The 144,179-nt window shown below is 45.0% G+C and overlaps 1 protein-coding gene and 1 long non-coding RNA gene across 8 annotated transcripts; one reads left to right on the top strand and one right to left on the bottom strand.

The window, feature by feature from the left end:
• Positions 1-31,351: 31,351 nt before the first annotated feature.
• Positions 31,352-135,660, bottom strand: LOC138638673 (death-associated protein kinase 2-like). Of its 7 annotated transcripts, none has more exons than XM_069728185.1 (15): positions 135,536-135,632; positions 59,239-59,327; positions 58,808-58,884; positions 57,384-57,455; positions 50,270-50,406; positions 46,441-46,662; positions 43,419-43,557; positions 42,023-42,152; positions 36,461-36,509; positions 36,174-36,200; positions 35,833-35,985; positions 35,387-35,432; positions 34,972-35,061; positions 34,785-34,868; positions 31,352-32,382 (listed from the first exon to the last, which is right to left on the bottom strand). In XM_069728185.1, the coding sequence occupies exons 4-15, from the start codon at positions 57,414-57,416 to the stop codon at positions 32,302-32,304; spliced, it is 1,191 nt and encodes a 396-aa protein (XP_069584286.1). In that variant the 5' UTR covers positions 57,417-57,455; positions 58,808-58,884; positions 59,239-59,327; positions 135,536-135,632; the 3' UTR covers positions 31,352-32,301. The 7 variants fall into 7 exon arrangements, with proteins under 7 accessions (XP_069584286.1, XP_069584270.1, XP_069584260.1 ...); XM_069728169.1 differs by lacking the exon at positions 135,536-135,632 and adding an exon at positions 126,338-126,882; XM_069728159.1 differs by lacking the exon at positions 135,536-135,632 and adding an exon at positions 126,652-126,882.
• LOC138638707 (uncharacterized) lies at positions 43,484-106,591 on the top strand. The gene is made up of 3 exons (XR_011312535.1): positions 43,484-43,584; positions 60,488-60,589; positions 106,485-106,591. It is a non-coding gene; the product is annotated as an uncharacterized lncRNA (long non-coding RNA).
• Positions 135,661-144,179: the final 8,519 nt, after the last annotated feature.

The raw sequence follows: 144,179 nt of genomic DNA, 5'->3' as shown, positions 1-144,179 counted from the left end.
CTTCTAATGATCTGTCTGTTACTCCTCATTGCTGGTGACATATCCCCAAATCCCGGCCCTCCCCAATTCATCCCCACACTCGTTTCTATCCCCCTGCCACGATCCTCCGCACGTTTTCCCAACCACGACAACCTCATACCCATTCATCCAGCCCCCACTCCCCCGCTCCCCCTACTTGGAGCACTATGGAACGCACGCTCCATCTGCAACAAACTGCCATTTATCCATGACCTCTTCATCACCAACAAACTCTCCTTCCTCGGCCTCACTGAAACCTGGCTCACCCCCTCTGACTCGGCCTCTCCAGCTGCGCTCTCCTATGGCGGATTCCACCTCTCTCACACCCCTCGCCCCAGCAACAAACGCGGTGGAGGAGTTGGCTTGCTCCTGTCCGACACCTGCTCCTTTACTCCAATCCCGCTACCACCCTCCGCTACTCTTCCCTCGTTTGAGGTGCACTCTGTCCGCATCTATTCCCCCTCCAACCTCCAGCTGGCTGTCATCTACCGCCCCCCAGAACTAGCCATCTCCACCTTTCTCGACCACTTCACCACCTGGCTACTTCATTTCCTCTCTGTTGACATCCCCACTATCATCATGGGTGATTTCAATGTCCCCATTGACACTTTCACCTCAGCTACCTCTAAACTTTTATCACTGACTGCCTCCTTTGGCCTCACTCAATGGTCCTCTGAGGCCACTCACAAAGATGGCCACACGCTGGACCTCATCTTCACCCGCCTCTGCTCCCTTACTAACCTCACTAACACACCCCTCCCCCTGTCTGACCACAACCTACTGACATTCTCGTCCCTCTCCTCTCCTAGTGTGCAACCCCCACTCCACAAACTCACTCACCCTCGCAGAAATCTCAAACATCTCAACTTACAATCACTCTCTGAGTCCCTTCTCCCTCTCACAGACATAGCCTCCCTTCATGACACAGATGCTGCTGCCACTTTTTATAATACCACAATAACAACAACACTCGATTCGGCCACCCCACTCATGCATAGTAAAACTCGTACAATTAACAGGCAGCCCTGGCTGACCAGCCTGACCAAAGAATTGAGACGGGCTTCCAGGATTGCTGAGCGGAGATGGAAGCGATCCCACTCTGCCGACCACTTCACTGCATACAAGCAGTCCCTCGCCAGCTTCAAGTCTGCGCTCACTGCCGCAAAACAAACTTACTTCTCATCCCTCATATTCTCCCTGTCCCACAACCCTAAACAGCTTTTCAACACTTTCAATTCTCTACTCCGTCCCCCCGCACCTCCTCCCTCCCCCCTCATTTCTGCTGATGACTTCGCGTCTTTCTTTAAACAGAAGATCGATACGATCAGAGAAAGCTTTGGCCCACAGCGCCCACTGCCCCTCTTAGCTGCTCAACCCTGCTCCTCCAAAACCAGCTTCTCCACCATGACAGAAGATCAGCTCTCCACCCTCCTGTCAAGATCACACCTCACCACCTGCACGCTTGACCCGCTCCCATCCCACCTCATCCCTAACCTTTCCACGGTCTTCATCCCAACCCTAACACACCTCTTCAACCTCTCACTCACAACAGGTGTCTTTCCCTCATCCTTCAAGCATGCCAAGATCACACCCATCCTCAAAAAGCCCTCCCTCGACCCATCCTCTGTGTCTAGCTATCGCCCAATATCTCTTCTCCCTTATGCCTCCAAATTGCTGGAGCAACATGTCCATCTTGAACTGTCCTCCCACTTCTCCTCCTGCTCCCTCTTTGATCGGTTACAATCAGGCTTCTGTTCCCATCACTCAACTGAAACTGCCCTAACTAAAGTCACCAATGACCTACTAACTGCCAGGAGCAAGCGACACTACTCTGTCCTCCTTCTCCTGGACTTGTCTTCTGCCTTTGACACTGTAGACCACTCCCTTTTGCTACAAATCCTCTCATCCCTTGGCATCACAGACTTGGCCCTTTCCTGGATCTCGTCATATCTGACAGACCGAACATTCAGTGTCTCCCTCCCCCACACCACCTCCTCACTTCGCCCCTTGTCAGTCGGTGTTCCTCAAGGCTCTGTTCTAGGACCCCTACTCTTCTCCATCTACACTTTCGGCCTGGGACAGCTCATAGAATCCCACGGTATGCAGTACCATCTCTACGCTGACGACACGCAGATCTACCTCTCCGGACCTGACCTCTCCTCCTTGCTTACCAAAATCCCGCACTGTCTGTCTGCCATTTCAGCCTTCTTTTCTGCTCGCTTTCTACAACTGAACATGGACAAAACAGAATTCATCATCTTTCCCCCATCTCACTCTACCCCTCCACCAGACCTATCCATCAATGTCAATGGCTGCTCACTATCCCCAGTCCCACACGCCCGGTGCCTCGGGGTGATCCTCGACTCTGCCCTCTCTTTCAAGCCACATATCCAAGCCCTTGCCTCCTCCTGTCGTCTCAAACTCAAAAATATTTCCCGGATCCGTGCTTTCCTTGACCGCAACACTGCAAAAACGCTAGTGCATGCCCTTATCATCTCCCGCCTCGACTACTGCAACCTCCTACTCTCTGGACTCCCCTCTGGCACCACTCCAATCCATCCTACACTCTGCTGCCCGACTAATCCACCTGTCCCCCCGCTATTCCCCAGCCTCTCCCCTGTGTCAAGCCCTTCACTGGCTTCCTATCGCCCAGAGACTCCAGTTCAAAACCCTCACACTGACATACAAAGCCATCCACAACCTGTCTCCTCCATACATCTGTGACATGGTCTCCCGGTACCTACCTACATGCGACCTCCGATCCTCCCAAGACCTCCTTCTCTACTCCCCTCTCATCTCTTCTTCCCATAACCGCATCCAAGACTTCTCCCGTGCTTCCCCCATACTCTGGAACTCTCTACCCCAACACATCAGACTCTCGCCTAACATAGAAACCTTCAAAAAGAACCTGAAGACCCACCTCTTCCGACAAGCCTACAGCCTGCAGTGATCCTCAACCTACTGAACAGCCGCGCAACCTGCCCTACCCTCTCCTAGTGTATCCTCACCCACCCCCTGCAGACTGTGAGCCCTCGCGGGCAGGGTCCTCCCTCCTTATGTACTCGTGTGCCTTGTTATCTGCTCATGTTTAATGTATTTGTCTATATTTGCCCCGTATTCACATGTAAAGCGCCATGGAATAAATGGCGCTATAAAAATGTATAATAATAATAATAATAAAAATGTGTGAGCGGCAAACATATTTAGTGCACCAGGGCACGAATCCCAGCACCGCAGTGTGATTTTTTAAAAACACACTGTGGGTCTGGGATTCATGTCCATCGCTAACCGCAACGGCCAACATGAAATGAGGTCATAAGACAGGAAGCGCTCACAGCGCATGGCCAAAGGATCACAAGAGCGCAGACTCCTGTACAGCAACTAACAACGCTCAGGAAGCTGCGCCCATGCAAAAAGGTGTTGTTTTCGACACCTGTGCTGCTTTTCTTTAAAAAGACAAGTCACGCCTCCACTACTGATTAACAGTATAATGGGCTAAATAGTCTACGTGTTGCATTCAGCTTGTGCAAGTAGAAAAATTAATAGAGCAACCTTTTACTTGTGCAGCATTAATGCTGCAGAAGGAGTGGCTCTTGTACTTTGTAACACCTGAGGGGGGGTTAAAGGTAACCTTTGAAATTGGTTCAACTAGGCTTCGGCCTACACTCTGCTCCTCTCCTCCTCCTGCTGACCCTGGGCTCTAACAACGCTAGTTTTTGCCCGGAAATGCTAGCTGCACAGAGAAAAACACCAGCCAATGTGTTAGTGGGGTTCAGCACCGCCAGCTGTTCCCCCGCTGTGTAGCCGGCATCGTGTCCAGCACAAGCCACGCTGGCACAACCGACCAAAAGCTGCCACCAGTGCAGGCTTCGGCCTACACTTTGCTCCTCTCCTCCTCCTCCTGCTGACCCTGGGCTCAAACACCGCTAGTTTTTGCCCGGAAATGCTAGCTGCACAGAGAAAAACACCAGCCAATGTGTTAGTGGGGTTCAGCACCGCCAGCTGTTCCCCCGCTGTGTAGCCGGCATCGTGTCCAGCACAAGCCACGCTGGCACAACCGACCAAAAGCTGCCACCAGTGCAGGCTTCGGCCTACACTTTGCTCCTCTCCTCCTCCTCCTGCTGACCCTGGGCTCTAACACCGCTAGTTTTTGCCCGGAAATGCTAGCTGCACAGAGAAAAACACCAGCCAATGTGTTAGTGGGGTTCAGCACCGCCAGCTGTTCCCCTGCTGTGCAGCTTGCAACGTGACCTGCAAACGCCACGCAGGCACATGAACTGAAATTGAAGGGAGCCTGGCCCCCACCCCCAGGTGTTTCTATGTATAACAGCCACCTTGTACAGCAGTACTGCTGCATTTGTACAAGGTGGCTGATGTTATCTCCTTGCCCACGTGGAACTCAACACGTACAAAATGTGTCTCTTTGAGACCATTCCACTGTCCCTGAGGTGTGACTTTCCTTTCTAATGATACGCAGCACCCCCCTTGGTAGCGCTTCCCGTCTTCTGACATCATTGGTTGGCTACTTGCGCCTGTTCGTCCGCCCTGCCTGAATAAAATGCTCCTCGTTGTCTTAATTATTTTGACTGCGAGGGTGTGATTGATGGGCACGAGCAGTGCATATCTTCGCCTGTCTTAACTCATCTCCTTCCGCCTTCTTCAGACTGTGCAGCCTCATGGCCGCGGCATGCGAGAAGGGATCAGCAGAGGCCGCCCAGTCTGAAGCAGGTGTAAGGACGTGTGTGAGCGGCCAAAATATTTACTGCTCAAGGCCACGAATCCCAGCACCGCAGTGTGGCTTTATGAAAAGACACTGTGGGTCTGGGATTTATGGCCATCGTTAACCGCACCGGCCAACATGAAATGATGTCATAAGATGGGCAGCGCTAACAGGGCATTGCCAAGGGATAACACAAGAGCGCAGACTCCTGTACAGCAAATAACAACGCTCAGGAAGCTGCGCCAAGCACCAAGGCGTTATTTTGGACACCTGTGCTGCGTCTCATCAAAAAACCAAGTCACGCATCCACTACAGTTTGACTGTAGAATGGGGTAAATTGTGTATGTCTTTCATTCAGCGTGTGCAAGTAGACAAATTAATAGAGCAACCTTTCACTTGTGCAGCATTAATACTGCACAAGGTGTGTCTCTTGTACTTTGTAACACCTGAGGCGGGGGGTTAAAGGTTTCCTTTGAAATTGGTTCAACTAGGCTTCGGCCTACACTCTGCTCCTCTCCTCCTCCTCCTGCTTCAACACGGGCTCTAACATCGCTAGTTTTTGCCCGCAAGTGCTAGCTGCACAGAGAAAAACACACGCCATTGTGTTAGTGGGGTTCAGCAACGCCAGCTGTTCCCCCAGTGTGTAGCCGGCAAAGTGTCCTGCAAACGCAACGCAGACACAAAGCTGCCTCCAGTGCAGGCTTCGGCCTACACTCATCTCCCCCTGCTTACCCTTTGCTCCAACACTGCTAGTTGGGGCTCTAGGAAGACAATCTTTAATAGGCAAGGCAACGCATCTGGGTTCCAGCACCGCCAGCTGGTTCTCGGCAGTGTTCTTGTCACAGGTACTCCCTCGTGCCAAGCCTGGTTTCAGCACCGTCAGCTGTTTCCGGGTTGTGTCAACTTCACTGAGACGCCTATGCTTGCCCCGTCGTGGTGCGGTCGAGTTAGCCAACTCCAGGGTGCCTCCAGTTTAGGAGCTTCCTATGTGGGCTGCGTGAACTGGTAGTCAAGGCTGGTTCTGTAGTGCCAGTAGGCCCAGCTCCCCCTGTAGGACTGTTGGGGTTCGGTAACTGCGGCTGCCTCGCGGCCTAGCTGTTCTCTCCTCTCCTGTGGGCCTTGGGGTCCACCACCTGGTTCCAGCACCGTCAGCTGGTTCCGGGCCGAGCCTTTGGCTTAGGTGCCTCCTCCTGGGTATCCGAGTTCCGCCAACGCCAGGCGGTCCTTGGTAGTGCTTTTAAGCGCGGGCACCTACAGCTTAGTAACCGGGTTCCAGCACCGTCAGCTAGTCCTCGGTCGTGCCATTGGCTCTTGCACACTGGGGCAACGCATCCGGGTTCCAGCACCGCCAGCTGGTTCTCGGCAGTGTTCTTGTCACAGGTACTCCCTCGTGCCAAGCCTGGTTTCAGCACCGTCAGCTGTTTCCGGGTTGTGTCAAGCTCACTGAGACACCTATGCTTGCCTCGTCGTGGTGCGGTCGGGTTAGCCAACTCCAGGGTGCCTCCAGTTTAGGAGCTTCCTATGTGGGCTGCGTGAACTGGTAGTCAAGGCTGGTTCTGTAGTGCCAGTAGGCCCAGCTCCCCCTGTAGGACTGTTGGGGTTCGGTAACTGCGGCTGCCTCGCGGCCTAGCTGTTCTCTCCTCTCCTGTGGGCCTTGGGGTCCACCACCTGGTTCCAGCACCGTCAGCTGGTTCCGGGCCGAGCCTTTGGCTTAGGTGCCTCCTCCTGGGTATCCGAGTTCCGCCAACGCCAGGCGGTCCTTGGTAGTGCTTTTAAGCGCGGGCACCTACAGCTTAGTAACCGGGTTCCAGCACCGTCAGCTAGTCCTCGGTCGTGCCATTGGCTCTTGCACACTGGGGCAACGCATCCGGGTTCCAGCACCGCCAGCTGGTTCTCGGCAGTGTTCTTGTCACAGGTACTCCCTCGTCGCAAGCCTGGTTTCAGCACCGTCAGCTGTTTCCGGGTTGTGTCAAGCTCACTGAGACACCTATGCTTGCCTCGTCGTGGTGCGGTCGGGTTAGCCAACTCCAGGGTGCCTCCAGTTTAGGAGCTTCCTATGTGGGCTGCGTGAACTGGTAGTCAAGGCTGGTTCTGTAGTGCCAGTAGGCCCAGCTCCCCCTGTAGGACTGTTGGGGTTCGGTAACTGCGGCTGCCTCGCGGCCTAGCTGTTCTCTCCTCTCCTGTGGGCCTTGGGGTCCACCACCTGGTTCCAGCACCGTCAGCTGGTTCCGGGCCGAGCCTTTGGCTTAGGTGCCTCCTCCTGGGTATCCGAGTTCTGCCAACGCCAGGCGGTCCTTGGTAGTGCTTTTAAGCGCGGGCACCTACAGCTTAGTAACCGGGTTCCAGCACCGTCAGCTAGTCCTCGGTCGTGCCATTGGCTCTTGCACACTGGGGCAACGCATCCGGGTTCCAGCACCGCCAGCTGGTTCTCGGCAGTGTTCTTGTCACAGGTACTCCCTCGTGCCAAGCCTGGTTTCAGCACCGTCAGCTGTTTCCGGGTTGTGTCAAGCTCACTGAGACACCTATGCTTGCCTCGTCGTGGTGCGGTCGGGTTAGCCAACTCCAGGGTGCCTCCAGTTTAGGAGCTTCCTATGTGGGCTGCGTGAACTGGTAGTCAAGGCTGGTTCTGTAGTGCCAGTAGGCCCAGCTCCCCCTGTAGGACTGTTGGGGTTCGGTAACTGCGGCTGCCTCGCGGCCTAGCTGTTCTCTCCTCTCCTGTGGGCCTTGGGGTCCACCACCTGGTTCCAGCACCGTCAGCTGGTTCCGGGCCGAGCCTTTGGCTTAGGTGCCTCCTCCTGGGTATCCGAGTTCCGCCAACGCCAGGCGGTCCTTGGTAGTGCTTTTAAGCGCGGGCACCTACAGCTTAGTAACCGGGTTCCAGCACCGTCAGCTGGTCCTCGGTCGTGCCATTGGCTCTTGCACACTGGGGCAACGCATCCGGGTTCCAGCACCGCCAGCTGGTTCTCGGCAGTGTTCTTGTCACAGGTACTCCCTCGTGCCAAGCCTGGTTTCAGCACCGTCAGCTGTTTCCGGGTTGTGTCAACTTCACTGAGACGCCTATGCTTGCCCCGTCGTGGTGCGGTCGAGTTAGCCAACTCCAGGGTGCCTCCAGTTTAGGAGCTTCCTATGTGGGCTGCGTGAACTGGTAGTCAAGGCTGGTTCTGTAGTGCCAGTAGGCCCAGCTCCCCCTGTAGGACTGTTGGGGTTCGGTAACTGCGGCTGCCTCGCGGCCTAGCTGTTCTCTCCTCTCCTGTGGGCCTTGGGGTCCACCACCTGGTTCCAGCACCGTCAGCTGGTTCTCGGCAGTGTCTTTTGCTCTTGTACCTTCTGCTCCCCATCCTGGTTCCAGTACCGTCAGCTGGTTCCGGGCAGAGCCTTTGGCTTAGGTGCCTCCTTCTGGGTATCCAAGTTCCACCAACGTCAGGTGGTCCTTGGTAGTGCTTTCAGGCACGGGTACCTCCTGCTTAGTAACCGGGTTCCAGTAACGTCAGCTGGTCCTTGGTAGTTCCATTGGCTCTTGGACCTTCGGCTACCCATCCGGGTTCCAGTACCGTCAGCTGGTTCTCGGCAGTGTCTTTTGCTCTTGTACCTTCTGCTCCCCATCCTGGTTCCAGTAACGTCAGCTGGTTCCGGGCAGAGCCTTTGGCTTAGGTGCCTCCTTCTGGGTATCCGAGTTCCGCCAACGTCAGGCGGTCCTTGGTAGTGCTTTTTAGCACGGGTACCTCCTGCTTAGTAACCGGGTTCCAGTAACGTCAGCTGGTCCTCGGTAGTTCCATAGGCTCTTGAACCTTCGGGTAGCCATCCGAGTTCCAGTTCCATCAGCTGGTTCTTGGCATTTTCTCAGCCTTCTTGTACCTTCTGCTACATTTCCAAGTTGAAGACCCTAACGTCGACGACCTGGAAGACCACCCCGATGACGACGACCCGGAAGACCACCCCGATGACGACGACGACGACGGCGGAGACGACGACGGCGGAGACGACGACGGCTGAGACGACGACGGCGGAGATGACGACACTGGAGACGACGACCCTGGAGACGACAACATGGAAGACCGAGAAGCAGAAGAACAAGAGGCTGCAGAACAAAGAGCAGAAGAACATTAAGCATAAGACTTAATATCAGAGCAAAAGATATTATCTAAATTATATGCAGAAGAAGACTAAGCAGTGTATGGGGGTGAGTCCGTTCCTCCTCGTGGTGCCCCTGGATAAAGCCTGATGCTGCAGGCCAAACTGAACGCGGACAAATGTAACTTTTGTGACTGGCAGAACGGAAGGTGTAATCTTCCAACTTTTATAGATAACAACTACGGGAATGCCTGTCACAAATGAGAATATGATGAAGAAGTAGAATAGGAAGAATAATAACAGTGGAATAAAAAGAATATGTAGAATAGGAAGAATAATAATAGTTGAAGAAAATGAATATGAAGAATGTAATAAAAAAAAAAATATAGGTAGAAGATGAAGAAGAAGATGAATAAGGTGAAGAAGTTGATGTCAAAGATGCTGATGATGATGAAGATGAAAGTGTGGGAAAAGGAAAAAAAAGAAGGGGAAGGTCGTGGAATAGTGAAACATCAATATCTGACAAAATAAAAAAAATTTACATAGTCAATATCTTTTTCAATCCGAACGTCTTTAAAAAAAAAAAAAATCATGCTATTCTATTTGATTGGACTAATCCTCATTGCCTTTAATGTCTCCGCCACCTCCCCCATACATCCTACATTATTCTTAGTTGTTTTCCTTCATGTAGAATGAACCTACAAGGAAAGAAAGGGTTTATTTTAATTCCGATATTTTGGTCCCATTGACTTGCATTGGGATCGGGTATCGGTATCGGCGATATCCGATATTTTTTGAATATCAGCCGATCCAAACCGATACCGATACTTTCCGATATCGGAAGGTATCGTTCAACACTAGTCGTTGCCAGTAGTGGGCCGCTGCACTCTTTCCCCCCCTCCCCCCGCCAGTGCCGCCGCAGCCGCATTCAACTATACCGGCATCTATGACGCCGGTATAGTTCAATGCAATGATGGCGGAGAGAGCGTCCGCTGACACTCCCTCTCCCATCATTCCCCGCTCTGCCTCTGACACTGCGGGTGCGCGATGACGTCATATCATCGCGCACCTGCTGTGTCCCGGGCAGACTGCAGCCACCGAGACAGGAGACGGGAGCCAGGAGCAGCGCGGGCAAGAGGAAAGGTGAGGAGAGTGTTTTTTTCGGTTTTTTTAACTGGACTGTGGAGCCATTATCGGGGGGATGAGATGTGGGTTGTGCTGTATATACCACTGTGTGGGCTGTGCTGTGTATATACCACTGTGTGGGCTGTGCTGTGTATATACCACTGTGTGGGCTGTGCTGTGTATATACCACTGTGTGGGCTGTGCTGTGTATATACCACTGTGTGGGCTGTGCTGTGCATATACCACTGTGTGGGCTGTGCTGTGTATATACCACTGTGTGGGCTGTGCTGTGTAAGTACCACTGTATGGGCTGTGCTGTATATATACCACTGTGTGGGCTGTGCTGTGTATATACCACTGTGTGGGCTGTGCTGTGTATATACCACTGTGTGGGCTGTGCTGTGTATATACCACTGTGTGGGCTGTGCTGTGTATATACCACTGTGTGGGCGGTGCTGTGTATATACCACTGTGTGGGCTGTGCTGTGTATACTACTACGCGGGCTGTGCTGTATATACTACTACGCGGGCTGTGCTATATATACTACTACTTTGGCTGTGCTGTATATACTACTACGCGGGCTGTGCTGTATATACTACTACCCGGGCTGTGCTGTATACTACTACTCGGGCTGTGCTATATTATGCAGGCTGTGCTATATACTATGCAAGCTGTGCTATATTTTATGCGGGCTTTGATATATACTATGGGAGGTATATTATATTCTATGGGGGAGGCCGTGTTATATACTATGTGGCTGTGTAATATACTATTGCAGGGGTATATTCTATTCTATGGGGGAGGCTGTGTTATATACTATGGGGGGGTATATTATATTCTATGGGGTAGGCTGTCTTATATACTATGGGGGGCTGCATTATATTCTATGGGGGTCTACATTATATATTATGGGGAGGTGGGCTGCATTATATTCTATGTGGGGCTGTATTAGATTTTATGAGGGATCATTGCATCATACTCTTTGATGGGGCTGCATTATATTCTATGGGGAGGTGGGCTGTATTCTATTCTATTCGGGGCTACATTATATTCTATGGGGGGCTGTATTATATTTATATTCTATGAGGGGTGATTGCATCATACTCTATGGGGGGCTGCATTATATTATTTGGGGGGTTACATTATACTCTGGGGTGGCTGCATTATACTCTGTAGGGTGGTGGCTGCATTATACTGTATGTGGGCTGCATTATACTGTATTGAGGACTATGGGGAATACGTTATACTATATGAAGAACTATGGGGTGCATTATACTATGGGAAGTGAATTGTACTACATGGATGACTATGGCGGAGCATTATACTATATGGAGCACTATGGAAACAGGAACAGGAACATAAGGTATACCGTGAAGATTGGTAGAGCAGCTTAGTATACATTTTTTGCAAAAAACGTATCAACCAAATACCCTGTTTTTTACATCTTTTACTAGCACTTGCGGATTACTGCAACATTTTTTCAAACTGAGTGTTTTTGGTTTTACTATTCTCTTTTGTGTCTTCAGGTTTCTTGGTGGTGTGTGAACATGATCATACAGACTTGTTCACTGTGCAAGTAGCCCATGTGTTCCTGTTTCCATAATTGTTCTCTTGTGTCTACAAGACTGGGGAGTTCCACCACTCCTCTTGGGCTATCTGCACAAAAGCTGTTCTACCCTGTATGCACACATGGATTTTTCCTCTCTGAACCCTGTTCACACAGGTTATATACAGATGATCAGGTTTTTAATACATCAGATAGGGATTGCATACATTAGTTAGTTAGGACTGCTCTGATAAGGGTATACCGTGAAGATTGGTAGAGCAGCTTAGTATACATTTTTTGCAAAAAACGTATCAACCAAATACCCTGTTTTTTACATCTTTTACTAGCACTTGCGGATTACTGCAACATTTTTTCAAACTGAGTGTTTTTGGTTTTACTATTCTCTTTTGTGTCTTCAGGTTTCTTGGTGGTGTGTGAACATGATCATACAGACTTGTTCACTGTGCAAGTAGCCCATGTGTTCCTGTTTCCATAATTGTTCTCTTGTGTCTACAAGACTGGGGAGTTCCACCACTCCTCTTGGGCTATCTGCACAAAAGCTGTTCTACCCTGTATGCACACATGGATTTTTCCTCTCTGAACCCTGTTCACACAGGTTATATACAGATGATCAGGTTTTTAATACATCAGATAGGGATTGCATACATTAGTTAGGACTGCTCTGATAAGGGTATACCGTGAAGATTGGTAGAGCAGCTTAGTATACATTTTTTGCAAAAAACGTATCAACCAAATACCCTGTTTTTTACATCTTTTACTAGCACTTGCGGATTACTGCAACATTTTTTCAAACTGAGTGTTTTTGGTTTTACTATTCTCTTTTGTGTCTTCAGGTTTCTTGGTGGTGTGTGAACATGATCATACAGACTTGTTCACTGTGCAAGTAGCCCATGTGTTCCTGTTTCCATAATTGTTCTCTTGTGTCTACAAGACTGGGGAGTTCCACCACTCCTCTTGGGCTATCTGCACAAAAGCTGTTCTACCCTGTATGCACACATGGATTTTTCCTCTCTGAACCCTGTTCACACAGGTTATATACAGATGATCAGGTTTTTAATACATCAGATAGGGATTGCATACATTAGTTAGGACTGCTCTGATAAGGGTATACCGTGAAGATTGGTAGAGCAGCTTAGTATACATTTTTTGCAAAAAACGTATCAACCAAATACCCTGTTTTTTACATCTTTTACTAGCACTTGCGGATTACTGCAACATTTTTTCAAACTGAGTGTTTTTGGTTTTACTAATCTCTTTTGTGTCTTCAGGTTTCTTGGTGGTGTGTGAACATGATCATACAGACTTGTTCACTGTGCAAGTAGCCCATGTGTTCCTGTTTCCATAATTGTTCTCTTGTGTCTACAAGACTGGGGAGTTCCACCACTCCTCTTGGGCTATCTGCACAAAAGCTGTTCTACCCTGTATGCACACATGGATTTTTCCTCTCTGAACCCTGTTCACACAGGTTATATACAGATGATCAGGTTTTTAATACATCAGATAGGGATTGCATACATTAGTTAGGACTGCTCTGATAAGGGTATACCGTGAAGATTGGTAGAGCAGCTTAGTATACATTTTTTGCAAAAAACGTATCAACCAAATACCCTGTTTTTTACATCTTTTACTAGCACTTGCGAATTACTGCAACATTTTTTCAAACTGAGTGTTTTTGGTTTTACTATTCTCTTTTGTGTCTTCATATATGGAGCACTATGAGGAGTGTATTATGCTGTATGAAGGACTATGAGGAGTGTAATATACTATGTGGAGGACTGAGCAGTGTATTTTAATATATGGAGGACTATAGGGAGTGTATTATGCTATATGGAGGACTGTGGTGCACATTATAATATATGGAGGACTATGGGGTATATTTTATTATAGTCTTTATTTCTTTGGGAGGCGAAGAAGCAGTGCGAAACGCGCGTCGGGGCAGAGGGACGCCGAGGTATTCACCCATGTGGCCGACTGTAAGGTAGCTCTTCCATTCTTACATAATATGAGTTTTTTCCAGTGCTGAGAAAAATATATGTTACCTTACAGGATTAGCGTTTGCTTACCTCCTGAAAGTGTATACACTATTGGGACATTTGGTCTATAAGGTTTTTTCCAGTGCTGAGAAATATATGCTACCTTAGAGGATTAGCGTTTGCTTACCTCCTGAAAGTGTATACACTGTTGGGACACTTGTTCTATAAGGTTTTTTTCATCACACATACTATATATCTCACTTGTCATGTCTATATGGTATGCACCTTTAGGATATATATTATATACCCATATGTTGTGTCGGCCCAGTTTTAGGGTTTAGCCTATGGCAGTTCTGTCCCTCTTTTTTGTATGGTCCAGTATCCCTTTTCCTATTTTGACACATGTTGTTTTTATAAGAATTATATTCTAATAAAATTGTTTCTCTACAAGTACCATGGTCAAGGTCATTTTCATTTATTTGGTATGATCAGACCCTACGTTATATAGTATTTAGTATGGTACATAATTTCCCAGAGGGGAAATATGTTTATGATTGAGCAATCTATTGTGAACATATGTATGTAATGTGTTGTATATGTACATACTGTATATGTATGTACTGTGTATGTAATGTGCTGTATATGTATATACTGAATATATATGTACTGTGTATGCAATGTGTTGTATATGTACTGTGTATATGTATATACTGTATATGTATGTACTGTGTATGTAATGTGTTGTATATGTACTGTGTATATGGATTGTATATGTACATACTGCATCTGCATGTAATGTGTTGTATATGTACTGTGTATATGTGTTGTATACACTGTATATGTATGTACTTTGTATATAATGTGTTGTATATGTACTGTGTGTATGTGCTGTATATGTATATACTTTATATGTATGTACTGTGTATGTAATATGCTGTATATTTATATAGTAATCGGTAAGGGTATGTTCCCACGGTCCGGATTGGCAGCGCTTTGGACGCAGCGCCGTCCAAAGCGCTGCTGCTTTTGTACACACGGTGATTCCGCATGTGTTCATTGTTATTTTCAGATTTGGCTCTTTATGTGCAGGACTAATCTCAGTAATGAGCTTCCTCTTCGCTGTGACCACCTCTGCCCAGGACGTATTTGAGGCCTGTAATGTTCTCCTGAAGCCTGTCGAGCATTTAGGGTGAGATTTTGCTGCCATTCTCCTCGTTCTTGTAACACCATAACATGGCAGGTGGAAGCACAACCTTAGTGACCTCGAGTGACATAGTGGTGGTGCACGTTGACGCTTGTGCAGTCAGAAGTGAAGAATTTGAAAATGCTTGGGGTAAACATTGAATTGGAAAAGCAGGCCAAGCAAAGTCGAACCCATAACACGAACCAGTTGTCAGGGCTCATTACTCCGAATCTGCCATCATTAATCATTAGATCACAATTCCCCAGAACTGTAGCCTTCCTGAATCTGCACCTCAAGACCCATTTTCATCCTCAACCTTTATATGACGCCCCACTTCTATCCACATAACTGAACCAACTAGCAGCTCAAGACCCACAACCATCCCTTAAATACATCCAGACTTCCACATATCTGCAACCTGAACCTCAAGACCTACCAAAAGACTCACATCCATTCTTTACCTACACCCCAAGATATGTACACCCATCCAACCAACATGTAAAGACTCACCTCCAACCATACCAGCTTCCATTCTGCACCAACACTTCAAGATCTACAACCATCCACCAACCTGCAGCTCAAGACCCACATCCACTCCATACTTGCTTCCATACTGTATCTACATAGCAAGATCTACACCTATCACCTATCTGTACCTCAAGACCTACCTAAACACTTCCATATTTAGGGGGTATGGTTTATCGCGATTGTGTCTTCGCCTTTCCCTCTCGTCTAATGCCGTATATTATCAGTGTTTGTATACTTGTTATCGTATGTTGGTACTGCTACACGATTTAGTGTATTACAACTTGTTGGCATATGCAACAGATTGGGACTTATTATAAGTAAAAAGAGGACTTTATACTAACCAGACAGTAGATGGCGATAGTGTGTAAAGTTATATACTTGCTGTAATGTGGGGAGGGAAGCTCTCAGTGGTTGGTTGTTTTTTTACTTTCGGTTTTGCTTTTCTTCATGAATGTGTTGTCTTCAGTGCACGGACTGTGTGACACTGAATTGTATCTCATGTTTATCCAGTATGAAGTAAATACTGTTTACTCAAGATATCTTGCTGATTGAAGCTTTCCTAAGTACAGCTGTGACTGCAAGAAGACGCACTCTGCAACAGGTTATGGACCCAGGCACCCCAGATAACCCCAGACATCCCAGATAACCCCAGATCACTCCAGGCACCCCAGACACTACAGGTCTGCACTACAAGCTCAGGCAGAAGGATCCTGGTTTATAGCCCAGATAACGGAGCACACAGATAAGCTCTGTAAACAGAAGGAACTAAATCCAGATACAGAGTGACAGAGGAATTCAGCATCCCAGGAGCTGGATATAATTGCAGAGAATTCACAGGACATACAGGAGAATATCTTCAGTACAACTCTCTAAACAAGTAAGACTATATAAAGATGATGAGTAACACAGAACTGAAATTTACAGTAGCTAAACTGAATAGTGAAAATTATCAGTTATGGAAATTCAAAGTAGAGATGTTGTTATCTAAGAATGATCTATGGGAAGTAATTGTTACAGCAAGACCAGATCAAGATAATCAGACATGGGATAAGAAGGATATACAAGCGAGAGCCACCATTAGCTTATTAGTGGATGATGCTCAATTAATACATATTAGAAATGAAGAAACAGCTAAGGGAATGTGGGAAGCATTAAGAAAACTGTATGAAAGACCTAGCTTGAATCACAAGTTGTTTTTATTAAGAAAGCTGTACAGTATGAGATTGAGTGCAAATGACGATATGCAGAAGCACATATTCTCAATGATGGAAGTGATATCACAGCTAAGATCTATTGGTGAAGATGTTAAAGAAAGTCATGTAGCAGCTATATTGTTGTGCAGTTTACCAGATTCATATACAGCCTTGATAAATGCCCTTGAGACGAGACCAGAAACTGACATTACATTAGATTTTGTGAAAACAAGACTAATAGATGAATATCAGAGAAGAAAAGAACAAAGAAATGATTCTTCTACTGAAAAGGACAGTGAAAGCGCTCTTAAAGCTACAGCATTCCAAAAACCCTATAATAAAGAGACAAGAGAATGCTTCAGATGTAAGAAAAAAGGTCATTTAAAGAAAGACTGTACCATATGGAAAGCAGAACAACAAAAATTACAACATAAAAAGCATACAGAGAAAGTAAAAAACACAATTTCCGATTCATGTGAGAATAATTGGAATGGCACATTTAAAGTAACAGACAAGAAATCATCACTTGGTTGGTTTATTGATTCAGGAGCAACGAGTCATATGACAAGTGACAAGAATTTCTTTACTGATCTTGATTTAGATAAGAAAGAAGCCATTTATCTCGCAGATGGAAGCAAAATAACCGCAGAAGGTATCGGACAAGGTATGCTAAATTGTTCAAACAAGTTCGGACAAGATTCAAAGATACTTGTACAAGATGTGTTGTATGTTCCAAAATTGGAAGGCGGATTATTATCTGTGAAACGTTTAACAGCAAAAGGACTTACAGTGAAATTCAAAGACAATGAGTGTGCAATTATTGCAGGAAACAAGGTGATAACCAAAGTCAAGGCAGATGAACAATTATATCATTTTGACACACCAAAGGAACAGATGAAGGTATGTACACATGATCACAAAAACTGTATTCACATGTGGCATAGACGTCTAGGACATAGACACCCTGACAGTATAAGGGAACTACAGAGAAAAGAATTGACAAAAGATTTAAAGATATCAGATTGCTCAATTACCATAAGATGTGATTGTTGTATAAAATCCAAAGCCACAAGGATATCTATTCCAAAAGAAAGTGAGATGAAAAGCGAAAGACCACTTGATTTGGTGCATCCTGACGTATGTGGACCCATGAAAGTGACTACATCAGGAGGCAATAGATACATGTTGACTTTTATAGACGATTACTCAAGATACACAGTCACATACTTAATTAAAAACAAAAGTGAAGTTTTTGATAAACTTGTAGACTATGTAACAAGATCAAGTAACAAATTTCAAAGGAAGCCAATTGTCATCAGAAGTGATAATGGAGGTGAATTTACAAGTCACAGAATAGAAGACTACTTAAGACAAAATGGGATAGAACACCAGAAAACTGTTCCATACACACCTGAACATAATGGAGTAGCAGAAAGGAAAAACAGAACTCTAACAGAGATGATAAGATGTATGCTGACAGATTCCAAACTACCAGAGAAATATTGGGGTGAGGCAGCAATGACAGCTACTTATCTACAGAACAGACTTTTTTCCAGAAAACTGACGAAAACTCCATATGAACTGTGGCAAGGTATGAAACCAAGTGTCAATCATTTAAAAGTTTTTGGATGTAAAGTTTTCATATTCATTCCAACAGAAAAACGTTCCAAACTTCAAAACAGATCCATGGAAGGAATATTTGTTGGATATAGTAAAAATTGCAAAGGATACAGAATCCTAGATCCCAAAACAGACAGAGTTACGGTGAGTAACAGTGTGACATTCATTGAAGATTTAAATGAAGACATTATGATTTCAGTTGAAACAAAAAATGAGAAAACCAATAATGACACAACTGAAGAAATATCTGATGAGAAAGAAGCAGAAGTTAATGAAGAATCACAACTACAAACAGACACAGAACCAAGACGTTCAATGAGAGAGAACAAAGGAAAACCACCAAAACGTCTCTCATACAAGACAAGCACAAGAAAAATCTATGAGCCTACTTCTTGGGAGGAAATATCTAAACTTCCAGTGGAAGAAGCTAATAAATGGATAGAAGCAACAGAAACAGTCAATTGTGACACTATCTTCAACAGAAGCAGAATATGTTGCCGCAGCACATGCGAGTCAATAAGTACTGTGGTTAAGACAATTGTTGACAGAATTAGGACAACCACAGTTGGCACCAACAAAACTAAAAGAGGACAATCAAGGATGTCTTGTTCTTGCTCAGATGGAAAGAGTCAATCCAAGAACCAAACATATTGATGTGAAATATCATTTCTTGAGAGATCATCAGGAACAAGGAGTCTTGAAGTTAGAGTACTGTCCTACTGAAGAAATGACAGCAGACATTTTCACGAAGGCGTTGAATGCTGAAAACACAGGCATGCTGGTGAAAGAATGTTATTTTTCTGTGATGGGAGGCCAGGACACAAAATCCCCGGTGTCCTCGGCCATGGCTATGGTCCTGGCTGAACCTTACACATACATACTTTACCTACACAACCCATCTGCAACCTTCACGTAAAGACCCACTCCTGTCCAATACCCGTGATTCTAGATAGCTTCAGGTACAGGATAGATCTATTTTCTACCTAAACATATCCCCAATTTGGAGCTTAAGATGCACATCCATTCCATACTTACAACCATCCTCTGCCTACACCTCAAAACATACACCCATCTCCAGCTGCATCTCAAAATCCACTTCAATACCATACATGTACATCCATTCCATACCTGCATTCACCCTGTGTTGATATCTCACTACACAGCAGTACATCTCCTATACCCATCTTGCACCAGAACGTATACACCCGTGTAATGGCCGTGGTGGAACCACTATGCCGTGGTCTGAGGAGAGCCTGGAGGGGAGTAACTAGGTGAGCACCTGACTGTTCACTTGAGCCTCTAGTGATCGGGTTAGGCTTGGCTTCCAATGGACACGATTGTGCTACACCAGGACAGACCTTGGACACACAGGAGCTGCCCCGCCCCAGGGGACAGGAAGCTGGAAAGGACCAGTAGGGGAGTACAGCTGATACAGGCAGGCATGGCCGGAACACATGAACCACAAATGCTGGTGGTGTACAGATAAGCACTGTCAGGCGCAGGCGGCTACAGCTGGTATATAGATAGGCATTGGCAGGTGCAGACTGGTACTGCTGGTAAGCAGATAGGCACTGGCAGGTGCAGACTGGTATGGTTGGTATACAGATAGGCACTGGCAGGTGCAGACTGGTACAGCTGGTATACAGCAGATACGCACTGGCAGATGCAGACTGGAAAGGTTGGTATACAGATAGGCATGGCAGGGGCACACAGGTACGGCTGGTATACAGATAGGCACTGGCAGATGTGGAGCACCCCCAAACGCAGGGCCGCGGTTACTCAGTACCGGTCCTCAGTTGGCTCAGTTCTGGGGATGTCACGGTGGCTGGACCTGGTCCGTGACCCTGCTAAGGGGCGCCCAATGAAAGGTCATACGAGTCTGTCAAGGTGTTGTGACGCCACCTGTGGTATTCGGTCAGGGTGACCGACACTGCTTGGGGTTCACTGGGGTGATGTGATGGCAGCTAGATGGTATACCTTCCCACAGGTGAAGTGAGTCCCCAGGGCTTCCCAGTAGTGTAGGTGGTGATGATGTGAGGTGCAGACAATAACGAGGACACAGGGTTGCAGTCTCATTACCTCTTTACTGGTGACTTCAGGATCCTCAATCCAGAGCACAGTTAACAGGGCTGTCTGAGACCGGCCGGTCCGAAGGCACATCCAGAGTTCCCTTTGCAGGTGGAAATCGTTGCCTACCACTAGCGCCTGTGTGTTGTAGTGCTTCCCTGCTGAGCATTCGGGATAGTCCTCACAACTTCTATTCTCGTTCGTTCCAGTTCTTTCTAGTTCTTTCTATTCTCCGTCCCCCAGGTTTGTTATGGCTAGGACGCACCCGTTTGACGGGTAGGCTCGGAGCTCTTCCGGGACCCTAGAGACGCCCCTCTCCACGCGTTGCTCTCTATGTCTGCTTAGGTGATGTAAGGTAGGCAGCCAACCTATAATTAACTGTCCTGCGGTATTTGAAGTAAGGCATAAGTCAGTTACTTCCTCAGTGTTCCAGGCACCGGCTACGCGCCTCAGTAGGATGTTGCCGTTCTCCGGGCACGACACCTACTGGCTCTCCTTTGTGCTTGATCTCATTTCTCACGGTCCACAATATCCTTCGCTTCGTGTCCTTTCTTAGGATACCGCCGCAAGGTAGTGCAGGCGCGGTTCCGTAACGTTCTGCCTTGTCGCTAGGTACCTGCCAGGTTCCCACGCCTGACAGGGACCCCCTTAAATCTTCCCTGCAACACCCCCTGCCACGGGATGTTGCCTGGACAAAACCCAGTCAGCTTCTGTCTAACTTCCTATCCAACCCCTAGTTTTACCAGTGTGAGGAGTGGCCTAATAAATAGAACCTTTTGCTCCCCCTAGTGGCCGGAGTGTGAAGTGTAATGTGTGCTGGTGATACCTGGTCAGATGAACTCCTTTAGTGCCATCAGACGTACCATCACTCCCCTTAGTGGCAGAGCGACGTTACTGCAACGACCAGGTCTCTGGGGTGCTGCACTTGCAGACTGCTACAGCTGGTATACAGATAGGCACTGGCAGGTGCAGACTAGTATGTCTGGTATACAGATTGGCACTAGCAGGTGCAGATTGATACAGCTGGTATACAGATAGGCAGTGGCAGGTGCAGACTGATACGGCTGGTATACAGATAGGCACGGCAGGTACAGGCTGGTATACAGATGAGCATGGCAGGTGCAGGTTGGTATACAGATGGACATAGTCGGCATAGAGGCAGGCGGGAACAGCTGATATGCTGGCAGGTAGGTGCTGGCGAGAACGGTTGAAATACAAGACGAGTATGGGCAGGCAGGTACTGGACAGGTAGACTGAGTGGCGGGTACTGTGGACATGAGAACAAGCAAGTGAGTAGAAGAATAACTATACACGTAGCTCAGGTACCTCCATTCAGATGGAGGTGCCTTAAAGAGGTTGTCCACTACAATGTGTAGTGGACAGATCGATATAAACCTTGAAAAATAATAGTCTCTTCAAATACCTTGCGTTTCCAAATGTGCCTGTGAGCGGAGCTATTGCTGTCCACTCATGACCCCCCAGACTCTCTCCTGCACTGCATAAATTAACAGAGCGCAGCAAGTCCACGTCACGCTGGTCTGTGACATCCGGTGATGCTCCATCCACAGTCCAGTCTCTCAGGGACACTGGGACCCGCCTCGGTGATGCCGGGTCAGCTTCCAATTCCAGAAGTTGATGTGACAGCTGGGGGGATGAGCGGACAGCAACAGCAGAGCTCACAGGCACATTTGGAAACACAAGGTATTTGAAGAAAGCCTAATTTCCAAGGTTTAAATCTATCTGCCCACTACACATTGTAGTGAACAATCTCTCTAAATAATAGGCGACTCCTAGCCCTTGGCTGGGGACACTTTAGGACGGCACCCGCGGTCCCATTAAGGAGGGAGCGCATACTCAAAGCACAATGCCCAGGTATGTGCACTCCATGTGCAGACCCAAGGCAAAAGCATGAGAGGGAGGAGGAGGAAGTATGCATCCCTGCCGGGGGAGGGGAGAAGCGTGCAGTGACGCCGGCACTACAACCAATGTCCAACCTGTACCTACCTCTCAAAACCTATTGTATGCCCATCCTAAATTTGTACCTAATATTCCACCATCCATCCTGCACCTATATCCCAAGACCTACTGGATACTCATCCCATACCTGTACCTAAAAACCTACATTGATCCTGTACCTTGAGAACTATATATATTCCACACCTGCACCTCAAGATCTACACCATTCCCCAACTTGGACATCCAAACCCACAATCTAACGCTGGGGTGTGTGGACTCACTGCACCGTGACCCGACTTACCCTGAACGGCATGACTAGATGTCTACCAGATCTACACTAGGGCCTCTAATGGTGAGGATAGGCTAGGCCACCGGTAGACACCAAGTACTTCTCCAGGTGCAGTTGAGGTTGAAGCAGGCAGCACAGGATCAGTAGACGTAGCTGAGATTAGGAACGGGGAGGTCAGACAAAATGGGTATACGAGCCGGGTCGAGAATGGGAGAAACAAAACGACACATGCACTAACAGAACACTTGTCGACAAACTGACTAGGAACCTATTGGTAAGGAGGGTGGGAGGAGCTGCTTAATAAAGCGCCTGCTGGCATGGGATAGGCAGGGGAACCAAATCTCTGCAGGATACAGTAGGGTTTAATTCCTGCAGAGACCGGTCACAGCTCTCTAAAGCCAAATGGAAACACATTCAGGTGCAGCATTGCTGAGGAGGACTGCAAGAGGCAAAGCTCAGTGAGCTGGCCTGACACGACAAGAAGCTGTGTGGCGACCAAGGTGAGAAGGGCGACACTACGGTAGATTGTGGGTTACTGCCATGACACACAGCCATGGTGTGCCTGGACTCATTCTATATTTGCAACCATCCTCCACATGCACCTAAAGACCCACATTCATCCTGTGAAGGAGATGGACATACAGCCCACGTTCCCCCTTGAAGACACGCATATTGCTGTATTGTGTAATGTTTATTGTGACATGAGTTATTAGTAATAGATTGTATTTTGCCTGACAATTGGGACAGTTAGACTGAACAGTTGGGACTAGCCCATGGTTGGGGTGACTGAAGTTGGGGGACAGTTTCCTGTTAGGAGGTCAGATAGGGCCCAGCGTGCAACAGAAGCTGACCTAACGTCTGACTAGTTGGCAGAGGCACGTAATTTGGGTGTCCCTGACGTGAGTTGAGAATAAGGCAGTGGATAGCAAGATCCGGAATAGAGAAAGGAAAAATGACAGAACAACAGAGTGATGCATGGAGACCGGTCCAGGGACAGGAGTTAGCAGTATGGCCCTGGGATGGCAAGACAGAGAGGTAATGGACCAGAATGTAACAGGGAACGTGAGAAGAAGAGAGTGCCCCTAGCAGTAGTTCCGAGGTGTCAGCAAGCAGAGAAGCTAAGTACAGGCCATAGTGGTAAACCAGTTTCCCTAGGGGAAAGGAGGACAAGGAACTTTGGGGCAGAAACAAGCCTGAGATGGGTATATAAGACAGTGTGTGAAGATGGTCCATGATGTAATGGAAACGTTTGTGACGTTATGCACCCCCTATCTATTGTACATAATCCCCAACAAGTTGATGCTCAGTTTAAAAAGGTTTATTGTTGTCTGGAGGTCTCCCTTATTGAACTTCACAACATCTGGTCCTGGCCAGCCGAAGTGATCATGCGGCCTGCAAGGACGTAGCACCCCTATAGAGAAAAACCCACACAACTAACAAGGACCCCCATCTTCATGTAGCATGCCGAGCACCTTGCAAACGACTACTGTTCTCTAGTGATGGGTAGTTCATGAGTGAGTAGTTCAAAATCAACTAATCTTCAGAGTGAACTAGTTCATCTAGACAGAGATTAGTTCCTTATGAACTAAACAGCAAGTGGGAGGAGACAGAGAGTGATCCCTCACACAGCTCCTCACACTGAAGATCCCTGGTCTCACACTTGCTCTTTATAGCTCCTGATGCTGGAAAAGAAGGTAGTAAAACACTATACCACACATAGTAACATAGTAACATAGTTAGTAAGGCCGAAAAAAGACATTTGTCCATCCAGTTCAGCCTATATTCCATCATAATAAATACCCAGATCTACGTCCTTCTACAGAACCTAATAATTGTATGATACAATATTGTTCTGCTCCAGGAAGACATCCAGGCCTCTCTTGAACCCCTCGACTGAGTTCGCCATCACCACCTCCTCAGGCAAGCAATTCCAGATTCTCACTGCCCTAACAGTAAAGAATCCTCTTCTATGTTGGTGGAAAAACCTTCTCTCCTCCAGACGCAAAGAATGCCCCCTTGTGCCCGTCACCTTCCTTGGTATAAACAGATCCTCAGCGAGATATTTGTATTGTCCCCTTATATACTTATACATGGTTATTAGATCGCCCCTCAGTCGTCTTTTTTCTAGACTAAATAATCCTAATTTCGCTAATCTATCTGGGTATTGTAGTTCTCCCATCCCCTTTATTAATTTTGTTGCCCTCCTTTGTACTCTCTCTAGTTCCATTATATCCTTCCTGAGCACCGGTGCCCAAAACTGGACACAGTACTCCATGTGCGGTCTAACTAGGGATTTGTACAGAGGCAGTATAATGCTCTCATCATGTGTATCCAGACCTCTTTTAATGCACCCCATGATCCTGTTTGCCTTGGCAGCTGCTGCCTGGCACTGGCTGCTCCAGGTAAGTTTATCATTAACTAGGATCCCCAAGTCCTTCTCCCTGTCAGATTTACCCAGTGGTTTCCCGTTCAGTGTGTAATGGTGATATTGATTCCCTCTTCCCATGTGTATAACCTTACATTTATCATTGTTAAACCTCATCTGCCACCTTTCAGCCCAAGTTTCCAACTTATCCAGATCCATCTGTAGCAGAATACTATCTTCTCTTGTATTAACTGCTTTACATAGTTTTGTATCATCTGCAAATATCGATATTTTACTGTGTAAACCTTCTACCAGATCATTAATGAATATGTTGAAGAGAACAGGTCCCAATACTGACCCCTGCGGTACCCCACTGGTCACAGCGACCCAGTTAGAGACTATACCATTTATAACCACCCTCTGCTTTCTATCACTAAGCCAGTTACTAACCCATTTACACACATTTTCCCCCAGACCAAGCATTCTCATTTTGTGTACCAACCTCTTGTGCGGCACGGTATCAAACGCTTTGGAAAAATCGAGATATACCACGTCCAATGACTCACCGTGGTCCAGTCTATAGCTTACCTCTTCATAAAAACTGATTAGATTGGTTTGACAGGAGCGATTTCTCATAAACCCATGCTGATATGGAGTTAAACAGTTATTCTCATTGAGATAATCCAGAATAACATCCCTCAGAAACCCTTCAAATATTTTACCAACAATAGAGGTTAGACTTACTGGCCTATAATTTCCAGGTTCACTTTTAGAGACATCAAATAGTAAATACAAATATAATAGTAATAATAAATACTGAAATTGTACAGTAGACAGACAGCTCATGTGTGTATGAGAGAGAGTGTTTCTGTGGTGTGGTTCATGCCCCTCACCAGTCTTTGTGATAAGATCCGCCTCCTGTAGAGGATCAGCCTCAATACAGAACATCTAGTTCAGCAGTTCATCTAGTTCATTTAGTTCACAGGTCACATGACATGATGCATTCCCTATCAGCTCCTCCCAGGATAGGGTGGAGAATTATCAGGCTGTCTAATAGAAAGATTTTATTTGCCCCATAGCAACCAATCACAGGTCAGCTTTCTGATACTGCAGTAGTGCAGTGCTCTGCCAAGTGAAATCTGAGCTGTGATTGGTTGCTATGGGCAGCTTGGTAAATCTGTAGTTCTGTGTCGTTTCACCACATCTCTTCCTTTTGCCACCTACTGCAGTGGTGTGAAATGAATCCTGTCTGACTGCTCAGTGCTCAATACCAGAGACTGCAAGTGACCATAATGTGTGCAGATAATACACTGAAGAGAAAGAGGAGCCAGGTATGGAATCATTTCACACTTAGGCTACATTCACATTTGCGTTGTGCGCCGCTGCGTCGGCGACGCAACGCACATAGAAACGCACCAAAACGCACGCAAAAACGCTGCATTTTGCGACGCATGCGTCCTTTTTTGCCGAAATTTGGACGCAAGAAAAATGCAACTTGTTACGTTTTCTGCGCCCGACGCTTGCGGAAAAAAAAACGCATGCGTCGCACAACGCATGTTCATGCGTCCCCCATGTTAAATATAGGGGCGCATGACGCATGTGTCGCCGCTGCGTCGCCCGACGCAAACACGCAAAACACTAATGTGAACGTAGCCTTAGTGGAGATCAGAAGAAAGCAAAATGTTCCTACTGCTCAAATGTGATAAGTGTAGCTTGCGGTTCTGTGGGCAATCTGTCACGCCATTTAAATAATATTAATAATAATAAATATTTCACAAAGAAAAAAAAAATTACTAACTTGAATAAATAACTTTTGAATTTTTTTTCTCCAGACTGAGTACCCCTTTAATAAGAGTTTGTTATGTAATGATCAGATGTATTAACTATTTCTGATCATTTTAACAAAACTATAACTCATCCTAGGAGCCACAGCTTCTGTGTAACGAACTAGAACTGATCCATCTCTTCTCAGCAGAATCCAGAGAATGACTGAACTAAATGAACTAATCTTTTCAGTGAACTAGTTCATGGTGAACTAATCACCAAAATGAACTAGATTTCCCATCACTACTGTTCTCACCTCTGCTGGCAATGTGGTACTGGTATTTTCCCCGCACTTTTCCTCCCCAGCCCCGCCTCTTCGTCCTACCAATATGCCCCCCCTTTCATTACCCCTCCAATCCCATTACACCTACTGTTTTTATTCAAAACTTCAACCCCTCCCCTTGGCAACGCAGTCATGGGGGCTTCCATCCAGCTGCACCCATTCCAGCCCCCCCGCTATATCTCTGCACAAAATTATAAAACATTTCTGACATGCAAAAACAAACCCCCAAAAATTAGTGACCAATATAGCCACCTTCCTTTATGATGACACTCAACAGCCTTCCATCCACAGAGTCTGTCAGTTGCTTGATCTGTTTACGATCAACATTGCGTGCAGCAGCCATCACAGCCTCCCAGACACTGTTTCGAGAGGTGGACTGTTTTCCCTCCCTGTAGATCTCACATTTTATGAGGGACCACAGGTTCTCTATGGGGTTCAGATCAGGTGAACAAGGGGGCCATGTCATTGTTTTTTCTTCTTTGAGACCTTTACTGGCCAGCCACGCTGTGGAGTAGTTGGAGGCATGTGATGGAGTATTGTCCTGCATGAAAATCATGTTTTTCTTGAACAATACCGACTTCTTCCTGTACCACTGCTTGAAGAAGTTGTCTTCCAGAAACTGGCAGTAGGTCTGGGAGTTGAGCTTCACTCCATCCTCAACCCGAAAAGGTCCCAGAAGTTCATCTTTGATGATACCAGCCCATACCAGTACCCCTCCTCCACCTTGCTGGCGTCTGAGTCGGAGTGGAGCTCTCTGCCCTTTACTGATCCAGCCTCTGGCCCATCCATCTGGCCCATCAAGAGTCACTCTCATTTCATCAGTCCATAGAACCTTTGAAAAGTCAGTCTTAAGATATTTCTTGGCCCAGTCTTGACGTTTTATCTTATGTTTCTTGTTCAGAGGTGGTCGTTTTTCAGCCGTCCTTACCTTGGCCATGTCGATGAGTACCGCACACCTTGTGTTTTTTGTTAATAAGAAGGAACATAAACCAGCTCACCCGTGATTCAGCAACCAAACCTCGGGAGCACGGACCCGCTGTGTCCAGGCGTGCAAGATCCAAAAAAAAAAGAAATTTCTTTTTTTTTTTTTTTTGCTTTTTGTTAATCCAGTAACGTTGCAGCCCTGAAATATGGCACAAATGGTGGCAAATGGCATCTTGGCAGCTTCACGCTTGATTTTCATCAATTCATGGGCAGTTATTTTGCGCCTTTTTTGCCCAACACACTTTTTGCGACCCTGTTCGCTATTTGCCATGAAATGCTTGATTGTTCGGTGATCACGCTTCAAAAGTTTGGCAATTTCAAGACTGCTGTATCCCTCTGTAAGACATCTCACAATTTTGGACTTTTCAGAGCCCGTCAAGTCTCTCTTCTGACCCATTTTGCCAAAGGAAAGGAAGTTGCCTAATAATTAAGCACACGTTATAAAGGGTTTTGATGTCAGTAGACAACACCCCTCCTCATTACAGAGATGCACATCACCTGATTTACTTAATTGGTAGTTGGCTCTTAAGCCTGAGCAGCTTGGGGTAGGACAACATGTATAAAAAGTATCATGTGATCAAAATACAACTTACCTAATAATTCTGCACACAGTGTGGTCCTATCATCACACACAGTAATACTACCGTCACAGTGGCACTACCATCACACACACAGTAGCACTATCATCACACACGGTAGTACTACCATCACACACAGTAATATACTACGTCACACACACACAGTAATATTACATCACATACAGTAGTACTACCATCACACACAGTAATACTACCATCGCATACAGTAGTACTACAATCACATACAAAGTAGTACTACCATCACATACTACTATGTGTGTGATGGTAGTACTACTGTGTATGTGATTCTAATGCTACTGTGTGTGTAATGGTAGAACTACTGTGTGGGATGGTAATACTACTATGTGTGTGATGGTAGTACTACTGTGTATTACCATCCCACACAGTAGTTCTACCATTACACACACAGTAGCATTAGAATCACATACACAGTAGTACTACCATCACACACACACATAGTAATACTACCATCACACACAGTAGTACTACCATCACATACAGTAGTACTACAGTTACATAGAAAGTAGTACTACCATCACATGCACAGTAGTACTGCCATCACACACAGTAGTTCTACCATTACACACACAGTAATACTAGCATCACATACATAGTAGTACTACCATCATACACGGTAGTACTACAATAATACACAGTAGTATTACCATCACATACACAGTAGTACTACCATCAGACACGGTAGTACTACCATCACACACAGTAATACTACCATCACACACACAGTAATACTACCATCACATACACAGTAGTACTACCATCACATACAAAGTAGTACTACCATCACACACACAGTAATACTACCGTCACACACAGTAATACTACCGTCACACACAGTAATACTACCGTCACACACAGTAATACTACCATCACCCAGTAACACTATCGTCACACAGTAGTACTACATCACACACACAGTAGTACTACCATCACACACACAGTAATACTACCATCACTAATACTACTGTAAGGGTATGTGTCCACGTTCAGGATTGCATCAGGATTTGGTCAGGGCTTTCCATCAGTTTTTGTAAGCCAAAACCAGGAGTGGGTGATAAATGCAGAAGTGGTGCATATGTTTCTATTATACTGTTCCGCTAATTGTTCCACTCCTGGTTTTGGCTTACAAATACTGATGAAAAATCCTGACCAAATCCTGATGCAATCCTGAACGTGGACACATACCCTCACACACAGTAGTACTACCATCACACACAGTAATGCTACCATCACACCGTGGCTCTTTACCTACAGCAGGTCAGATGAGGTGAGCAGTGAAGATGTGATATTTTGTGTATACAGCCATGTGTAAGCTTTCGGTGATCTGCAATCTATAAAACCTGAACAACATTCACACAGATCCACAGAGATGTCCACACATAGAATCCTAGAATGTTAGAGTTGGAAGGGACCTCCTGGAACTTTGTGTCCTCAAAGCAGGATTCACTAAACAATCTCAGACAGATGTCTGTCCAGCCTCTGTTGGAAGACTTCCATGGAAGGAGAACTCACCACCTCTCATGGCAGCCTGTTCCACTCATTGCTCACCTTCACTGTGAAAAATGTTTTTCTAATATCTAATCTTTGTCTCCTCCCATTCAGTTTCATTCCATTGCTTCTAGTCTTTCCTTGTGCGAATGAGAATAAAGCTGATCCTTCTACAATGTGACAGCCCTTCAGATATTTGTAGACAGTTATTAAGTTTCCTCTCAGTCTTCTTTTCTGCAAGCTAAACATTCCCAAATCCTGTAACCGTTCCTCATAGGACATGATTTACAGACCGGACAACATTCTGGTCGCTCTTCTCTGAACTTGTTCCAGGTTTTCAATATACACTGTATTTTTAAAAATGTGGCGCCCAGAACTGGAAACAGTACTCAAGATGAGGTCTGACCAAGGAGGAGTAGAGGGGGATAATTACTTCCCGTTTCTCTTAATACATCCCAGAACAGTGTTTGCCTTTTTTGCTGCTGCATCACACTGTTGACTCATGTGCAGTCTGTGATCTATTAGTATATCCAAGTCTTTTTCACCCGTGCTGTTGCTTAGTTTTATTCCTCCCATTCTATAGATGTAATTTTCATTTTTTTTCCCTCATGTAGATTCTTGCATTCCTCCATGTCATATACCATTCGATTAGTGCTGCCTATTGTTACATTTTCACATTGTGTGTTATGGGGATGTAGAACCCCGATATGGGCATTCTCTCCAGGACTGTGCTTTATAGAAAGAGTTCCCTGGTAGCATTATAACGTATTTGGACAATTTGCTGATCCCCATCCAATCAGAACCCTTAGAACACTCACCTCTTTAAATGCTCTGTGCTGCGGTGAAACTAGCGCACTACTACATTAATCTATCAAGTCTCTGCTGTAGCCCCTCTTACCCGCAGGCTTATCATCTCCACATATGTGCCCTTCACACATCAATACCTCCATCTCATCAAATCCTCTGTGCTGCTGGGTCATCTTGGAACGTCCATTATCAGTCTGTGACCTCTAAGAGGATAGTAAAACAAGTATCTGATAGTTGTGCCCTCGTATGGCCTTTCCTTCTGAGATTTCCCACAGCAAAATTAATGGAACAAGTAAACACCTGAAATATTCTATATTTATGTCTCCCTCTTGTGGTGACTCTGCGCTACTACATGCCCAGGTATAATACAAAATAGCAACTTTGCCATGCCGTTCTGAGTATACAGCTACCTCCGGCGCAAGAGAAGGGAGCAGTAGAACTTAATGAAAAAGGGTTATTAACCATAGAAACACATAAGTCTGCATAGGACCTGCATACATAAAACGGTAAGTTGATGAAAGGGTAGCTAAGTCTACCAAAAAAGCTTTTGACATGTCATGGAGAAGTTTAGAATAGATCAGATCCACAAATGATCAGTAACAGACTCAGGATCTGGATCCCTTTCAATGAATGTGCCCCAAAAAGGGCAGGATATGGGGAGCCAAGGACAAGTTTTGAGATTTCTTTCCTTTAATACAAAAGTCAGATGAGTAGACAAGACAAACTTCAAAAAATAGAACTTTTTACCATGATTCATAGACTTTACACATAAAGGGGTCCCCCGCTTCTCCCACAGCAGCGTCATTTGGGCGCATTTCTTCGTCAGTTTGGGTAACTAGGCCCATATTGCGCCCACATAGGGCACCGGTCATATTAACATTTTTTATGTTTCAAATATTGTATTCAAGTTCTCTGCTTGCTGTCAGTGAATGGACGATGTTAAAAATAAGCTGAAGGTTTGTTACATTGTATCAGTCCTTTGCGATTTAATATTACTTCCACCCTGACAGTTTGTTACAATGTTTCGGTATCTTTAATACTTTTCACAGCTGAGACTTTGCTACAATTGAGCCCCTAACCTTTTGGATGTAAACACAAAGAGTCGCCATTCACTGACAACAAGCAGTGATCTCGCAAATTTTAAAGAAAGATAAGAAATAGATTAGAAAGTTGAGTTAAACCGGAGGACCCCTTTTAAAAGACACACTACTATTCAGAATGGATGATAACTAGAAACCACACGAGGTGACGGCATCACGATACCACAAGCTTATAGCCGGAGGACATGTTGAAAATTAGGGAAGAGGTGTTAGATATGCCCCCTCCTATAAAACGTGCAGTTTTGTATAATAGTAAAAACTAAGGAAAAAAAAAACTCTGTAACATAATATTTGCATATCAAGGCGAGATCGCCGTGGAGCGATGACATCCGTGCCGTGCAATGGGCAGCAAAGGGTTAAGCCATGCCACATGCAGGCAGATCAGCTGGCGCTGGGGGGCCCACCCATGCTTCCTCCTAGCAATTCAACTGCGTCTCCAGGTTCTCATGGGGTCTCCTTCAGTTTTCATCGTCAGACCACCATCCATGGACACATGGACCATTCGCTCTTCGTCCATCCGGCTCAGGAGCAGCTGCTAAGGCGTCTACGTAGGAGAGTCACCGGCTTCGTCTTCTCGTCCTCCTGGTCGCTTTCGCACTGCCTCTGAAAGGGTTAAAGTTAGAATGAGGTTTGTTGACAGTTTTGGCCAAAAATGTCCAAGTTGGGAATACCCCTTTAAGAGCCAAGCTTCTAGGTCACATGTCTGACTGCGGGCTGGAGACAACCTGTTGTCTGTTTCCAGGGACGATTAGAGGAATTTTGAAAATAGCTCTGGATACATTTGAAATGTGAGAAGTTTCTCTTCATATCCAACCCCCGGAAATGCTTCTAAGGGTAGTAACAAAGCACTGACACTCTCCTGGATGGCTTCTACTTACTGGGTGTCAGAGATGACACAACAGCAAGACATGTGACCACTACAGCCAATCAATGGCCAAAGTGCTAACATGTTGACAGCACTGCAGCCGGTGATTGGCTGCAGTGGTTACATGCCCATCTTGGAAGCTCCTTAATCAGTAACCAGTGTGGGATTATGTAGAGATTGGCACAGGAGTGGCAAAAGATTGGCACGATAACTATGAATTAGTATTGATTTAGGCATTATTGTTGTCTCCAGCTCAGCCTCACTGTCTGTTGGTATCTGGTGCAGTCTGTAAATCTACATCCTCTTTGTTCCACTGCACACTGTACATCGGCCTGTGCAGATTGGATGATGAATATAAGCAGAAGCCCACCCGGATCACCATTACCTGGGGAATTGATTTACATTACAACAAGGATCAAAGAGACGCCCCTCACTTCTTGGAGAGCAACAAACAGCCACTCCCCCCCCCCCCACACACACACACACACTTCTTGGAGAGCGACAAACAGCTGCCTTCTCACTTCTTGGAGAGCAACAAACAGCCGCCCTCTCACTTCTTGGAGAGTGACAAACAGCAGCCGCCCCCACTTCTTGGAGAGTGACAAACAGCAGCCGCCCCCCACTTCTTGGAGAGCGACAAACAGCAGCCGCCCCCCACTTCTTGGAGAGCGACAAACAGCCGCCCCCCCCCCCACTTCTTGGAGAGCGACAAACAGCCGCCCCCCCCCCCACTTCTTGGAGAGCAACAAACAGCCACCCCCTCTCCTCCCCCACTTCTTGGAGAGCGACAGCCGCCCCCACACTTTTTGGAGAGCGACAAATAGCCGCCCCCCCCCCCACTTCTTGGAGAGCAACAAACAGACACCCCCACCCCCCACTTCTTGGAAAGCGACAGCCGCCCCCACACTTTTTGGAGAGCGACAAACAGCCACCCCTATTTCCTTTGCTGAAACAAAGACCCGCCCGTACTTCCTATAGAGAGACAAAGATCTCCCTCATGTCCTGTAGAGAAACAAATACCCGCCCCCGCTTTCCTGTAGAGAGATAAAATCCTGCCTACTGCTCTTTAGAGAAACAGAGAACATCTCCCAACTCCTGTAGAGAACAAGACCAGTCCCCACTTCCAGTGGAGACAAAGGATGAGCTCCACTTCCTATAGATGGAAAAATAACCATTCCCACTTCCTGTAAAGATGCAAAGAACCCTCCCTCCCACATACTGTAAAAATACAAAGGCCCGCCCACTTTCTGTAGAGAAACAAAACCTCTCCCATGTCCTGTAGATACAGTAAGATCAATCTTCTCTTGTAGAGAAGCAAAGACCGACCCCCACTTCCTATAGAGGGTCAAAGCTCCACTTTCTGTAGAGATACAAAGACTGACACCCACCTTCCTGTGCAGATACAAACACCTACCCTATTTCCTGTAGAAAAGCAAAGACACGCCCCTATATACAAAGACATAAAGACCTCTACTTCCTTTGGAGAAAGTCTCCCACTTCCTGTTGAAAGACAAAGAAACACTTCCTGTAAAGATAAAAAGACCCTCTCCCACTTGTTGCAGAGAACAATATCCGCCTCCACTTCCTGTAAAGATAAATAGACCCACCCCCACTTCATATAATGATAAAAAAGACCTGCCCCCACTTCAAGTAAAAATCCCACCCCAACTTCCTGTAAAAATAAAAAGACCCGCTGCTACTTCCTGTAAAGAGAACAAGACCCTCCCCCACTTCCTGTAAAGAGAACAAGGCCCACCTCCACTTCCTGTAAAGAGAACAAGGCCTGCCTCCACTTCCTGTAAAGAGAACAAGGCCCGCCTCCACTTCCTGTAAAGAGAACAAGGCCCGCCTCCACTTCCTGTATAGAGAACAAGGCCCGCCTCCACTTCCTGTATAGAGAACAAGGCCCGCCTCCACTTCCTGTAAAGAGAACAAGGCCCGCCTCCACTTCCTGTATAGAGAACAAGGCCCGCCTCCACTTCCTGTACAGAGACAAACACCAGACCCCATACTCATAGAGAGACAAAGACCCCCTGGCGGTGGCTCTTTCTGGTGATAATAATCCTCATTACGAGGAAGGAATAAATCTGACTGAATATGTCACCTGTAATGTACATGTTTGGACGTCATGGTCACTTACCAACTCCTCCTCGGGTTGCGCAGGATTACACAGCAGCTTCATTCTACAGAGTCTGTTACAGGCTGACACCATGTTATACGAGAGCTGAGGAAACAGTGGAATCAGATTCAGGGCGTGTGCATTAAACCTACTGTCAGATAAATAATTAGCCAGAAATTCTCCCATGCTTATGGTCTAACCTCTTTACCTTCCACTTCCGCCGTGCATTAAACTTTTTAAAATTCTTGATATTAATGGACGATCGACTCCTGTTGGCCGCCTGCTTCCTGGTCAGTGGCTGTATATAGAATTACATTCATAGTGAGTGCATATACATTGGATACATTGTACAAGGCTAGATTGCCACATGCTGGCTGCATGCAGAACTACAGTTACAATAAAATATATACAGTATGTAAAAACTAGAAGTTTTTTTATTTTGAAGTAGTACCAGAATATAATAAATCAGTAATTTTCTTTTTTCTGGTTAAGTTGTTTTACACTTTTTTATTCAGCCACATATAACTTTTTTTTAAACTTATTATTAAACCCTTGCAGTACCCTCTAGTTTCCAGCAGGCGTCCTAATTGAACCAAATTTAAAAAAACAGAAAATTCACTAACCTTAATCCACGGGTGAACGAGACATTCCCCCGCTGTCATCCTGTCCCTATAAAAGAGGGAGATTATTCTTGATTACATTAACTAAAAGCAGCACCATAATGATGCCTGTGCCTTTGAGATTTGCATATACAATAGTATTGTACAGGGGTGGTGCAACAATTAAAACGCCATCTCCTTCCAATAAGACACACCCATTTTTAAAATATGGTGCAAGAATCAGAACATTTTTTAAAAAGTTGCAATGTCCACCAAAAATTGTGACTTTTTTTTACTGCTACAAAAATGGTGAAAATTTGATTTTTCAAGGACCGCCCCCGAGGAGCCACTTTTGAATACAGATAGCAGAAGCCCAGCTCCTTTCCAAATGTGGATCAAACGATCATCCCAGAATCAGGACTGTTGGCAAATATGGTACCAGATGCACCAGCAGCTCCATATTGGCCTACCTGGGCTCTTTTATTAGCAGCTGCTGGATGAATTCTTTGGCCATGTCACTGGTGTCTCTGAAATAGCGGTCATCAAATTCGTAGTTGCCCGACACCACGTTTGTCAGCGTTTCTGAGTCTGTTTCACCTTGAAATGGCGACAAACCGCTGAGCCTATCATAAAGAAAGACCTCGTTACCGCATTAAAGACCCCTATACCGCCCTAAAAGGGGTCTGCCCAACATAAGGCTGTGGCAGGAGCAATAAGGGGTGGAGAATTATTCTGAAAATGTTACAGCAACATGTGCTTCTATTTTCCCACAATTGAGGCAACAAATATATACTTGTGACAGTGTACTTACAGTATATATGTAATTACTCCAATACTCCTGTAAAACAGAACAGGTTAGAAAACATAAAAAAAAAATATCTAAAAAAAATAATTTAAAATTTAAGTCCCCCCCACTCGGAGTATTGGACATTAAACTACCAGAAGCAATATGTAAAAGGACTTAAATGTAAAAGTAAGAAAAGTTCCGCTGCCCCCTATGACAACACTTCCTGCTGGGGTCATTACGACATGGGCTTGATATCTATTGAGACAGTGGCATCCTGTGGCCAATATATAGGTCAGTGGTCCAAAACTTACCACATATCAGTCGGCGGTCCTAGTGGTTCATAGTTTATGACTTCCGGTGCTGTAAAAGAAAAAAGAAAAAAAAAAAAAAACACAAAAATTAATTGGAATTATATCCTCCTTGGAATGGTCATCATTTTGTTTCATCATACTCATGTATAAACCCCGAAGAACAATGGTCGTGCTCAGTAAAAACAAAGTTGAAAACAAGATGCCCCCGGCATGAAATATTAGAAAAAGAAAATGGAAACAGCAGCTCCAATCAGCATTCGTTTACAAAGTCCTGCCCCTGAGGAGCATTTGGAATAGCTAAATTGCTAATAAGGTTGATTCTATCATGTAGAATACGGTCATATATTAGAATAATTGATCTGACCTCTTCCACTATTAACTGATAGCAGTGCAGGCTTAAGATTAACCCAATATTCCCTTAAATGGGTAATATATATATATATATATATATATATATATATATATATATATATATATATATATATATATATATATATATATATATATATATATATATAAACACCAAATAGTAACCCTACCGGGGTCATGAAGGAACCAAAATACAATGCCAACAACAAACCTTCACATGGCAGACCCAAAGAAAATAAATAAACCAAGGATATATAGAAAATATATTTTATTAAACAAATACACATACAGGATAAAACCAGGGCAGTAGCCACCAGTGCAGCAGCAAAGGTGGGACTCCCACAGGGACTACCTCATAAACGTACTTAGCAAGTAAAACAGTTACAGTTACTCAGGTGCCTAGTTTTGCATCCAAGTGATAAGTGATGGACTACTTATTATTAATATATTGATCACTCTGTTTATTGTCATTGATCTTATATCATATTGTATGTTTCACATATATCCTTTTATTGGATGCAAAACTAGGCACCTGAGTAACTGTAACTGTTTTACTTGCTAAGTACGTTTATGAGGTAGTCCCTGTGGGAGTCCCACCTTTGCTGCTGCACTGGTGGCTACTGCCCTGGTTTTATCCTGTATGTGTATTTGTTTAATAAAATATATTTTCTATATATCCTTGGTTTGTTTATTTTCTTTGGGTCTGCCATGTGAAGGTTTGTTGTTGGTATTTATATATATATATATATATATATATATATATATATATATATATATATATATATATATATATATATATATATATATATATATATATACATACATATACATATATGTATGTATATGTACAGTTAGGGCTAGAAATATTTGGACAGTGACACAAGTTTTGTTATTTTAGCTGTTTACAAAAACATGTTCAGAAATACAATTATATATATAATATGGGCTGAAAGTGCACACTCCCAGCTGCAATATGATAGTTTCCACATCCAAATCGGAGAAAGGGTTTAGGAATCATAGCTCTGTAATGCATAGCGTCCTCTTTTTCAAGGGACCAAAAGTAATTGGACAATGGATTCTAAGGGCTGCAATTAACTCTGAAGGCGTCTCCCTCGTTAACCTGTAATCAATGAAGTAGTTAAAAGGTCAGGGGTGGATTCCAGGTGTGTGGTTTTGCATTTGGAAGCTGTTGCTGTGAGCAGACAACATGCGGTCAAAGGAACTCTCAATTGAGGTGAAGCAGAACATCCTGAGGCTGAAAAAAAAGAAAAAATCCATCAGAGAGATAGCAGACATGCCTGGAGTAGCAAAATCAACAGTTGGGTACATTCTGAGAAAAAAGGAATTGACTGGTGAGCTTGGGAACTCAAAAAGGCCTGGGCGTCCACGGATGACAACAGTGGTGGATGATCGCCGCATACTTAATTTGGTGAAGAAGAACCCGTTCACAACATCAACTGAAGTCCAGAACACTCTCAGTGAAGTAGGTGTATCTGTCTCTAAGTCAACAGTAAAGAGAACACTCCATGACAGTAAATACAAAGGGTTCACATCTAGATGCAAACCATTCATCAATACCAAAAATAGACAGGCCAGAGTTAAATTTGCAGAAAAACACCTCAAGAAGCCAGCTCAGTTCTGGAAAAGTATTCTATGGACAGATGAGACAAAGATCAACCTGTACCAGAATGATGGGAAGAAAAAAGTTTGGAGAAGAAAGGGAACGGCACATGATCCAAGGCACACCACATCCTCTGTAAAACATGGTGGAGGCAACGTGATGGCATGGGCATGCATGGCTTTCAATGGCACTGGGTCACTTGTGTTTATTGATCACATAAGAGCAGACAAGAGTAGCCGGATGAATTCTGAAGTGTACCGGGATATACTTTCAGCCCAGATTCAGCCAAATGCTGCAAAGTTGATTGGACGGCGCTTCATAGTACAGATGGACAATGACCCCAAGCATACAGCCAAAGCTACCCAGGAGTTCATGAGTGCCAAAAAGTGGAACATTCTGCAATGGCCAAGTCAATCTCCAGATCTAAACCCAATTGAGCATGCATTTCACTTGCTCAAATCCAGACTTAAGACGGAAAGACCCACAAACAAGCAAGACCTGAAGGCTGCGGCTGTAAAGGCCTGGCAAAGCATTAAGAAGGAGGAAACCCAGCGTTTGGTGATGTCCATGGGTTCCAGACTTAAGGCAGTGATTGCCTCCAAAGGATTTGCAACAAAATATTGAAAATAAAAATATTTTGTTTGGGTTATGTTTATTTGTCCAATTACTTTTGACCTCCTAAAATGTGGAGTGTTTGTAAAGAAATGTGTACAATTCCTACATTTTCTATCAGATATTTTTGTTCAACCCTTCAAATTAAACGTTACAATCTGCACTTGAATTCTGTTGTAGAGGTTTCATTTCAAATCCAATGTGGTGGCATGCAGAGCCCAAATCGCGAAAATTGTGTCACTGTCCAAATATTTCTGGCCCTAACTGTATGTATACATATATATATATATACACACACACACTAGCTATTGAACCCGTTCTACGCCCGGGTGGCGAGCATTTATATTGGTATATGGTCTCCATCCTGTCATGTGTTGCTCCATCCTGCGTCCCCATCCTGTCATGTGCTGCTCCATCCTGCGTCCCCATCCTGTCATGTGCTCCCATCCTGCGCCCCCGTTCTGTCATGTGCTGCTCCCATCCTGCGCCCCCATTCTGTCATGTGCTGCTCCCATCCTGCGCCCCCGTTCTGTCATGAGCTGCTTCCATCCTGCACCCCCGTTCTGTCATGTGCTGCTCCTATCCTGCGCCTCCATTCTGTCATTTGCTGCTCCCATCCTGTCATGTGCTGCTCTCATCCTGCGCCCCCGTTCTGTCATGTGCTGCTCCCATCCTGCGCCCCCGTTCTGTCATGTGCTGCTCCCATCCTGCGCCCCCGTTCTGTCATGTGCTGCTTCCATCCTGCGCCCCCGTTCTGTTATGTGCTGCTCCCATCCTGCGCCCCCGTTCTGTTATGTGCTGCTCCCATCCTGCGCCCCCGTTCTGTTATGTGCTGCTCCCATCCTGCGCCCTCGTTCTGTCATGTGCTGCTTCCATCCTGCGCCCCCGTTCTGTCATGTGCTGCTCCCATCCTGTGCCCCTGTTCTGTCATGTGCTGCTTCCATCCTGCACCCCCGTTCTGTCATGTGCTGCTTCCATCCTGCACCCCCGTTCTGTCATGTGCTGCTGCCATCCTGCACCCCCGTTCTGTCATGTGCTGCTCCCATCCTGCGCCCCCGTTTTGTCATGTGCTTCTCCCATCCTGCGGCACCGTTCTTTAATTTGCTACTCCCATTCATATGCCCCATAAGATGCTCCATAGTATATGCCCCGTATCAGGTGGCGTAAGTAACAAATAGCTGTGGCATGAAGTGCCACAGCCTCATGCCACAGCAATTTGTTACTTGCGCCACCTGATTCCTTTCCGCCGACATTTTATTGGTCCTCCTGCTGGCGGAATCGGCGCCTGCGCAGTCCGCGCTTTCCGGCGCCATTTTCTTGAAGACACACTGCAGTGCGCAGATGCCGATTCCGGCAGCAGGACAAAGATAATGGCGGCACCTGCGCACTGCAGTGTGTCTTCAAGAAAATGGCACCGGAAAGCGCGGACTGCGCAGGCGCCGATTCCGGCAGCAGGACCAAGAAAATGGCGGCGGAAAGGAATCAGGTGGCGTAAATAACAAATTGCTGTGGCATGAAGTGTCACAGCTTCATGCCACAGCAATTTGTTACTTACCATTTTCTTCATCCTCCTGCTGCCGGAATCGGCACCTGCGCAGTCCGCGCTTTCCGGAGCCATTTTCTTGAAGACACACCTGCAGTGCGCAGGTGCTGCCATTTTCTTTGTCCTGTGTCTTCAAGAAAATGGCGCCGGAAAGCACGGACTGCGCAGGCGCCGATTCCTGCTGCCGGGATCGGCGCCTGCGCAGTCCGTGCTTTCCGGCGCCATTTTCTTGAAGACACACTCCAGCTCCTCTGCTGTTGTGAATTCTGTTGTTAAGCTCCCTCCTGTGGTCATGAATGGTACTTCGGCTGGTTCTGTCCAAGGGCTTCCTCTGGTGGTTGTGAGTGGGGCTGCGGCTTCTGAGGTTCCTTCCACAGGTGACGAGGTTAATTCGTTAGCTGGCTGCTCTATTTAACTCCACTTAGATCATTGCTCCATGCCACCTGTCAATGTTCCAGTATTGGTCTAGTTCGCTCCTGGATCGTTCTTGTGACCTGTCTTCCCAGCAGAAGCTAAGTTCCTGCTTGTTTTTCTCTGGTTTGCTATTTTTCTGTCCAGCTTGCTATTTAGATTTTTGTGTTGCTTGCTGGAAGCTCTGGGACGCAGAGGGAGCGCCTCCGCACCGTGAGTCGGTGCGGAGGGTCTTTTTGCGCCCTCTGCGTGGTCTTTTTATAGTTTTTGTGCTGACCGCAAAGTTACCTTTCCTATCCTCTGTCTGTTCAGTAAGTCGGGCCTCACTTTGCTAAATCTATTTCATCTCTGTGTTTGTAATTTTCATCTTTACTCACAGTCATTATGTGTGGGGGGCTGCCTTTTCCTTTGGGGAATTTCTCTGAGGCAAGGTAGGCTTTATTTTTCTATCTTTAGGGCTAGCTGGTTCCTTAGGCTGTGACGAGTTGCATAGGGAGCGTTGGGAGCAATCCACGGCTATTTCTAGTGTGTGTGATAGGATTAGGGATTGCGGTCAGCAGAGTTCCCACGTCTCAGAGCTTATCCTGTATTATTAGTAACTATCAGGTCATTCCGTGTGCTCTTAACCACCAGGTCCATTATCGTCCTTACCACCAGGTCATAACACTCTGCCTGTGACTGGTCAGTCAGAGGGCGGCGCCGGCGTGCATTAAGCGCGTCATCGCGCCCTCTGAACTGTGAACGTCACAGCAGAGGACCCGGGAGACGGAGCCGCACGCAGCGCTGGAACGGGGGACAGGTGAATATACTTACCCTCCTGGCGGTCCCTGACTCTCCGGTGGAGATCGCGGTGTGCGTTCAGTCGTTATGCATACCGCGATCTCCTGGGAGCGTCACTCTGTGGGGGCCAGACTGCGCCGGCGCTTGCGCAGTCTATAAAGGCTTCGGACAGAGTGACGCTCCCAGCGTTATATTATAGAGAGAGAGAGAGACCGCTATAAATTACCAATATATTGAGGAGTCCCGCATAGGCTCTTAAAAACTGCTCCTTCTTCAATTTTTTGCGCTAATCCAAAGTCAATTATTTTGATCTTCGGGTGTGGCACTTCTTTCTCTAGCAGCATAATGTTTTCAGGCTAAAAGAGAGATTGAGCCAATTAGAGTAAATGTAAAATAGAGACCCGGACTAAAGGTTTTCAAAATATTTAATCCTGGAGCATAAGAGTGAATATTTAAGCTTCTCTATTTGGAAAACTTATGGTGCAAAGATTAGTTCCATCTACCATCATATATACAGTAACTACATCTTATAATAAAAACTAGGGTTAATATTTTTAATATATATATTGTAATAGTCTGTATGACCACTAGGTGGCACACGTACAATAGAAAATCTATATGAGATATATTTATGTACGATATATATTTATATAATTTTAATATTACACTGTTCCTTTTAGAGAAAGAGTATTTACTAATCCCAAAATATTGAATTTCTTATTGCCAAAAATAATTCCAAAACAGCAAGAAATAAATTATGAAAAACGCATAAAATTAAATCTGACCTCTTCCCTTTCGGAGACACTTAAATGAACATATGATATTCTCTGTCATTTAAAGGGACAACGTGATTTATATTTTATTCCTTACATCAAAGCCAAGTGATGTTATTTATTTGCAACCTATGTATTCTTTAAAGTTGCAGGTTCTTTTAAGGACTACCAGTTCACTAAGGGACAGGACATTGAGAGTGTGATAATGTGATTGGACACAGCAATTAAAGCCTTATCCTGTCAGAGGTAAGATATGGAGAACTAACCCCGCCCATGAGGAGCCTGCTGCCGCCTAGAAACAGGAAGTTGTGACACTTAAAAGCTCAATCACCACGTTGTCAGATGGAGCAGCAGGCTGTATACTTGGGAACCGTCCTGATTCTTCCATGACAACCTGGTGAACCGATGCCTCAAAATGGGAGGGGCTTAGTAAATCCATACCTCCAAAGTGCCTTGATGGCTTCCATGGCCGTTTGAGAAAAGGCTTAAATGGCATAATTTGTTTGATATAGCTGTAGGTCATAGTGGTTTTGCATGTTCACCTGTGCTCTATTGACTTTGGGACCCCCGTTCCCAGGATCGTTGGGAGTACAAAGGGTCACACCCACGAGGATCTAATTTTTTCTTGCAGCTGCGTATACTACAATGGGATCAGATCCTGTGAGAATATGCATATCAGCAGTACAAATCTCTCTGATAGTTTGCTACAATGTATCAGTACAGTCTTCAGCTCAAGGAGGAATAAGCCCAGAGAGCCCCTATAAAAAGTTTTGAAAAATAAAATAGAAGAAAAAAAAAATGTGAAAAAAAAAAGGAAATACTAGCGGCAAGTGGCTCAGGAAGTCTCACCTTCAGGTCAAAGTGTGCGATGCTTCTGGAATGCATGTAAGCGACTCCCTTCAGGATCTGCTCCAGGAACACGATGGCGTCCGCCTCCGACAGCGCCTCCTTCTCAGCGATGAAATCAAACAGTTCCCCCCCTCTGATCCTAAAAATTGGGGACAGCAGGAAGGAGGTGAGACCTTACGCACCATATGTAGGTCCATGAGGAAGGGAGATGACGATTTTCATGGAAATTGCCAGATTTTAATGTTTTGGGTTTTTTTCATGAAAAGCAGTTGTGTATAGGGGCCACCCAAAGCGCAGGCAGCTGTGTAAACAAGGAGCCGCCCGCCTGTGTTTAACCCGCGGCCGGACAGTGCAGGGCTACAGTATAGCACCATGTAATCGGCATCAGAATAGACAGCTGGAGCGTAATAAGATGGGAGACAAGTAAACAGCCGGCTCGGCCTTCTCCATGGAGAACACAGACCCAACATGTCAAGGGATGATGGGACGAAACATCTCGACAAGACGTCAAGAGCAGGATCATCGGCCATGTTAAATGTGACGCGTAGAATTTTATAACCCATCTCTATCAGCTAGTTCTGTCCTATATAGTGGCATGTGAAAGTTACTGTTATTGTGAACAGTTAAGCAAGTTTAAGATGAAATGATCTCTAAAAGGGCTAAAGTTAAAGATGACACATTTCATCTGTATTTTAGGCCAAAAATATATATATTTTCATCTTTTATATTTTAAAAATTAGAAAAAGGAAAATGGGCATATGCAAAAGTTTGGGCACCCTGCATGGTTAGTATCTAGTAGTAGACCCCCAGCTTTTTGTAGCCCAACAAGAGTCTTTAACCCCTATCTGACCTCGGACGGGATAGTACGTCCGAGGTCAGATCCCCTGCTTTGATGCAGGGCTCCGCAGTGAGCCCGCACGAAAGCCGGGACATGTCAGCTGTTTTGAACAGCTGACATGTGCCCGTAATAGGCGCGGGCAGAATCGCGATCTGCCCGCACCTATTAACTAGTTAAATACCGCTGTCAAACGCAGACAGCGACATTTAACTACCGCTTCCGGCCGGGCGGCCGGAAATGACGTCATCGCCGACCCCCGTCACATGATCGGGGGTCGGCGATGCGTCTCCATTGTAACCATAGAGGTCCTAGAGACCTCTATTGTTACTGATCCCCGGCAGCTGTGAGCGCCACCCTGTGGTCGGCGCTCACAGCACACCTCCATTTCTGCTACATAGCAGCGATCAGCAGATCGCTGCTATGTAGCAGAGGCGATCGTGCTGTGCCTGCTTCTAGCCTCCCATGGAGGCTATAGAAGCATGGCAAAAGTAAAAAAAAAAAAGTTGAAAAAAATGTTCAAAAAATAAAAAAAATATAAAAGTTTAAATCACCCCCCCCCCCTTTCGCCCCAATCAAAATAAATCAATTAAAAAAATATAAAATCTACGCATATTTGGTATCGCCGCGCTCAGAATCGCCCGATCTATCAACTAAAAAAAAGCATTAACCTGATCGCTAAACAGCGTAGCGGAAAAAAAAATTCAAACCGCCAGAATTACGTTTTTTTGGTCGCCGTGACATTGCATTAAAATGCAATAACGGGCGATCAAAAGAACGTATCTGCACCGAAATACTATCATTAAAAACGTCATCTCGGCACGCAAGAAATAAGCCCTCAACCGACCCCAGATCATGAAAAATGGAGACGCTACGGGTATCGGAAAATGGTGCAATTTTTTTTTTTTTTTTTTTAGCCAAGTTTGGAATTTTTTTTCACCATTTAGATAAAAAATAACCTAGTCATGTTAGGTGTCAATGAACTCGTACTGACCTGGAGAATCATAATGGCAGGTCAGTTTTAGCATTTAGTGAACCTAGCAAAAAAGCCAAACAAAAAACAAGTGTAGGATTGCACTTTTTTTGCAATTTCACCGCACTTGGAATTTTTTTCCCGTTTTCTAGTACACGACATGCTAAAACCAATGATGTCGTTCAAAAGTACAACTTTTAAGTCTTTAAGGTCTGCGGGATTCCTGGGTCGTCTTGCTTCCTCTGCTATTTTGAGGTCTAGCCACAGATTTTCAATGATGTTCAGATCAGGGGATTGTGAGGGCCATTGTGTTCTATTTTAACCTCATCGGTCCACAGGACTTGTTTCCAAAATGCATCAGGCTTGTTTAGATGTTCTTTTGCATACTTCTGCCACTGAAATTTATGATGAGGATGCAGGAGAGGTTTTCTTCTGATGACTCTTGCATAAAGGCCATATTTGTGCAGGTGTGTTTGAACAGTAGAACAATGTAACAACTTCAGAGTCTGATAAATCTTTCTGAAGGTCCTTTTGCGGTCAAGCTGGGGTTCTGATTTGCCTCTCTAGCAATCCTACGAGCAGCACTTACAGAAATTTTGCTTGGTCTTCCACACCTTATCTTGACCTCCACTGTTACTGGTAACTGCCATTTCTTAATTACATTTCGCACTGAGGAAAGGGCAACTTGAAAATGCTTTGCTGCCATCTTATAGCCTTCTCCAGCTTTGTGGGCCTCCACCATTTTCAGAGTGCTCGTCAGCTGCTTAGAAGAACCCATGGCTGTTGTTTTTTTGGCACAAGGTTAGAGGAGGCTGGGTTATTATAAAGCTGGCAAATTTGCTTCACCTGGCTTGTCTTACCAATGATGGTGAACAAGCCATAACCCTAACAGGCTAATTAAGGTCTGAAACCTTGATCAAAGTTATCTGAGAACACAAGTATCCAGGGGTACCCAAACTTTTTTTTAATCGGCCCATTTTCCTTTTTGCAATCTTTAAAATGTAAAAACGTACAACTTTTTTGAAGGGACTAAAATGCAAAGGAAATGAGTCATCTTTAACTTTAGAATTTTTAGAGATCATTTAACCTTCAACTTGCTTAACTGATCGCCGTAATAGTAATTTTGACCAGGGGTGCCCAAACTTTTACATGTCACTGTAAGTAGAGCTCTACAATCTATGGATCTCTATCAGCTAGTTCAGTCTGGTACGTACAGTTCCAGGATCAGCACCATTTCGGCTTTGCTGGCGAAGACATCGTGGAGCCTCATGATACTGGGGTGCTCCAGCTGCTGTAGGATGAACACTTCCCTCTCCACCTGCTCGCGGTCCAGCCCCAGACGGCTTCCTTTACACTTGCGTGTCTTGATGAACTTCCCGGCATAGAATGTTCCCGTAGTCTTCTCTCTGCATTTCTTCACCTCTCCAAAGTGACCACTGAAAAACCAAGAGGACTGAGCAATGGGGTGTATCTAATCCTATCACATTGTATCTAAGCCAGCATGATGCATACATGGCAGAAGGTCAGGGTTGGTTTTATGGGGCAGGTTCATTTCCTTCAGTAGGAAGTACCCGGGGACATGTCCTGCGATCGTGTGATTGATGGGGCTCATACAGGACAATAGGAAGAGACAAACATTTCCTGTTTATAGGACATTACTGATATAAGCTCAGCACAGAACACAAAAGTGATGAGTCCTGATACAGAAATCCGTCCTGGCTGTCCGGCAGCAGCCTGACCCTACAATTGGACCACAAGTCTCCACAACAAGGCCCTCCCTGTACAGACAAAATTATTTACTTGGGGTCAGTTTGGTCCATAAGAGGATCCATCTAATGGGAAACAGGACACTGTATGGCAGTATTATCTGCACATTGTATAGTGGTATTATAGGAGCTCTCTAGTCAGTATAATGGCATCATTTGAGCGCTCTGTATGGTTGTATTACGTGCATAGTATAAGTTGTATATTGGTATCATTTGGGTGCTGTATGGTGGTATTATTTGAGTGCTGTATGATATAATTATTTTGATAATATATAGTATTTGGGCACTGTAGGTAGTACGGTAGTATTGGACACTGCAGCTGTATTATGTGTTGTATGATAATATTGCTTTGGTACAGATTGGTTGTGTTATTTTTAGAATATATTTTGTATGATTGTATTATCTGATCGTATTATAAATATATGTATAATATCTGAACACAGTATGGTGGTGTTATTTGAGCACTTTTCGGTTTCACTATTTTGGTGATATATGGTATTGAAAACTTTATGTAGTATTATGGAATTATTTGCATTGTTATTTTGATGATTTATAGTATTTGAGCATGGTAGGTAGTACGGTAGTATTATTTGGGCACTTTGTGGTGGTATTATGTGTACACTATGTTGTAAGATGATATTGTTTTGATAGAGTTTAGTTGCGTTATTTCCATGATATACTTTGTATGATGGTATTATTTTGGCACTCTGGGGCTATAATATCTGAGCGCAGTATGGTTATGGTTTGAGCGCTCTTCAGTTTCACTATTTTGGTGATATATGGAATTGAGTTTTCAGCACTTTGTGCAGTATGATCATATTATTTGAGCACTATATTTTCATACATTTGGCGAGATAATGTGTTTTTGTTTAAGCACTTTATGTAGTACTATATAATTGGGCACCCTATGGTTGTAATATTTGAGAACTCTGTGTTGTATATCGGTATTATTTGAGCACTGTCTGACTATAATATTTGAGCACTCTATGGTTTCATTATTGGGGTGATATGGTATCATTTAAACACTGCATATAGTACGATAGTAGTATTTGGGCACTGTATAGTTATATTATTTGCACACTGTATATTAAACGGTATTATTTAGACACTGTGTGGATATATTATTTCCACACTATGATATTTTTACGGTATTATTTGGATACTGTGTGGATGTATTATTTGAGGACTGTTCAGTCTTGTTTGGGGATATATGGTATTATTTGAAGATTGTACATAGTGTTAAAATAATACCACTGTGCTATGTATTATTTGCACAGTGTTGTATGACGGCATTATTTGGATACTGTGTGATATTATTTGAGAACTGTATGGTGATGGCTTTTAAGTCACATATTGCTTTATTATTTTGGAGGCATATAGTATTATTTAGTAAAGTATGATCATTATTAAATGAGACAAAAAAAAATCATATATGGCCACGTGGTAGATTTGTATCATTTTACTGATCCTTCGTGTTTTTCCACGCTGCTTTATAATATATTATCTTTCATCACCATAAAAATTATCATAATGTGCCTTAACCAATTTTATTTTCTCATGAACGATATGGTGTAATAATAAGCACCATGGCTATTACCCAGCCCGTTGTATCCTCCGTCATCACCTGTTTTTTTTGGTATTTTTAGTGTGAGTTTTATGGCTTTCCTCCTCCCCATTAGGCTCGGAGATCAGTTTGGTCCCTGAATAATTGATCAGTTTATACATAATTTAAGGATTCTAGCACGTAACGAATTGTAAAAAAATCAAAGGCCCCAAAAGAAAGATGTGATACCGACCAAAGTAGTGAGCGGATCCTCTCTTCTAAGGGCGGAAACCAAAATAAGCTCCACCAGAACCTGCACCCTGATGACAATCTGATGGACCCTCTGTGAGCTCATGTACTGACAAAGATGCACTGGATAGCATAATAAATGGGAAGGCCTCCAATTCCAGGGGAATTTGGGGTTGCTTTGCATCCAAAAAAAAAACAGCACCAGGTAGTAAGACAAGAACAGCATCAGTGGGACTGTCAAGACTTTTCAGTGTGGCTTCGTTGAGCCCCACCTCTGCAGGCCAATTAATAGAACTGCCTCTGCAAAATTGGGACAGAGTTACATGTGTGATGGTGTTTCTCTCTAAAGGTACCGTCACATTAAGCGACGCTGCAGCGATATAGACAACGATCCCGATCGCTGCAGCGTCGCTGTTTAGTCGTTGTGTGGTCGCTGGAGAGCTGTCACACAGACAGCTCTCCAGCGACCAACGATGCCGAAGTCCCCGGGTAACCAGGGTAAACATCGGGTTACTAAGCGCAGGGCCGCGCTTAGTAACCCGATGTTTACCCTGGTTACCATTGTAAATGTAAAAAAAGCACCGGCCGTAAAGCAGAGCGGTGACGTCACCGCTGTGCTCTGCTTTACGGCCGGCCGGCACTGACACAGTGCAGGGAAGCGGACGCCGGGGGACGCGACAGACACCGGAATGTAAGTATGTAGTGTTTTTTTTTTTTACATTTACAATGGTAACCAGGGTAAATATCGGGTTACTAAGCGCGGCCCTGCGCTTAGTAACCCAATGTTTACCCTGGTTACAAGTGAACACATCGCTGGATCGGCGTCACACACGCCGATTCAGCGATGTCAGCGGGTGATCCAGCGACAAAATAAAGTTCTGGCCTTCTAGCTCCGACAAGCGATGTCACAGCAGGATCCTGATCGCTGCTGCATGTCAAACACAACGATATCGCTATCCAGGACGCTGCAACATTACGGATCGCTATCGTTATCGTTCTAAAGTTGCTCAGTCTGAAGGTACCTTAAGTGAAGCCACACGCTCCTGCCTGACTCCTCCCGAATTGGGATTTGGGGAAAAACATAAGGCTTTAATCAGGGCTTCCTGACTTACTTTTTTCCCTCAGTAAGGCATGGAGTCCTACTAAGACAACCATGACTCTCACTCCATTGTTTACAGCCATGACTTGGCCACTAAGCTGGCTTCACACCTCTTGGCAGTATTATCTATCAAATTACCATGTGATAAATGCTCACTTATCAAACCGTACATGAGCAGTGTGATCACAATAAGTCCATCACGAACTCTCCAGCAGCTGATGGTTTAAGAACAGAACCCTCTCCAGATGGGTATGGCACCCATGGTGGTATCTCCAAGCGGCCAACCCAACTACCACATGTGAACAGTAACCTAAAGCAACACTGGGACCACTACAAATATAAGTGCATATATGAATTGCCATTTAGGTGATGCCTAAACTACTTACCTGCCCAACTTCTCCAGAAGCTCATAGAGGTCCTCCACATTCTCATGCTTAAACGAGGTCATGTTTGGATTAAAAACTTCGTCTTCAAGGTTTACAAGTTCTTCATCATCTCCTGAAAACCTTACTTCTTCCGAGGACTGGGAGAAAGTAATGAGAGGATTATTTACTAGGTGTTACCGTAGAGAAGAATCGGGGTCCTCATATTGTCTTCGTTAAGTCTTTGAGACAATTCTAGCGTCAGATGACCAAAACACGTGATCTGTTCAGAGATCCTCGCTCTGTGCACGTAGCTGACAAACTGAGGAATTTTACACTGATTTTCTGCCAACTACTAAGAACATTACAACACTTATTTTAACTTTTTAGATCTAGTTCTTCTCATCATCTGTGAAACATCTTCCAAATTACCACAAGTACCACATAGATCGATACATTTTACCCTGGTTCCTTTGTTGGTGGTCGGAGGGTAGGTTTTATAGATATTGGGGTCCTGGGTAGCAGGCAAACTAGGGAAACTAACATCTCAATAACTGATTCTTTTAGTTATTTTTTCCCTGGTGATCCAGAGTAGTTTATGGGTTCAATTTACGGTACATTCACTGATCGTCTAGAGTAGTTTGTATGTTCATTTCATAGTTTAGAGTAGTATAGGGATTCATTTTCCCTTGGGGTCTAGAATAGCGGAGGGTATTATTTTTTTTCACTGGTGGTCTCTTGTAGTGGAAAGTTGCATTCTTCTGTATGTTTCCTGGTGCTCTAAAGTAGTGAAGTGGTTTAATTTTATGTTCACCAGTTGTCTGAAGAAGTGCAGGGGACTATTTTATATGCCCTGGTGGTCTAGAATAGTGGAGGGCTTTACTTTACATTCCCTGGTCATATACAGTGGGTACGGAAAGTATTCAGACCCCTTTAAATTTTTCACTCTTTGTTTCATTGCAGCCATTTGGTAAATTCAAGAAAGTTCATTTTTTTCTCATTAATGTTCACTCTGCACCCCATCTTGACTGAAAAAAAACAGAAATGTAGAAATTTTTGCAAATTTATTTAAAAAAAAACCTGAAATATCACATGGTCATAAGTGTTCAGACCCTTTGCTCAGTATTGAGTAGAAGCACCCTTTTGAGCTAGTACAGCCATGAGTCTTCTTGGGAATGACACAATTTTTCACACCTGGATTTGGGAATCCTCTGCCATTCTTCCTTGTAGATCCTCTCCAGTTCCGTCAGGTTGGATGGTGAACGTTGGTGGACAGCCATTTTCAGGTCTCTCCAGAGATGCTCAATTGGGTTTAGGTCAGGGCTCTGGCTGGGCCAGTCAAGAATGGTCACAGAGTTGTTCTGAAGACACACCTTTGTTATTTTAGCTGTGTGCTTAGGGTGCTTGTCTTGTTGGAAGCTGAACTTTCGGCCAAGTCTGAGGTCCTGAGCACTCTGGAAGAGGTTTTCATCCAGGATATCCCTGTACTTAGCCGCATTCATGTGTGATGTATTGTACACAGTCTATTTAGTCTTGTGCTTGGGTGCGAGGAAGACACAGTAGACACAGGTTTAGTTATGACTTGCTTGTATTACTGCATACAAGTATGCCACAGGGAAAAAGGTTTTACACAATTTCAGGTACACAGGCAGGAGACACGGCAGGTCAGAGTAAACGTTAAGTTCAACATTAAGCACAAACTGGTTCAGAGTCTCTCTGTTACTTCCCTTGCAAATGTAGATTAGCATGCAGCAGAGTCCCAGTGTCCACAAGTGTCCCAGAGATCCACAGTAGGAGATGGAAGGAATACTAAGTCCAAGACTTCCAGGAGCAGGTCACAGGCTGACTGCAGACATGATTCAGAAGCACTGATTGAACAGGTGAGGCTGCTTATAAAGGCAAGAGGCGGAGAACAGGGAGGAAACATAGAAGCTAGAAACTCCATACTGACTCAGGGCAAAGTAGCTGCAGCAGGACAAAGCAAAATGGCCGTCGGCAAAGTTGGGTTTCAATAACAGAAAACAACAGCAGATATAGCAAAAGATACTGAGAACCTTACATTATGTTTCCTTTAATGACAACAAGTCATCCTGTCCCTGCAGCTGAAAAACACCCCCATAGCATGATGCTGCCACCACCATGTTTCACTGTTGGGATTGTATTGGGCAGGTGATGAGCAGTGCCTGGTTTTCTACACACATACCGCTTAGAATGATCACCAAAAAGGTCTATGTTCGTCTCATCAGACCAGAGAATCTTATTTTTCATGTCATTTCATGTTGGAATGATGTGTTTTTTAGCAAACTCTATGCGGGCTTTCATATGTCTTGCACTGAGGAGAGGCTTCTTCGGGCCACTCTGCCATAAAGGCCTGACTGGTGGAGGGCTGCAGTGATAGTTGACTTTGTGGAACTTTCTCCCATCTCCCTACTACATATCTGGATCTCAGCCTCAGTGACCTTGGGGTTCTTCTTTACCTCTTTCACAAAGACTCTTCTCCCACGATTGCTCAGTTTGGCTGGGCGGCCAGGTCTAGAAAGACTTCTGGTGGTCCCAACCTTCTTCCATTTAAGGATTATGGAGGCCACTGTGCTCTTAGGAACCTTGAGTACTGCAGACATTTTTTTGTAACCTTGGCCTGATCTGTGCCTTGCCACAATTCTGTCTCTGAGCTTCTTGGCCAGTTCCTTTGACCTCATGATTCTCATTTGGTCTGACATACACTGTGAGCTGTGGGGTCATTAAACACAGCTGGACTTCAATGAAGGAGTAGAACCATCTCAAGGAAGATCACAAGGGAATGGACAGCATGTGACTTAAATATGAGTGTCTGAGCAAAGGGTCTGAATACTTATGACCATGTGATATTTCAGTTTTTCTTTTTTAATAAATATGCAAACATTTCTACATTTGTTTTTTTTTTTTTCAGTCAAGATGGGGTGCAGAGCGTACATTAATGCGAAAAAACTGAACTTTTTTAAATTTACCAAATGGCTGCAATGAAACAAAGACTGAAAAATGTAAAGGGGTCTGAATACTTTCCATACCCACTGTAGAGTAATTTAGGGGATCATTTTACATTTCCTGTTGGTCTAGAGTAATGCAACAGTTTATTTCCTGGTCATCTAGAGTAGTGAAGGGGAATAATATTTCTCGGTGATCTAGAATAGTTGATAGGGTAATTTTATGTTTCCTGGTAGTCTAGAAATTTGGTGGGGGTCAATTTACATATCCTGGTGGTCTAGAGTAGCAGAATGGTTCATTATAGGGTGGTCTAGAGTAATTAATGGGGTTCACTTTACACTCCTTTATGATCTACAGTAGTGTATGAGATTTTACATTCCCTGGTGGTCTAGAGTAGAGGGTTTAATTTTATGTCAATCGTGTTCTTGAGTAGGTTCATTCTATTATATGCTTCCTGGTAGTATTAAAAAATAAAGGGGGTTATTTTACAGCCACTCATTATCTAGAGAAGACGACGGTTTCATTTTATAGAATAGAAGAGGATTTTATTTTACATTCCCTGATGTTCTAGAGTAGTGTTAATGGACTAACAAGGCAAAACCAGGAGAATTCAACTGTTATCTTAGTAAAGCCAATGGACACGCTAATTTTGGTCAATTATTAGACGGTGGGAGCATGAACTGTCACTGCCCCCGCTTTTCTGTATGTATATTCAAGTATTCAAGATTAATCACAACTAACGCTAATAATTACAAAGAACAGAAGTTTTCCCACACTTGAAACAAGCCGTTAATTATTAAATGCATGTTGAGAGGCGGTGACATGGCAGTCGGAGACATATTTAATGAGCACACACAGCGGGATTGGGTTTTTTCGTGCCATATGGTGTAGCTGCAATTTTGACAAATGTTCAAAGCTGCCTACGATTGTAAGAAATAACATGAGTGCTGCAGACAACACAACAGTGCCATGTCCTGGAAGTGGGCGATCTCCATGATAGATAGCTAGATGTCATGGAGGAGCTAAAACTACATTATCAAAAAGGTATCACAGTTTCCAAAGAAGAATAACACTTGCAATGTAAATTAAAATCTACAGCATCCCTCATCCAAATAAGGATACCTAATAAATAATTTCCTTCTAATGTCCCGCCCCCGAGGAGCACATCCGAAAGATATTTTTTGATTTCACCTTATATTATAAAGTATTATTTCTGTTTTCTGCACTATTATTTTTCGGATATCAGCTCTTACATCTCTTCCATGTGTGCTCCAGAAATCAATGATACAGATATATATGAAGAATTTGTGCCGCATGCATATGGCAGATTACAGTGTGCGTTGAATGATCGGATGGCAATCACGCCAATAATGTGGAGAAGCCAAGCGGAACATACACGGTGCAAGACTGAGGCCATGCAGAAAACCCATACATTACACCTTACTTACGATGTACCAGTTTTAGTGTAATCAGGTTTTCTTCACTAGTTACAGTTAAAGGTAAACCCAGTATTTTGCATTGAGGGACCTCGGGTAATAGTTGGAGAGCTAAAATACTAGGGGGAGTAAGGTTTCATAGGTAAAAGTTTATCCTTCCCAATTTCATAATTTCTGACTTCTAGTCTGTGGTACATACTCATAGAAGTGGAGCGCCCCCAGACACAGGGCCACGAGTTCTCGGTACCGGGCCTCTCTGGTTCGGTTCTGAGGCTGTCATGGTGGCTAGACCCGGTCCGTGACCCTGCTAAGGGGCGTCCAGGAAAGGGATTTGTACAGTCTATCAATGGTTCGTGACGCCACCTGTGGTGTTCGGTCAGGGTGACCGACGCTGCTGTGGGGTCCGCTGGGGTGATGGAATGGCAGCCAGATGGTATACCTTCCCACAGGTGAAGTATGTCCCCAGGGCTTCCCAGTAAGGTGGATGGTGATGGTGTCAGGTGCAGGCAATAACGAGGACACAAGGTTGCAGTCTCTTTACCTCTTTACTGAAGGCTTCAGGATCCTCAATCCAGAGTACGTTTAACAGGGCTCTCAGAGACCGGCCGGTCCGATGGGCACATCCAGAGTTTCCCTCGCAGATGGAAATCGTTGCCTACCACTAGCGCCTGTGTGTTGTAGTCCTACCCTGCTGAGCATTCGAAATAGTCCTCACAACTGCTGTTCTCGTTTGTTCGTTCTCTACAGCTCTCTCTCTCTCTCTCGTTCTTTGGTTCCAGATGTTGCTAGTTTCTAACGTTCCCCAGATATGTTATGGCTAGGACACCACCCGTTTGACGGGAAGGCTTGGAGGTCTTCCGGGAACCTAGAGACGCCCCTCTCCCAATGTTGCCCCCTATGTCTTCGTAGGTGTCGAAGGTAGACAGCCAACCTATAATCAACTGTCCAGCGGAATTTGAAGTAAGGCTTGAAGTCAGTTACTCCTACGGTGATCCGGCCACCGACTACGCGCCTCAGTAAGATGTTGCCTTCCTCTCTCGGCACGACTCTTACTGGCTCTCCTTTGTGCTGATCTCGTTTACACTGTTCCACAATATTCTTCCCCTCTTGTCTCTCTCTTAGGATACCGCAGCAAGGTGTGCAGGCGCGGTTCCGTTACGTTCTGTTCTGTCGCTAGGCACCTGCCAGCTTCCCACGCCTGACAGGGACCCCCCTGTGCCTTCTCCCTGCAACACCCCCTGCCACGGGATGTTGCCTGGTTCCAACCCAGTCAGCTTCTGACTAACTTCCTTCCCAGCCCCTAGTTTTACCAGTATGAGAAGTGGCCCAATAAATAAAGCCTTTTGCTCCCCCTAGTGGCCGGAGTGTGAAGTGTAATGTGTTCTGGTGATACCTGGTCAGTAGAACTCCTTTAGTGCCATCAGACGTACCATCACTCCCCTTAGTGGCAGAGCGACACTACTGCAACAACCAGATCTCTGGGGCGCTGCAAAAGCCTACATGAGAAGGAAGAAAGAGGGACAGCGGCTGCCAGAACCACTGATGGAGGGGAAGGATTTCTGACCACCACAAATTACCCTTTAGCAGCGAAGCTAAGCTGGAGTCACACGTCATAGCTGGACGTAAAGATCCAAATCAAAGTGGATCCAGTGCTTCCAACTTAGAAAAGCCAATGTCTACACTGATTTTGGTTAAGCATCAGACATACCTTTCCTATGATGGGTGGGAACATGAGCCATCATTGGATGGGTGCCGTCTTTTTTTTTGTGTGTGTGCCATGTGGCCTCACGTTTTTCTATATATACACAGGTGCTTAGATGGCAGCCAAAAGGTTTACAAACGCATCTCGGGAGCTCTACCCTTTTTACCAGGAGCCTCCCAGATATTTTGTTTGCCCAAAAGCCACCGTACACATGATCAACTCGGATGAATGTTCATGTGTTCTTAATAGAGACAGAAAAACAAGGAAAACATCTCTGGGGCCCGAATATTTCACTTTATTTCACCTCTCGATCTGGCCCACAGGGCTCATTCTCAAGACAGATGGAGGTCTGAGTGGTGAGACAATTTTGGAAAGAGTGACAACACCTCTAAGTTTTTTTTATATTTGACCTTGATGAATAATTCACAGTTTCCCGCTCTCTCACGGTTTGACGCTTTGCTTTATCAGTAATCCTGTGTGATGGATGACGTGGCAGAAATGTAGATAAGTTCAAAGTCAATGGTGAAAATGCTGCTCTGTGGGTGGAAATCTGAAACCACAACTCAATGTAAAAATGTACTTATTTGACTCCAGGATATATCCCTGGAAGGTACAACATCAGGACGCGCAGAATCCAGCCATAGAGGAATGTAAGGCTGAGGGGCCCACAAAAAGCCTAGTAACTCTCATACAAGTGGAGACCTTACAATTTACAAAGAAAACATCACTCATATGGCCCAAGAAGACACCCGTCACCTCTCGTGGGACTTGGGGTCACCGAAAAACTTCTGGATATTATAATTATATAATGTATGATGTGACAAAGCAGTGATCAGATCACGTGGCAATCAATCATAGCAAGCGAAAAAACTGTGATTAGAGCAAGTAACCCAATGTAATGCCCACCGGGACAGACGAGAACCCAGATTATAAAAAAGCAGAGCAATGATCAGCAGTTTCCAGCCAATGATTATGGTCAGCAATGCCCAGCCACCTTTAGTATCAGAGGCTTTGCTCCATGAAGGAACAATCTCACCTTTGGCCCTCCTGAAGGGCCCCTTTCCCCCATACTGGCAAGATATGGTATCCTGCCAATGTGTGCCAACGGCTGAAAATACAAAACATTAATAGTTAGCCTGAAATTTCAGGAAAAGTACTTGGGATGTATTATAGAAGTTATACTTGTACATATGGGTAGTATTATAGTAGTTATATTCTTGTACATAGGAGCAGTATTATAGTAGTTATATTCTTATACATGGGGCAGTATTATAGTAGTTATATTCTTGTGCATAGGAGCAGTATTATAGTAGTTATATTCTTGTACATAGGAGCAGCATTATAGTAGTTATATTCTTGTACATAGGGGGCAGTATTATAGTAGTTTTATTCCTGTACATAAGAGACAGTATTATAGTAGTTATATTCTTGTACATAGGAGCAGTATTAAAGTAGTTATATTCTTGTACATAGGGGCAGTATTATAGTAGTTATATTCTTGCAAATAGGAGCAGTATTATAGTAGCTATATTCTTGTCAATAGGGGCAGTATTATAGTAGCTATATTCTTGTACATAGGGGTAGTATTATAGTAGTTATAGTCTTGTATATAGGAGAAGTATTATAGTAGTTGTATTCTTGTACATAGGAGCAGTATTATAGTAGTTATATTCTTGTATATAGGGGCAGTATTATACGGTAGTATTATACTAGTTAAATTCTTGTATATATGGGGTAGTATTATAGTAGTTATAGTCTTGTATATAGGAGAAGTATTATAGTAGTTATATTCTTGTACATAGGGGACAGTATTATAGTAGTTATATTCTTGTACATAGGAGCAGTATTATAATAGTTATATTCTTGTATATAGGGACAGTATTATAGTAGTTATAGTCTCGTACATAAGGGGCAGTATTATAGTAGTTATATTCTTGTACATAGGGGACAGTATTATAGTAGTTATATTCTTGTACATAGGAGCAGTATTATAATAGTTATATTCTTGTATATAGGGACAGTATTATAGTAGTTATAGTCTTGTATATAGGAGAAGTATTATAGTAATTATATTCTTGTAGGTAGGGGCAGTATTACAAAGGTTATATTCTTGTACATAGGGGGCAGTATTATAGTAGTTATATTCTTATACATAGGAGCAGTATTATAAAAGGTTATATTCTTGTAAATAGGGGACAGTATTATAGTAGTTATATCCTTGTACATAGGGGCAGTATTGTAGCAGTTATATTAGCAGGAATAATAGCAGAACATCACCAGATTCAGGAGATCAGCAGCATTTACACAAGGCAAAAACAATTCCTTATTTATGACAACTCCTCCTGACCAAGGTCTTCAAGATATCAGAGAAGATCAATGTATGGTAATCACCTACAGAGAGTGATATATAGAAAACCAATGACACAACCTGAACCACACGGGCTCAGCAATTGCTTATACCTTCACAATCTTGTCAATCTTTATAAGACATCTGACGATCTTCTCCTAATGTTGGTTTTCGGCATCAAACCCAAGATCTGGAAAGAAAAAGATCCCTTAAGTCAGGAGACAAACCTTGAGAAACGGGTCATAGGGTAACCGCTGGGTGTGGGAACAAAAGTTTACAAAAAAAAACAATGACCTCTTTTTTTTCTTTATTATAAAGATGATTGAGAAATAATACCGTATAATTATAAGAAGATAATAGACTTCGGGGAGAGGAGATTATATAGGAGGACTGGGCTCCGAAGAGGCCAGGGATATGACATTGAATAGCGACAGTTTCTACAGGTGGAAAGGAATAAAGAGCCCAAGAATAAAAAAGAGGACAGAGCGCCCCGAGCATGGGTGGTGGGGTGGGACAAAAACTGGAACATATGGAATCAGGTCACCTTTTCTTGGTAGCCGTAGAACAAAGGATGTCAGCTACTCCTGAACAGGTTGCAGCAAATCGAGCTTCACATCCACAGATCAAGATGTTCTATAAAGAGAAAAGACACATCAGCTGCAGCAGAACCTCTTTTTTTTTGTTCTTTCTTTTACTTACTTGGCATGTTCTCATTTTTTTTTTTTTTACAAAGAAGTTCTGCAGCAGAGACACTAATATATAATACACACTGCAGAGAACTGAAGAACTACATGCCAGTCAGCGGTTGGCACAAGAGAAGGAACATTCTGAAAAAGTTATATTTATCCAATTGTGAGGGTGGGCACGTAACTGCATCATACTTATATTACTTAACTATGGGGAAATGGGAAAAACTCCGACAGGATGATCAAAGCAATAGGATTATGGAAAGATGATTGGGAAACCATAGGAATGTCATGTCATATGCCAAAAAAATGTTTGTTTTTTTACCTGGTGTAAATGCCGCTGTTCTCCTGAATCCGGCGCTGCTTTTATTGTGTTCCTGCGGCTCTCCATTCCTGAGATATGGCTTTGTAATCCCTGTATATAAATCTAGTCTTGTTAGCCAAGTAGGCGAGGCCCATAAGAACACGCCCACAAAAGAGTTGAGTTCCACCCCCCAACTTAAATAGGTTAGATTTATACACAGGGATTACAAGGCCAGATCTCAGGAATGGAGAGGCGCAGAAACAAAAGGAAAACATCGCTGTATACAGGAAAACAGCGGTATTTCCACAAATAATTAAATGTACAAACTATTTCTAAAATCTTGTCATTTAGTTGATAGCTGTATTGTGAGAAGGAAAAAGGACCGGAGAACAGATAGTGAGTACTCCGAGATCATTACAGTGCCCTCCTTCTCTCCCAGTGACGCACGCCAGTGCCCCCCTCTTATCTGGGCAATGCCATCAGGAGTCAGAGTCTGAAGAGGAGCATCTTGTCTCCAATACATGGACACTTGACTCCCTCTTTGCTCACCCAAGGGAGCTGGAATCAGTCCAACACTCACTTCAGAGAACAAAGCTCAGTGTAAAAATACATTGTTAGTCGGCAAAGCCTAGCGTAGACCTAGTGCACTTGGCATGTGTGCCAAGCTTGGGATCCTCCTTTAACCTCCTAACATACGCAAGGTGCACTCCTAATACACCAGGACACAGATTGTCTCCTGTACATAGGCACATGTAGATGATGTAAGAAATAATTTAATGCAAATTGTTCTTTTTTTTTTGCAGTCAGAGGCATTGAACTGGTTAAACAGCAGATGTCTAACACAGCGAAGAACGGCCCTGTGGGAAGCAGGCTCAGCTCCTGAGACCACACCATACTTTCACATGGTAGGAGACCTTGGTGCATAAGGGGAAAGTGTACCCTAAAGACATTTCGGTGCTGTTCTTGAGGATCAGGGTAATAAACCCCCATCTATTGCTAAACAAAGGTGCAGGCGGCTTGCTCAGCAGCACATACAGGCATTGGATTGTCTATAGCAGGGGTGGGGAGCTTTTCTTCTGCCAAAGGCCATTTGTGTATTTAGACCATCACTCAGGGGCCACACAAAAGTATCAACTTGAAAATTATTCTGCCATATTTGGTTAAACATTGATTAACTCCCCCCTAATGTGATGGCTGGAGCTGCTTCTCTTTAGGCCGGGATCACACATGCGAGAAATACGTCCGAGTCTCGCATGGTAATACCCGGCATTGCCGCCATCACTCAGGAGCGGAGAGTGCGGCCGCATAGCAATACATGCAGCCAACGCTCCACTCCTGAGTGACAGCGGCAATGCCGGGTATTACCATGCGAAACTCGGATGTATTTCTCGCATGTGTGATCCCGGCCTTCGTGAGGCTGTGATGTTAGGTGGTATGGATGATGTTGCTACTCGTAACTACTTTTCCAGATTTGTGTCAATCTGGAGCACAGGCGACTCTTTGCGATAAGTTTTGTATACTGCTGCATAAATAGCATAGGCGACACAGGATTTATATATATATATATATATATATATATATATATATATATATTATACTGTATATCATAAAGGAGACACTGAGACTGGTTGTATATACATTACATGGGAGACACAGACTGCTGTTTATACAGGTGCTTCTCACAAAATTAGAATATCATAAAAAAGTGAATTTATTTCAGTTCTTCAATACAAAAAGTGAAGCTCCTATATTATATAGAGTCATTACAAACAGAGTGATCTATTTCATGTGTTTATTTCTGTTAATGTTGATGATTATGGCTTACAGCCAAAGAAAACCCAAAAGTCATTATCTCAGTAAATTAGAATACTTTATAACCCCAGCTTGAAAAATGATTTTAAAATCCAAAATGTCGGCATACTAAAACATATGTTCAGTAAATGCACTCAATACTTGGTCGACGGTCCTTTTGCATCAATTAGTGCATCAATGCGGTGTGACATGGAGGTGATCAGCCTGTGGCACTGCTGAGGTGTTATGGAAGCACAGGTTGCTTTGATAGCAGCCTTCAGCTCGTCTGCATTGCTGGGTCTGGTGTCTCTCATCTTCCTCTTGACAATACCCCATAGATTCTCTATGGGGATAAGGTCAGGCTAGTTTGCTGGCCAATCAAGCACAGTGATACAATTGTTTTTAAACCAGGTATTGGTACTTTTGGCAGTGTGGACAGGGGCTAAGTCCTGCTGGAGAATTAAACTTCCATTTTCAAAAAGCTTGTCGGCAGAGGGAAGCATGAAGTGCTCTAAAATTTCCTGGTAGACGGCTGTGCTGCCTTTGGACTTGATAAAACTTAGTGGACCTACACCAGCAGATGGCATGGCTGCCCAAACCATCAATGATTGTGGAAACTTCACACTAGACCTCAAGTAGCTTGGATTGTGGCCTCTCCACTCTTCCTCCAGACTCTGGGACTTTGGTTTCCAAATGAAATGCAAAATTAACTTTCATCTGAAAACAACACCTTGGACCACTGAGCAACAGCCAGTTCTTTTTCTCCTTGACCCAGGTATGAGGCTTCTGTGTTGTGAATTCTGCTCTTGGGCTCCCTCCGGTGGTTGTTGATGGTAATGCAGTTATTCCTGAGCAGCAGTCTTGGACAGGTGTTTCTGCTAATTGCAATTCGGACTGGGGTATTTAGCTGTGCAGGACTCATTAGTCCTTGCCAGTAGTCAATGTTCCTTTGGAAGTGTTGGTCCTCTGCCTGGCCCCTCATGCTTGCTGCCAATTCAGCTAAGATAAGCGTTTTCTTCATTTTTTTAGACACACTGCTGTGTGTTTATTTTCTGTGCTTATCTTGTTTATATTTTGTTCCTGCTAGACTGTGCCTGATGTTTTTCTCAGTCTAGTTGGACTCGCTGGAGTCGCAGATATACTCTCCACATCTTTAGTTAGGTGGTGGAGTTTTTGTATTTTTCTGCTGTGGATATTTTGTAGTGTTTTATGCTGACCGCATAGTATCCTGTACTATCCTTTCCTATCTAGGTAGAAGTGGCCTCCTTTGCTTATCCCTGTTTTCTGTCTGCGTGTGTCTTTTCCTCTCCTACTCACAGTCATTATTTGTGGGGGGCTACCTATACTTTGGGGGTCTACTCTGAGGCAAGAGAGTTTTCCTATTTCCATCTTTAAGTATATTTAGTCCTTAGGCTGTGTCGAGGTGTCTAGGTCTGGTTAGGCACACCCCACGGCTACTTCTAGTTGCGGTGATAGGATCAGGGGTTGCGTTCAGTAAAGTTACCACTGCTCCAGCGAAGGTCATTTCATGCTGCTCCAAGGCCACCTGATCATAACACTTCTGGTCATGAGTGGCCTTACACAAGGAATGTGACACTTGTAGCCCATGTCCTGGATACGTCTGTGTGTGGTGGCTCTTGAAGCAATGACTCTAGCAGCAGTCCGCTGCTTGTGAATCTCCCCCAAATTTTTTGATGACCTTTTCTTAACAATCCTTTCAAGGCTGTGGTTATCCTGGTTCCTTTTGCACCTTTTTCTACCACATTTTTCCTTCCACTCTGAACAGCCAGCTTCTTTAGCAATGACCTTATGTGGTTACCCTGCTTGTGGAGTGTGTCAGTGACTGCCTTCTGGACATCTATGAAGTCGGCAGACTTCCCCATGATTTTGGAGCCTACTGAAACAGACTAAGGGACCTCTTTAAATATTTAGGAAGCCTTTGCAGGTGTTTGTTAATTATTCTCATTTACTGAGATAATGACTTTTGGGTTTTCATTGGCTGTAAGCCACAATCATCAACATTAACAGAAATAAACATTTGAAATAGATCACTTTGTTTGTAATGACTCTATATAATATGAGTTTCTCTTTTTTTTTATTGAAGAACTAAAATAAATTAACTTTTTGATGATATTCTAATTTTGTGAGATGAGACGAGACGAGATGAGGCTGCAATATATACTTCACATGGGAGACACAGACTACTTCATACACCACAGACATTAAAACTGCTATACACAACATATAGTAGACACAGATACTAAGCGATATACATCACATAGGGGACACTAAGACTGCTGTATATACATCACATAGTAGAGACCGAGACTGGTGTATACTCATCACATAGGAGACACCGAGACTGCTCTATACATCACATAGGAGACACCGAGACTGGACTATACATCACATAAGAGACTGTTGTATACATGACATAGAAGAAAACCAGGCTGCTCCATACATCATATAGGAGACAAACTCTTGCATACATCACATCCATGAGGATGGTCTGAGTGCCCGACATACACAGATGGGGTTTCGCTCACAGCCCAACACCATGCAGGGCGCTTGGCATTTGTCACAGAACACCAGAATTGGCAAATTCGCCACTGGCGCCCTGTGCTCTTCACAGATGAAAACAGGTTCACACTGAGCACATGAGACGTAACAGAGTCTGGAGACGTCGTGGAGAGCGATCTGCTGCCTGCAACATCCTTCAGCATGACCAATTTGGCAGTGGGTCAGTAATGCAGGGCGGCATTTCTTTGGAGGGACGCACAGCCCTCCATGTGCTCGCCAGAGGTAGCCTGACTGCCATTAGGTACCAAGATTAGATCCTCAGACCCCTTGTGAGACCATATGTTGGTGCGGTTGGCCATGGGTTCCTCCTAATGCAGGACAATGCCAGACCTCATGTGGCTGAAGTGTGTCAGAAGCTCCTGCAAGATGAAGGCATTGAAGCTATGGACTGGCCCACCCGTTCCCCAGACTTGAATCCGATTGGACATCATGGCTCGCACCATCCACCAATGTCACGTTGCACCACAGACTGTCCAGGAGTTGGCGGATGCTTTAGTCCAGGTCTGGGAAGAGATCCCTCAGGAGACCATCCGCTGCCTCATCAGGAGCATGCCCAGTTGTTGCAGGGAGGTTATACAGGCACGTGGAGGCCACGCACACTACTGAGCATCATTCCTTGTCTTGAGGCATTTCCATTGAAGTTGGATCAGCCTGTAACTTAATTTTCCACTTTGATTTTGAACATCATTCCAACTCCAGACCTCTGTGGGATATTAGTTGTGATTTACGTTGATCATTTTTAGATTTTATTGTTCTCAATACATTCCACTATGTAATGAATAAAGATTTACAACTGAAATATTAAATTCAGTGACATCTAGGATGTGGGATTTTAGTGTTCCCTTTATTTTTTGAGCAGTGTATATATATATATATATATATATATATATATATATATATATATATATATATTACATAGGAGAAATGGAGACTTCTATATACATCACATAGAAGACACAGACTGCTGTATATATAACACACGATACACTGTGGCTGGAGTTTAGACATCACATAGGACACACCGGGGCTGTGGCACAGACATCACCGGAGCATGGGGCTACCATTTGTGCATCAAAGGAGACATGGGGCTGCGATATGATCATGACAGAGACATGGAACTTGAGTATAATCACAGGAGACGCTGGGGTTGCGGTATATACATCATAGGCGATGCTAGAGCTGCTGTATAATTACAGGAAATGCTGGATCTATGGAAGACACATTACAGGAGACACTGGGGCTGCGGTATTATCATCACAGGAGACATGTGGCTGTGGTATAGACATCACAGAAGATGCTGGGGCTCCGGTATAATCACAGGAGACGCTGGAGCTGCAGTATAATTATCACAGGATATGCTGGGGCTGTGGTATAATCATAGGCAAGGCCGCCATCAGGGCATTACTGCCCTGATTGGCGCATGTGGCCCGATGAGCAGAGGGGGTCTGAGACACAGGTTGAGTTAAACTCTATTGCCGTGCGAGCCCGCACGGCAATAGTTAAAAGCTTTCAGCCAATCGGTGACTAACAGCTGACGTCAGCGCGCACGTCGACAACATATGACATCATTATCATTCGCTGGCGAGTCCGAGCTTGAAATGCCTGGAGAAAACATCGCCAAAGGACCGCGGCCAGGAAAGGAGAAATTTTTTAACATTTTTATTCAAAGCGGCAAGCAATAATTTCTTTCGATAGCAGGATGGAGACACATGGACCATTTGTCTCCATCCTGCCCCATCTGTCTTCATCCTGTCCCATGATCCTGCACCATGTGACATGGGGCAGGATGTAGACACATGGTGCAGGATCATGGGGCGGATGGAGACATGGGGCAGGATGGAGACAGGGGGCAGGATGGAGACATGGGGCAGGATGGAGACATGAGGCAAGATGGAGACATGGGGCAGAATGGATAATAGAGCACAAAGAAGCAGAATAGGTCATATAAATGGGGATCACCACACATAAGGATATGGCAAATAATTAAACACAACTTTATTGAGGTAAATGTACACATAATAACAGGACACTAACAGCTAAAAACATTTAAAAAGGGAACATATTTGTGCCCTGTATACACGCCAATAATAAGGCTACAACCCGTACATGACTCTTGGGTACAATAAAAGAATGGCTTGCAAAGGTGTACCTATACAGTCATGGCCAAAAGTATTGACACCCCTGCAATTCTGTCAGATAATACTCCTTTTTTTCCTGAAAATGATTGCAAACACAAATTATTTGGTATTATTATCTTCATTTAATTTGTCTTAAATGATAAAACACAAAAAGAATTGTCCTAAACCCAAATTGGATATAATTCCACACCAAACATAAAAAAGGGGGTGGACAAAAGTATTGGCACTGTTCGAAAAATCATGCGATGCTTCTCTAATTTGTGTAATTAACAGCACCTGTAACTTACCTGTGGCACCTAACAGGTGTTGGCAATAACTAAATCACACTTGCAGCCAGTTGACATGGATTAAAGTTGACTCAACCTCTGTCCTGTGTCCTTGTGTGTACCACATTGAGCATAGAGAAAAGAAAGAAGACCAAAGAACTGTCTGAGGGCTTGAGAAACCAAATTGTGAGGAAGCATGAGCAATCTCAAGGCTACAAGTCCATCTCCAAAGACCTGAATGTTCCTGTGTCTACCGTGCGCAGTGTCATCAAGAAGCTTAAAGCCCATGGCACTGTGGCTAACCTCCCTAGATGTGGACGGAAAAGAAAATTGACAAGAGATTTCAAGGCAAGATTGTTGGATAAATGTTGGATAAAGAACCTCGACTAACATCCAAACAAGTTCAAGCTGCCCTGCAGTCCGAGGGTACAACAGTCTCAACCCGTACTATCCGTCGGCGTCTGAATGAAAAGGGACTGTATGGTAGGAGACCCAGGAAGACCCCACTTCTTACCCCGAGACATAAAAAGCCAGGCTGGAGTTTGCCAAAACTTAGCTGAAAAAGCCTAAAACGTTTTGGAAGAATGTTCTCTGGTCAGATGAGACAAAAGTAGATCTTTTTGGGCAAAGGCATCAACATAAGAGTTTACAGGAGAAAAAAAAAAAGAGGCATTCCAAAAAAAGAACACGGTCCCTACAGTCAAACATGGCGGACGTTCCCTGATGTTTTGGGCTTGCTTTGCTGCCTCTGGCACTGGACTGCTTGACCGTGTGCATGGCATTATGAAGTCTGAAGACTACCAACAAATTTTGCAGCATAATGTAGGGCCCAGTGTGAGAAAGCTGGGTCTCCCTCAGAGGTCATGGGTCTTCCAGCAGGACAATGACCCAAAACACACTTCAAAAAGCACTAGAAAATGGTTTGAGAGAAAGCACTGGAGACTTCTAAGGTGGCCAGCAATGAGTCTAGACCTGAATCCCATAGAACACCTGTGGAGCGATCTAAAAATGGCAGTTTGGAGAAGGCACCCTTCAAATATCAGGGACCTGGAGCAGTTTGCCAAAGAAGAATGGTCTAAAATTCCAGCAGAGCATTGTAAGAAACTGGTTACCGTAAGCGGTTGGTCGCAGTTATTTTGGCTAAGGCTATGTGCACACGTAGAAAAATCCGCTGCGGATTTTTTCGCAGCGGATTTGATAAATCCGCAGTGCAAAACCACTGCGGTTTTTACTGCGGATTTATCGAGGTTTTTAATGCAGATTCTGCTGCGGTTTTCCATCTGCATTTTTCTATTGGAGCAGATGGAAAACCGCTGCGGATTCGGCACAAAGAATTGACATGCTGCGAAAAATGTTCCGCTGCGTTTCCGCGTGGCTTTTTCCACAGCATGGCCACAGCGTTTTTGGTTTCCCATGAGTTTACATTGGACTGTAAGCTCATGAGAAACTGCTCCGGATCTGCAGCTGCGGAAACGCTGCGGATCTGCAGCAAAATCCGCAACGTGTGCACATACCCTAAAGGTTGTGCAACCAAGTATTAAGCTGAGGGTGCCAATACTTTTGTCTGGTCATATTTGGAGTTTTGTGTGAAATAATCAATGTTTTGCTTTTTGCTTCATTCTCTTTTGTGTTTTTTCATTTAAGACAAATTAAATGAAGATAATAATACCAAAGAATTTGTGTTTGCAATCATTTTCAGGAAGAAAATGAGTATTATCTGACAGAATTGCAGGGGTTTCAATACTTTTGGCCATGACTGTATAGACAGCATTGCCAAAATGTGATTAACCAACCAAAATATATATGAACACGCCATACACCTAAAAATAATAAACTTATGGGGCCTTGATAATAAGATAAACCACTGGCCAGACAAGCGAGCCAGTAGTTAAACACAGTAAAATGACAAGCCTTAAGATAGTAGAAGAGACTAAGAATAATAGTCCAAGGTACAGCCGGTCATAAGGAAGCAAAACTGTTGTCGAGCAGAAAAAGACACACATGGTATATGGTCCACAGCACACCCAGATATACAGTACAGACCAAAAGTTTGGACACACCTTCTCATTTAAAGATTTTTCTGTATTTTCATAACTATGAAAATTGTAAATTCACACTGAATGCATCAAAACTATGAATTAACACATGTGGAATTATATACTTAACAAAAAAGTGTGAAACAACTGAAAATATGTCTTATATTCTAGGTTCTTCAAAGTAGCCACCTTTTGCTTTGATGACGGCTTTGCACACTCTTGGCATTCTCTTGATGAGCTTCAAGAGGTAGTCACCGGAAATGGTCTTCCAACAATCTTGAAGGAGTTCCCCCCAGAGATGTTTAGCACTTGTTGGCCCTTTTGCCTTCACTCTGCGGTCCAGCTCACCCCAAACCATCTTGATTGGGTTCAGGTCATCTGGCGTAGCACCCCATCACTCTCCTTCTTAGGGCTTGTTTTCACTTGCGAGGAACACGTCCGTGTCTCGCATGTGGAAACGAAGCTCTGGCGCCGGCACTGTGGAGTGGAGCGTGCGGCCGCATAGCAACACATGCAGCCGCACGCTCCGCTCCGGAGTGCCAGCACCAGAGCTTCGTTTCCACATGCGAGACACGGACGTGTTCCTCGCAAGTGAAAACAAGCCCTTAGTCAGATAGTCCTTATACAGCCTGGAGATGTGCTTGGGCTCATTGTCCTGTTGAAAAATAAATGATGGTCCAACTAAACGCAAACCGGATGGAATAGCATGCCGCTGCAAGATGCTGTGGTAGCCATGCTGGTTCAGTATGCCTTCAATTTTGAATAAATCCCCAACAGTTTCACCAGCAACGCACCCCCACACCATCACACCTCCTCCTCCATGCTTCACAGTGGGAACCAGGCATGTAGAGTCCATTCGTTCACCTTTTCTGCGTCGCACAAAGACGTGGTGGTTGGAACCAAAGATCTCAAATTTGGACTCATCAGACCAAAGCACAGATTTCCACTGGTCTAATGTCCATTCCTTGTGTTCTTTAGCCTAAACAAGTCTCTTCTGCTTGTTGCCTGTCCTAAGCAGTGGTTTCCTAGCAGCTATTTTACCATGAAGGCCTGCTGCACAAAGTCTCCTCTTAACAGTTGTTGTAGAGATGTGTCTGCTCCTAGAACTCTGTGTGGCATTGACCTGGTCTCTAATCTGAGCTGCTGTTAACCTGCGATTTCTGAGGCTGGTGACTCGGATAAACTTATCCTCAGAAGCAGAGGTGACTCTTGGTCTTCCTTTCCTGGGGCGGTCCTCATGTGAGCCAGTTTCTTTGTAGTGCTTGATGGTTTTTGCAACTGCACTTGGGGACACTTTCAACGTTTTCCCAATTTTTTGGACTGATTGACCTTCATTTCTTAAAGTAATGATGGCCACTCGTTTTTCTTTACTTAGCTGCTTTTTTTTAACATAATACAAATTCTATCAGTCTATTCAGTAGGACTATCAGCTGTACATCCACCAGACTTCTGCTCAACACAACTGATAGTCCCAACATCATTTATAAGTCAAGAAATCCCACTTATTAAACCTGACAAGGCACACCTGTGAAGTGAAAACCATTTCCGGTGACTACCTCTTGAAGCTCATCAAGAGAATGCCAAGAGTGTGCAAAGCAGTCATCAAAGCAAAAGGTGGCTACTTTGAAGAACCTAGAATATAAGACATATTTTCAGTTGTTTCACACTTTTTTTGTTAAGTACCGTATTTTCCGGCATATAAGACGACTTTTTAACCCCTAAAAATTGTCCCAAAAGTCGGGGGTCGTCTTATACGCCGGGTACGGCTGCAGGGAGTGATCCTGGATGGTTCCCAGGGTCTGGAGGAGAGGAGACCGCTCACGTGACCGCGATGTCATCGAAGGTCCTTCACTCACTGCATTCTTAGGAACAGAGGCAGGCGCTTGCAGCGCTGAGAGCCAGGGTCCTTCGGAGGGGTGAGTATATCCATATTATTTATTCTTTATTTTTTACATGAATATGGATCCCAGGGCCTGAAGAAGAGTCTCCTCTCCTCCAGACCCTGGGAACCACACGCCGTATAAGATGACTGGGCGTATAAGATGGGGTCATCTTATACGCCCAGTCCTCTTGGTATATCCCAAATTCCATATTTTATATGGAAAAGTTGGGGGTCGTCTTATACACCAGAAAATACGGTATATAATTCCACATGTGTTAATTCATAGTTTTGATGCCTTCGGTGTGAATTTACAATTTTCATAGTCATGAAAATACAGAAAAATCTTTAAATGAGAAAGTGTGTCCAAACTTTTGGTCTGTACTTTATCTGAGGACTAAGAGAGGAAATGTCCAGGCAACATGTAAGCCTCAGAAAATAAACCCTCCCATATGACCGACCACATGCATGTGTGCATGCGTGTCGCCACCATCTGGTGGCTTCGTCAGGGGTCATGCATGTGTACATTTACGGTACCTCAATAAAGTTGTGTTTAATTATTTGCCATATCCTTACGTGTGGTGATCCCCATTTATATGACCTATTCTGCTTCTTTGTGCTCTATTATTGGTCTCTTTGTAGGTCTTGGTGTGTATCCCACTGACCGTGGTGCACCCTCAATTGGTATATATTATGGTACAGAATGGAGACACGAGGCAGGATGGAAACACATGGTGCCGGATGGAGACACATGGGGCAGGATGGAAACACATGGGGCAGGATGGAAACACATGGGGCAGGATGGAGACAGATGGGGCAGGATGGAGACATGGAACAGGATGGAAACACATGGTGCAGGATGGAGACATGGGGCAGGATGAAGAGAGATGATGCAGGATCATGGGGCAGGATGGAGACTTGAGACAGGATGGAGACAGATGGAGCAGGAACATGGGGCAGGATGGAGACATGGGGCAGGATGGAGACAGATGGGGCAAGATGGAGACACATGGTGCAGGATCATGGGGCAGGATGGAGACACGGTGCAGGATGAGGACATGGTGCAGGATGGAGAGATGAGGCAGGATGGAGACATGGGGCAGAATGGAGACACGAGACAGGATGGAAACACATGGTGCAGGATGGAGACACATGGTGCAGGATGGAGACACATGGTGCAGGATGGAGACACATGGTGCAGGATGGAGACACATGGTGCAGGATGGAGACATGGGGCAGGATGGAGACAGATGGGGCAGGATGGAGACAAATGGGGCAGGATGGAGACAGATGGGGCAGGAACATGTGGCAGGATGGAGACAGATAGTGCAGGATCATGGGGCAGGATGGAGACACATGGGGCAGGATGGAGACATGGAACAGGATGGAAACACATGGTGCAGGATGGAGACATGGGGCAGGATGGAGAGAGATGGTGCAGGATCATGGGACAGGATGGAGACTTGAGACAGGATGGAGACATTTGATGCAGGAACATGGGGCAGGATAGAGACAGATGGGGCAGGATGGAGTCAGATGGGAAAGGATGGAGACAGATAGTGCAGGATCATGGGGTAGGATGGAGACATGGGGCAGGATGGAGACAGATGGGGCAAAAGATGGAGACACATGGTGCAGGATCATGGGGCAGGATGGAGACACGGTGAAGGATGGAGACAAGGTGCAGGATGAAGACATAGGGTGGGATGGAGACAGATGGGGCAGGAACATGGGGCAGTATGGAGACAGATGTGCAAGATCATGGGGCAGGATGATGGGGCAGGATGGAGACAGAATGGAGACAGATGGGGCAGGATGGAGACACATGGTGCGGGATCATGGGGCAGGATGGAGACATGGGGCAGGATGGAGACACATGGTGCAGGATCATGGGGCAGAATGGATACGATGGAGACAGATGGGGCAGGATCATGGGACAAATGGAGCAGGATCATGGGACAGATGGAGCTGGATGGAGACAGATGGGGCAGGATGGGGAGATCATATGTGGCAGTATGGGACATCACATGGGGCAGAATGGATACTCATGAGGGCAGGACATATGGGGCCAGGATGGGAGAATATATGGCTGGAGCCAAGAATTAGACACACGGGGGCCAGGGTAATTAAGGGATATTATTACTTCAGTGACGTATTTATTTTATTTTTTGAGGATACAGTTTTAAATGGGGGGTGGTCCTGTTACTGTGCAGAGCGGCACTGTCACTTTTTTCTTCATCTGGTGTAGTGTAGAAGTTGGGAAAAAATTTAAGTAATGTGCTCTGCAAGTGGTGCTCTAGATAACTTATTTCCTGCAGAGACAAGCCCTGGCTGGAAGAAGTGATGGAGGTCTGTGCTGAATGAAGATGAAAAGTGAAGATGAAGGACTTCACTTAGAGACGTCACAGTGTGTTACCTGTACACTGACACTATACACTGTATACTATATACAGAGGTCCTGTGTATAATGTCATTGATCACTGTGTAACCTGTACAATACATACAGCGCTCGTGTGTATAATGTTCCTGTTGATCACTGTATTACCTGTGCACGGACACTGCATACCAAGTACAGATCTCCTGTGTATAATGGCCCATATAGTGATATTAGTATTGTGTTTTTTATTAATGATCAGTATTGTAGTATTCGGTCACTATGTGGTGGCAATATGTTGTCCGGCTATGGTGTGGCTGTATTTATTCTTTGTATGTTGTATTATAGGTCACTATGTGGTGGTAATATGGTGTCTGGTCATGGTGCGGTGGTATTTGTCCCTTGTATGTGATATTATTGGTCATTTTAAAAATTTAAAAATAAATAAAAGTATACCTAAATTGTATTGCATATCTTAACAAATGTTTAATAGGTTAGAGTAGAGTAAGCCCCGGCTAAAAGAGTCTACCTTGTTGTGGTGGCAGATTAAAAATTGTTTTGGCCAAAACAAAAGCTGCTGGCTATGTTTGTGATCTGGTGATGGGAACTGTTAATGTGTGATTGGTGAGAAGTGGAGTTTTTCCAAGACATCGGTGGGGCTGTGAACAGTTCAAGGGCTGAATGCTGGGCTGGGGTGGAACCTGGGCAGAGTCTCAAGGGGGCCCTGACAATTTTGCCAGCATTGGACCACCAAAATTCCTAGTGGCAGCCCTGATCACAGGAGATGCTGAGTCTGCAGTATAATTATCACAGGAGACATTGGGGTTGCTGTATAATCATTAGAGGAGAGACAGGGGTTGTGATATAGACGGGCAGCACGGTGGCGCAGTGGTTAGCACAGCAGCCTTGCAGCGCTGGAGTTCTAATCCCACTCAGGACAACATCTGCAAAGAGTTTGTATGTTTTTGCGTGGGTTTCCTCCCACATTCCAAATACATACTGATAGGGAATTTAGATTGTGAGCCCCATCGGGGACAGCGATGATAATGTGTGCAAAATATAAAGCGCTGCGGAATATGTAAGAGCTATTTAAAAATAAAGATTATATTATTATTATATAGACATCACTAGAAACGTTGGAGCTGCTGTATAATTACAGGAGATGCTGGATCTGTGGTATAGACATCACACGAGACGCTGGGGCTGCGGTATAATCACAGAAAATGCTGGGATTGTGGTATAATCATCACAGGATACATGGGGCTGCAGTATAGACATCAATGGAGACATGGGGCTGTAGTATAATCATCACAGAAGAAATGGGGCTGCTGTATAGACATCACAGGAGACATGGGGCTGTGGTATAATTATCACACGAGATGCCGGGGCTGTGGTATAATTATCACAGCAAAATGGTGGGGCTGTGGTATAATCACACGAGACGCTGGGGCTGCGATACAGACATCACAGGAGACATGGGGCAGCGCTGTTGGCATCACAGGAGACATGGGGCTGCGGTATAATCATCACAGGAGATTTGGGACTGCGGCATAGAGATGCTTGGGCTGCCGCTGTTGTCTACTTCTGTTGTGAAAGCACATCGTGCACTAACGCCGCCAACAAAGTAAGTCCAGGTACAGGATGAAACCTTTCATTGCACGTGCCGCAGCGTTCAGTAGTGAACATGAACGTGAACATCTTCCTGGGGGTCGCAGAAAAGGTAATTGCGGACTGTAAATGGCCTGCGGGTCTGAGGTTCCCCACCCCTGGTCTATAGGGTGCAACTGGAACACCACATGCTGTTTCCAGACAGGATTCTCCATTGTGCTCCAGATGGCACAAAGATCTAAGAACGAGCCATAAGAATAATCGTAGTATCCGCAACAAACACAGTCCTATCTGCAGCACATCCTGGTGCCTTGGCTCGCACAACAAAAATCATTTATTACCAGCGACTCACTGGCAGATAAAACATTTATTTTGTTAGGCCTATCATACCCTGAACTCATTTACTGCTCTATGAAAACATCAGTGACCCAGAGATCGCAACATTATACACCACAAACATGAAAAAAATGCAAATAATAAAACACCTCATTTACGTGAGCACGCCCAAGAGCTTAATGCCATACCCTAGAGCTTAATGCCAAGCCCCAAATCTTAATGTCACGCCCCAGAGCTTAATGCTATGCCCCAGAGCTTAATGCAAAGCCCCAGAGCTTAAGGCCATGCCCAAGTGCTTAATGCCACTCCCCAAAGCTTAATGCCACGCCCCAGAGTTTAGTATCATACCCCAGGGCTTAATGCCATGCCCCAGAGCAATGCCAGCCCCAGAGTAATGTCAGCCCCAGAGCTTAATACCATGCCCCAGAGCAATGCCAGCCCCAGAGTAATGCCAGCCCCAGAGCTTAATGCCACACCCCAGAGCTTAATGCCACGCCCCAGAGCTTAATACCACACCCCAGAGCAATGCCAGCCCCAGAGTAATGTCAGCCCTAGAGCTTAATGCCACGCCCCAGAGCTTAATACCACACCCTAGAGCTTAATGCTATGCCCCAAAGCTTAATGCCATACCCCAGAGCAATGTCAGCCCGAGTAATGTCAGCCCCAGAGCTTAATGCCATGCTCCAGAGCTTAATACCACACCCCAGAGCTTAATGCCACGCCCCAGGGCTTAGTGTCATGCCCCAGAGCAATGTCAGCCCCAGAGCTTAATGCCATGCCCCAGAGCTTAATATCATGCCCAAGAGCTTAATACCACACCCCAGAGCAATGCCAGCCCCAGAGCAATGTCAGCCCCAGAGCTTAATACCATGCCCCAGAGCTTAATGCCAGCCCCAGAGCTTAATGCCATGCCCCAGAGCATAATGCCATGCCCCAGAGCATAATGCCACACCCCAGAGCAATGCCAGCCCCAGAGCAATGTCAGCCCCAGAGCGTAATGCCAGCCCCAGAGCATAATGCCATGCCCCAGAGCTTAATGCCATGCCCCAGAGCTTAATGCCATGCCCCAGAGCTTAATGCCACGCCCCAGTGCAATGCCAGCCCCAGAGCAATGTCAGCCCCAGAGCTTAATGCCAGCCCCAGAGCATAATGCCATGCCCCAGAGCTTAATGCCATGCCCCAGAGCTTATTGCCACACCCCAGAGCAATGCCAGCCCCAGAGCAATGTCAGCCCCAGAGCTTAATGCCATGCCCCCAGGCAAATTTAACATAACATTCAGTAGACTGTTTTCTTAGCCTGAGAGTTGTAGAAATCGTCAGACTGCTCTTGAGAAAATGTTACCTAAAAAGGGAAATCTGAGGTTTTTTCTTGGTATCTTGTCTAAAAATACTAACAGGAAGTCTTTAAAATAAAAGTACGAAGCTTAAAAAAAAAATATATAGGTCATGGTTCCAAAAGCAAAAAGCAACTAAAGTGTTATAAAAGTACTAATATGAACTGTAAGTTAAGATTACTTCCATCCATGTAATAACGCACACCAGATATTCCACTAATGTTATGGATTCCTCCAAAAGGAAACAGTCAGCAGTTTAACCAGTCTTTCCACTTTTACCAGCGTTTGATAAAACATAGACAACATAAAAGTGGAGTATTGGACCACTCCCTTATATTCTACAAACAGGAAGCCAGCAGCGGCCATGTCTTCATAAGGCAATTTATGCAGGTGTACTAGGGGGCTTCTCCGAAGAGGAAATCCTCTGCCTGGCACCTGCAGGGAATCTTACTCCAGTGCACCCTGGATCAAGACTGGCGTATAAAACACCAGTTTGAATTAATCAGCCCAATAGTGCCTAAAAAATATTACCGTACAGTGCTATATTATTCACATCTACTTCCTAAATTATAATACAACACAGTGCTCTAATAATAGTACTATTTACTTCCTAAGTTATAATGCCACACAGTGCTCCATACAATACGTTCTAAATTATAATGCCATATAGTGCCCTAATAATAGTACCATGTACTTCCTAAATGATAATGCCATACGGTGATCTAATAATAGTATCACCTACTTCCTAAATTAAAATGCCACACAGTGCCCTAATAATAGTACTATCTACTTCCTAAATTATATTATACCGTATATAATATAGTGCCCCAATATTAGTACCATATGTGATAAATTATAATGCTACACAGTGCCCCAATAATAGTACCATATACCGTATGTCCTAAATTATGCCATACATTGCCCTAACAGTACCAAATACTTCTATAAATTATAATGCCACACACTGCTCTAATAATAGTACAATATACTGTATGTCCTAAATTATAATGCTATACAGTGCCTTAATATTATCATCTACTTCCTAAATTATAATGCCATACAGTGCGTTAATAATTGTACCATATACTTCCTAAATTACAATGCCATACAGTGCCCTAATAATAGTACTAAATACTTCCCTAAATTACAATGCCACACGGTGCCAAAATAATAGTACCATATACTGTTCGTTCTAAATTATAATGCCACACAGTGCCATAATAATAGTACCATATACTTCTAAATCATAATGTAACAGTGCCCTAATAATACCATACACTTCCTAAATTATAATGCCATACAATGGCCCATTAATAGTACCATCAACTTCCTAAAGTATTTCATACAGTGCCCTAATAATAATATCACCTAATAATAATATCACCTACTTCTTAAATTATAGTACCACACAATGCCAAATGTTAGAACCACACACTGTCAAAATAATAATGCTGTAGCGCACCTTAAATATACTCTGCCCTAATGTTAGCATAATACAAGAGATATATAATGAAATTCAGTGCCCTAATAAAAGCACTATGCCCTGAATAATAATGACATACAGAGCCCTAATGTTAATATTATATAATACCTACAGTGCCTCAATAACAGTACCATACAGTGCCCAATAATAGCACCACACATTGCCTAAATAATAGAGCCACAGTGCCCCAATAGCACCACACATTGCCTAAAAATTAATGCCATACAGTGCCCCAATAACAACACCATACAGTGCCCCAATAATAGCACAATACATTGCCTTAATAATAATGCCACAGTGCCCCAATAATAGCACCACACATTGCCTAAATATAAAAGCCATACAGTGTTGCAATAATAGCACCATACAGTGCTCCAATAATAGCACCATACAGTCCCTTAATAAAAGCACCATACACCGTCTAAATAACAATGCCATACAGTGCCCCAATAATAGAACCATACATTGCCTTAATAAAAAAGCCATACAGTGCCCTAACAATAGTACCATGCATTGCCTAAATATTGATGCCATACAGTGACTCAATAACACCATAAGTTGCCTAAATATTAATGCCATACAGTGCCCCAATAATAAAGCCATACAATGGCCTAATAACAGTGTCATACAGTGCCCCAATAATGGCACCATATATTGCCTAAATAAAAAAGTCATCCAAGTGTCCCAATAATAGCATCATACATTGCATAAATATTAACGCCATTCAGTGCCCCAATAATTGTGCCATACATTGCCTGAATTTTCCTCTACACCTGGCTGCGAGATCAGCAATTCCTTTGAGGTGTTTAATCTATGGAAGTCCACCTGTCGCCTCCTTCCCACTAAATGACATGGCAGCTGTAGAGTGGAAAAGGTTAAACCCTCAGAAAGGGGGTGAAAGGCCCTAAATCAATTGGATGACGCAGTTTACATGTCAGTATGACAGTATTATTTTACTTCTAGCCTGATGTGGCATTACTTTTGCATTGCAGTTGATATTTTGGGAAACAAAAAGCAGACGTCTGATTGGTCAATGTGAGTAACACCCCTGTGTTTACGTTGCATTAATTACATCCCCATTTCAGTATTTTTATATGCTTTAGGAATTTCTTCATAGCAAAAGCATTTTGCATACTGATTTACACATAGGTGGCGCTGTTTCATTGGATAGTTAAAGGGAACCTGTCACCAGGTTTGGCCGATACGAGATACTTCCATCACCTTTCAGGGCTTATCTACAGCATTCTATAATGCTGAATATTTGCCCCAACCCGACCTGTAAGAGAAGAAAAATAATTTTTATTATACTGACCTGCGGGGCGGTCCGGTCTGATGGGTGTCACTGGTCTTTGTCCGGCGCCTTCCATCTTCTTACGATCCCCGTCCTCCTTCTTTCTTCATGTGGATGACACGTCCCTTCGTCATCCACATAGGCTCCCCAATATCGCATTCCTGCGCAGGTGTACTTCTCTGCCCTGTTGAGGGCAGAGCACAGTACTGCAGTGCGCAGGCGCCAGGGCTCTTTGACCTTTCCCGGCACCTGCGCACTGCAGTACTTTACTCTGCCCTCAACGCAGAGAAGTACACCTGCGCCGGAGCATGATGCCAAGGAGACGAGTCATCCACACAAATCAAGCATGAGGGCAGCATCGTAAGAAGATGGGAGGCGCTGGACCAAGACCAGCGACACCCATCGGACCGGACCGCCCTGCTGGTGAGTATAAAAGTTATTTTTCTTCTCTTAGAGATCGGGTTGGGGGCAGATATACAGCATAATGGAATGCCCTGAAGGTGATGGCCGTATATCTTATCGGACAAACCTGGTGACAGCGTCCCTTTAAAACAAATGAAAACCGCTCTACAAAAGAAGCAGAAAATCACAGGAATAAAACATAACCTTTAGTCCTACAAAGTGCTACAAAACAAAGTGCTACAATAGGTAAAAGATACCACAGAGATGTACTGTATCTGCATCAAATCTAGATCTGAAGAGAAGCACATGGAGGATGACTAAGCAATTACATCACCGCGAAAATATCTAAGGAAACGACATCAATGACACACAAATACTCCAAATTTAAGAATAATACCGATATACACTTCCACCATCTCCTGCAGACACTCCCTTCCAAATACTGTATATCTGCAAATATGTAAAGAATAGAAGACATGCTCCTATTTATGGAGCAGTATTATAGTAGTTATATTCTTGTACATAGGGGCAGTATTATAGTAGTTATATTCTTGTACATAGGGAGCAGTATTATAGCAGTTATATTCTTGTATATAGGTGGCAGTGTTATAGTAGTTATAGTCTTGTACATAGGAGCAGTATTATAGTAGTCATATTCTTGTACATAGGGGAAGTATTATAGTAGTTATATTCTTGTATATAGGTGGCAGTGTTATAGTAGTTATATTCTTGTACATAGGGGCAGTATTATAGTAGTCATATTCTTGTACATAGGGGGTAGTATTATTGCAGTTATATTCTTGTATATAGGTGGCAGTGTTATAGTAGTTATATTCTTGTACATAGGGGCAGTATTATAGTAGTCACATTCTTGTACATAGGGGAAGTATTATAGTAGTTATATTCTTGTATATAGGTGGCAGTGTTATAGTAGTTATATTCTTGTACATAGGGGCAGTATTATAGTAGTCATATTCTTGTACATAGGGGGTAGTATTATAGCAGTTATATTCTTGTATATAGGTGGCAGTGTTATAGTAGTCATATTCTTGTACATAGGGGAAGTATTATAGTAGTTATATTCTTGTATATAGGTGGCAGTGTTATAGTAGTTATATTCTTGTACATAGGAGCAGTATTATAGTAGTCATATTCTTGTACATAGTTGTACACAGGAGCAGTATTCTAGTAGTTATATTCTAGTACATAGGAGCAGTATTAGGGTATGTGCACACGGTGCGGATTTGCTGCGGATCCGCAGCGGATTTTACCGTGCAGAAACGCTGCAGATCCGCACTGTGATGTACAGTACCATGTTAGTTAATGAGAAAAAAAAATAGCTGTGCATATGGTGCGGAAAAATCAGTGCGGAATTGCTGCGGATTTCAAAGAAGTGCATGTCACTTCTTTTGTGCGGATCTGCAGCGTTTCTGCACTCCTCCATGTTGAAAATCCGCAGTGGCAAAATCCACAGAAAATCCGCACAAAATCCGCAGCAATTCCGCATAAAAACCGCACAAAATCCGCGGCAAATCCGCGGCTGCGGATTCTGCCAAGAGCTGCGGATTTTGTGCAGAAAATTCTGCACCTCTTTTCTTACGTGTGCACATAGCCTTATAGTAGTTATATTCTTGTACATAGGAGCAGTACTATAGTAGTTATATTCTTGTACATAGGAGCAGTATTATAGTAGTTATATTCTTGTACATAGGGGCAGTATTATAGTAGTTATATTCTTGTACATAGGGGGCAGTATTATAGTAGTTATATTCTTGTACATAGGGGCAGTATAATAGGTATATTCTTGTACATAGGGAGCAGTATTATAGTAGTGATATTCTTGTACATAGGAGCAGTATTATAGGAGTTATATACTTGTACATAGAGGCAGTATTATAGTAGTTATATTCTTGTACACAGCGGCAGTATTATAGTAGGTATATTCTTGTACATAGGGGGCAGTATTATCTACTATATAATTGTCTAAGGGTCACTTCCGTCTTTCTGTCTGTCCTTCTGTCACGGATATTCATCCGCTGATTGGTCTCGCCTGCTGCCTGCAATGGCTGCCGCGACCAATCAGTGACGGGCACAGTCCGGAAGAAAATGGCCGCTCCTTACTCCCCGCAGTCAGTGCCTGTCGCCCGCATACTCCCCTCCGGTCACCGCTAACACAGGGTTAATGCCGGCGGTAACGGACCGCGTTATGCCGCGGGTAACGCACTCCGTTACCGCCGCTATTAACCCTGTGTGTCCCCAACCTTTTACTATTGATGCTGCCTATGCAGCATCAATAGTAAGAAATGTAATGTTAAAAATGATAATAAAAAAAAAACCCTCCGTAGTCGCTCGCGCCGGCCGCTATCTTCCGTTGCAAGTTACGGTGGCAAAGATGGTATAGGAGAAGGACCTGCCATGACGTCACGGTCATGTGACCACGACGTCATCACAGGCCCTGCGCGCCTGCGCTAGAAAGACCTGCGCTCATACCATCCCTGGGACCGGAAGCTGCCGTGGACTACAAGGGGCCCTCGGAAAGGTGAGTATATGTTTATTTTTTAACCTGTGACAAACGTGGTTGGGCAATATACTACATAGCTGTGCAATATACTACGTGACTGGCCAATATACTACGTGGCTCTGTGCTGTATACTACGTTGCTGTGCAATATACTATGTAACTGGGCAATATACTACGTGGCTGGGCAATATACTACGTGGCTGGGCAATATACTACATGGCTGGGCAATATACTACGTGGCTGGGCAATATACTACGTGGCTGGGCAATATACTATGTGGCTGTGCAATATACTATGTGACTGGGCAATATACTACGTAGCTGGGCAATATACTACGTGACTGGGCAATATACTACGTGGCTGCGCAATATACTACGTGGCTGGGCAATATACTACGTGGGCTGTGCAATATACTACGTGGATCTGCAACGGGCACAGTCCGGAAGAAAATGGCCGCTCCTTACTCCCCGCAGTCAGTGCCTGTCGCCCGCATACTCCCCTCCGGTCACCGCTAACACAGGGTTAATGCCGGCGGTAAAGGACCGCGTTATGCCGCGGGTAACGCACTCCGTTACCGCCGCTATTAACCCTGTGTGTCCCCAACCTTTTACTATTGATGCTGCCTATGCGGCATCAATAGTAAAAAAGTAATGTTAAAAATAATTTAAAAAAAACAAAAAACCTGCTATACTTCCCCTCCGTTGTACGCTGAGCCGCTCCCGCCATCTTCCGCTGCAGTTTCCGGTGGCAAAGATGGTATGGCAGAAGGACCTGCCATGACGTCACGGTCATGTGACCGCGTCATCACAGGCCCTGAGCGCCTGCGCTAGAAAGACCTGCCATGTGTTAGGGGTCGAGTTCCTGCCTCTGCACAGGGGGAATCTCGGGCCATGTCCGCTGCGGTCTCCAATTCTTCTCCTGCCGCAGTGGAGCCTGCTCAGCAGAGACGTCGATGCCAGCGTCTCGCTCAGTCTGACTCTGTGCTAAGAGTTACTGCTGCATTTCCTGCTTCTGCCATTGAAGTCAGTGCTGGGCAGTGGCGAGCAGACGCTTCTGGGACTAAGTCCTGCTTTTCACGTTCTGAGCATGCCCAGAGTAAGATCTCTCAGTGGAGATCGAGGGCCACGTGATCAGATACTGCAGCTAGGTCATTGGTCCTTCTTGGAAGGTCCTTGTAGGTGCTAGGACTAAGTCCTGCTTTGCACTCTGAGCATGCCCAGGGCAAGATCTCTCAGTGGAGATCTGGGGTCACATGCTCAGGTACTGCAGCAACTCCATTGGTCCTTCTTTGAAGGTCCTAAACGAGCTGCAACTATTTAAGGCTCGCATGGCCATGCGCTAGTATTGACTTGATAATGTGTGTGTGTAGATGGATGTATGTCGATGGATGAAAGCTCCTAAATCATTCCCATTCCTAGTGTTGTTGACTGTTCGTGAATGATGGAACCTATATAGCGCCCGTCCAAGCCATCAGCACGTAACACACATTACAGCGTCTAATTGCTGTGACCGCCAGTGCGGCGCCGTGCGCTTTCTCAGCGCTTTCCTGACCCAAGCCTGGGTGGTTAGTGGCATCCGCCAGTGCGGCACCGCACGCACTCTCGTGCTTCTTATATACAATTATTTCTGTCTCTCTGACACCCCAGTAGCGGTGTCGAGCGCATGAGGTCTTTATGAACTCAAATCCTGAGTCTTGGGATTGAGTTCTGAGACTCCTTGCTTGCGCTCTTGGTGCGGTACCGCGGCCCTGTGACGCAACAGGGTTCGCTTCCTTCACACAGGGTGAAGTTAACCCGTGTGTGTATTCACATTGTACCGCCATATCGTCCGTCATTACTAGCAGCAGGTTTTCACCTGCACGGTGGACCTCGGACTGCGAACGCACCTAATACTAATTTCATCTTAAACTTGGTGCGTTCCGCCAGTCCTAACACCATGACGTCACGGTCATGTGACCGCGACGTCATCACAGGTCCTGCGCTGTGATACCAACCCTGGGACCGCAAGCTGCCGTGGACTACAACGGGCCTTCGGAAAGGTGAGTACATGTTTTTTTTGTTGACAAACCTGGCTGGGCAATATACTACGTAGCTGGGCAATATACTACGTCACTGGCCAATATACTACGTGGCTCTGTGCTGTATACTACTTCGCTGTGCAATATACTACGTGGCTCTGTGCTGTATACTACGTCACTCGGCAATATACTACATCACTGGGCAATATACTACGTGGCTCTGTGCTGTATACTACGTCGCTGTGCGATATACTACGTCACTGGGCAATATACTACGTCACTGGGCAATATACTATGTCACTGGGCAATATACTACGTCACTGGGCAATATACTACGTCACTGGGCAATATACTACGTCACTAGGCAATATACTACGTCGCTGTGCGATATACTACGTCACTGGGCAATATACTACGTCACTGGGCAATATACTATGTCACTGGGCAATATACTACGTCACTGGGCAATATACTACGTCACTGGGCAATATACTACGTCACTGGGCAATATACTACGTCACTGGGCAATATACTACGTCACTAGGCAATATACTACGTCACTGGGCAATATACTACGTAACTGGCCAATATACTACGTCGCTGGGCAATATACTACGTGGCTGGGCAATATACTACGTAACTGGCCAATACACTACGTGGCTACGCAATATACTACGTGGCTGGGCAATATACTACGTGGCTGGGCAATATACTATGTGGCTGGGCAATATACTACGTGGCTGGGCAATATACTACGTGGCTGGGCAATATAGTACGTGGCTGGGCAATATACTACGTGGGCTGGGCAATATACTACGTGGCTGGGCAATATACTACGTGGCTGGGCAATATACTACGTGGCTGGGCAATATACTACGTGGCTGGGCAATATACTACGTGGCTGGGCAATATACTACGTGGCTGGGCAATATACTATCTGGCTGGGCAATATACTACGTGGCTGGGTAATATACTACGTGGGCTGGGCAATATACTACGTGACTGGGCAATATACTACGTGGCTGGCCAATATACTACGTCACTGGGCAGTATACTACGTGGCTGGGCAATATACTACGTGATTGGGCAATATACTACGTGATTGGGCAATATACTACGTGGCTGGGCAATATACTACGTCACTGGGCAATATACTACGTGGCTGGCCAATATACTACATGGCTAGGCAATATACTACGTGGCTGGGCAATATACTACGTGGGCTGTGCAATATACTACGTGGACATGCATATTCTAGAATACCCGATGCGTTAGAATCGGGCCACCATCTAGTAGTAGTTATATTCTTGTACATGAGGGCAGTATTATAGTAGTTATATTCTTGTACATAGGAGCAGTATTATAGTAGTTACATTCTTGTACATAGGGAGCAGTATTATAGTAGTTACATTCTTGTACATAGGGAGCAGTATTATAGTAGTTATAGTCTTGTACATAGGAGCAGTATTATAGTAGTTATATTCCTGTACATAGGAGCAGTATTATAGGGGTTATATACTTGTACATAGAGGCAGTATTATAGTAGTTATATTCTTGTACACGGGAGCAGTATTATAGTAGTTATATTCTAGTACATGAGGGCAGTATTATAGTAGGTATGTTCTTGTACATAGCGGCAGTATTATAGTAGGCAGGTACGGACTAAAATTCAGCCCTGGCATTTGCAATCACACAGGCCCATGTTGTCCCATTTCCAAGCAACAGATGGGGATATATTATTAACATTATCGTGGATGGAGGAAAGCAAGATTTACTACAAGACCAATATTTCTAATGATACCTGTGGCCTGCTGGGGTAAGTGACGGAGTCAGCGACTATGTGCTCCATCACAACTGTTAACAGTATGGGACTCTTGAGAACACTGATTCTGCTAACAACGTAGCAGACAAGGCGGCCCATGACTAGACAGGCCCTTCTGGCATTTGCCTGAATTGCCCAATGGCCAGTCCGGCCCTGATAGTAGGTATATTCTTGTACATAGGGGGCAGTATTATAGTAGTTATATCCTTGCTCGTAGGGTGCAGTATTATAGTATATTCCTGAACATAGGAGCAGTATTATAATAGTTATATTCTTGTATAAAGGAACAGTATTATAGTAGTTATATTCTTGTACATAGGGGCAGTATTATAGTAGCTATATTCTTGCACACAGGGGAAGTATTACAATAGTTATATTCTCGTACATAGGAGCAGTATTATAGTAGTTATATTCTTGCACACAGGGGAAGTATTACAATAGTTATATTCTCGTACATAGGAGCAGTATTACAATAGTTATATTCTTGTACATAGGGACAGTATTATAGTAGTTATATTCTTGTACATAGGAGCAGTATTATAGTAGTTATATTCTTGTACATAGGGGCAGTATTATAGTAGCTATATTCTTGCACACAGGGGAAGTATTACAATAGTTATATTCTCGTACATAGGAGCAGTATTATAGTAGTTATATTCTTGCACACAGGGGAAGTATTACAATAGTTATATTCTCGTATATAGGAGCAGTATTACAATAGTTATATTCTTGTACATAGGAGCAGTATTATAGTAGTTATATTCTTGTACATAGGAGCAGTATTATAGTAGTTATATTCTTGTACATAGGGGCAGTATTATAGTAGTTATATTCTTGTACATAGGGGGCAGTATTATAGTAGTTATATTCTTGTACATAGGAGCAGTATTATAATAGTTATATTCTTGTATAAAGGAACAGTATTATAGTAGTTATGTTCTTGTACATAGGGGCAGTATTATAGTAGCTATATTCTTGCACACAGGGGAAGTATTACAATAGTTATATTCTCGTACATAGGAGCAGTATTATAGTAGTTATATTCTTGCACACAGGGGAAGTATTACAATAGTTATATTCTCGTACATAGGAGCAGTATTACAATAGTTATATTCTTGTACATAGGGACAGTATTATAGTAGTTATATTCTTGTACATAGGAGCAGTATTATAGTAGTTATATTCTTGTACATAGGGGCAGTATTATAGTAGTTATATTCTTGTACATAGGGACAGTATTATAGTAGTTATATTCTTGTACATAGGAGCAGTATTATAGTAGTTATATTCTTGTACATAGGAGCAGTATTATAGTAGTTATATTCTTGTACATAGGGCCCGTATTATAGTAGTTACATTCTTGTACATAGGGGACAGTATTATAGTAGATATATTTTTGTACATAGGAGCAGTATTGTAGTAGAACAAGATAGGAGTTACATGGTTTTACCTTTCCTTACCACATTTCTATCATTCAGTGTGGTAAATACTGGAATCTCTGTGTTCGTTCTGCCCTGAGAACATGTACCTGCATACCTCGCCTCCAGCTCTTGTGTTTGCATTGTGACAACATGGATATCGCTGTTATAGACCATAGGTCCAAATGTAATTCTATGGTAAATTGTAAGTTCCCTACAGACTGGCACACGGTTTATCTGCATCTGGCATTTTTTTTTTCCAGTTGACTTTATTGACCATTGACGACAGACTGACACTGACAAGATGGCAGCCACCATGTGCTTTTCTGTTTCTTTGTTGCTACTTTTGTATACTTTTTGTGTATGTTTTGTACATTTACCCTGAAGAAGCCGCAGTCAGTGTGGCCATACGAGTGGGTGAATATCTCACACTCTCTCCCCTCCCAGCTATTATGGCTAAATCAAGGATTCCCACATATTTTGGTCTGAGCATTTGGGTTTCTGTTATTTATTTTTCTTACTATCAGAAAAGGAATGGCAACTCAACTTTCTATTTCCAATACTGTGAATAAGCACGGCTTTTCATATGCTTATTTGACCGTGCCTTAGCTTTGCGTAGCATTATATTGCTATCATCTGATCTATCCTTTTGGTGAGCGATATTATACCATTACTAGATGGTGGCCCGATTCTAACGCATCGGGTATTCTAGAATATGTATTTATGTATGTATATAGCAGCCACATAGTATATAGGAGCCATGTAGTATATAGCAGACAAATACTACGCGGCCTGTGCTATATATTATGTGGCTGCTATAAACATACATATTGTAGAATACCCGATGCGTTAATACAGGCCACGCAATATATAACAGTGGCCCGCAATATATAACACAGCCACGTACTATATAACACAGCCCACGCAGTACATAACACAGGCGACGTAGTATATAACACAGGCCACACAGTATATAACACTGGCCACGTAATATATAGCACAGCCCACGCAGTATATAGCAGCCACGTAGTATATAACACTGACCACACAGTATATAGCAGCCACGTAGTATATAACACTGCCCACGCAGTATATAGCAGTGGCCACGTAATATATAGCACAGTCCATGCAGTACATAACACAGCCCACATAGTATATAACACTGTCTATGTAGTATATAGCAGCCACGCGGTATCTAACACAGCCCACGTAGTATACAGCAGTGTGAGCACCATATCCCTGTTAAAAAAATAATTAAAATAAAAATTAGTTACTCACCCGCGGGGATCCAGCATAGATCCAGCGAACCTTTGGCGATACACGCGCGGCTGCCGCCATTTTCCGTTCCCAGGAGGCATTGCAAAATTACCCAGAAGACTTAGCGGTCTCGCGAGACCGCTAAGTGTTCTGGGTAATTTTGCAATGCATCGCTGGGAACGGAAGATGGCGGCAGGCGCGAGCGCATCGTCGGACGACGTAGGGTGAGAATTGCAGGTTTTTTGTTTTTTTATTATTTCTAACATTAGACCTTTTTACTATTGATGCCGCATAGGCAGCATCAATAGTAAAAAGTTTGGGACACACAGGGTTAATAGCAGCGGTTACGGAGTGCGTTACCCACGGCATAACACGGTCTGTTACCGCTGGCATTAACCCTGTGTGAGCGGTGACTGGAGGGGAGTATGCTGGCGCCGGGCACTGACTGCGGGGAGTAAGGAGCGGCCATTTTCCCACCGGACTCTGCCCATCGCTGATTGGTCGCGGCGAAACAGCCACGACCAATCAGCGACTTGGATTTCCATGACAGACAGAGGCCGCGACCAATGAATATCCGTGACAGAAAGAAAAACAGACAGAAAGACGGAAGTGACCCTTAGAAAATTATATAGTAGACTAGATGGTTGCCCGATTGTAACGCATCGGGTATTCTAGAATATGCATGTCCACGTAGTATATTGCCCAGCCACGTTGTATATTGCCCAGCCACGTAGTATATTGCCCAGTCACGTATTGCCCAGCCACATAGTATATAGCACAGTTCACGTAGTACGGTATATTGCCCAGCCACATAGTACAGTGGGGCAAAAAAGTATTTAGTCAGTCAGCAATAGTGCAAGTTCCACCACTTAAAAAGATGAGAGGCGTCTGTAATTTACATCATAGGTAGACCTCAACTATGGGAGACAAACTGAGAAAAAAAATCCAGAAAATCACATTGTCTGTTTTTTTTAACATTTTATTTGCATATTATGGTGGAAAATAAGTATTTGGTCAGAAACAAAATTTAATCTCAATACTTTGTAATATATCCTTTGTTGGCAATGACAGAGGTCAAACGTTTTGTGTAAGTCTTCACAAGGTTGCCACACACTGTTGTCGGTATGTTGGCCCATTCCTCCATGCAGATCTCCTCTAGAGCAGTGATGTTTTTGGCTTTTCGCTTGGCAACACGGACTTTCAACTCCCTCCAAAGGTTTTCTATAGGGTTGAGATCTGGAGACTGGCTAGGCCACTCCAGGACCTTGAAATGCTTCTTACGAAGCCACTCCTTCGTTGCCCTGGCGGTGTGCTTTGGATCATTGTCATGTTGAAAGACCCAGCCACGTTTCATCTTCAATGCCCTTGCTGATGGAAGGAGGTTTGCACTCAAAATCTCACGATACATGGCCCCATTCATTCTTTCATGTACCCGGATCAGTCGTCCTGGCCCCTTTGCAGAGAAACAGCCCCAAAGCATGATGTTTCCACCACCATGCTTTACAGTAGGTATGGTGTTTGATGGACGCAACTCAGTATTCTTTTTCCTCCAAACACGACAAGTTGTGTTTCTACCAAACAGTTCCAGTTTGGTTTCATCAGACCATAGGACATTCTCCCAAAACTCCTCTGGATCATCCAAATGCTCTCTAGCAAACTTCAGACGGGCCCGGACATGTACTGGCTTAAGCAGTGGGACACGTCTGGCACTGCAGGATCTGAGTCCATGGTGGCGTAGTGTGTTACTTATGGTAGGCCTTGTTACATTGGTCCCAGCTCTCTGCAGTTCATTCACTAGGTCCCCCCGCGTGGTTCTGGGATTTTTGCTCACCGTTCTTGTGATCATTCTGACCCCACGGGGTGGGATTTTGCGTGGAGCCCCAGATCGAGGGAGATTATCAGTGGTCTTGTATGTCTTCCATTTTCTAATTATTGCTCCCACTGTTGATTTCTTCACTCCAAGCTGGTTGGCTATTGCAGATTCAGTCTTCCCAGCCTGGTGCAGGGCTACAATTTTGTTTCTGGTGTCCTTTGACAGCTCTTTGGTCTTCACCATAGTGGAGTTTGGAGTCAGACTGTTTGAGGGTGTGCACAGGTGTCTTTTTATACTGATAACAAGTTTTAACAGGTGCCATTACTACAGGTAATGAGTGGAGGAAAGAGGAGACTCTTAAAGAAGAAGTTACAGGTCTGTGAGAGCCAGAAATCTTGATTGTTTGTTTCTGACCAAATACTTATTTTCCACCATAATATGCAAAAAAAATGATAACAAAACAGACAATGTGATTTTCTGGATTTTTTTTCTCAGTTTGTCTCCCCTAGTTGAGGTCTACCTATGATGTAAATTACAGACGCCTCTCATCTTTTTAAGTGGTGGAACTTGCACTATTGCTGACTGACTAAATACTTTTTTGCCCCACTGTATATAGCAGAGCCACGTAGTATATTGCCCAGTCACGTAGTATATTGCCCAGCACAGAGCCACGTAGTATATTGCCCAGTCACGTAGTATATTGCCCAGCACAGAGCCACGTAGTATAGAGACTTAAAAAAAAAAAAAAAAAAAAAAACATACTCACCTATAGCCCGTTGAAGTCCTGCTATACTTACCATCCGCCGCCTTTCTCGCTCCTCACCACGCTCCCGGGGCCGCTCCATTGCAAGCGGCAGCTTCCGGTGCCAGGGCTGGTGTGAGCAGGACCTATGATGACGTCGCGGTCACATGACCGTGACGTCATGGCAGGTCCTTGTCGCACACCAGCCCTGGGACAGGACTGGAAGCTGCCGCTTGCAATGGAGCAGTCCCAGGAGCGTGGTGAGGAGCGAGAAAGGCGGCGGAGGGTGAGTATAGCAGGTTTTTTTTTTTTTTTATTATTTTTAACATGACATTTTTACTATTGATGCTGCATAGGCAGCATCAATAGTAAATAGTTGGGGACACACAGGGTTAATAGCAGCGGTAACGGGGGGAGGACTAATCGGACTGTGGCCGTCGCTGGTTGGTCGCAGCAGCCATGACAGGCAGCTGCCGAGACCAATCAGCGAACGAATGACCGTGACAGAAGGACAGACAGACAGACGGAAGTACCCCTTAGACAATTATATAGTAGACTAGCTATTGAACCCGTTCTTCGCCCGGGTGGCGAGCATTTATATTGGTATATTGTCTCCATCATGGTATGTGCTGCTCCATCCTGCGTCCCCATCCTGTCATGTGCTGCTCCATCCTGCGTCCCCATCCTGTCATGCGCTGCTCCATCCTGCGTCCCCATCCTGTCATGTGCTGCTCCATCCTGCGTCCCCATCCTGTCATGCGCTGCTCCATCCTGCGTTCCCTTTCCTGTCATGCGCTGCTCCCATCCTGCGTCCCCATCCTGTCATGCGCTGCTCCCATCCTGCGTCCCCATCCTGTGATGCGCTGCTCCCATCCTGTGATGCGCTGCTCCCATCCTGCGTCCCCATCCTGTCATGCGCTGCTCCATCCTGCGTCCCCATCCTGTCATGCGCTGCTCCATCATGCGTCCCCATCCTGTCATGCGCTGCTCCATCATGCGTCCCCATCCTGTCATGCGCTGCTGCATCCTGCGTCCCCATCCTGTCATGCGCTGCTGCATCCTGCGTCCCCATCCTGTCATGCGCTGCTGCATCCTGCGTCCCCATCCTTATGTGCTGCTGCATCCTGCGTCCCCATCCTTATGTGCTGCTGCATCCTGCGTCCCCATACTGTTATGTGCTGCTCCATCCTGCGTCCCCATACTGTTATGTGCTGCTCCATCCTGCGTCCCCATCCTTATGTGCTGCTCCATCCTGCGTCCCCATCCTTATGTGATGCTCCATCCTGCGTCCCCATCCTTATGTGCTGCTCCATCCTGCGTCCCCATCCTTATGTGCTGCTCCATCCTGCGTCCCCATCCTTATGTCCTGCTCCATCCTGCGTCCCCATCCTTATGTCCTGCTCCATCCTGCGTCCCCATACTGTTATGTGCTGCTCCATCCTGCGTCCCCATCCTTATGTGCTGCTCCATCCTGCGTCCCCATCCTTATGTGCTGCTCCATCCTGCGTCCCCATCCTTATGTCCTGCTCCATCCTGCGTCCCCATCCTTATGTGCTGCTCCATCCTGCGTCCCCATCCTTATGTGCTGCTCCATCCTGCGTCCCCATCCTTATGTGCTGCTCCATTCTGCGTCCCCATCCTTATGTGCTGCTCCATCCTGCGTCCCCATCCTTATGTGCTGCTCCATCCTGCGTCCCCATCCTTATGTGCTGCTCCATCCTGCGTCCCCATCCTTATGTCCTGCTCCATCCTGCGTCCCCATCCTTATGTGCTGCTCCATCCTGCGTCCCCATCCTTATGTGCTGCTCCATCCTGCGTCCCCATCCTTATGTGCTGCTCCATCCTGCGTCCCCATCCTTATGTCCTGCTCCATCCTGCGTCCCCATCCTTATGTGCTGCTCCATCCTGCGTCCCCATCCTTATGTGCTGCTCCATCCTGCGTCCCCATCCTTATGTGCTGCTCCATCCTGCGTCCCCATCCTTATGTGCTGCTCCATCCTGCGTCCCCATCCTTATGTGCTGCTCCATCCTGCGTCCCCATCCTTATGTGCTGCTCCATCCTGCGTCCCCATCCTTATGTGCTGCTCCATCCTGCGTCCCCATCCTTATGTCCTGCTCCATCCTGCGTCCCCATACTGTTATGTGCTGCTCCATCCTGCGTCCCCATCCTTATGTGCTGCTCCATCCTGCGTCCCCATCCTTATGTCCTGCTCCATCCTGCGTCCCCATCCTTATGTGCTGCTCCATCCTGCGTCCCCATCCTTATGTGCTGCTCCATCCTGCGTCTCCATCCTTATGTTCTGCTCCATCCTGCGTCCCCATCCTTATGTGCTGCTCCATCCTGCGTCCCCATCCTTATGTGCTGCTCCATCCTGCGTCCCCATCCTTATGTGCTGCTCCATCCTGCGTCCCCATCCTTATGTGCTGCTCCATCCTGCGTCCCCATCCTTATGTCCTGCTCCATCCTGCGTCCCCATCCTTATGTGCTGCTCCATCCTGCGTCCCCATCCTTATGTCCTGCTCCATCCTGCGTCCCCATCCTTATGTGCTGCTCCATCCTGCGTCCCCATACTGTTATGTGCTGCTCCATCCTGCGTCCCCATCCTTATGTGCTGCTCCATCCTGTGTCCCCATCCTTATGTGATGCTCCATCCTGCGTCCCCATCCTTATGTGCTGCTCCATCCTGCGTCCCCATCCTTATGTGCTGCTCCATCCTGCGTCCCCATCCTTATGTCCTGCTCCATCCTGCGTCCCCATCCTTATGTCCTGCTCCATCCTGCGTCCCCATACTGTTATGTGCTGCTCCATCCTGCGTCCCCATCCTTATGTGCTGCTCCATCCTGCGTCCCCATCCTTATGTGCTGCTCCATCCTGCGTCCCCATCCTTATGTCCTGCTCCATCCTGCGTCCCCATCCTTATGTGCTGCTCCATCCTGCGTCCCCATCCTTATGTGCTGCTCCATCCTGCGTCCCCATCCTTATGTGCTGCTCCATTCTGCGTCCCCATCCTTATGTGCTGCTCCATCCTGCGTCCCCATCCTTATGTGCTGCTCCATCCTGCGTCCCCATCCTTATGTCCTGCTCCATCCTGCGTCCCCATCCTTATGTCCTGCTCCATCCTGCGTCCCCATCCTTATGTGCTGCTCCATCCTGCGTCCCCATCCTTATGTGCTGCTCCATCCTGCGTCCCCATCCTTATGTGCTGCTCCATCCTGCGTCCCCATCCTTATGTCCTGCTCCATCCTGCGTCCCCATCCTTATGTGCTGCTCCATCCTGCGTCCCCATCCTTATGTGCTGCTCCATCCTGCGTCCCCATCCTTATGTGCTGCTCCATCCTGCGTCCCCATCCTTATATCCTGCTCCATCCTGCGTCCCCATCCTTATGTGCTGCTCCATCCTGCGTCCCCATCCTTATGTGCTGCTCCATCCTGCGTCCCCATCCTTATGTGCTGCTCCATCCTGCGTCCCCATCCTTATGTGCTGCTCCATCCTGCGTCCCCATCCTTATGTGCTGCTCCATCCTGCGTCCCCATCCTTATGTCCTGCTCCATCCTGCGTCCCCATCCTTATGTCCTGCTCCATCCTGCGTCCCCATACTGTTATGTGCTGCTCCATCCTGCGTCCCCATCCTTATGTGCTGCTCCATCCTGCGTCCCCATCCTTATGTCCTGCTCCATCCTGCGTCCCCATCCTTATGTGCTGCTCCATCCTGCGTCCCCATCCTTATGTGCTGCTCCATCCTGCGTCTCCATCCTTATGTTCTGCTCCATCCTGCGTCCCCATCCTTATGTGCTGCTCCATCCTGCGTCCCCATCCTTATGTGCTGCTCCATCCTGCGTCTCCATCCTTATGTTCTGCTCCATCCTGCGTCCCCATCCTTATGTGCTGCTCCATCCTGCGTCCCCATCCTTATGTGCTGCTCCATCCTGCGTCCCCATCCTTATGTGCTGCTCCATCCTGCGTCCCCATCCTTATGTGCTGCTCCATCCTGCGTCCCCATACTGCCTCTGACCCGCTCGGCGCCGAGTGCTGGGGGGTCTGAGCAGGCGGGGACACCGGCGCGCTGTGGGGGTCAGGTGCCGGTATCGCCGCCAGCTCAGGCCCCCCCCAGCACTTACTATACTCACCTGTCCGGCGTTCCATCGCTGAGCGCCGCCATCTTCCCGGTCTCCTGGCTGTGACTGTTCAGTCAGAGGGCGGCGCCGGCGCGCATTAAGCGCGTCATCGCGCCCTCTGAACTGAAGGCCACAGACCGAAGACCGGGAAGATGGCGCCGCTCAGCGATGGAACGGGGACAGGTGAATATAGGCCGATACTCACCCTCCTGGCGGTCCCTGCTTCTGCGGTGGAGATCGCGGTGTGTGTTCAGTGTGAACGCACACCGCGATCTCCCGGGAGCGTCGCTCTGTGAGGCCCAGACTGCGCCGGCGCTTGCGCTGTCTATAGAGGCTTCGGACAGAGTGACGCTCCCAGCGTTATATTATAGATGCTGTGAGGGGTCATTTTGTGGGTTGTCATTGCCATTACCACAAGGCATGACTAGCACATGCATGTTTGATGGTTTTTAACACTGTTGTTGCTGTGTCCTGTTCAAAATTGATTGAATTGTGAATTTTTTTGTATTTTTTGGATTGTGGCCCGATTCTAACGCATCGGGTATTCTAGAATATGCATGTCCCCGTAGTATATTGACAATGATGATTCCAGAATTCGCGGCAGACTGTGCCCGTGGCTGATTGGTCGAGGCAACCTTTATGACATCATCGTCGCCATGGCAACCATTATGACATCTACGTCGATACTGTGCCCGTCTCTGAATCAGAAACGTGGGATTTCTACGTCCTTTATTACATCATCGTCGCTGTGCCCGTCGCTGAATCAGAGACGCGGGATGTCTACGTCCTTTATGACATCATCGTCGCTGTGCCCGTCGCTGAATCAGAGACGCGGGATGTCTACGTCCTTTATGACATCATCGTCGCTGTGCCCGTCGCTGATTGGTCGAGGCCTGGTGGCCTCGACCAATCAGAGACGCGGGATTTCCAGGACAGACAGACGGAAAAACCCTTAGACAATTATTATATACTAGATTGTGGCCCGATTCTAACGCATCGGGTATTCTAGAATATGCATGTCCCCGTAGTATATGGACAATGATGATTCCAGAATTCGCGGCAGACTGTGCCCGTCGCTGATTGGTCGAGGCAACCTTTATGACATCATCGTCGCCATGGCAACCATTATGACATCTACGTCGATACTGTGCCCGTCGCTGAATCAGAAACGTGGGATTTCTACGTCCTTTATGACATCATCGTCGCTGTGCCCGTTGCTGATTGGTCGAGGCCGCCAGGCCTCGACCAATCAGAGAAGCGGGATGTCTACGTCCTTTATGACAGCCTCGACCAATCAGAGACGCGGGATTTCTACATCGATGCTCTGTCCGTCGCTGATTGGTCGAGGCCTAGCGGCCTCGACCAATTAGAGACGCGGGATTTCCAGGACAGACAGACAGACAGACGGAAAAACCCTTAGGCCGCCGTCACACATGCGAGTTTTACGGACGTAAGAGCGCAGAATCTACGTCCGTAAAACTCGCAAAAAATACGGCACAATTATTCTCTATGCCCCTGCTCCTATTTGCCGTATTTTACTGATCAGTATTATACGGCTTTCTACGGCCGTACAAAATCGCAGCATGCTGCGTTTGTCACCGTACTGCGCAAGAAATACGCCAATGAAAGTCTATGGAAGCGTGAAAAATACGGATTACACACGGACAAGCAGTGTGACTTGCGAGAAATACGCAGCGCTGTTAGAGAGGAAAGCCGGTAATTCAGTGCGGTGTACAGTAAAATCACACTGACAGCTTACAGTAGAATAGGTAGAATAAATGTGTACACATAGAATAGGTATATATATATATGTCAGTGAGACACATATATGTATATATATTAATATTTATTCCAGCGCTAGACAGCTTGAAAGCCGGTAATTCAATTACCGGCTTTTTCCTTCTCCTTCCTAAAACCCAACATGATTTGAGACATGGTTTACATACAGTAAACCATGTCTTCTCTCCATTTTTTTTGCAGATTCCACACTACTAATGTCAGTAGTGTGTATCTGCAAAATTTGGCCGTTCTAGCTCTTAAAATAAAGGGTTAAATGGCGGAAAAAATTGGCGTGGGCTCCCGCGCAATTTTCTCCGCCAGAGTAGTAAAGCCAGTGACTGAGGGCAGATATTAATAGCCTGGAGAGGGTCCACGGTTATTGGCCCCCCCCTGGCTAAAAATATCTGCCCCCAGCCACCCCAGAAAAGGCACATCTGGAAGATGCGCCTATTCTGGCACTTGGCCACTCTCTTCCCATTCCCGTGTAGCGGTGGGATATGGGGTAATGAAGGGTTAATGCCACCTTGCTATTGTAAGGTGACATTAAGCCTAATTAATAATGGAGAGGCGTCAATTATGACACCTATCCATTATTAATCCAATTGTAGTGAAGGGTTAAATAAAACACAAACACATTATTTAAAATTATTTTAATGAAATAAAAACAATGGTTGTTGCAGTATTTTATTCAACGCCCAATCCAGTCACTGAAGACCCTCGTTCTGTGAGTAAAAAAACATAATAAACCAACAATATACTTACCCTCCGCAGATCTGTAACGTCCAACGATGTAAATCCTTCTGAAGGGGTTAAAACATTTTGCAGCAAGGAGCTGTGCTAATGCAGGCTGCTCCTCGCTGCAAAACCCCAGGGAATGAGGCTAAAAATAGATCAAGGATCTATATTTAGCTTTATTTGCGGTGAGGCGCCCTCTGCTGGCTGTTCATAGATCGTGGGAAATTACCTAGAAAGCCAGGGAGCTTTCTACGTAATCCAGTCACTGCTGGCTGTTCATAGATCGTGGGAAATTACCTAGAAAGCCAGGGAGCTTTCTAGGTAATTTCCCACGATCTATGAACAGCCAGCAGAGGGCGCCTCACCGCAAATGAAGCTAAATATAGATCATTGATCTATTTTTAGCCTCATTCCCTGGGGTTTTGCAGCGAGGAGCAGCCCGCATTAGCACAGCTCCTTGCTGCAAAATGTTTTAACCCCTTCAGAAGGATTTACATCGTTGGACGTTACAGATCTGCGGAGGGTTAGTATATTGTTGGTTTATTATGTTTTTTTACTCACAGAACGAGGGTCTTCAGTGACTGGATTAGGCGTTGAATAAAATACAGCAACAACCATTGTTTTTATTTCATTAAAATAATTTTAAATAATGTTATTGTGTTTTATTTAACCCTTCACTACAATTGGATTAATAATGGATAGGTGTCATAATTGACGCCTCTCCATTATTAATTAGGCTTAATGTCACCTTACAATAGCAAGGTGGCATTAACCCTTCATTACCCCATATCCCACCGCTACACGGGAATGGGAAGAGAGTGGCCAAGTGCCAGAATAGGCGCATCTTCCAGATGTGCCTTTTCTGGGGTGGCTGGGGGCAGATATTTTTAGCCAGGGGGGGGCCAATAACCGTGGACCCTCTCCAGGCTATTAATATCTGCCCTCAGTCACTGGCTTTACTACTCTGGCGGAGAAAATTGCGCGGGAGCCCACGCCAATTTTTTCCGCCATTTAACCCTTTATTTTAAGAGCTAGAACGGCCAAATTTTGCAGATACACACTACTGACATTAGTAGTGTGGAATCTGCAAAAAAAATGGAGAGAAGACATGGTTTACTGTATGTAAACCATGTCTCAAATCATGTTGGGTTTTAGGAAGGAGAAGGAAAAAGCCGGTAATTGAATTACCGGCTTTCAAGCTGTCTAGCGCTGGAATAAATATTAATATATATACATATATGTGTCTCACTGACATATATATATATATACCTATTCTATTTGTACACATTTATTCTACCTATTCTACTGTAAGCTGTCAGTGTGATTTTACTGTACACCGCACTGAATTACCGGCTTTTCTCTCTAATATATGTGTCTACTGACATATATATATATATATATATATATATATATATATATATATATATATATATATATATATATAGACAGTATATATATATATTTTCTTTTCTTTTTGGGACACATGGATCACTTCTATAGCGGTATGTTGGTTTTGCTAGCCTGCGAGAAAGCCACGCAGTACGGATGCCATACGGATTACATACGGAGGATGCCATGCGCAAAAAACGCTGACACACCCTGCCTACGGAGGAGCTACGGACCACTTTTTTCGGGACTTTTCAGCGTATTACGGCCGTAATATACGGACCGTATTGTTTTACGCTGTGTGTGACGCCGGCCTTAGACAATTATATATATAGATATATAGACTAGATTGTGGCCCGATTCAAACGCATCGGGTATTCTAGAATAGAATAGACAATTAGACCCTTAGACAACACAATGGCGGCACTTGACAGCAGTGGAGGACAATGATGATTCCAGAATTCGCGGCAGACTGTGCCCGTCGCTGGTCGAGGCCGGCATCGGGTATTCTAGAATATGCATGTCCCCGTAGTATATGGACAATGATGATTCCAGAATTCGCGGCAGACTGTGCCCATCGCTGATTGGTCGAGGCAACCTTTATGACATCATCGTCGCCATGGCAACCATTATGACATCTACGTTGATACTGTGCCTGTCGCTGATTGGTCGAGGCCTGGCGGCCTCGACCAATCAGACGCGGGATGTCTACGTCCTTTATGACATCATCGTCGCTGTGCCCGTCGCTGATTGGTCGAGGCCTGGCGGCCTCGACCAATCAGAGACGCGGAATTTCCAGGACAGACAGACGGAAAAACCCTTAGACAATTATATATATACTAGATTGTGGCCCGATTCTAACGCATCGGGTATTCTAGAATATGCATGTCCCTGTAATATATGGACAATGATGATTCCAGAATTCGCGGCAGACTGTGCCCGTCGCTGATTGGTCGAGGCAACCTTTATGACATCATCGTCGCCATGGCAACCATTATGACATCTACGTCGATACTGTGCCCGTCGCTGAATCAGAAACGTGAGATGTCTACGTCCTTTATGACATCATCGTCGCTGTGCCCGTTGCTGATTGGTCGAGGACAGGCGGCCTCGACCAATCAGAGACGCGGGATTTCTACGTCGATGCTGTGTCGGTCTCTGATTGGTCGAGGCCTGGCGGCCTCGACCAATCAGAGAGCCGGGATTTCCAGGACAGACAGACAGACGGAAAAACCCTTAGACAATTATATAGATAGATAGATAGATAGATGCTGTGAGGGGTCATTTTGTGGGTTGTCATTGCCATTACCACAAGGCATGACTAGCACATGCATGTTTGATGGTTTTTAACACTGTTGTTGCTGTGTCCTGTTCAAAATTGTTTGAATTGTGAATTTTTTTGTATTTTTTGGATAATAAAGTGTATTTTTTACCTGTTACGGGTGTTCCCGTTCTGTGGGCATGTTCTGTTCTCTTCTTCTGGCATGCTGGCACAGTGTCCCATGGGCTAACAACAAGATGGCACAGGCTGAGACGGTTATTATGGGTTGGTGGGGTACATTTATAGGCATTATTGGGTGGCACAATGTATGGTATGTTAGTATGGAGCTGGGGGTCATAGGTTGGCATGATAGGTCTCCCACACCACGTTGTCCTTCATACCCCGGCTGCCTGACACAGGGAGGTTTACAGATTGGCACAGGAGCACAATTGCTGCACTTTTGCAGACATTTCTCTCCATGAGATACCCTGCAGATAGTTTGCGATCTCATTATAAATCCGCTACCCTCGGAGAAGATTCTCCTGGCCTGGATTATACAGGAGAAAAAAAAAGTAACATCTGAAAATAGAAGCCGCAGCTGACTCACACCTCCTCATCCTCACCTTGTGTATGGGAGATACAGATCAGGGGGATGAATCATCAGCTACATGGAGAGACTGGACCTGAGGGATAGAGAGGAGGGGAGGGGGGAGAGACAGCTGCAGGTGTCTGATGTACAGTGTGGAGGAGACAGGAATTGTGTTTGTAGCTGTAAAGCTCTGATTGTTTCTAACATGGACAAGTAATAAAAAAATGAAACGGAAAAAGAATCTTCTCACAGTACAGCAACAGACATCATGGGGAGGCTGAGGCCCTGAGGAAGCGACCTCCCCACCGCACAGGAAGAGGCCACTGCACCAGTCAGAGAGGACATAATATATCGTCGGCAGTCATGGTGAAAGAAACATAATGGAGGAAGCTGTGTGGCTATGTCTTCATTTATCTTTTTATGGGTCATTATAATTAAAATGTTTTTCTGTCTGCGATCACCACTAGAGGGGGCACAAAATTCAACTGACAATATATCAGTACACAGTGAGCTCCCTCTAGTGGTGGATATGGGAGAAATGTATTTTATTACTATCATCATTATTATTATTATTATTATTATTATTAAGATAAGGAGCTGGAGTTTTTCTGTCTTAAACCACCACTAGAGGGAGCACACTCTGATTGTATAAGTCTGTATGCAGTCATCTGCCTCTAGTGGTGGGTATCGGTGTAGCAGAATTGCATTAAGATTAATAGCTGGAGGTTTTCTGACTGCAGCCACCGTTAGCGGAAGCACACATTAAACTGATTGTGTGCAGTGTGCTCCCTCTAATGGTGAGTGAAGGAAATTTGTATTAGTAAATGAAGCAGCTGGAGATTTTGTGACTGCTGCCACCACTAGGGGGAGCAATCATTGAACGTGACTGTAAAAATCTGTATGCAATGAGATTCCTTTACTGATGGGTGTAGATGTAGCAGAATTGTATTAAGAGAAGCAGATTGAGTTTTTCTGCCAACATTTACTATATAATTGTCTAAGGGTCACTTCCATCTGTCTGTCTGTCACGGATATTGATTGGTCGCGGCCTCTGTCTGTCATGGATATGCAAGTCGCTGATAGGTCTCGCCAGCTGCCTGTCATGGCTGCCGCAACCAATCAGCGACGGCCACAATCCGATTAGTCCCTCCCTACTCCCCTGCAGTCAGTGCCCGCTCCATACTCCCCTCCAGTCACCGCTCACACAGGGTTAATGCCAGCGGTAACGGACCGCATTATGTCGCGGGTAACGCACTCCGTTAACGCTGCTATTAACCCGGTGTGACCAAGTTTTACTATTGATGCTGCCTTTGCGGAATCAACAGTAAAAAGATCTAGTGTTAAAAATAATAAAGTAAAACAAAAAACCTGCTATTCTCACCTTTCGTAGTCCGACGATGCGCTTGCGCCTGCTGCCAGCTTCCGTTCCCAGAGATGCATTGCTAAATTACCCAGAAGACTTAGGCTACGTTCACATTAGCGTTTCGCTAATGTGCGTCGCTGTTGCAGTGGCAACGCGCCCCTATGTTTAACATGGGGGACGCGTGCGTTTTTTTGGTAGCGTTTTCCGACATGTGCGTCGTTTTCGACGCTAGCGTCGGACGCAAGAAAATGCAACAAGTTGCATTTTTCGTGCGTCCGATTTTCGTCAAAAAACGACACACGCGTCGCAAAACGCAGTGTTTTTGCGCGCGTTTTTGGTGCGTCGCGCGTTGCGTCGCCGACGCACCGGCGCGCAACGCTAATGTGAACGTAGCCTTAGCGGTCTCGCGAGACCGCTAACTGATCTGGGTAATTCTGCAATGCATCCTGGGAATGAAGGATGGCGGCAGCCGCGCGTGCATCGCCAGAGGTTCGCTGGATCTACGGTGGATCCCGGCGGGTGAGTATATAACTATCTTTTATTTTAACAGGAATATGGTGCCCACACTGCTAAATTCTACGTGGGCTGTGTTAGATTCCACGTGGCTGATATACTACCTGGCCAATGTTAGATACTATGTGGGATGTGTTCTATACTGCGTGGGCTGTGCTATATATTACATGGCCAGTGTTATATACTGCGTGGGCTGCGTTATATACTACATGGCTGCCATATACTACGTGGGCAGTGTTATATACTACGTAACTGTGTTCTATACTGCGTGCTATATACTACGTGACCACTGTTAGATACTATGTGGGCTGTGCTATTTATTACGTGGCCAGTGTTACATACTACGTGGGCTGTGTTATATACTGTGTGGCTGCTATATACTGTGTGGGCTGTGTTATATACTACGTGGGCTATGTTATTAACTGCGTGGCCTATATTAACGCATTGGGTATTCTATAATATGTATGTATATAGCAGCCACATGGTATATAGCACAGGCCACGTAGTACTCCTATATACTACGTGGCCTGTGCTATATACTATGTGGCTGCTATATACATACATAAATACATATTCTAGAATACCCGATGCGTTAGAATCGGGCCACCATCTAGTTGACTATAAATCTCTATATAGTGAGCTCCCTCTAGTGGTGGGTGTAGGAATAGCAGAATTGCATTGTTAAGAGAAGCAGCTGGAATTTTTCTCCTTTTGGACACCACTAGGGAAAACATATATTGACCTGCTTATATAAGTCTGTATGCAGTGAGCTCCCTCTAGTGGTGAGTGTAGAAAAATTGTTTTATTAAGAGTTTTTCTGCCTGTGGCCACCACTAGGGGCTGAATATATAAATTATATAAATCTGTATACAGTGAGTGCACTCTAATGGTGGGTGTAGGTGTAGCAGAATTGTATTGTTAAGAGATACAGCTATACAGCTGGAGTAGTTTAGTGCCACGTCCTCCTCATCAAGTAGTGGGGTACATCTTTAGATCATTCACCCCACTGAGTTTGTCTGGAACCGTATTAAGCTGATAATTGGAGACAAATCAGTTGAGCATTAATGTCATACACCGGCATCAGTGTCCCAACCACCCAGGAACAGAAGGACAGTACAGAAAGTTTCTTGGGTGCCACCAGAATCTACCAGAAAGCAGCTTTTCTGTAACGTTTCTTGCACCATACTGGGCTGATATCTGGGGCCGCGGCAGAAGCTTCTTCTCCATAGCAAAAATGATATTCCATCCAAACTACTATACAAGGCGTGTGCAGGGACGAGAGCGATAAATGTGGGATTATGTGACAGACACCAGAGACACGGCCCTAACGCATCAGCACAGATTTCCTCCAAGTTTGGTATTTTCCAGAGACGTGCACAGTTTGGCCACAGACCGAGGTGGGGAGACAGGTTTTTTGCTTGTGTTTTTTTAGCTCTATAATAGGAATTGACTTGAAAATCTCTTACCTAATGCAACAACAACAAAAAAAACCTATTACATAGCAGCTCACGAAAAATACTACATAGGTGGCGCTGTTGTCTATGCACAGCCTCCATTGATGGAATGAGTTCGCTGCTGGAAGGTTCGGGTTAATCTACAAGTAATGTGATGAATGCAGAATAATAGAGCGGAATAATGGAATCCATAGTCATAATGAGCCCGCGACAGGGTTCACTTACTAAATATTGATTACTGCAGAAAGAGCAGCACAGATCACGCTGCAAGTGCATAAATCAGCAAGAACGGATGAGGAGCAAGCCAAGGACGCGGACACACAACTATGAGCCAAAGACCTGATCTGTACCTCCGGACACAGCCTCAGCTATCTCTGCCCTTCACGCTTCAGTCATTCACTATAAGGCCACGTTCACGCATTCAGTATTTGGTCAGTATTTTACCTCAGTATTTGTAGCCAAAACCAGGAGAGGGTGATAAATACAGAAGTGGTGCATATGTTTCTATTATACTTTTCCTCTATTTGTTCCACTCCTGGTTTTGGCTACAAATACTGATGTAAAATACTGACCAAATACTGGACATGTGAACGAGGCATAAGGGGGGATACAGCTGGCTCTCATCACGGTCATGTACGGACGTCCTGCACTGTCCCGCACACGTCTCCACCATTAGTCGTAGACTTAGGAAAATGAAAGTAAAATTATATAATAAGCCGACACTACACATAACACACCTGTATAACAAACATGTGAGCACCGCAGAGGTATACAGGATAGCACGCCGTATACTCTGCCCTGTAAGCAAATAGGGAGGTTCCCAGAGATTTTATACACTAGTCATACTGAACCCAAAGTGTCATTATCCTGCACCCCAAGTGTCAGTGTCATTATCCTGTACCTCAAGTATCAGTGTCATTATCCTGTACCCCAAGTGTCAGTGTCATTATCCTGTACCCCAAGTGTCAGCACCATTATCCTGTATCCCAAGTGTCAGTGTCATTATCCTGTACCCCTAGTGTCAGTGTCATTATTGTATCCCCCAAGTGTCAGTGTCATTATCCTGTATCCCAAGTGTCAGTGTCATTATCCTGTACCCCTAGTGTCAGTGTCATTATTGTATCCCCAAAGTGTCAGTGTCATTATCCTGTATCCCAAGTGTCAATGTCATTATCCTGTACCCCAAGTGTCAGTGTCATTATCCTGTACCCCAAGTGTCAGTGACATCATCCTGTACCCCAAGTGTCAGTGTCATTATCCTGTACCCCAAGTGTCAGTGTCATTATTGTGTCCCCCAAGTGTCAGTGTCATTATCCTGTACCCCAAGTGTCAGTATCATTATCCTGTACCCCAAGTGTCAGTGTCATCATCCTGTACCCCAAGTGTCAGCGACATTATCCTGTACCCCAAGTGTCATTATCCTGTTCCCCAAGTGTCAGTGTCATTATCCTGTACCCCAAGTGTCAGTGTCATTATCCTGTACCCCAAGTGTCAGTGTCATTATCCTGTACCCCTAGTGTCAGTGTCATTATTGTATCCCCCAAGTGTCAGTGTCATTATCCTGTACCCCAAGTGTCAGCACCATTATCCTGTATCCCAAGTGTCAGTGTCATTATCCTGTACCCCTAGTGTCAGTGTCATTATTGTATCCCCCAAGTGTCAGTGTCATTATCCTGTACCCCAAGTGTCAGCACCATTATCCTGTATCCCAAGTGTCAGTGTCATTATCCTGTACCCCAAGTGTCAGTATCATTATCCTGTACCCCAAGTGTCAGTGTCATCATCCTGTACCCCAAGTGTCAGCAACATTATCCTGTACCCCAAGTGTCATTATCCTGTTCCCCAAGTGTCAGTGTCATTATCCTGTACCCCAAGTGTCAGTGCCATTATCCTGTACCCCAAGTGTCAGTGTCATTATCCTGTACCCCAAGTGTCAGTGTCATTATCCTGTACCCCAAGTGTCAGTGCCATTATCCTGTACCCCAAGTGTCAGTGTCATCATCCTGTACCCCAAGTGTCAGTGTCATTATCCTGTACCCCAAGTGTCATTATCCTGTACCCCAAGTGTCAGTGTCATTATCCTGTACCCCAAGTGTCAGTGTCATTATCCTGTACCCCAAGTGTCAGTGCCATTATCCTGTACCCCAAGTGTCAGTGTCATCATCCTGTACCCCAAGTGTCAGTGTCATTATCCTGTACCCCAAGTGTCAGTGCCATTATCCTGTACCCCAAGGTTGGAGGTTGGGGGGATATTGTCTATTGTTATGTCTATCTCCGGCATTATGGCTCCTTGCAGGGTCAGACGCATTCACTGTGCGATGTATTCGGAGACTGGTGACATCGTCTCATCAATCACACAACACAGTGGCTACAATACGTCACATTCACCGAGTAGGGTCTGTTATTACATTGACTGGAAAGGGTTAATACTGTAAAATCGGGTGACACCGTAACATTTTGGAGAAATTTTGCATCAGATCTCATTTCTTCCAGCAGATCCCTCCTTTACACCTCCATCCACACTGCAGCGGCCTGAGGAGCCGAGGAAAATAATCAAGTGTAATCGTGTCTCGCTGAAGACTAATGGTCCCAGAGTGTCATCGCTCCGCTGCGTGGGAGGAGAGGAGCATCACAAATCTAATGCGGCTCCCTCTACCAAGGATGAAATAGGGAGTTACTCTTCTTAAGGAGACTAGCTGTGTATCAGCAGAGCTTCATGGGTAAAAATATGCAAATGAGTTCTCTCCTAGTGAGCATGTGCACCACCACTCATTAAATAATGAATGGAGACCCCGTCATCAGAGGTGGTCATCAGTAATCATGCGTCTGTGATGTAACAGAAACAGTTAAAAGCAAAGCACATATAAACAAACACAAAGAGGTGCACAGTCTTACCACCTAATACATTCCATTTAAAGGGTTATTCACATCTTCATATTGATGCATATTATCAGAGAGTTCCTGTAAAAACGAGCACTTTTGCAATTTAAGGTTTTTTAAAATTTTCAGCCATTTTTGAGATATTCACACTTTTCTTTTATTTACAGTTTGTTACCTAAGAAACCGACCACCGCTGCTGTCTAATTTGCAAGCACTTTGTTGATGCTGGTAGGGATTATGAGGTAATGGTGTTCTCCAGAGATGCTGGCCAGCTTCAAAACAGTGCTAATGAGCTCAATAGAAAATATATTGTAAGCACTGTGATTGTTTTGTTGTTTAGCAGAGGTGGTCGGTCTCCGAGACAATGAACTGTAAACAAAAAGAAAAACATTAAATATCTCAAGAACGGCTGAAAATTATTAAAATCAGTAAATTACTTGTATTTACAAGCTCTATCCACTAATACCCTGTTTGTGAAGATGGCAAAAACACTTTAAATCACTGGAGAAGCCATATTTCTTTTTCAAGGTGACTCTTCAGACTGTACCCAGGACAGATAATAGGAAGAGGCGTTCAGAAAGAGGAGCGAGGACAGAACAGCTGGTTCTTATAAGCCTTTAATGTGGAAAGAATCAGCAGTTCTAAGAAATGGTGGAAAGATCAGAGGACTGGGAAGGTCTGAGCAGCCGGACGACCTGAGGGGCAGCAAAGTCACTGCCGAAAAAAAGAATTAAGAAAAGTGTAGAGTGACTCACCCCGATGTCACCCTGTCCTTACAGAGGACCTGGCTCATCTGTCATTATAGCAGACACTAAGCAATACAATGAGCCTGAATGTCTCAATGCTCGAGTTTCATCAGAAAAGGGATGGGTTCAGATCAAGGCAAGCACTGTTTGTCCCTTATACAGGGTAATGGGAATAGTGACTGACTTCTCAACATTTTTTACAAAATTAGATCATTTAAGGGTTTAGCCCTCCAACATGTATGACCTATCAACAAGTGGGGGTGCGGGTGTAGTGTCCCACATGAGAAGGGAGCGGTAGTGCGCATGTGCGACCTCTGTTCTATTCACTGTCTATGGAAGTGGTGGTGACACATAGGCACTACCACAATGCGGGACTCCCAGTTTTGGAATTAGTAGTGTTGAAGCACCACAGATCATACATTTATGACCAATCCCAAGCCACTCCTCCAACTCCTTGGCTTTATGCAAACCCCAAGAGTCACCAAAAATTAGGAGTCCCCAAAAATCCAGGACAGTTTAATCTTCTTCACTAACCAGCAACTTGTAGTTCCCATTTCTTGTAGATCCTCTATTTTTTTCCTAAAATACTGATTTAAACCTGCAGTTGCATCCCCCTCCTCTCCCTCAACCTGTTTTCTACTAACAATTTTACACCACATAGATTTTTTTTGATTGGGGGGGGGGGGGGGGACTGTGGAGGATTCTAAATATTTAAGCTGGTGTCACATCTGTGTATCATGGACCGTGTACAGGTCTCATGACGTAAACTAAACAGCATCACATATACCCATGAGGCTGTCGAGTCTGTGACAGTCCATACTTGTTCCGTGATACACAGATGTGTAAAACTGGCTCAATTGTTCAAAAACCTACTCAGTCGCCACCACAAAAATCCATCTAGTGTGAAACCATTAAAAAAAAAACAAAGTAACAGGGGAAGGAGGGGGATGTAGCTGCAGATTTAACATTTGTATTTTAGTGAAATAATAGGATATTTTAACTGATCAAAGCCATTAATTGTTAAGAAAAACATTTAGATACCGGTCTTTTTTTGTGTGTAAACTATAAATAAGCTGAAGCTGTAAAGACCACGGGGGTAAAATTAAATGTTAGGTATGGTGGTAAAACAGTATAAAAAGTAAAAAAATATATATATTTTACTAAAAATTATTTTAAAAAAAATCCTACAATTCATGACTATCAGTTAAATAAAAAAAATTTGAATAATCCGGTTTACTATTATATAATAAAACGTCGTTTTTTTTTTGTAAATTACTGGTAGGTTTTTGCAGAAAAAAAAAAATGGACAGAGAACAGATTTATTTTTCACACTTAGGTTAAGATGACCCTGAGAAAACTACATATTACTAACAATATAAACTTTCAGGCAAGGCGGGTGACCCAACCTGAAGAACACGTTACCTGACAATGGGCCTTAAGGAACGAATGTTATGGCCACTTGTGCTACGTAACCAACATACTTCACCTCATCATCCTCCGGAACGCAGGATTTACACACAAGAAAATCAAACATATGCAACACAAAAATAGTAGCGCGCCCTTAAAGAAAATCACTTTTTGTTTTTTTCTAACAGTGCTGAGACCTAGCCCTAAATGATTTGGGAAAATGATAACGTGCACTGATAGCGGAGCCCAGTACAAGATAGTAAGGACATGTTCACACAGAGGGAGGGATTTGTTGTTTTTTTAAGGACATTTTTTGAACAGATCCTCTTCAAAATCCTGCTCTTTGAAAACTCTTCAAATTTATTTCAATGCAGTTTATTTGAGAAGCTTTTTGAGCTTTTTATTTTTTTTTTTTAGTCCTTTTGTTAAATTTTTGGAGAGGAAACTAAGCAGAAACTCCAAGTCGTTGAGAAGGATTTGAAGAGTTCTTGTCTGTTTTCAGCTCCACAAACTCCTCACATACCCTCAGAGGTTTTCAAAAAGATATCTAGCAGAAAAAAAGTGCACATCATGGCTCCTGATGGAAAGTGCTCCAAACTAGGCACTGTCATATCCAAAGACTACAAAAAACACTTCAGGAAAAATTCTTTAAAATAGGACTGTCTTCTAAAAGATTTTCTGCTTGAAAAACTTGTCATTTAAAAAAAAAAAAAAACAACTCAGCAAACACAACGCCTTAGCGTGTATTCACAATCTTTTTGGTGAGTTTTTGGAGCAGAAACTGAGGGGAAGATCCAAGTTTTTGAGGAGGATTTTGGAGTTTCCCCTCCAAAAACACCCCAGCACTACAAAAAAAATGCCACATGAAAATACCCTAAGGCTATGTGCACATGGAGACTTTTTGATGAGTTTTCAGCATGGAAACTCCACCTTTTTGATGAGTTTTGAGATTTTTGTTGAGGATTTGGGTCTTATTGTGGGAAAAAAAGGAAACTCTAACTTGCACCACCCACGAGGAAGCTAATTTGCATGTTTTACCCATAAAGCATTGCTATTCTTACCTGGTTTCCATAAGGAGTGACAGCTTCTCCCTAAAGTCATTTCAATTCAGAAAATAATTAAATAACCATCAACCTCCTCGGTCCTTTCAATATGTACGTACCTTGGAGCTCACTTCAAAGTCAGATAAGATTTGATCTGTTAAGCAAGTGACGTTATTGGTTCTGGCTGTTCCACAGAAGTTCTGGCTCTGTTCTTTCTTATTGACTTTTCTTGCTGGATTGTTACACAGATCTGTCTACAACAGGCAGAATTCCTGACCAAGTCTCGACCTGCCCTGAGCCACGGAAGGGACACAGCGAGGAGTTCAGAAAATTCTCTCCGGGGAACGCCCATGTTATCTGTCATCAGGCATTCACGCGACCAAGTCTCTCCCTGTCTCTCCAGATGTAGCCGTCAATTATAGGTGATAAAGAAATCAATTAAATAAATCCGATCATTTTTAGACCTGCCATCATGGCCTCTGTCTCTCCTCGTTAATGACGATAATTAGTGGTGTGACACATCGGGGTGATATGTAAAATGTCTCTATCCATATACCTGAGAAACTCTACTAGCTTCCTATGAACATGACTTCATTGTTCACTTGAGGCATTTATCCCTTGTCTCCACCTCAATCTACAATAATGCTGCCATCTCATGCCATATGGCTCTATTATATTTAATCCGCAACTACGATACCAAAAGGGTGAAGGCCTTGGCTTAAAACATCTGCTGCTCACTAGTGGTGCTGCCATTTCTGGTGGCCCAGTCCTGCCCTTCTTTACACGCACGAGTAGGCTTTATGGTTGTTCTGGGTAGAAAAATACTGAAATCTATGGGAAGATGCAAAAAAAAAAACAACAAAAAAAAACAACACAACAGCAATGCTCCATAGATATGCACCAAAAGGTAGGGGTACAGAACACACCAAAAAGTCACCATATTGAATTTTTGCTAACAATCCCAAATTTGCCAAGACTAACCCGATTAAATTCAGTATTCCGGCTCCCTCGGGGGCTGTCCTGGATTAAAAAGGGGTGGGTTTTTATTTAAACCTGCCAAAAAGAGGGCAGTCCTGCTTGGTTTGGGGGCGTTCTCCAGCAAAAGGCACAACTTAAAATTCCCTACCATCCCAACACTAACATTGGTAAGTAGAATTTTCTGTCCAAAAAAAAGGTATGAAACCAGCCTAAAAGGTAACTGTGACCACACCAAAAGTGGCCAGTTTTTTCTCTTATTTTATTCACATTGCCCCCTGAATATTCAATGTTGCTGTCATTTGTATAATACGACATCCAGTTCCAGGAATATGGAGATTTTTATTTAATGCTGATTTTTATTCTCTTCACCGAGGGGGCATGGCTTAAAGGAAATACGTAAAGACACGCCCAAGAGGATCATGTGAGCCACACCCACTAGAGACCATACAAATCAGTGTGAAACAAAAAGACCCATATCTATGGAACAATATGGCAGATTTTATTTTATTTTTTTAAGGGAATACTCAGAGGAACAGCCGGAATAAAATAAGAACAAATACTGGACACCTTTGACGTAGTGAAGAGTCCTCTTCAGAAAGTGCACAAAGCACCAATCTTCCATCATTTTATTTTTTTCTTCCACGTATAAATCCTTAAAAAATAAAAGTAAAGGGAACTGACTACTATTTCTAATCAGCACACAACTATGCCTATAATAGATTAGATAGGTTCCCTCTCTGAAGATTCATTTCTCCTTCCTCACCCGACTTCTGAATAATCACCGCAGCAGCTTCATGACCACTTGTGACAATTCCTCTAAATGCACGTGTGATAATGATATTCGCAGCTCACTTTACAAACTGTACTTTACAACTTTAGCTATACTGGCCCTTTAAGAGGTAGGCCATATGCCAACCTTTTGACCCGTGTAACTAAGCGAGAGATAGCATTCATACAATGTCGTCCTCTTCCTTGCTTCTGTAGCGGCTTCTGCGCAGGTGTACTGATCTGCACTGTTGAGGGCAGAGTAAAGTACTGCAGTGCGCAGGCGCTGGGCTTCTCGGACCTTTCCCGGCGCCTGCGCACTGCAGTACTTTAGTCTGCCCTCAACAGTGCAGATCAGTACACCTGCGCAGAAGCCGTGACAGAAACAAGGAAGAGGACGACATTGTATGAAGATGGGATGCGTTGGACCCAGACCACGACACCCATCGGACCGCACCGCATCGGGACCGCCCTTGGGTGAGTATAATCTAACTTGTTTTTCTTATCTTTCAGGTTACATTAGGGGCTTATCTATAGCATTACAGAATGCTATCTATTGTGTATGGGTAGACTTAAGGAACCGTCACACTCAGCGACGCTGCAGCGATATAGACAACGGTGCCGATCGCTGGAGCGTCGCTGTTTAGGTCGCTGTAGAGACGTCAAACACAGCAACTCCAGAACGATGCAGGAGCGATCCAGTGACGTAACGGCGACTCACTTATCATTCTCGCTGGTTGTTAGCTCCATGTAAAACATTGCTGGCATCGTTGCTTTTGATGTCAAACATGACGATACACGCCGACCTGACGACCAAATAAAGTTCCGGACTTCTAGCTCCGACCAGCGATGTCACAGCGGGATCCAGATCGCTGCTGCGTGTCAAACACAACGAGATCGCTATCCAGGACGCTGCAACGTCACGGATCGTTGTAGTTCTCGTTGGTAAGTTGCTGAGTGTGAAGGTACCTTAAGGCTATTCCTCTAGAACCGATTCCTATACATATGCATGTGTTTATGACAGGGAGAGGGGAATAAATGGCTACCAGACACCTCTTGTATCAGCTTCTCTTCCTTGTGAATAAAAGGATTGGGCATATTGATGTTCAACATGCCCAATTCCTCTTTTTCCTGAATACCTCCAAAATTAGGAAACCCTTTTACACATTAGAAGGTTGACTGGTCCCACAGTAATCACAGGTTTGGCTGAGTCGCACCCAAGCACATGGGGAGCTCGGAAAGAACAGTTTTGGCCGATTTGGCTCGGGGTGTGACCGCTACCTCTGCACCCACCGTAGCTGCGCCCCTGACAGGCATGAATAATGTCAGTGGACTGTAGACATCTGGATAAGCTCTATCCTATTTTCATCACTGGCCCTTCTGGTTTTTATTACTGGGGAATTTTTTAGGGGTTTCTGGAGGGTAAATTAACAAACAGATGTTACCAGCAACTGCAGCGCATCAGTACAAGGAGCCTTTCATCCCGCTACACAAACACGTTGTGTAATCCACAGAATGCCAAAAACTGCATTCACAGCAGAGATAAATGTCGCACTGTCCAGCCATAAAAGCCCAAAATGACATTACTTCCACTGGAATTACCATAAACTCACAAGTATTCCTGGAATTAAACCATCAGGCGGTTGGATATTTTTCTTGTGACTTCTGAGTGTTAACAGTGTAGTAGCCTAAAAACGAAAAAAGGATTTCGGCACAGCTAAAATAGTTCCCTGAAAAACTCAACAAAGGGGTCATTATAGCCCTGGGGGTCATCAAAATGAACACAGACCATAAACACAGAAAAAGAATACAGGTCAGGCAGACAACTCATAATTAATAGGGAACACCTTCCAAGACGTCTACTATATAATTGCCTAAGGGTCACTTCTGTCTTTCTGTCTGTCCTTCTGTCTGTCTGTCTCGGATATTCATTGGTCGCGGCCTCTGTCTGTCATGGAAATCCAAGTCGCTGATTGGTTGTGGCAAAACGCCCACGTCAATTGCCACGACCAATCAGCGACGGGCACAGTCCGCCGGCAAAATGGCCGCTTCTTCCTCCCCGCAGTCAGTGCCTGCTCCATACTCCCCTCCAGTCAGCGCTCACACAGGGTTAATGCCAGCGTTAATGGACCGCGGTGTAACGCACTCCATTAACGCAGCTATTAACCCTGTGTGACCAACTTTTTACTATTGATGCTGCGTATGCAGCATCAATAGTAAAAACATCTAATGTTACAAATAATAATAATAAAAAAAAAACGTTATTCTCACCCTCAGACGTCGCGACCTGTCCTTGGCAGTGCAAGCGGCAGGTTCCGGTGCCAAGGATGCTTTGCGAGAAAGACCTGCCATGACATCACAGTCATGTGACCGCGACGTCATCACAGGTCCTGCGCTCATACCAACCCTGGGCCCGGATGCTGCCGCGTGCACCGCACACAGGAGACAGGACTACAAGGGGCCTTCGGAAGGTGAGTATATGTTTATTTTTTATTTTAAGTCTTTTTTAACCTGTTACATATGTGGCTGGCCAATATTCTACGTGGCTGGCCAATATACTACGTGGCTGGCCAATATACTACGTGACTGGCCAATACACTATGTGACTGGCCAATATACTACATGTCTGTGCTGTATACTAAGTGGGTCTGTGCTGTATACTATGTCGCTGAGCAATATAGTACATAGCTCTGCTATATACTACGTGTGTGGCCAATATACTACGTGGCTAGGCAATATACTACGTGACTGGGCAATATACTACGTGGCTGGGCAATATACTACGTGGCTGGGCAATATACTACGTGGCTGGGCAATATACTACGTGGCTGGGCAATATACTACATGGGCTGTGCAATATACTACGTGGCTGGGCAATATACTACGTGACTATGCAATATACTACGTGGCTGGGCAATATACTACGTGGGCTGTGCAATATACTACGTGGGCTGTGCAATATACTACGTGGCTGGGCAATATACTACGTGGGCTGTGCAATATACTATGTGACTGGGCAATATACTATGTGACTAGGCAATATACTACGTGGACATACATATTCTAGAATACCCGATGCGTTAGAATCGGGCCACCATCTAGTATGGAATATAAGAAATCATTTCCCTGCTACACAGCCACTAAAAAATAAGTTTCAATAGCTTTCACAATGTGACCTGCTATATAATTTTTCTCCGGCAAGGGATTCTGAGACCGATCTGTGAGCGCCATGTTGTAGTGCAGGAGGTGCTGAGTAAATTGATATATAATTTTAACAGGAAAAATAATTTTTATCACTTGTAATTGTTTCATCTTAGGTTTCCTGGAGTCCAGTGGGTGGTTCCACTCCCCAAGTAAGACCGCCCACTGGACTCCTTAGTCTAAAATTTAAAAAATGACACGTTGTACTAAATATTTTCCCATAAAACTACAGTGGGGAAAATAAGAATTTGATACTCGGCCAATTTCGCATGTTTTCCCACCTACAGAAAATGGAGAGGTCTGTTATTTTTTATCGTAGGTACACTTCACCTGTGAGAGGCAGAATGTAAAAATAAAAAAAAACAGTAATTAACATTGTATAATTTTTACATAATTAAATTGCATTTTATTGCATGAAATGAGTATTTGACCACCTACAACCAGCAAGAAGTCTGGCTCACACAGACCTGTTAGTTTTCTTTAAGAAGCCCTCCTCTTCTGCACTCATTACCTGTATTAATTTCACCTGATTGAACTCATTACCTGTATAAAAGACAACTGTCCACACACTCAATCACTCTCCAACCTCTCCACCATGGCCAAGACCAAAGAGCTGTCTAGAGGACAATAGGCAAGCAGCTTGGTGATAAGGAAACAACTGTTGGCACAATTATTAGAAAATGGATGAAACATAAGATGACTGTCAATCTTCTTCGGTCTGGGGCTCCATGCAAGAATCTCGCTTTGAGGGTTAAGGATGATTCTAAGAGAGGTCACGAATCAGCCCAGAACTACTCAGGAGGACCAGGTCAGTAGCCTGAATAGAGATGGGACCACATTACTGTTAGTAACACACTATGCTGTCATAAATTAAAATCCTGCAGGGAACGCTAAGTAGGGGACTCAACACCAGCACATGTCAGATGAGACCAAAATAGAACTTTTTGGTACCGACTCCACTCGCTGTGTTTGGAGGAAGAAAGATAAGTACAACCCCAAGAACACGATCTCAACCATGACGCTGATGCATAGTGGGGGAAACATCATAATTTGGGGGTGATTTTCTGCAAAGAGGGTAGGACAACTGCATCTTATTGAAGGGAGGAAGGATGGGGTCATGTATTGCAAGATTCTGGCTAATAACCCCCTTCACTCAGGGCATTGAAGTTGGGTCGTGGCTGGGTCTTCCAGCATGACAATGACCCGAAAGACACAGCCAGAGCAACTAAGGAGCGGCACCGTAAGAAGCATTTCGTGGTCCTGGAGTGGCCTAGCCAGTCTCCAGATCTGAACCCAATAGAAAATCTTTGGAGGGAGCTGAAACTCAATGTTGCCCAGTGACCGCTACAAAAGATTTGGAGAAGATCTGTATGGAGGAGGGGGCCAAAATCCCTGCTGCAGTGTGTGCAAACCTGGTCAAGAACTACAGGAAACGTCTGACATCTGTAATTGCAAACAACGGTTTCTGTACCAAATATTAGGTTTTATTTCTCTATTGTATCATATACTTATTTCATGCAATTATAATGCTAATTAATTATGTAAAATCCTACAATGTGATTTTCTGGATTTCTTTAAGATTCTGTTTCTCACAGGTAAATCTTACCTATGATAAAAAATACAGACCTCTCCATCCTTTAAAGGTGGGAAAACTTGCAAAATCAGCAGAGTATCAAATACTTATTACCCCCACTGTATATATCAATCTGCCCTTCTCCTCCTGCTCTACAACATGATGCCCACGGATCAGACAGCATTTTCATCTTAACAGATTCCCTTGACTGAGAAAAATTATAAAGCAAGTCAACGAGTAACATTGAATATCTCCCAAGATATCTGGAAGATAAGAAATAATTTCCATGCTGTACAGTCACTTAAAAAAAAAAATTAGTGTCGACCATTTTCACACTTTCCATCAAGTAACTGACCTGCTGTATATTTTTTCTCAGGTGAGGGAACCTGTGTCCGATCTGTGAGCACCATGTTGTAGAGCAGGAAGAGCTCAGTAAATGGATATATAATTTTGTAGGAAAAATACTTAGTAAAGCTGGGGATTTGGTTTTCCCATAAAACGATATATCAATTTGGTCAGCTCCTCCTGCTCTACAACATGATGCCTACGGATTGGACTGCATTTTTCATTGTGACAGGTTCACTTTCCTGAGAAAAATTATAAAGCAAGTCAATGACTAAATAAATCATTTAGACAACCCATTACCGTACGACCCCTTAGGTTGTACAGATCACCCCCGTTCTGGCAGACTGGACACAACCATGTATAATATAGTCATCCTATATCGGAAGCCATTTTTGCAGGTCCTTTAAGAGCTCACACATTTGTATCATCTTCTATTGGCTACTGACTTATTGAGTGTATATCCTCCAACCGTGTAACATCTAGTCCTAGTGCGAATGTAAGTAAATTCTGATATATCAGCGTAAGGAAGGAAGGAAAAGGCCAAAACATGCAGTCTGTGGTCTACACACTATCTGATCTTGTGCTGCATTGGCCAAAATATTGTATTCTCTGACTGTGCAGGAAATCGTTAAAAGGCTTTGTGGGAGAGTAAAAAGCAATATGGGTACAAATGGCTGAAGAGAAAACTCAACATCTTGGAAAGTATTGTTCTCTGCACTCAGATTACTTCCTTTACTCTTTAGTCATATTGTAGTAGGAAACTTTATGATCCTGTAGTTGTCTGCCAAGCTCCTTGTCTTGAAAGTGACAAATCCCCCTGGTGTGTCCAGTCTCTCCGCTCCCTGAGGAGGCTCCTAGTAGGCTCTTTTCTCTTTGAAGACCTGTTTAATAAGGTCAAGATAGCAAAAGATGACATTCCTGAGAATGCTTTTTCTGCAGCTGGAACCTCCACCCTCACGGATGCTAGAAGTGCCATAGCAGATCCATACTACCCTGGTGATAAAGCCGCAGATGAAGAAAGATGGCACAACCCAGTTAGGAGGTCAGAGAGGACTATATAAATGTCATACCCATGGCTACCAGAAAGTCTTCACCTCCCAAATGCAACCTGGTAATGTAAAGCTGGGCAGAATACCACAAAGTATACCACAAAGAATACCACAGTCCACTGGGACAGACGCTTGGCCAATACAGTCCACTGGCACACAGACGCTTGGCTATTACAGTCCACTGGCACAGACTCTTGGCCGTTACAGTCTACTGGCATAGACGCTTGGCCGTTATTACTATTTCCTGTTGCTTATATAGTATTAACATTCCGCAGTGTTGTCACCATTGGCATCACATCATAACTTACAGTATGGCAACATGCAAACATTGGTGGGCACATTGTAGGCTTTGTTCAGTTTCAATCTTTGGCCACACTTGCAAGTGGGGGTGATGAACCTTCAGCCCACATAACAGATGCAGTGGAAGTGGTCCGCAACCACTTAGCTAGGAAACACATAGACTTTGCCTTTTCAATGATGCATGCTGCCAGGCTCCAGTACTCTTAAAAGATCACTGCTACAGAGATAATAGCCTACATACATACATACACATGACCAGAGACCGCCCTTTGTTGTCATGTTCAAAATATTCAGCATCAATAACTAAAAATACGGCCTTCTGTAAATCAACAAGATTAGAAAGACATGGACGCTTACTTCCAAAATCAGCACCACTCGTCTACTGGATGAGTGTGGTACTGCATCTCGGCAACATTAAAGGGAACCTGTCACCCCCAAAATTGAAGATGAGCTAAGCCCACCAGCATCAGGGGCTTAACTACAGCATTCTGTAATGCTGTAGATAAGCCCCCAATGTATCCTGAAAGATGAGAAGAAGAGGTTAGATTATACTCACCCAGGGGCGGTCCCGCTGCGGTCCGGGTCCGATGTGCGTCGCGGTCTGGTCCGGGGCATCCCATCTTCGTACGATGACGTCTTCTTCTTGTCTTCACGCTGCGACTCCGGCGCAGGCGTACTTTGTCTGCCCTGTTGAAGGTAGAGCAATGTACTGCAGTGTGCAGGCGCCGGTACCGCAGCGGGACCGCCCCTGGGTGAGTGTAATCTAACCTCTTTCTCTCATCTTTCAGGATACATTGGGGGCCTATCTACAGCATTGCAGAATGCTGTAGATAAGCCCCTGATGCCGGTGGGCTTAGCTCATCTTCGATTTTGGGGGTGACAGGTTCCCTTTAACTTCAGCTGTGCTGTAACACCAGACACAATCCCCAGACAGAGGTGCTTCTGTGTTTGGAAGAAGGCAGACATGTTTTTATAATTCTGGACAGCTCCTTTAATTGTATACTTCACATTGGCATGTGACATATTAACATGAGTCTCCCTGGTATGCAACATTGAGGTTATACACTGTTTAAATAGGTCTTCCACATGCATTAATTATTAGGGCATAAGGAGGAAACAGGACCTTATCTCAGGTGCCATCGGCAGGGCCTTGCGATCTCGGGTGCCATCGGCAGGGCCTTGCGATCTCGGGTGTCATCGGCAGGGGCTTAAGACCTTGGGTGCCATCGGCAGGGCCTTAAAGGGAACCTGTCACCCCGAAATTCGTGGGTGAGGTAAGCCCACCGGCATCAGGGGCTTATCTACAGCATTCTGTAATGCTGTAGATAAGCCCCCGATGTTACCTGAAAAAAGGAGAAAAAGACGTTAGATTATACTCTCCCAGGGGCGGTCCCGCTGCTGGTCAGGTCGGATGGGCGTCTCCGATCCGCTGCGGCGCCTCCCATCTTCATTACAAGACGTCCTCTTCTGATCTTCAGCCACGGCTCCGGCACAGGCGTACTTTGCTCTGCCCTGTTGAGGGCAGAGGATAGTACTGCAGTGCGCAGGCGCCGGAAAGGTCAGAGGCCCGGCGCCTGCACACTGCAGTACTTTGTCTGCCCTCAACAGGGCAGAGCAAAGTACGCCTGTGCCGGAGCCGTGGCTGAAGATCAGAAGAGGACGTCTTGTAATGAAGATGGGAGGCGCCGGAGCGGACCGGAGACGCCCATCCGACCTGACCAGCACTGGGACCGCCCCTGGGTGAGTATAATATAACGTCTTTTTCAGGTAACATCGGGGGCTTATCTATAGCATTACAGAATGCTATAGATAAGCAGGGCCCTGCGATCTCGGGTGCCATCCACAGACGGGTTCCAGTGGAGAAGGGGTCAAAATGAGATCGCAGTACCCTGCCATTGGCACCCAAGGTATCAAGGCCCTGCCGATGGCACCCGAGATCGCAGGGCCCTGACAATGGCACCGAAGGTCTTAAAGGGAACCTGTCACCCCGAAATTCGCGGGTGAGGTAAGCCCACCGGCATCAGGGGCTTATCTACAGCATTCTGTAATGCTATAGATAAGCCCCCGATGTTACCTGAAAAAGGAGAAAAAGACGTTATATTATACTCACCCAGGGGCGGTCCCGGTGCTGGTCAGGTCGGATGGGCGTCTCCGGTCCGCTCCGGCGCCTCCCATCTTCATTACAAGACGTCCTCTTCTGATCTTCAGCCACGGCTCCGGCACAGGCGTACTTTGCTCTGCCCTGTTGAGGGCAGACAAAGTACTGCAGTGTGCAGGCGCCGGGCCTCTGACCTTTCCGGCGCCTGCGCACTGCAGTACTATCCTCTGCCCTCAACAGGGCAGAGCAAAGTACGCCTGTGCCGGAGCCGTGGCTGAAGATCAGAAGAGGACGTCTTGTAATGAAGATGGGAGGCGCCGCAGCGGATCGGAGACGCCCATCCGACCTGACCAGCAGCGGGACCGCCCCTGGGTGAGTATAATCTAACGTCTTTTTCTCAGGTAACATCGGGGGCTTATCTACAGCATTACAGAATGCTGTAGATAAGCCCCTGATGCCGGTGGGCTTACCTCACCCGCGAATTTCGGGGTGACAGGTTCCCTTTAAGACCTTCGGTGCCATTGTCAGCGCCCAGAGATCTCGGGTGCCATCGGCAGGGCCTTGATACCTTGGGTGCCAATGGCAGGGTACTGCGATCTCATTTTGACCCCTTCTCCACTGGAACCCGTCTGTGGAACGCAGGTTGATAATGATAAAAACAAGAAAAAAGCACCAAAGAACCAAAATAATAAAAGTAATAAACTTTATTGATGTAACAATAAGTAAAAATTATTTAAAATCAGAACCAGGGAAATGTCAATGACACACCAGAACAAGGGTGGAGCCACGATAAGTGCCCAGGCAAAGTCATTACTTTTATTATTTTGGTTCTTTGGTACTTTTTTCTTGTTTTGATTTCCCCATGTTGCACTGAACTGTTGTTGCACACATCCTTGTACCACTTTACATATTGATCATGTGATCAGTGATACCGGGTGGTGGTATTAGTTTGGTGTATATGCTTTATTGATAATGATAAAGCCCATCTACACATACAGATACAAACATCTGGAAAATATTACCGTAACTTAGAGACAAGTTACGATGTTGGGTTTCTCAACCTGGACAGCCAGTAAACAAGTCAGTCTACATTTTGGCACACTGTCTACAAGTCCAATATAACCTCCATTCGTATCCTCCAATTCCCAAATGTCCTAACAATGGGCCTCTGGTGACAACAGCCCGCACCCTCCAACGTGCCAGAATGTGAAATCTAAGTATTTCTGGTCTTCAGCGCATTCCTCGGATAGTCCTCGGGGCGTGTAGTGGGATAAATGGACTATAGTACGAACCTGGCTGGAATCATTCATGCAACATTACTCAGAATGGCAGATCCAACTAACCGTTTCGTCCCCGCGCAGCTCCTACATCTGCAGAGTGTAAGTGTGGAGGAGGCCCTGCCCGGAAATTCTCCAAATTAGTTCCTGATCCCAATAATTCCTTAAGGAGTCATTTTCTGGTGAGGAGAAGTCAATATGCTCTGCTCACATCTAGGGAGACTCCAACTCCTCTGTTCCGGCTGCACAGTGACAAGATTATGACCCAGCGCCCTTTCATCCCCAGCGCTACAGTTCTTTGAGCAAGGAATCTCATGCCTTTATGTTGGAGTTCCCCTTTAAGTAAAGCACTCTGGTACATTTTTTGAGTATGTCTATGATGCCAGAGCAAGCACGAGAGCTGTGGTGTGTTCCCCCAGAGGACCCCTTTAACTAATGAGACAATAAGAGATAGAGATTAAATTAAGCATTACACAGATTATTGCCAGCCCCGAAGCTTGAAATATATTTACCACATGAATATAAATACATGTTACAGCTAACTTAATCAGAAACCAATTAATAAGATGGTACACAGGTCTGTAATATTCAGAAGACCACCTGGGATGTCATCAGAAACCACACAGATCATGGCCGTAGACCCTCTCCTATGGCAGAACTGAACATAAGACATCTATGCAGCTGCTGTCATTTTAAATCGCTTAACTAGCAATTCCCTATCAGTTCATTATAGCGCCCCCAGTGGACACAGGCTGGAATTACAATAGTCAAAAGTTGGAGAAGTACTTTACAAATGAGATTTCTCTTCAGTGAACTTCATAGAAAGCTTCCAATATGTCTATATGGTATCACTAAATCAGAAGTAAGGAACTGGTGCGGCCTCTGGTATAGGAAATATCGTAATAGTTCTGATAAGTATTAATCTGTAACATAAAGTAACTGCAATAACGGATCGCAACACACACATCATGCCGCGATCCAAAGAAATTCTAAAACATATGAGATACAAAGTACCGTATATACTTGTGTGTAAGCTGAGTTTTTCAGCACATTTTTTTGTACTGAAAACGCCCCCCTCGGCTTATACTCGAGTCATTGTCCCAGAGGATGGAGGGCGAGCGGCGGAGCAGCGGGTCACATGAGGCAGGAGCCGGCTGCTGCGGCTAACTACTGTGTTGGCAATGAATATTCATTTCGCGCACAGTGTCAACTGCAGCAGCCAGCTTCCTGCAGCTGCCGGGCGGTCACGTGTGACCGCTACTTAAGAGAAATTAATATTTACCACTCTCCACTCCCATAGGCATGGAGAGAGGTGATTACTCATTCCCTTAAGTAGTGGTGTCATGTGACCGAATGGAGGCTGCTGATAACACTGTGCGTGTTACTTAATATCAATGAATACTCGCTGCCCTCCACGCACATAGTCCCGGCGTGGAGAAAAGTGAGTATTCTGGCAGCTGTTCTCTGCTTGTAAGCAGTACATGATGTCCCTATCATGCACTGCTTACAAGCAAAAAGCAGCTGCTGGCATCGGAACAAGATGCTGCGAGGGAGAGCCGAGAAGGTAAGTGTAATGACTTTTTTAATGCTTATTTGATGGGAGCCATGCATACAAGGATAGGGATGGGGAGCCATGCATACAAGAATAGGGATGAGGAGCCACATGCGTACCAGAATAGGGATGAGGAACCATGCAGACAAGGATGGGGATGAGGGGGCCATGCATACCAGGATAGCGATGAGTGGACCATGCATACCAGGATGGGGATGAGGGGGGCATGCATACCAGGATAGGGATGAGGGTGCCATGCATACCAGGATGGGGATGTGGAGGCCATGCATATCAGGATAGGGATGTGGAGGCCATGCATACAAGAATAGGGATGAGGGGGCCATGCATACCAGGGTAGCGATGAGGAGGCATGCATACCAGGATAGGGATGAGGGGGGCATGCATACCAGGATAGGGATGAGGAGGCATGCATACCAGGATAGGGATGAGGGGGGCATGCATACCAGGATAGGGATGAGGAGGCCGTGCATACCAGGATAGGGATGAGGAGGCCGTGCATACCAGGATAGGGATGAGGAGGCCGTGCATACCAGGACAGGAATGTGGAGGCCATGCATATCAGGATAGGGATGTGGGGGCCATGCATATCAGGATAGTGATGTTGGGGCCATGCATATCAGGATAGTGATGTTGGGGCCATGCATATCAGGATAGGGATGAATGAACATTGCTTACCTGGCTTATACTCGAGTCAAAAAGTTTTTCGTGGCAAAATTAGGTTCCTCGGCTTATATTCAGGTTTTCTTATACTCGAGTATATACAGTAATTGGGATATATCAGTCTGTGAAAGGTTATAAAGCTACTTCTCAAGCTTTGGGACTCCTGCCAACCACAGTGAGAGCCATTATCCACAAATGGCGAAAACATGGAACACTAGTGAACCTTCCCAGGTGATACTGCAGTGTGCAGGCGCCGGGAAAGGTCAGAGAGGCCCGGCGCCTGCGCACTGCAGTACTTTGCTCTGCCCGCAACAGGGCAGACAAAGTACGCCTGCGCCGGAGCCGCAGCGTGAAGACCAGAAGAGGACGTCATCTTATGAAGATGGGAGGCGCCGGACCCGGACCAACAGCCGGAACGCCCCTGGGTGAGTATAATCTAACGTCTTTTTCTCATCTTTTAGGATACATCAGGGGCTTATCTACAGCATTCCAGAATGCTGTAGATAAGCCCCTGATGCCGGTGGGCTTACCTCACCCGTGATTTTGGGGGTGACCGGTTCCTTTTAAGGAATACAAAATTACGACTTTGAAGGGGCCTAGACAAAGTCCTGACCTTAATCCAATTGAGATGCTGTGGCATGACCTTAAAAAGGTGGTTCATGCTCTGAAACACTCCAATGTGTCTGAATTGCAACAATTCTGCAAAGGTGAACTTGGAGTCAGCAGGTGCTCTAGTCCGGTTGTTGAAACCTGATGGACCAGGAATCATCCCACCGAAAGCCCGCTCTCCTTTTAATGTGGCACACTACTCAGACAACACAGGGTGGGGGTAACACAATTTGGCAGTACTTTATTGAACCACAATACAGGCAAATAACACATACAACAGTCCCAGCAAAATACCCCAAGATGGTGTGCATTACAGAGTCTCACCCTTCTGCTGACTCTCTGGGATAAGAGCAACTTCAGACTTCAGAGTTACAGGGTTACCCCACCGGTGACACGCACAAAGAGGAGGTAACAACAAGCTTAGGAAGCCGACGGCCTATTAAGGTACAAAGCAAGGTGACCAGAGGGTCACAACCTGGCTTCTCCGAACATCTCCATGGAGCCAGGTAACTGGCGGGTCGCAATCTTGGCTTTCCCATAAGTATGCATAGGGCTCAAGTCAAGGGAGGGGGTGATGAGATTAACTTGCATTGTTTGATTATTTAATCATATAATCATACTTTTTCCTCCTCTGTTTTGAAGCCACAGGACCCACACAACAGTCATTCAACATATTAAGCAAACATCCATTGTTCAATGACCCTGCATCACTGTCTTACAAAGATAGCAGACAATAAGCTCTAGGAGCTGATATAAGAGGTAAACATCAGTCATTTAAAAATGCTAAAAATCAACGTTAAGACTCATATGACAACAGTGTATGGTTCTTGACCAACTGAAGAACAAATGCATAAATTCAAAAGTCAACATAGAGATAACAGTCTATGCCTCGTGGATTACTGAATTTACTTCTAGATAATTAAGATTAAATGCTATGTTGTCACAATGAGTGGGTCAAAATTCCTCCAGAGCATTGTAAAAGACTCATTGCCAGGTATCTCAAAGGCTTGATTGCAGTTGTTGCTGCTAAGGGTGGCCCAACCAGTTATTAGGTTTAGAGGGTAATCACTTTCACACAGAGCCCTGTAGGTTAGGATTTTTTCCCTTAATAATAAAGACCTAAATTTATAACCTGCATTTTCTGATTACGATACTTGTGTTATCTTTGTCTAATATGTCAATAGGTTTGGTATAGGTATCAACCACTGAGGACTCAATTCTAAATAGGTTTGGTGACATACATGCACACATACTATATGCTGGTATTGCTGGAAGTTGTCTTTCTTCACAGTACACACCAATCTTTACCTGAGACAAGCAATTTTAGATGTAACAATCCCCATACGGTATCAGTAAACCCCCTGTCGTATATGCGCCACATTACATAACTCAGCAGTACAAATGGGAATTACTCTGCAATTTGCTCTCTGGAAAAAGTTTTCGATTGCAATGTTGTGGCTGACATATATGGTAACATAGATCTCATAGTCCCTGCACCTATACAGCTCAATGCTAAAAGTGCTTCCATATCCAGCGCTGATCAGCTGCATTCACACGTTGCTTTTCTGGTCACAATTATAGAAAAAAAAAATTTGGGGAGCAAATTTTGAAAAAGTGCAAGAAAAGAAAAAAATGCAATGCCTAATGTACTCAGCTAACTGAAAGCATAAATCATGGAGCCCCAACTTATTTTTTGGTTTAGAACACAACTGCCCGTGCAGGAAACAGTTAATTGTTTTGCCTCCAGGTTGTTACAGTGTAACATTCCAAACACAAACATTCTAGAATGTTACAAAACAAACAGAAGACAAATGTAACCAGAAAGCAGGGGAAGGGGGCACTTACCAGCAGACTGCCAGCTCCTCAGCACTGTGGGGGGCTCCAGATAATGGCCCCTCTTCTGCCTCAATTCTCTGCAGTTTTTGCTCAGTTCTGAAGCCAAACTCTGCCTGCAGCTAATCTGTTGGGTGAAACTTTTCATATTCCAGCCTCCAAATGAGGAGTCAGGGTTGGGAGGGGGGAATGGAGCTCCTGTTTGGCTATTGTGCAAACCCAATGGCATGGGATTTGGGGGGTTTGGAACTCCCAGGGGGCAGGTAGCAATCCTGGCAAGAAGGGGTTACTGCAGTGCCTAGATGGAGGGGGAGAGAGGTGCCTACCTTGCCCAGGCTGGAGCTCTGCTCCCTGCAGATGGAGGTCACAGGGCATCCTGCATGGTGGATCCTCATCTGCTGGTGAAGTTCTGAGCAGGGATGGATCACATTTGGTCTCCAGGGCTGGGGCCTTGCAGAGCAGGGGAAGGGGGAGGTCAGGAAGCTGTTGTGACAGATAGTACTAGGCAGACTTGAATGCAATGTGTTTTTGCTGGGGAAGCTGTATGGCGATAGTATGCAGCAACCAGGAAGGGACTGGGCTCTTAAAGGTGCAGCCCTGCAATAATAATCAGTATGTATGAATCACATCCACTACCTGCAGAGGAGAGAACACACAACAGGGGAAGCTGCCTACAGAATGGGATATGCTGTTCAAGGGATATTCCCAAAGTAACTCTGCAATTTACCTTTTATTAAAAATGTATGTTCCGGCTTGTTGCCTAGATTACCGGCAACCTCTGGGGCTTTAAAGACATCATCACTGTCATGAGTATAAGGCCGGCGTCAGTGAGACACTATATATATATATATATTAATATATCATACAGCGCTAGATAGCTTAAAAGCCGGTAATTCAGTTGCCGGCTTTTGCTATCTCCTTCCTAAACCCGACATGATATGAGACTTGGTTTACATACAGTAAACCATCTCATATCCCCTTTTTTTTTGCATATTCCACACCACTAATGTTAGTAGTGTGTATGTGCAAAATTTGGGGACTCTAGCTATTAAATTAAAGGGTTAAATCGCGGGAAAAAATGGCGTGGGCTCCCGCGCAATTTTCTCCGTCAGAGTAGTAAAGCCGGTGACTGAGGGCAGATATTAATAGCCGGGAGAAGGTCCATGGTTATTGCCCCCCCCCCCCCCCCGGCTAAAAACATCTGCCCCCAGCCACCCCAGAAAAGGCACATCTGTAAGATGCGCCTATTCTGGCACTTAGCCTCTCTCTTCCCACACTCGTGTAGAGGTGGGATATGGGGTAATGAATGGTTAATGTCACCTTGCTATTGTAAGGTGACATTAAGCCAGGTTAATAATGGAGAGGCGTCAATTGTGACACCTATCCATTATTAATCCAATAGTATGAAATGGTTAAAAAAAAACACACACACACATTATTACAAAATATTTTAATGAAATAAAGACACAGGTTGTTGTAATATTTTATTATACTGGTAATCCACCTGAAGACCCTTGTCACCTGAAACAAATGTAAACAAAACACGATCAGTCTCGTCCCACGCTGTAAATCCATCTGAAAGGGTTAATTAATTTTACAAGCAGTAGCCTGCTAATGCAGCCGCCCCTGCAAAATATTGAGAAAAGTTCCCAGGCTTGAGTTCATATGAGGACATCCAGCAGAGGGCGCATCACCACAACTCGAGGTAACTACAGGTCATTCACCTACATTCCATTCATTTGCTGGTTTTTACAGGCAGGGGCGGCTGTATTAGCAGGCTTCTGATTGTAAAATTAGTTAACCCTTTCAGATGGATTTACAGCGTAGGACGAGACTGATTGTCGGAAGGTATGGGATATTGTTGTTTGTTTTATTTACATTTGTTTCAGGTGACAGGGGTCTTCAGGTGGATTACCAGTATAATAAAATATTCCCACAACCTGTGTCTTTATTTCATTAAAATATTTTGTAATAATGTGTGTGTGTTTTTAACCATTTCATACTATTGGATTAATCATAGATAGGTGTCATAATTGACGCCTCTCCATTATTAATCTGGCTTAATGTCACCTTACAATAGCAAGGTGACATTAACCCTTCATTACCCCATATCCCACCGCTACACGGGAATGGGAAGAGAGGGGCCAAGTGCCAGAATAGGCGCATCTTCCAGATGCGCCTTTTTTGGGGTGGCTAGGGGCAGATGTTTTTAGCCGGGGGGGGGGCAATAACCATAGACCCTCTCCAGGCTATTAATATCTGCCCTCAGTCACTGGCTTTACCTCTCTGGCGGAGAAAATTGCGCGGGAGCCCACACCAATTTTTTCCGTGATTTAACTCTTTAATTTAATAGCTACAGCGCACAGATTTTGCACATACACACTACTAACATTAGTAGTGTGGAATATGGAAAAAAAGGGATATGAGATGGTGTACTGTATGTAAACCATGTCTCATATCATATGGGGTTTGTGAAGGAGATAGGAAAAGCCAGCAATTGAATTACCAGCTTTTCTCCTATCTAGCGCTGTATGAAATATTAATATATATACATATATGTGTCTCACTGACATATATATATATATATATATATATATATATATATATATATATATATATATATATACACACACTATGTGTAGACATTTATTTTAGCTATTCTATTCTAACCTGTCAGTGTGATTTTACTGTACACCGCACTGAATTGCCGGCTTTTCTCTCTAACACCGCTGCGTATTTCTCGCAAGTCACACTGCTGGTCCGTGTGTAATCCGTAATTTTCTCGCCCCGTAGACTTTCATTTTTTTGCGCAATACGGTGACAAACGCAGCATGCTGCGATTTTCTACGGCCGTAGAAGACCGTACAATACGGATCAGTAAAATACGGCAGATAGGAGCTGGGCCATAGAGAATCATTGTACCGTATGCAATCCGTATTTTTCTGCACCTCTCATACGTCCGTAAAACTCGCTAGTGTGACGCCGGCCTAACTATGGAGCATGGGGTATGATCTCAAGACCCCAGCACTGCAAGGCTACAGTAATAACCACTGAGCCACAATGATTCCCCAGCCCCATAAGCCCTTTGCTTTGAACGTGGTCCTGATCGCTGTTGCTCTGCCTCTGCTTGCTATATGGGAGAGTGTCCAAACTGTCAGTCATCAAAACTGCATGTCCACCAGGAAGACGAGAGGCAGAGGAGCAAAGTGCTCCTGATAAAAGAACATGAGAAAAAACCATTTAAGTGATGATAGATATTTCTGATATTGGGTATGTCCGTATATTATTAAAACAAGGTGACATCCATCAGTAGGTCCATTAATTCTGAATGTCCTAACCCCACTCCAGTACCCGTTCCGGGACGTCCCATATAACGTTTTCAGACCATTATAGGTATAATCTGCGTAATGCCCACCCTATTATCTTAAGTATGTGTCTGTGAATAAAGGAAAAGGATGATCCAACTTTTCTGGGGAGAGCCACCTCTTCTCCACACTCATCCAATCCATAATTTCATGATGCCCTTTTGTTGCCACTCCAAGGACCATCCACTGTCCCCACTATCGGATCCAACCTTTCTTGATGCCCTTTTGTTGCCACTCTGTGGGCCATTCACTGCTCGCACTAAGTAGGGTCTCTACTATCAGATTAATCCATTCCTGATGCCCTTTTGTTGCCATATCGTGGACCATCCATGCAGGGTGAGCCCACCTAGACATAACTTTAGAAAGATGGAGTCAACAAACCCTCCCACCCTCTTTCCACATGACTGTGGTGTCCAGCTAAAGGACAGAATGGGTGACCACTTTAGGACATTTCACTATCTTGCAGTGCAGCCTTCACAGTTCCGTCAGACAGAACTCTGCAGCCCATCAGCTGACTCTGATGGGCTGCAGTGGTCACGTAATATGATAATGTCTCTAGTGAGTGTCAACATTGCTGAAACAGCACCGGTCTGGGAGTGGAGGATTCTTTTTTTGTTCTTTATCATTTTTACATGGCTTTTCAGATCAGATCTCCACAGCCAAGGTTTCACCCTACAGAAAGGGCTCTAAAAGTGAACCTGGAAATTATAGGCCAGTAAGTCTAACCTCTATTGTTGGTAAAATATTTGAAGGGTTTCTGAGGGATGTTATTCTGGATTATCTCAATGAGAATAACTGTTTAACTCCATATCAGCATGGGTTTATGAGAAATCGCTCCTGTCAAACCAATCTAATCAGTTTTTATGAAGAGGTAAGCTATAGGCTGGACCACGGTGAGTCATTGGACGTGGTATATCTCGATTTTTCCAAAGCGTTTGATACCGTGCCGCACAAGAGGTTGGTACACAAAATGAGAATGCTTGGTCTGGGGGAAAATGTGTGTAAATGGGTTAGTAACTGGCTTAGTGATAGAAAGCAGAGGGTGGTTATAAATGGTATAGTCTCTAACTGGGTCGCTGTGACCAGTGGGGTACCGCAGGGGTCAGTATTGGGACCTGTTCTCTTCAACATATTCATTAATGATCTGGTAGAAGGTTTACACAGTAAAATATCGATATTTGCAGATGATACAAAACTATGTAAAGCAGTTAATACAAGAGAAGATAGTATTCTGCTACAGATGGATCTGGATAAGTTGGAAACTTGGGCTGAAAGGTGGCAGATGAGGTTTAACAATGATAAATGTAAGGTTATACACATGGGAAGAGGGAATCAATATCACCATTACACACTGAACGGGAAACCACTGGGTAAATCTGACAGGGAGAAGGACTTGGGGATCCTAGTTAATGATAAACTTACCTGGAGCAGCCAGTGCCAGGCAGCAGCTGCCAAGGCAAACAGGATCATGGGGTGCATTAAAAGAGGTCTGGATACACATGATGAGAGCATTATACTGCCTCTGTACAAATCCCTAGTTAGACCGCACATGGAGTACTGTGTCCAGTTTTGGGCACCGGTGCTCAGGAAGGATATAATGGAACTAGAGAGAGTACAAAGGAGGGCAACAAAATTAATAAAGGGGATGGGAGAACTACAATACCCAGATAGATTAGCGAAATTAGGATTATTTAGTCTAGAAAAAAGACGACTGAGGGGCGATCTAATAACCATGTATAAGTATATAAGGGGACAATACAAATATCTCGCTGAGGATCTGTTTATACCAAGGAAGGTGACGGGCACAAGGGGGCATTCTTTGCGTCTGGAGGAGAGAAGGTTTTTCCACCAACATAGAAGAGGATTCTTTACTGTTAGGGCAGTGAGAATCTGGAATTGCTTGCCTGAGGAGGTGGTGATGGCGAACTCAGTCGAGGGGTTCAAGAGAGGCCTGGATGTCTTCCTGGAGCAGAACAATATTGTATCATACAATTATTAGGTTCTGTAGAAGGACGTAGATCTGGGGATTTATTATGATGGAATATAGGCTGAACTGGATGGACAAATGTCTTTTTTTCGGCCTTACTAACTATGTTACTATGTAGAAGTAAGCATCATTTGTCACAATGTATCAGCTCCTTGTCTGTATTTTCAGCTTTGCTCTCCCTTCGCCTTCAGCCCTATCTCTTTGCTTTTTATGGAGCCCTGTAACGGGATCCGAGGATACACGGCACAATCCTCCGACTTCTAACAACCGACAAGGGCAGGACTGTTGTGTTCTATGCCATGTGTTTCGCCTAGAAGAACCTCGATTACATTTTTTCTCATGATCCTCGGTTCTTCCTTTAGGGAATAGATGTGTGACCTTCTCCTAGACCAAGCTAGAGATGATGATAGCACCGTCCAATGTTCGACGAATTAACCCTTTACGTATAGTTACGTCTAAGGTGGGATCCCCCTGTATGCTGTGGGCTCCGGCGAAACTTTTCCGATTTCATCAGCTGACATGTGCCCCTAATAGCCGCGGGTGGAATTGTTATCCACCCGTGGCTGTTAACATGTTAAATGCTTCTGTCAATCTCTGCCAGCGGGATTTAACACAATTGCGCCGGAGATGCAACAATAATCCCACCCATCGACGGCTGTGTCACATGACCGCAGATTGCAGATGGGTTGGCATGACAACCCCGGGTCTGCTTGAGAGCCCTGTAGTTGTCATTGCCAGATAGCTATGAGCGCGGCCCTGTGACCGGCGTTCATATAGCAAATGAGCATTTTTGCTACATAGAGCAGGGAAGAAGACCTGCTACAAGTTCTTCTCACTAAATTAGAATATCATCAAAAAGTTAAGTTATTTCAGTTCTTCAATACAAAACGTGAATCTCATATATTATATAGAGTCATTACAAACAGAGTGATCTATATCAAGTGTTTATTTCTGTTAATGTTGATGATTATGGCTTACAGCCAATGAAAAGCCAAAAGTCATTATCTCAGTAAATTAGAATACTTTACAGTATAACAGCAGCTTGAAAAATTATTTTCCAAAATGTTGGCCTACTGAAATGTATATTCAGTAAATGCACTCAGTACTTGGTCGGGGCTCCTTTTGCATCAATTACTGCATCAATGCAGCGTGGCATGGAGGCGATCAGCCTGTGGCACTGCTGAGGTGTTATGGAAGCCCAGGTTGCTTTGATAGCAGCCTTAAGTCTTCCATGGAGACTATTGAAGGAGGTGTGAAGTAAAAAAATGTTTTTAAAAATATAAAATTAGACATATATATATATATTTATATATGTTTATATACCGTACATATAGTTAAAATGACCCCCCTTTCGCCCCATTCAAAATAAGACAATAAAAATAAAATACACATATTTGGTATAGCCGAGGTCAGAATCACCCGATCTATCAACATATAAAAATAATTAATCCGATTGGTAAACAATGTAATGAGAAAAAAAATCAAAATGCCAGAATTACGTTTTTTGGGTCGCCGCTACATTGCATTAAAATGCAATAACAGGAGAAAAAAAAGATTGTATCAGCCCCAAAATGGTATCAATAAAAACGTCAGCTTGGCAAACAAAAATTAATCCCTCACCCAACCTCAGATCATGAAAATTGGATACGCTACGGGTATCGGAAAATGGGACTTTTTAGTTTAAAAAATAAACTTTTGGATTTTTTTTCACCACTTAAATAACAAAGAACCTAGACATGTTTGGTGTCTATGAACTTGTAATGACCTGGAGAATCATAATGGCAGCTCAGTTTTAGCATTTGGGGAACATGGTAAAAAAAATCAATTGTGGAATTGCACTTTTTTTGGAATGTCACCGCACTTTGGATTTTTCCCCCCGTTTTTTTCCCCCCGATATGGCAAAACCAATAGTGTTGTTGAAAAGTACAACTCGTCCCTCAAAAATCAAGCCCTCACATGGCTATATTGACTAAAAATAACAAAGTTATGGCTGTGGAAAAAAGGGGAGATAAAAATGAGGTGGTGATGGGGTTAATAGTGTCATTCAAAACCACAATTTGTCTTACAAAAAAAAGCCCACATATGGCTATGTGGACGGAAAAAAAGTAATGGCTCTCGGAGAAAAGAGAAGGGAAAAAAACAAAAATGGAACAAATAAAAATTGCACTACCAGGCCTGACCACATGGTGTGCTATTAAGGGAAATCAGTGTTTAGCCGTCTATGCAATGTCCTGTAATATAAAATTGTAATCTGCCATCTAGTGGTAGAAATAAGAAGTGCAGTAAATTAAATTATCCATGCAAATCACATGCTAGGCAAAAAATAATAATGGGTTCACATGAATCATTACTTTGCAGGGTAGTGCCCACACATTTTCTGTCTCTGTTTGAAATTGGACAAGAGGGCATAATGAGAGGGCATAATGAGAGATGGCAAAACATTTGCATGCGGCCCCAGGTCTGGTCCACCTTGGGGTGAGTATTAGTCTTGGCTATATTTGGTTTTGGCAAGAACCAGGTCTTCCTGGTATAACTTTTTTCAAAAAACTGACCGTCACATCCAAACATAGACTAAGTGTGAACAGGTGCTGAACCTAGAGTCACCAACCTCGTATACGAGTTGGCGACTCTAGGTTCAGCACCTGTTCACGCTTAGTCTATGTTTGGATGTGACGGTCAGTTTTTGAAATTTGTATTCATTGGCCTTCTGACTGAGCACTCCTTCACCTCTTAGCCACAGGTGTTTTAATCGCAGCAGGTCCATTACCCCTCCACAGAGAGAAAGGGAAATTTAGTCTAAGAAGAGGTTTCACATGTACCCATTCAGATGGAGACGTTTATTCTCAGCGACGAAATGAAGGTGTAGGACCTGGTATACGAGAGATGCCCTAATGTGGCTACCAGGTACACATGAGTTGGCCAATTTATGCGCTAACCGCTCTCATTTTTTCATATTTCTAGTGCAGTAATGCAGTTCAATTTTCATGTTTGCATGTTTTAGCGACACAGTGTGCTGCCTTATTCCCCTGGTATAACTTGACCTGAAATCGCTGGTTCAAGAGTGAGATCCTAACTTCCTAAGGAGACAGATACAGTTTAATGCTAGATATGTCACCAACCTGCTGGGGCAGCGGACAGTCCTCTAAATTCAGGGCTATCCTGCCTGATTTGGGACAGACGGGAGACATGTACCATATATGTAGCTTCTATTGGTATTGTCACGGTTCACACCGTGCTGCCAACAATATGTCACGAATCCCACCGTGTACGTCAGGGATCCCGGGGAAGATACCCTTTATCACCCCAACCACTCACATCCATTTGTCACGAACCGGGGTTGTTTGGTTGCCCCTGGTTTCTTCACAAGGGGATTTATCTATATCCCACTTCCCAGTTACGGTTTGGAACTTGCAGCTCTCTGGTGCCTTTCTTACCCTCAGGTCAGACTAGGTACTGTACCTAGAGTAATTAGTCACCAGAAAGGCAGCCTGCTATGTACTGGCTCTTTGGCAAGCTGCAGCGAGGGCGATATAACTACTTCCGCACAGGCAGGAACAATAATTATCAACGCCGCCGTCGCTACAATGCTTCCCAAATGCACTGGACAAAGTTGCTGCCACCAGCTCCGATTTCCTAAGGATTAACAGGTCCAGAATCAACCCAAATCAGTAGTGTAATTCACCTCAGAGGACGCACAGTTTGTCATAGAGCAGGGAGAGACAAGCTGGTAAATTGTATATTGTACGCCACAAAAAGGTAGGCAGTGTTTACAAGGCATAAAAAGATATTATAAAAAGACAATTCATATGTACATTGCAGTTACAAGTAAAAAGGATTAAAATTGAATAGAACACTTACAGGTCGTTCAGATCATTTCATCTCCTGGTCGCCCATGTGCTCAGAAGATACATCAAGATGCATAAGGACAGCTTTGAAGAGCTGCTGCTAGCTTGCTTCCTGGACCAACACTCACTCCCAACTCCCCAGGGTTAAGATATGCCCTCTCCTCCTGATATCACTGTGTGGGCTGAGTGGGCTGAGTTATGACTTGCCCTCCTCTTTGTATTCTTTAAGTTTTTGGATTCACAGGGCAGACAAAGACATTCCTGGGGTTTTTCCCCATGTGCTTCGACTTGTACTTTCACTTTCACTTTAAAGCCATATAAATTCTTGAGTGAGGGGCTGCTGCTTATTGGTCTCCCATTACACTATATAGCAAGGGAGAGGGAGGGTGAGTGGCTGAGAATTCCAGCCTTGTGCTGGCAGGCAGAAAAGAGAAGGGGGTCAAATCTGCAGCTTTAAGGAATGTAGCAGAGCTCAGTGCGCGTGATCATAGACAATCAAATACAGTAGCTCATGTTCCTGACAGGTATCTCCTCGGAGGCAGGGACAAGGTCGTGACAAGTTACACTTTGGCTGGACTACTATGGGTAGATTTCAAGAAGGCAGTGGTGCATCTAGTACTAAGCACCCAATCATGTCCCAGATTGTTCACTCAGTGCCCTGCATCAGTAAACCTATGATTTAGATTATTTTCATATGCCACCTGGGACAGTGGGGCAATCCCCCAAATTTGGGATTATGCTAGATTTTGGACACTTGAGAGGCATGTACTGTTTGTTAAACACGAGTATCTTTTATTAGGCCGACTACATCTAGAATTGGGAGCTGCTCAGGGGTGGAGCCAAGTTCCAAGTGGGTTGGGAAGGTATTGACGTATCTACCACATCTGATTATGCCTCAGATTTCTTCTGGATTACTAAACCTATAATTTTTAATCATTGTCTGATTTTCTTTTTATATCAAAAACTTCGATATGACCATTTTGTGATAACCAAGCCCACTTTACTAACCACTTTAAAAAAAAAAAAACCTTTGTGTTTGTTTTTTTGTGAATTGTGACTTTCTTATGGCAAAAAACTGCCATGAATTAATTTAAAAGATTGCCTGGTATGCGTATTTGATAGGTTGTGTTGGCTTTCCCCATAGATCATGTAATATACATATAATTGTCAATCGGCTCTGTCACAGCTTCCGGCGATTGTGTCGCTACCACAATTCACCGCGCCGGAAGTAGCCAACCGCCATATTGGAATACCCAAGTGATGGGTATTCCAATATGGCACCCGCTGGTGGTACCTTGCCCTTGCCGCATCACCAGCGGGTCATATCATACTCACCTGCTCCAGGTGCGTCTCTGCATGTCCCTGCTTCTCCCTGCGGTATGATGTGACCGCTGAACATAGGAAGAAGCTGCCAGCGCCGGAGACTATCTGTCAGTGAGAAGCAGGGACCGCGCCGGGAGGGTGAGTATAACGGGGGAGGGTGAACATTACGCGATATTCACCTGTCCCCGTTCCACCGCAGCACACCACTCTGTCTTCCGCATCCTCTGCCTGTGACGTTCAGGTCAGAGGGTGCGATGACGTGTTTAGTATGCGCGCCGCCCTCTGCCTGAACAAACAGTCACTGCAGAGGACGCAGAAGACGGGGCGGCGCCCGGCGTTGGAATGGGGACAGGTAAATATCGCAATTGCCGGGGGCCTGTTTAGGACAAGAGGTGAGTATGTCATTTTTTTTATCGTAGCAGCAGCATATGGGGCACATGTTTTATGGGGCCATAATCAAACTTTATGCAGCATTATATGGGGAAAATGTTTCTATGGAGCATCTTATGGGGCCATAATCAAACTTTATGCAGCATTATATGGGGCACGTTTCTATGGGGCATCTTATAGGGCCATAATCAACCATTATGTAGCATTATATGGGGCACGTTTCTATGGGGCATCTTATGGGGTCATAATCAACCTTTGTGCAGCATTATATGGGGCAAATGTTTCTATGGAGCATCTTATGGGGCCATAATCAACCTTTGTGCAGCATTATATGGGGCACATTTTCTATGGAGCATCTTATGGGGCCATAATTAACCTTTGTGCAGCATTATATGGGGCATATTTTTGTATGAAGAATCTTATGGGGCCCATCATAAATTTTATTGAGCATTATATGGCGCATATTTTATTATAGAGCATCTTATGGGGCCTATCATGAACTTTATGGAGCATTATATGGGGCATATTTTGTATGGAGCATCGCTTGGGGACGAGAGATTCTCAGTGCTGCAAAGCCTGCCACCATCGGGACGTCACCACCCTCCCGATGCGATAGCATCGGGCCTCATCTAGTATATTATATACGAACAACTGATAGAAAATTGCATTGCTGTTTGAAAATCATGTTACTAAGCGCCCCCTCGTGTCAAAACATAAAATAGCATCCGGTATGTATTGATGCCTCATCTACAATCAGAAAAAGGGGATCCTACTTAGCCGAGGGTCATATTGTGTGGCTTATTACAGTTCCAACTATAATGCCATATTACACTGCTAGCCTCACAGTGCCAACCATTAATGCCAGCCCAACAGTAACCCTATAATAGTGCCATCCACAGTGCCCATTAGTAATAGACTCAGAGACCCATAATATTGCCAGCCTTACACTGCCAATATAACAGTGCCAACCACATTGTCCCCTGTACTACCCACCACATAGTGCCCATTAGTTTCAGCCACAGTGCCAATATAACAGTGCCAACCAGGGTCCCCTGTACTACCCGCCACAGTGCCCATTAGTGTCAGCCACAGTGCCAATATAACAGTGCCAACCATAGTGTCCCCTGTACTACCCGCCACATAGTGCCCATAAGTGTTAGCCACAGTGCCAACATAACAGTGCCAACCACAGTGTCCCCTGTACTACCCGCCATATCAGGGCCGGCTCCAGGTTTTCGAGGGCCCCGGGCGAAAGAGTCTCAGTGGACCTTCCCCTTTAACACATACCCCGATTTATGATGCACAGATACGGCAGAGAAATGTATAGTACAATGCCAGATTTCACTTGTTACATGAGTGACAGCTATTGTAAATTCTGCAGTGTATATATACAGGACAGGAGGAGTTGTACTGTGCAGTGTATATATACAGGAGAGGTGCTGTGCAGTGTATACATACAGGAGGAAAGGTGCTGGGAAGTGTATATATAGGACAGGAGGAAAGGTGCAGTGTATATATACAGGAGAGGTGCTGTGCAGTGTACATATACAGGAGGAGCGGTACTGTGCAGTGTATATATACAGGGGGAGAGGTGCTGTGCAGTGTATATATACAGGAGGAGCGGTACTGGGCAGTATATATATAAAGGGGGAGAGGTGCTGTGCAGTGTATATATACAGGAGAGGTGCAGTGCAGTGTACATATACAGGAGGAGCGGTACTGTGCAGTGTATATATACAGGGGGAGAGGTGCTGTGCAGTGTATATATACAAGAGGAGCGGTACTGGGCAGTATATATATACAGGGGGAGAGGTGCTGTGCAGTGTATATATACAGGAGAGGTGCAGTGCAGTGTACATATACAGGAGGAGCGGTACTGGGCAGTATATATATATAAAGGGGGAGAGGTGCTGTGCAGTGTATATATACAGGAGAGGTGCTGTGCAGTGTCGTGAGCAGGGCGTTGTTGTAACAGAAAATCTTTTCTGTTTTGAATTTTTCTATAAAACAAAGACTTTTCTACATAAACAACGTTGTTTGGTTTTGCGGCCCTAACAGATCTGTGCTACAAAGTAACAGGTGGCTCGGGCATTAATGAGGGACCTGATGCTGAATCCTTTCCACAAACCCTAATGACCCAATTAGTGCCCCGTCATTAGAAGCTCATTAAACACCTCCCTGTCCCGAGCAGTCATGTACAGTATGGGGGGATCCTGCAGCCCACCCCCTGACTGCTCCATACCATACACTGCCCTCTGTCGCGCTCACTATTATCCTGTGCATTTCTCCTTCATCGTTACCCCATGTTACCCTTGTCACCCCCCACTACAGAGTAGCAGGGCAGCCAATGTCACCCCCTCCCGGACCCTAATGGCAGCAGGAAATGTCTGCTCCTCTATTGGGTTGGAACCTGATTTAATCAAGGAATAATGTGGATTTGTTGCCGGTGGCCGCAGGGGAAGGGTTAAGTGATGCCATGTCCTTGGTGGGAGCAGTGGCATCTGCTGGGACCTGGACAGACACAACCAATGTTGCTGTGACTGCACAGTGTGATGTGGAGGAGAGAAGCTGAGACTCCGGAGCAGAAATCACCCACATGCCAGCACTGGGCAGAGTCCCTCCAGTCACCAGCCTGGGGCCACGGGGCCCCAACGTACAGCCCACAGCTCAGTTTTATCCATGGCAGCAGCTCACCCTCCTCCTGGCATTTGGTTAACCCCATTTATGCGGGTTGGATTGTTATCTTTAAGGTTTAGCAATACCTTCATACAGATGGGAAGGGGTTAAGCTTCTTCCTACCCCACTGGTGCAGGTTTGGTGCAGCATGCATGTATTCTGGGTGAGCTGGGCAGCTGCAGGTTGCAGGCTGCACCCCACCAGCTGCTCCTCCAGACATCACCCACATTTTTAGGCAGCGGAGACAGACAGCAGCAGACTGAGCCACAAGTCCATCTGCAACCACTGCTGGATACCTTTGCACTCACTCAGGCACTGGTAGGAGCTGGTCCAGAATCTGCCTCATAACTTCAGCACTGCAGCCATCCAGGGGCCAGAGCAGGAGAAAGTGCTCTCTCCGCCCACAATGTCACACTGGCTGCCTTCTCTTAACCCCTATGTGCCTGCCTGGCTGCACTGACTGAGTGAGAAGATGCTTGTGTCAGAGCTGGCACATAGGGGTTAAGAGAACGCAGCCAGCAGTGACTTTGTGGGCGGAGAGTTCTCCTGCTCTGCTCTCCCAGCTGTAACTATGACAGCGTGAGTGGGCCCCCCTCTCTTCCCAGGGCCCCGGCATTTGCCCAGGTGCGCCGGGTGCTGACGCCGGCCCTGCGCCATATGGTGCTCATTATTGTCAGCCACAGTGCCAATATAAAAGTGCCAACCACAGCGTCCCGTCATACCCGCCACATAGTGCCCATTAGAGTAAGCCACAGTGCCAATATAACAGTGCCAACCAGGGTCCCCTGTACTACCCGCCACATAGTGCCCATTAGTGTCAGCTACAGTGCCAATATAACAGTGCCAACCAGCGTCCTCTGTACTACCCCCACATAGTGCCCATTAATGTCAGCCACAGTGCCAATATAACAGTGCCAACCACAGTGTTCCCTGTACTACCCGCCACATAGTGCCCATTAGTGTCAACCAGTGCCAATATAACAATGCCAACCACAGTGTCCCCTGTACTACCCACCACATAGTGCCCATTAGTGTCATCCACAGTGCCAATATAACAGTGCCAACCACAGTGTCCCCTCTACTATCCGCATAGAGCCCATTAGTGTCAACCACAGTGCCAATATGACAGTGCCAAACAGTGTCCTCTGTACTACCCGCCACATAGTGCCCATTAGTGTCAGCTACAGCGCCAATATAACAGTGACAACCACAGTATTCCCTGTACTACCCGCCACATAGTGCCCATTAGTGTCAGCCACAGTGCCAATGTAACAGTGCCAACCAGTGTCCCATGTTCTACCCGCCATATGGTGCCCATTAGTGTCAGCCACAGTGCACAATTACATTACCAGCCGCAACCAGACCAGTGTCATGCCAAGAGTCCCCTCATACCAGGACCGGCATCACAGAGCCCACTATTATCAGACACAGAGTCCCAAAACAGTACCAGTCATACAGTCCCCCAGTAACGTAGCTACTGGGGGGGCAGAAGGGGCCATTGCCCCGGGCCCTGTCACATGAAGGGGCCCACCGGGAGCCAGGGCAGGGCCACTTCTGTGAGGAGGCAGAACACCAGTATAATGTCTGCTCCTTCTGATGTATGCACGCTGCTAGCACAGTGGCCGGCTGCAGTCTCCCTCGTTTCGCCCATCTGACCTGATCATGAAGCTTTCCCGCCTGCAGTTTTCTTCACTCTGTGCACGCTGGGATTGACTCAGGCACGCTGGGTCCTAGTGCCCACTCCTTGCATTTCACCTAGACACTTCCTGGTCCTGCCTGCAAACTTTATCAGTAAGTGGAGATGGAACTTATTAGGTTTGTTTAATTCAGGTATGTGACTGTGAGACCGTTGGGGTATTGTGGGGGCTGAAAGTGAGTGAGGGGGGACAGGGTACTGGGGGGTGAATGTGAGACCATTTGGGGGTTGTGAGGGCAGAAGGTGGGTGAGGTGGGACAGGGCAATGAGGGGTGGAAGTGAGATGATGGGGGTATTGGAGCTGAAGTGGGGGAGGGGGGACAGGGCACTGAGGGGTGGATGTGAAATAATGGCGGTATTGGGGCTGAAGTGGGGGAGGGGGGACAGGGCACTGAGGGGTGGATGTGAAATAATGGCGGTATTGGGGCTGAAGTGGGGGAGGGGGGACAGGGCACTGGGGGCTGAATATTATAATGTTTTATTATGATATTATATGTGCTCCATCACATGTAATATTTGCTGTCTGGGGAGGCTGGAGATGGGGGGTAGGGGGCTTTTGATACGTACCACCTGGGTCTTTTATGAGTATCAGTATAAGGAGCCCCCATATAGTAACCAAGACCTGCATCACATTTACAGCACCACTCCATCATTATTTTTTATTTCATTGCTGGAGCGGTGCTGAATATCCACGTCCCCTGCCCTCTGTCTGATACTCACCTTCTGGCGTCTTCATCTGTTTTTGTCTCCGCTCGGCTCCGTCTCCTGCAGTTTGTGGCCTGTCCGCAGCTCCAGTGTTTCATGGAGCAGCACAGAGGTCACTAATCATTGTGAGTCTGTGGGAGCCTCATTCTGACATCTTTCTCACGCTCAGGCTATATGCACACGGTGTGGATTAGCCGCAGCGGATCCGCAGCAGTTTTCCGTCTGGTTTACAGTGCCATGTAAACCCATGGAAAACCCAATCCGAAGTGCACATGGTGCGGAAAATACTGCGTGGAAACGCTGCGTTGTATTTTCCGTAGCATGTCAATTCTTTTTGCGGATTCCGCAGCGATTTACACCTGCTCCTGTATAAGAATCCGCAGGTGGTAAAACGCAGGTGAAACCTGCACAAAAAGACAAAGGAAATCCACGGTAATTCCGCACACGAATCCGCAACAAGTGCACATAGCCTCATAGTCTTACATTGAGCGCTTGTGACATAGCTTCTAACTTCTGGCCTGTCAGAAGCTGCGCTCATATGTTTGAGCAGCGGCACTGCAGCAGTGCCACAAAATAGTGAATACGCTGGAGGATGAGTAAATGACCAGGACATCCAAATCATGACAGGGAGCTGTGAGTCCATCATACTGTGTATAAGGGAGCTGCGGGCCCATCATACTGTGTATAAGGGAGCTGCGGGCCCATCACACTGTGTATAAGGGAGCTGCGGGGGCACATCATACTCTGTATAAGGGAGCAGCGGATCCATCATACTGTGTATAAGGGAGCTGTGGGGGCCCATCATACTGTGCATAAGGGAGCTGCGGGCCCATCATACTGTGTATAAGGGAGCTGCGGGCTAATCATACTGTGTATAAGGGAGCTGCGGGCCCATCACACTGTGTATACAGGAGCTGCGAGCCCATCACACTGTGTATAAAAGAGCTGAGGGCTAATCTTACTGTGTATACAGGAGCTGCGAGCCCATCACACTGTGTATATGGGAGCTGTGGGTCCATCACACTGTGTATAGGGTGTTATGATAGGCAATTCAGTAACACAATTTACATAGCGATCAGAGCACATACAGTGATCTGACAATAACCCAAAATAATAGAACGAGCTCTGAGACGTGGGAACTCTGTAGACCGCAATTCCTGATCCTGTCCAAACACAACTAGAGGCAGCCGTGGATTGCGCCTAACGCTGCCTATGCAACTCGGCACAGCCTGAGAAACTAACTAGCCTGAAGATACAAAAATAAGCCTACCTTGCCTCAGAGAAATACCCCAAAGGAAAAGGCAGCCCCCCACATATAATGACTGTGAGTAAGATGAAAAGACAAACGTAGGGATGAAATAGATTCAGCAAAGTGAGGCCCGATATACTAGACAGAACGAGGATAGAAAAGATAACTTTGCGGTCTACACAAAACCCTAAAGAAAACCACGCAAAGGGGGCAAAAAGACCCTCCGTACCGAACTAACGGCACGGAGGTACACCCTTTGCGTCCCAGAGCTTCCAGCAAAACAAATAGACAAGCTGGACAGAAAAAATAGCAACAAATAGCAAAGAAGCACTTAGCTATGCAGAGCAGCAGGCCACAGGAATGATCCAGAGACACACAAGTCCAACACTGGAACATTGACAGGAAGCATGGATCAAAGCATTAGGTGGAGTTAAGTAGAGAAGCAGCTAACGACCTCACCAGATCACCTGAGGGAGGAAACTCAGAAGCTGCAGTACCACTTTCCTCCACAAACGGAAGCTCCCAGAGAGAATCAGCCGAAGTACCACTTGTGACCACAGGAGTGAACTCTGCCACAGAATTCACAACAATAGGGGAGCTGCAGGCTAATCATACTAT

The sequence above is a fragment of the Ranitomeya imitator genome, chromosome 1, assembly GCF_032444005.1.
Source record: "Ranitomeya imitator isolate aRanImi1 chromosome 1, aRanImi1.pri, whole genome shotgun sequence".
Taxonomy (NCBI): domain Eukaryota; kingdom Metazoa; phylum Chordata; class Amphibia; order Anura; family Dendrobatidae; genus Ranitomeya; species Ranitomeya imitator.
Note: the sequence above shows the minus strand (reverse complement) of the source record. Positions and strands in the feature narration are given on the sequence as shown.

What these genes read in the sequence shown, in the direction of transcription:
- LOC138638673 (XM_069728185.1), bottom strand. Translation starts at nt 57,416, where the DNA reads ATGGGGGAAAGGGGCCCTTCAGGAGGGCCAAAG. An exon ending in TCGCACACTTTGACCTGAAG is followed by an intron (nt 42,153 to 43,418) that starts GTGAGACTTCCT and finishes TCTCTCTTTTAG; the next exon opens with CCTGAAAACATTATGCTGCT. An exon ending in GGAGTAATTACATATATACT is followed by an intron (nt 35,986 to 36,173) that starts GTAAGTACACTG and finishes TCTTTATGATAG; the next exon opens with GCTCAGCGGTTTGTCGCCAT.